Source organism: Taudactylus pleione, unplaced genomic scaffold, assembly GCF_031769625.1.
Source record: "Taudactylus pleione unplaced genomic scaffold, aTauple2 ptg000592l, whole genome shotgun sequence".
NCBI lineage: Eukaryota > Metazoa > Chordata > Amphibia > Anura > Myobatrachidae > Taudactylus > Taudactylus pleione.
In genome coordinates this window covers 3184003-3328181 of record NW_028284994.1, presented here as the reverse complement: position 1 = coordinate 3328181, position 144179 = coordinate 3184003, and positions in this window count along the sequence as shown.

The following is a 144179-nucleotide window of genomic DNA, read 5'->3' as shown; positions in this document are numbered from 1 at the left end:
CTGCGATCGTTACCCGCGACTCTGCGCAAGTGGGTGAGCCATGCAGACCCTAAGTCCGCAGACCAGTTGGTCGAGCTGTTGGAGAGGTATGTGGTGGCTGAGGAGCTGAGGAGTATGCCCCAGCAAGCCCCGATGGCGCACCGGCGAACTCCCACAGACACTGGTAAGACTGTTCCAGGGAAGAAGGGTGCTGGGCAGTGGGATGTACCTAAGACTGAGGGTGTAGAACCTGGAGACAGGCCTGCCAGGCCAGGAAAGTTCTTGCCCTGTAAACAACTAGACATTAATATGATTCAGTGTTTCCGGTGTGGTGACTTTGACCAAATATTTCCGCTAATTGTTCACTTACAACTGAACCTAAGCAATGTGATACTGCTCATGTCTACCACAGGGGGTCTTTCTTTGCACAGACAGCCTGTATGGCTGACCGGCAGGCTGAGACTGATAAGCACATGTGTGCACTCACTGTAGGTGGCAACCGAGTAAAGGCACTGTTAGACTCTGGTAGCTTGGTGACACTTATAAAAGCTGAGCTGGTGAACCCCTTGAGGCATACAAGGAAAACTGTTGGTGTGACCTGCATACATGGGGATACTCGATATTATGTAACTGCCGAGGTGAACATCGAGACACCATGTGGTTCTGCTATAGTTTCTGTGGGTTTGGTGCATGGTCTGATGCACCAAACCCAATATTGCAATATTGGGGAGAGACTTTGCTCACTTCTGGAAGTTGTGGGAAAGCCGTTTTGTTCCAGAAGTGAACAACCCCGATCCATTTGAGAAGGTTGTCAATGTAGTGGAGGAGGGAGTTTCTTCTGAGTCAGAGTTATTCCCTTTTTCTACTATGATTGGCGCACTAGAGAATGCGGAGCATGACGATGGCCCGCCAACTGATGTGCCTCCCATTGAGGTGGGAAGTGTTGTTGGGTCAGTTGATCGTCTGCCTGATTTAGAGGTCAGAAGAGAGGTCTTTGCCGTGGAGCAGTTGAAAGACCCTACTTTGTTAAAAGCCAGCGAGAATGTAAAAGTAGTTGATGGTAAACCCGTAGACCCTGATATTCCTTTGTCCTATCCCCACATGGCAATGTGTCAGGGTTTGTTATATCAAGTGACTGAGAAGGGGGAAGATATTGGGGAACAACTAATAGTTCCCAAAGCCTACAGAAGAACAGTGTTGGATCTGGCCCATGGTCATATAACGGCAGGCCATCTAGGGGTAGAGAAAACCACTGAGCGAATAATGCAGAGTTTTTTCTGGCCCAGGCTTCATAAAGAGGTATCTGTCATCTGTGCATCCTGCCCTGAGTGTCAGTATCATGCTCCCAGACCACATTTTAAGGGTCCACTAGTTCCATTGCCTATTATAGAGGTGCTAATAGTGAGAGAGCACCTGAAACAGGCTCAACAGGCACAGCAGAGGGTATACAACCGCAATGCTCAGTTACGCAGCTTTGCTCCTGGGAACAGAGTGTTAGTGTTGGTTCCCACTGTGGAAAATAAACTTTTGGCTAAATGGCAAGGGCCCTTTGAAATCTTAGAAAGAGTGGGACAGGTCAATTACAAAGTTTACCAGCTGGGGAAAAGAAAGCCGGAACAGATATACCATATAAATCTGTTAAAGCCCATGAAAAATAGAACAGTACTGTCGGCCGACCGAGCCCCTCCAGTAAATCTAAAGCCCTATAGGTTACCAGTAGCACAAAGAGAATCGGTGTCAAAAGAAATTAAAAATAGGCTAGAGTTAAGGGTTATTGAAGAATCACATAGGGAATGGTCAAGTCCCATTGGGTTGATTCCAAAGCCTGACGGGATTGTGCATTTCTGCAATGACTTCCGAAAGTTGAACAGTGTTTCAAAATTCGATGCCTACCCGATGCCACAGTGGAGAAGGAGGCGTTGGGCATAAAGTGGGCATTACAAACTTTTAAATTTTCGGTGGAACACAGGCCCGGGGGCCTGTTGTTTAAAGCAGACGCGTTGTCACGCGTTCATTGTTTGGGGGCTTCAGTTGTTCCGCCCCATAGGTCAAAACAAAGGGGGGGGATACGTGATAGGATCACTGGTAAAGTGGTCTGTGGCAGGGACATTTATCCCAGATTCCTGTCCTATGTGTTTAAAATCCCCAGGAGAAAGTCTGCAGTGTAGCAGGCTTGAGTTTCGGCTCTTTGAAAAGCCGGTTTGGGACCTGGGGGTTGTGGGTGAGAGGAGAGGGAGGGCTCCACCCATGGCCACTCCAGGTTTTGATTCTCGCAGCCTGGTAACAGGCTTGATTGGGTTCCCACCTGAGGGTGACCAATATAAGCCTAGTGTGTTGAGGGCTGATTGTCTCACCTGGGAGAGCAGACAGGGAGTTTGCTCAGAGACACTTGAAAAACCTATCTGTAAGTACTGTGCTGTGCTTTGTTGCTGGTGAGGGCATTAGGCCCTGCCAGGTTCTGGTAGTGAGGGAACTACCTGTGAAGTTAGAGCCCAGACAGGGCTAGGATTTATATTTATGTTTTCTTTATATTTCTGACATTGTACATATAAAGACTGGCGCTGACCAGCTTGTACTTGCATCCAGACTGGTGTGCTGCTTCCCTGCTGCAGTGTGTGTGTGTAAGGAAGGAGTCCTCTACCCAGGAGAGGGACCCCCTAACCCAACTGTGTCACAATATATATATATATATATATATATATATATATATCCCTGCACTTATTCACACAATATCCTCAGAAAACTGTTTACCCAATATATACCAGAAACTACCAATTTTAATAGTGGTATTTATTTCTGCCATCAGCAATCTTCTGCTGACATATACAGATGATGATATTACCAGCTAAAATCCTGGATTATCTGAAGCAGAAAAGGCTATTCAGTCTCCCAGAACATACAGGTATGATTTTGCATGTCATTCCCATAAGTTGCAATGGTGGTGCAACAAGCTGGTGTGTCTGAGGATGTGTAGTAGCTCACAGGAATTCTTCCTCGTGAATCTGGGAGCTAATTAAGCAATTCTGTTGATAGGATGTCTGAATTGAGCATGTTAGCAAGGTCAAAAGGTGATAATAACCCATACAAGGAGTGGAAATCTGGTTAATCTGCTGCCAGCTGGGTCCATGAGGAACAGGCACAGAAACAGACAAAATCTCAGGTGCACAACTCCAAATCATCAATAATATATATAAATGCAATAAAATTTTGCAATCAATAGAGGTTTTTAGCATAATCATGGCCAAGCTTATGGGCCTACCCACCATATCCAGGTAACCTCTTTCGGGTAGGTCCCTAACATACTAAGGTTTAAATCCAGAGTGCAGGACCCCCAAAAACCGGCCAGGCTAAGCCGCCCCAGGGCACCACCATAGTAAGAAAAGTGCAGTGTAAAGAGATAGTTAGGAGCAGCTGCAGCTGCATATAAAGAATGAAAATAAAAAAGTGAAGTACACATATATATTAGACACACAGTGAAGGGTTGAAATGTGTTATAAAGGAAAATGTGTTATATTGCAGTGCCCTGAGACAGACCAACCAACGCAATCCAGGGGGACCCACGCCCCAAAAATGAAACAAAATTGCACTACAGTATATAACTTGTAGGACTTACCTAGAATTGTGCCTAATACAGTGTGCATATACATTACCATACTCCATGCTTTAAACCAATAAGGAAGGGTGCTAGTCCAGAATGAGGGCATCTCCTTTCCCTCAAATGTGCATCAAAGCACATTAAATGGAGTATATGGAAAATATTTCTGGACTGCACAACCTGACAATATATACACTGGGAGGTGCTACCTGATGAGACTAATTGCAGGCACAGAAACAGACAAAATCTCAGGTGCACAACTCCAAATCATCAATAATATATATAAATGCAATAACATTTTGCAATCAATAGAGGTTTTTAGCATAATTATGTCCAAGCTTATGGGCCTACCCACCATATCCAGGTAACCTATTTCAGGTAGGTCCCTAACATACTAAGGTTTAAATCCAGAGCACAGGACCCCCCAAAACCGGCCAGGCTAAGCCACCCCAGGGCACCACCATAGTAAGAAAAGTGCAGTGTAAAGAGATAGTTAGGAGCAGCTGCAGCTGCATATTAAGAATTAAAATAAAAACTATCTCTTTACACTGCACTTTTCTTACTATGGTGGTGCCCTGGGGCGGCTTAGCCTGGCCGGTTTTGGGGGGTCCTGTGCTCTGGATTTAAACCTTAGTATGTTAGGGACCTACCTGAAATAGGTTACCTGGATATGGTGGGTAGGCCCATAAGCTTGGACATAATTATGCTAAAAACCTCTATTGATTGCAAAATGTTATTGCATTATATATATTATTGATGATTTGGAGTTGTGCACCTGAGATTTTGTCTGTTTCTGTGCCTGCAATTAGTCTCATCAGTTAGCACCTCCCATCATATATATAGTCAGGTTGTGCAGTCCAGAAATCTTTTCCATATACTATATTTAATGTGCTTTGTTGCACATTTGAGGGAAAGGAGACGCCCTCATTCTGGACTGGCACCCTTCCTTATTGGTTTAAAAGCATGGAGTATGGTAATGTATATGCACACTGTATTAGGCACAATTCTAGGTAAGTCCTACAAGTTATATACTGTAGTGCAATTTTGTTTCATTTTTGGGGTGTGGGTCCCCCTGGATTGCGTTGGTTGGTCTGTCTCAGGGCACTGCAATATAACACATTTTCCTTTATAACACATTTCAACCCTTCACTGTGTGTCTAATATATATGTGTACTTCACTTTTTTATTTTCATTCTTTATATGCAGCTGCAGCTGCTCCTAACTATCTCTTTACACTGCACTTTTCTTACTATGGTGGTGCCCTGGGGCGGCTTAGCCTGGCCGGTTTTGAGGGGTCCTGCGCTCTGGATTAAACCTTAGTATGTTAGGGACCTACCCGAAAGAGGTTACCTGGATATGGTGGGTAGGCCCATAAGCTTGGCCATGATTATGCTAAAAACCGCTATTGATTGCAAAATTTTATTGCATTTATATATATTATTGATGTTTGGAGTTGTGCACCTGAGATTTTGTCTGTTTCTGTGGCTGCAATTAGTCTCATCAGGTAGCACCTCCCAGTGTATATATATAGTCAGGTTGTGCAGTCCAGAAATCTTTTCCATATACTCCATGAGGAACAGCCATGGACTAATTTTTTATGCTTTGCTCACAGCCTGCATGGGGATTAGATTCAGATGAGGACAAAGTGTCATCAGTAGAAGAGGTCAAGCAACAGACTTACCAAGCCTTGCCCCAACCTGTTTTCACTCACCAGAAGGGCCCAGAAACTTATTTCCAGGACAAACCGATGGAGTTCCACCATGGTCAGCTGAAGACACACCAGCAGTACAACCTGCAATAGACGAGATCGACACACAAGACACAGAATCCACCCAACATCCAGAGATGCAGATTGGAAAGCCAGCACCATGGGAAGAACCCCATGCAACCTGTTTTGGGGTAGCAGAACTGCAGGAGCAGGTAAGCCTAATACACACAAAAGCTGCTCAGTAAGGGGGGAATAGTGCCACCTACAGCTGCACTGGGTTTGCAACCCTATAGTACCCACTGCAAGATTAATGCACTGTGTCAACAATAACCATAGCAATGCACCAGCCAAACTGACCAGAGCATTGGTGGCTGACAAAGGTTCTGCTGCAGATTTTGACTGAGCAAGCTGGAAAGCTATAGGTGGGAGGGTCACCTGCTGTGCACTAGAGGACACAGCTGAATGTGGGGGCTAATTGCTGCACATCAGGTGACATTGGTGGTGGTGAGAGATGCTAAAAAAAAATCAAAGACTGAAGCAAGTGACATGCTGCACCCGCTGCAATAAGGGGATGGCCTATGCACTAACTGTCACAGCTGTCAATCTGGAACTGAATGTTTCCCACACCAGCCTAGACCTTGCTGTACAATGAAGAGGCAAATTTACTCTGATGGACAATATAGTATTACAAGCCTTCAACCTAGCTCCAGTGTGCAACTGTAAAGTAGCTCCCAATTCTGAAATGGGGCTTGCCTACAATAAAAGCTGCAGCTCATTGTGGCCAAAGATCTGGCACCCCAAAGCCACAGACCCCTGAACATTATCCACTGCCATGGATTGCCATTTAAACCCCATTCTACCCTACATTATCAGGCATCAAGGCTGCCATCATGACAGTAGACACAGAATGTGCAAAGCTCTAAACTGAGGTGCTGCCCCCACACACAATCTGCCCAGCAGCCATTGCAGTAAACCCAGTGGCAGAAGTAGATGGACTCTCCACCAACTTCACTGATTCCATCTGAATAGGGGAGTAAAGGCACATACTTGCAGGAAGATGAGTTGCATCCCTAAACAATAGCCAGTGCTATGCTGCATATTGCTGGTTCACTGGATGCACTGTAGCATTGTGGGCCAAGAGGGCTGAAACCACTGCCAGTCACGGTTTGGCAACTGTTTATAATGGACTCATGAGCACAACGTCACAACCCAGAGTTATGGCACTACCTGGGTGAAAAAGCCTGCTCAGCTCTGGCTTAGCACTAGACACAAAGGCATGGCAAAAATGCCACAATCAGGGCATGCAGTATGAGGTAAAACTGCGATAGGGCATAATAATACAATAAAACCATGCAAAATAGCAGGGAACGAAAATGTAAATAAAGCAGTATAAAAGTTAGGAAATCTGAAAATGCAAAAGGAGAAAAGAATGTATAAGGATTAGTAAGCTAGGGAATGTGAGAAGAAAGGCAATGTGAAATTGATAAAAGGATAGCAAACAGAATATAAAAAAGAATAAATAGAAAGACTAGTAAGATAACAAAAGATCAATAATTATAAGCAATTGCCCAATGCACTTCCCTGTTTTCTGGGCTAGTAATTTCCGGAAACAAAGAGATATAACCAAACAAACACATCCGCAAGAAACTCAGAGGCTGTGACACATTAACATAAGAACACTACTCAAACTAGTTATAATTCTTAGAGGCACAGTGCTCATACAACATCTGGGTTTAACCCACCTCATGCAGATTGTCAAAGCCTTGCACTATCCTTATCGTATATATATCCTAGTACTGTATATATTTTTAAAGAAAGCTACAGTATTTGGGGCACTAATGGGGGTGTTTGATTCAGTCAAATAACAATTTCTATTATGTATAATTACACTCTACTGGGAAGCCTATTGATGCATTAATGTCGGGACACTTTTGTTTGTGAGTATACATGCTCAGGGTAATGTGATTATTTGATTACTCAGGCTCTTTGCAGATGCACAGGAAACCCCCCAAACTTAAAAATAGTTCTGGATGTTAAAATGTACTTGTTTGATAATCATTTTTAGTCTGATTGGTATCTTAATAAAAAATCCAAGTGGTTAATTGTTGTGAGGGGCAGTATCAGATATTTGATAGCAAACAATAAGAATATAAAGTGTTGCTGTTGTGAGAAGCTGCCCCAATACAAAAACACAAAAAAAATACTTGCACTTGCAGTCACATATCATAGTGATCTCTTTACCACTTGATTCCTATTGTAGCATTCTGTGTCTTGAGCATTGGATCAAGTAATAAGGCAGCAAGTCACTTTTTTACCTAATTTGGGTAACAACTGTAAATAAGACCATAGTAATACATACTGTATTACAATTTTATCTTCAACTGTTATTGAAAAGCTGGAAATTTAGGACTGTTTGAGACCAAGAGTAGACCAAAAATCTGACCCACAGCAACTAATCCCAGTTACCTTGAACATGGAAAAAAATTATAATTTTAAAATGAGTGATCGGGATGGGTGGTGTCCTGTGGTGCAAGAAGATGAACTAGACCTTCAGGTTTCCTCAGCACTTATACAAACATAAAAAAATAAGACAGACCTCAATGCATAATATTTTGGGAAGGTCCTGGAACATCCTGGTTATCAGAGAATTATTTTACTCCTTAATGATGTGATACCCCATCTGTCTTCCAGATGACCTGCATTAAAGAATGGGAAGCAGTCAAGAAGCCAATGGTCTAAATGTCAGCCGCTGGCTTCCCGACTGTCAAATCCAAGCAAGGTACTAATGACAGGCGTCGAAAACCAGACACCTGTCATTATACTTACACCAAGAGCCAGAAGCCTAGCATACCAAATTAAGTTAATCCGGGTGCAGACAGCCATGGGGGGAAGTTAGGCTTTAGGGCTCTACAGGGGACTTAGGGTTAGGCACCCCCTTGGGAGGATTAGGTTTAGGCTTCAGGGATGAAGGGGTTAGGTTTAGGCACTCAGAGGGAAGTTATGGTTAGGCACTAGGTAGGAGGTTAGGGTTAGGCACCACTAAGGGAGGGTTAGTGTTACGGGGGAGAAGAGGGTTAGTTATACTTACCTTGTTAGCAATCAGGATTTTCACCTTTGCCGGGCTTCCTCTGTCAGGATTTTAACCATGTGGCTGGCAGTAATGCCTACTACACCCTGAAGAACATAATAAATATGAGAGCGCTGTGTGTTAAGGATAAAAGAGAATGATACATCCCACACTATATGCAGTTACATGTTATGAATATTTATACTTTCTATAAGGTTTGATTATAACTGTGTATGTTATATATTTTTGTATATATTATTTTTGGAAATTAGCTATAAAGACCTGGTTTCTACTGTGACAAGCTTTATCCATTGATTGTAACTTACTAGAAATTAATGTTAATGATATAAATATTAATGTAGGTAGAAAAAAATACAAATTACATGATTTCACCTATTTTAACCATTTTAGATCATAACCACAATCAAAACACATGAGGGAGATTTTGCAAAAACAAAAACCAAAGCTTGGGAACAACAAAAGTTAAAATTAAATTTAATTTTCAATTGTTGATATTGATGTAACTTTACAGTATAACATACCTTTCCATTTTTCCAGACTATTAACTGTGGGTACATTTCTAGTATGTCATCCTGAAATGTTCCTATGAATTTAATGTTTAAGAAAGTTTCTTCTTCAATGTTTTTTGTTACCCAATTTTCAAATGTGAGAAAAGTGGAATATTCTCCTTTTTTATCAAAAAATATTTTGTTACCATAATGATCATTATACATAACCTTCTTTAAGTAGCTGTGGAGCTTTCCAAGAAAAACGAGAGAAGTGGAATATGTTAGAGAGAACAATTTATGAGCACAACTAGCATACAGGAATTTATAGAGGTATAATATAGTATAGTGATGGGGATTCTATGCAGAAAATATAAAGTTAATAGCAATACACAGATATGTCCACTTATTTTTAAATTAGTGCAACTGGGTGGCAATGAGGCATTCACACTTATTATACATTGTTTGCTGTGGGCATGAAGATGGAATTTTGGTTATTTTATTGTTGAGCATCTGCACAGATCCAGTCATTTTAGAATATGGCTGGTACAAATGCATAAATGAAGCTGCTCCCACAAGTAGATGTATTGGGGCAGTGTAGCCACAGTGCAGCCAACTCTGCATATAGGTGGAAAATTGATGCTAATTTTGAAAGTATGGATTGCGGCAGCAAATGCCACTCTGGAACAGGCCTATAACAGGCACCTGCTGGTTAGTCTAAAATCATCATCATCACCACCACCACCGCTATAATTTTTTTGGGTAATGTATCTGTCAATTTTACTTTGTATAATCAAATTATGGTAAATGTATAAAAACCTGGTGGTCTGGTTCTGTTTCTGGACAATTACCACACTCCCAGTAAACTTTGTAAGGTTGAATTGTTCCACATTAAATCAATTAGTCTACTTTATTGATTATCTACACTATTTCATGAGCAACCTTGTCTGTGCCAGAAGGTCTTACTTTCTCATGTCTCACCATGATGGGTGACCAGATTGGTGCACCAAGAGAAACTAGTCAATTAGAACTTATGTATCTCCAAAACCTCATACATCTACAGATTCTGCTTGCCTGTAATTTTGGACTCTAATGCACCTGTTCATTTCACATGTCCTGCATGGTGTTAGCTAGTCAGCAAGAGGGTCAGTAGTAGGAAAACATATTTAATGGCTCCTACCTCACTCTCCATGTATGCCTGAAGATTGATTACCAAATAGTTATAGATATTTCTAATGTATATTCCTTCCCCTAATGTTTCCAAACTTTTAGTAGTGTCTGATGTTTATAATTTCTGGTGTGAACAAGGGCCAGGACTTATTGCATGATATTTATTTCCATGGCTCATTCTTGGCTATCATGGTGCTGATTTTGCATGTACTGTGCCCTGTGGAGGTAGCAGAATGCTATTTTCATTTAGTACCTTTCCCACACTGAGGTTCACATACTCCTGTGCCACTCACACATTGCAGTTGCTTGCACTTATCCTGGTCACCTGCAGAATATTAGTCAGCAGTATCTCTGTTCAAGTAAGTATTTATATGTTGTTCCTATTGCCACAGACCAACAAAACAATAAGAGATAGCCTCTTTTTTGGGGTCACACTTTTAAATAAATGTATGTTTTAAAAATAACTTAATACATAATTCAGTAAAATATGATATTAACAAATCTCTTTTGGGGGGAGTTCAATTCAGTGTGATGTAGAATAGTTGCGGGAGGAAGCTCCCATAGCTATTCAATACAACATGCTGTTTGGGCGGGCAAATGATTTCAAATAGACCCGGACAGAACATCAGGGTTAAACAGCTCAGTCACACTACACATACTGACACTGTGGTATAGTGTTTCTAGCCAGTATTCATTTACAAAAATGAATGGGTACTAGAAACCTCAAGCTGTATCATTTAGTAGCTATAATTTTAGGGCATATAGTGAATATATGGCTCAATCATACTACATGCTGGGGGGCTGCAGTATACTGTCACTAGTCAGTGTATATTATAGGAAATTGGCAGTGTATTTGGAAACATAAACTGTCCACATATTAAACAAGCATTATTTCTTAGTTGACGCCTGTCTCCTGTCTGGTCTGCAGCTTGTGCACCATCATCAAACCAGAGACAGAATTCAGCTTGAGCATGCTGTAGCCACGTCTAGAGTGTAATGGTGTAATCTATTCAAACTGTCATACTGTTGTCTTATATATAAGACAACACATATTTTATATATATTCATTTATGGGAGCAGCACCCACTGCAAGCGTACAAGACCGCAGACGTACGTTTCACTATTCAGTTTTCTCAAGGCTAACCCAAGTGTACTGTGTGATTGGGTTTAATGAATTAATGGCATCCAATCATGTCTTTTTCCTTAATCATGTGATAGAAGCCTCCAATGGAGGTCTGTCTAAAGATATGTATACTGCGTGAGCAATTACTAATGAGATTATATTTTTATATACAATATGATCTATTTTTTAATAAACCTAGGAAAAAAACTATTTGAACAATTATTTATTCCCAATACTATTTCCCAGATGTTTATACATCAAGTATAATTTAGAATATCAAACTAAGTATAATAGGATATACAGTATCAATGATTCAATTAAATTAGTGTGATTCCTTAATCTATATATACAAATGTGGATTCTAAAGATTATATCTATATTTTAGAAAAACTAGATCATGTGTATACATATAATAAATTAATTAAATATATACTAACCTTAGTTGTTAGTATAACAATTAAAATAAAATAAGTGATCTCATAATTAATGTCATATCAAATCATAGTGAGTGAAGTATAGAATTATATTGAGTGTTACAAGTACATTGAATAATTGTAGTAAAGTGATTTATAATAATGATATGTATACTGTGGTAAGTGCGGTGAATAATTATTTAAAAAAATATTATTAAATAAAGTGACAAGTAAACAGGTGCTGGTGAAAAATATGACAAACAAAATAATGCATTAGTGTGTACAAATAAGAATCAATAAAAATTAATTCAAGTGAGTGATAATATATAACAATGAGATTACTTATAATAAATCTAATGTATAACATAAGTGAAAAAATAAATACAATACCATATATTAAATTAACAGAAAAATATATATATGAAATATAAAAATTATAACATTTTTATAAATTCAAAAAAGGTCTGAAAGGAATATATTAAGGAGACATGGTCAAACTATATAATCACATAGAAGTGTATATTAGATGCAAAAAACATTTGCTTCAATACCAATATAAAAATAAAAATTAATTAATAACGGTACCCTATCTGCTTATAACAGAGTTTATGTATTTTAATAAGTTACATATTTTGAGTGTTTTGATGGTATTCAACATCAGAATGAATCTAACATATTCAGCAGATTACCCCCGACAAAGTTAAGTAATATGTTATTTGATTAGAATGACTAGTTCCTAATATTATTATGGGATAAATTCCAAGAAAGGTCTTACATCTTATAAATCACAGAAAATGGTTATATGGAGGTAAGTGAAATGTTCTTTGATTAGAACAATTAGTTACTAATATTGTTATGGGAGAAATCCAGGAAATGTCTTATGTCTTTTAGATAACAGAGAAGCTAGATACAACTCGAACCAATCTCTATCTTCGTGTTCCTCTATTTAACTCCATAGTAAGTGTGTTTTTATAACTTGTATTTTCATTTAAATATTCAGCTCAGAAGGGTAAAAAATGTAAGCCTAGGTCAAAGTTATCATCTAGAGATAGTTAAAATTAACAAACAGAAAAACAAAAATAAACCAAAGCATTTAAATACCACTGGTAATATCTGTAGCTGCAGCAGTTAAGAATAAGGGGAAATTGCAACTCCACACAAGAACATATATGGGTAAAAACTGCGCTAATATACAGACAGGTATAAATATAAGTTAATTTATTAGAACCAAAAATCAAAAAATATATATTAGAATTATATAGATAATGAATGATGGATAGGTTAATAAATAATGGAATGACCACAAATATCTAAAGTACTGTAAGTAATATCAAACATATATATCTTAATAATGAAAAATAAATAAATACATAATTAATAACATACATATGTCAATAAAAACACATAATCCACAATAAAATAAAAGTGGCTAACTAGATACGCTGATGCAAAAACTGGCATGAATAATGTAGTATATGAAATTATTAAATAACAGTCATTGTGTGAAGTAAGTTCAGTTGCATCAAATAACAGTGTTTATCACACTAGTTGGTTAGTAGCATTATATTGCAACATTGTAACTGCAAGCCTGCAATTTAAGTATCCTTTTAGGTGACCACAGTGGTATACTGTGAGGGGTTTGTATTTGAAGAAATAGTTCATAAATTGAGAAGTTCAGAGTTTCACCCTGTCGGGTGCACAGTAATGGAAAAAAAGGGTAATAATACTGACCAGCCTCAAAGTCTCAGGCGACTACTGATGTATACAGCATAATTCTCTATCCGGCTGTATGGTGAAAATGATAGCCGGAGAAGGAAACAGCCTCTGTGGCTCGCAGTGGTAAGTATCAGGTGGTATGGCACTCTGTCTGGCCACACAATGATTATAGCCTGCCGGTGACCAGGGCCAGAGGTAAGCAGGAAGGTGTAGGTGGGTGAATAGGCGTGGCCGTGGTTAATCAAATTTCTCTGCACCAAACAATTGTTGGGTCTCCCCACGCCGAAATCGAGGGCTGCGAGCACTGACACACTTTGCAGGAGCACGTTACAGGGCAAGATGCATTCAATGAATATGGGCAGCTGCACGTTTCATCCCGACTCAGGACTTTTTCAAGCTCAATGCCCATATCAGGAAGTCCTTCCCTTATAAAGGGAGCTTTGTAAATCACTTCAAACGTTACTGGAAGCAGGTGTGTTCGCCATGTGCAATCTCATTAGCGTGTCTATTGCAATCAGCATATAAGAATCCTACTTGTATACCCATAAATTTAAATATATATATATATATATATATATATATATATACACACAGAGAAGCCAAAAACAAAATAATCATTAGATAGCCATATTAAAAAACAATAATAATAATGATGATAAAAAATATATAAATATTGTAATTCAATGTAAATGAATCACTATTAGCTATAAATAATTATCCAATATAAATTCATTAATGTAAACATACACACTATTACAGTCATATGGAATAAATATAAAATAGTGGGGATCTATATATTAATTTAGGAACAGATTGGACATATTGGCTAATAAATAGTTGGAGCACCCTGATATCAGTATAAACAGAAGTATACATAAAATATATTAATAGTATTGTAAAATATATGGGTTTGATAAAGATAAATGTGCAAATTAAATACATAATGGGTGTGCATATAAACACCTACCCATATGCATGTATGGATATATACGCACACATACATATACATACACATCCATATATGCACCTGCACACATATATAAATACACGCACCTCCATATTAACATAATCAATGATAAATTGGTCTAAGTGTGTCTAAAAATATGTGTCAAAAATAAATAATATTAAATGGAGACAAACATTATTTAAAATAAAAATATGAACAGAAAAAATATGTCAAAAATTATAATTAATTCCATACAATCACAGTTAGTAGCATACACTGATGGGATATGATCAAAATCAAAAAAGGAGATTAAAACGATAAGATGAGAGAGGGAGAAAGATGGGAGGTGGCAGGTGGGCACAGCGGGAATCCACTGACCAGACAGTACATGTGGATGCCAACAGTGAACACCAGCCGCGTCCCAAATCTAGTCAAAAAATTGCAGGGCTTCATTCAACCCATCAGGGACTAATGTTTGGAGTTTAAATATCCATTCTGATTCTGCTTGGCAGAGTTTTTTGAAACGGTCAGTAGGAGTATATTTCACAGTTTGTATTCATTATCTATATAATTCTAATATATTTTTTGATTTTTGGTTCTAATAAATTAACTTTTTATACCTGTCTGTATATTAGCGCAGTTTTTGCCCATATAAGAATTAACAAACAGGTAAACATTACAAAAAGTGTTGGGTAATCAAGTATTAAGATTTCTAATATAAATAAACAGGTAGGAGATGTAAACCCCTAATTCACAGAAAAGGTAAGTAGCTATTGTTCTCATTCAACCCCTTTGGGGATATACAGTCCATAAGAAAGTTCATCCTGGTCTCTGCTTTCAATAGTTCTCTGTCTAGGTCACCACCTCTAATTCCCATTTCTATATGTTGCATATCAAAGGCTTTTAAATCCGAGGGGCAACCTTCATGGAAATGTAGAAAATGATTTGCCACTGATGTCAAGGTTTTGAATCTTGTTACTTCTCTTCTAGCATTAATGATGTTATTTACATGTTCCAGTATCCTTATTTTCATTGGTCTAATTATTTTACCAACATATATTTTTCCACATGGGCACTCAAGTTGGTATACTATGACCATGGTGGTACAACAGATATAGCTGGTGATGGTTTGTGTTTCACCAAATTTGACAAATAAATGTTCACTCAAAGACGTACTTACATGCTTTGCAGTGTCCACAGCGGTATGATCCTTTTTTCATAAATGTCACTTTTTTGGGGGTATCCAGATGACTTTTGACCAAAATATACCTTAAATTTCAGGCTCATTTCCAGCTATTTTGCACATTTTTTTGGAGAATGGTAGAATGGTTCTTAAATCTGCATCTGTTTGAAGATCTCCGAATGTTTCTGTAAGATGTTGTTAATTTGTTGCCAATTTTGATTAAAAGTACTGACAAACCTAACTGGTTCCTCTGTTTTTTCTCTTTCTTTGGTGATCACTAATGAATCTCGAGGGTATGATCTAACACTCTGTACTGCTGATTTAATTATATTCTAACTATATCCTCTTACTTAATCATTCACATAACTGATGTTCCCATGTTAAGTATATCTTTTTTTAAATAAATATAATAAAAGTTACATTTTAATTAAGATTAGTACAACTTACCATCGACCAGCGATGTGCAGCCATGTATGGATGATCGCGATATTGTCCATCGGCCGTGCATGCAGGTCAACTTGTTCGATATCCAGCAGGTTACTATAGGGACCTGTGATCGATGATCCTAGGTTGCTATAGTCATCAGTGAGTAGGTGGTGTGCAGGACGATTGATATTGATCATCCAGCATGCCAGGGAGGGTGCATAACGATCATCCAGTGATATTATATCGCTGGCTGATTGATACATGTGTATGCATCACTAGTGTTAAATGCTGTTTTCAATCATCACAGCTTTAATTCTAATAAGGTTACAGTACATACACCCCTAAAATCAATCTTGGTAAACACATTAGAGGAACACAGTTATTTAAACAACATAGAAATCAGGGGTAATGGGTTTTGACTTTTTTCCTATTATCTCATTTAACTTTCTGAAGTCATTGTATGGCTGTATACCTCCATCATTTTTGTAGACAAAGAAATAGCCTAATGGTGACTTTGAGGACCTAATAAATCCTTTCTCTAATTTTTCTTGGATACTGTATATCATCCCTAGACTGGGTTTCAGAAGCTTCGAGATAATACAATCTCACTTTGTGCAAACATACTCCAGGTATAGATGTGTACTCATATACCTAGGATCTGTATGCCATATGATGCAAGACAGTTGGCACGACTGAGACATCTGAGAGAAGTAGCATACATTTGTTTTCTATAAATTTAGCTTATTATTTGCTAGAAACGCTGGGCTGAGACTTTAACTGCAAAATAATTAGTTAGTTTAATTTGTTTCAAAAACATACAAAGTCCAAGAAGAAGAACAATGAAACTTGGTGTGAGAAAAAGCAGTAGCCACTCATTGAGAGCTCCTTATGCAGACTCAGACGTACACAGATATGCAAATGTTTCACATTACATTGATCATTGCATAGCTAGCATTGTAACTTTGTAATTCCCAATTGTTTTATTTCAGCAAATAATACACACATTGGCCAATTTGTCCAGGACATGGCATGCCAAGAGGAGCTATTTGGCATTCCTTAAGCAAAAGTGTTTGATGATTTCTCTGTATCAGGTTGATTGCACAATCATACAGCAGTAGTTTTACCAAAGACATCTGAAAAATGGAGATATGCTTCATGTATATCAATAGTCTCAGGAACAGACAGACAAAATTAAAATATGCAGACATTTCTTATGACAAAACTCACTCCATTGCTCAATTCCCTTATATCTCCAGGTAATCTGAGAATTGTGTAAGTCAACCTAAAGATACCCCACACTTAGTGGAAACTGAATTGCTGATTAGAAAGATTGAAATTTGTTCTGGTGGGATGGTGTATTTATTAGAACCACTGGCAAGGGGAGCACCATCTACTCCTTTCAAAATACAGTAAGTGCTTTGGTCAATGAAACAGATGGTATCCCAAGTTCTTTGGCAAAGTTAAAATTCATAAATTTAGCAGCAGCACTACAATCCACAAATGCAGAGCATTGTCTTTCAGAGTCTTGGTAATATTTTGCTTTCAGGTAGTTTTAGGTAACTGGACTGAAAATATGCTTACACACCTAGGTGATTCACTATCTCATTTCCTACATTCTTGTGTTTTTCTGCTTCTTGCCAGTGTATTCCTTCTTTATTGGCAAACTGCAGCAAAGTGTCTATTGGAATCGCAATCTATTTGTTGTCCATAGTAACCAATCAGATACTATCTTTTGTTTTATAGAGGTTCTAGATAAATGGTAAGTGGAAACTTATTGGTTGCTATCGGCAACAACTCCACTTCTTAAACCCACACTTTAGTAAATATGCCCCATTGTCTCGTATCCTTCCCTCCAGACTGTGAAAAAGGTAACCCAGTTTGCATTGATTCATGAGATCCATGATTCGTGAGACTGAAAAAGAGAGAACCCAGTTTGCATTGTTTTGTGAGATCCATAATTCAGAAGAATTGCGGTAGATGGCGTCTGTTAATTTTAATAGTGAAATTCACGAGGAGGTCCAAAGTCTCTGCTTATGAATATTTTAAGAAGGTTTCCCAGATATAGTTATTTAATCCTATCTGAAACTGACCACACAGAGGGCCTAATTCAGACCCACTCGCGAGCGCTGAGTGCTCGCAAGTGGGTCGATGGTGCCCAAGTGCACATGCGCAAGACGGAGGCGGCTCCATCGTGCACATGCGCGAGACCCAAATAACGACGGCCAAGCCGTCATTATGGGTCTCGCAGCAAAGGGGGCGTGCTGTCGATGGTGAGTGACAGCACGCCAACTTTGTTGGGCATGCCGGGGGCGTGGCTGCCGAGATGGAGGCGTTCCCATGGGAATGCCTACCATCTAGGTCCGGCCCCACTGACATCACTAGTGATGTCAGTGGGAGTGCTTTTGGCTCTGATTGAGCCAAAAGCACTCCAGGGCTTGCGGCAGCAAGACCCTACCACAAGGGTCTCGTCGCAAGCCCGATGGTCGCGATGGTCTTGACCATCGTGTCCATCATTTTGGCCACTCGCTATAGCTGTGGGTGGTCACCCACAGCTATGTGAGCGGCCAGGAGGCCGCTGTAAACAGTAGGAGGGACGGCCCTGATTCAGAGTGAGCGCTCTGTCAGAGCATCCGGCTCTGAATCAGGGCCAGAGTTTGAGTGTTCCAGAATCAGGTGCCCATCTCTAAAATTCTTAGAAATTCTTCTTGATTGGTTAACTGCCCTGTTTTAGCAGTCATAAGTGCAATTTGGCTGATACTCTTCTGTCCGGGTCATTGTACAATAGATAATGCAGAAAAAAGGCATCTACTGACTATAGATAATTATCCAACCAACATGTTGTGGTTCTGAGAGCAAATTTGATAAAAACTGAAATGTAATTTTTACCTGTGCATGATATTATAGAAGAGCCTAATTCCATTAAACCGGTCAGGTAAATTAATTTAGTGTTCAGGAAGTCAAAATGGTTGCAGAGTTGCTACATGTGCCACCTCTTGTTTAGCCCGTATCTAAACTGTTTGTTGTAGTTAAACTTTTACTTGGCTAGAAGCTCCACTGGTCCAGGTGCAGAAGACAATATGAAAATGCACCTCAAACTGATTTTGGTCAATTATATTGTTATGTTTGTAGGAGAAATCATGAAATTTGTTTACAGTCAAAATGACAGAATTTATTGGTATAATAAATGTATAACAAATGGTTGAAACTAGAATGTCAACATTAACCAAAATTTCATATGTACTGCATAAGTTAGATGAATAATTTCCCATCACAATTAAAGAATACACTCCTTAATTATACAGTTATGGTAAAGGTAGAGAGTAACAATATAATATCAGAAAACAACAGAGTCCAGGTGAATCCAATGACTGATATGGGCTAAAAGTTCATCAGTGTATCCAGCAAGTGAGCCCCTAAGTAAGTAAAGCACAGTTCTTACAGCACTTGGTGGATGTTGGTAGCTGAGGTGATTGCAGACAGAGATCATGATGCCGACTTGACTGGCTGCTGATTAGCTGAATACCATGTGTGTTGTAGCAAAGTATATACCACCAGTAATCGGCCAATTGAGTAAGCGACCATTAAAGGGAAATAGCTGTGCAGATGTAGCAATATAGAAGGGCTGCAACTCAGCCAGGAATGGACAATGAACACCTGTGGAAGATAGACTGTAAACAGGAACATGGATGGCTGACCAGAAGCCAGACAAGTGTCCCAAATAGACCCTGCCAGGAAACAAGGGATGGTAGCAAGTTGTAAGTAATATTTAGCAAGGAATAGTACCAGAAAATATGACAACTGAATCAGAAACTGAACCAGAGCATACTAAAGGACGCAGACCAGGAATCACATAAATTGTATGTTGTGATGGGAACAATTGCTATCTTAGGCAGAGGAGGAGTGGCAGGGCAGAGATCACCTGACACAGCCAACAGAAAAATGGTAGATCAACTAGTGCCAATCCCATACAAATATTCAAATATTTTTCAGATATAAATATGCAGAGATAGGTTTGCAGCAATCCTGGGTAAAAGGTATCTGTGTCATAAATAACAGTATACCAGTGAGAAAGGAAACAAAAGTCAGGTTGCACAAAACAATCTCTTTTAAAATAATGGAGTCAGGTGTGTACAATTAAAAGGATTATAAAAACATTTATTACTAACATGGCTCAGGTCTCATGTTTCTGTTGATTTCTGTGGTATACTTACACAGATTTCTATAAACATTGCACCTGTGACATTTTTATGGTGATATCTGTGACACAGATGGAGAGGTATGTATTGTAAATGGGTGCTGAGTAGGAGGTGTGCCCCCCTGGACCTGGGGCTTGTGTACTAAATAAACTGCAGCCATTATATTTACCGCAATGTTTACAACACTTTACTAGATAAAATACTAGACCCTGATGGTATATATACCTTTTAGGATGTCCATATATTTTTACTGTACTTCGCATCATTTATATGTCCCAAATGCCCCTCCTAAGGTTCTTACAGCTATTTGTTACATTCAGTCACTCTATGTTAAGTATCGGTTTGGATATTAATGGTTATTATCCCAGACTGTTATCATACTGATGACCTAGGGTCTCCTTTCACTAGATTTGAGTTTCTTCATGGCCAGATTGATCCCTATATGTTCCATCCCTAAGATCATTTACTAAACAAATTTTTTCCACAGTATATAAATCATTTTAGATAAATTTTTTTGATTTTCTTGCTGGAAGATGGACTAGATTCAGAATTGTTGGTAGAAGGTATTGGGGATTATATTGCATCTAAACCTGCTTGGGTTTATGCCACCAGTCAAATGCCCTCCTTTGGTTCTCTGTATACGATGTAAAGATTTACATCTTATTAATACAACTCTGAGTATTTTCAAAGTTTTATTTGTTACTCATGGGTGGAGTTTTTGAATATAAATATTAAACAGTGGGGTATTTTTATCATGGTCTGCAAAATGTAGAAGGCAGTTTGGTGAAGCAATATAATGACATATTAAGCCCAACATTACCGTGGCCATGATGAAACATGTTGGTCCATGCTCCATTTCTTGAGGATAGACTATCAGGTCTATGGCCTTGATCCAGCAAAGGCTGCAAATGAAATCGCAACTGCAATTGTCTACAGATCACAGTTGCTAAAACATGCTAATGCTTGCCAAAGCACAGCGAACATAGAGATGCCCGCTGCTGCCTTTTCCTATCCTTCAAATGTCACTCTACTGAGTAAACAACAGTGTAATCGATGTACTTTGGATAGTCACGCACCATTTACAAGTCTGACAAGTTGAAAACACTGCAAGTCTATTTGCATGTAGAGAGCTCTCATGTTGAGTATGCAGTCAAAGTGATTAATTTATGCATGCCCATTAAATGGCATTCAAATGGACAGACACACCTGTGTTTTATGACCAACCCCCTTCACAACCCTCAAATGCTGACAGCCTGTCAATCACTTTGTGATGGATTCCTCTGTGTGTCCATGAGCACAATGTAATTGTCACAATCTGAAGGGGAAGTTCCTCAGGTGAGGACAAAAGCCAGTGGTTAGGGTGGCTAGCCAACAACTAGGAGAGTGACAGAAACTAGGTCTCCCTATTGCAGCCAAACCCAGATTTGGATAGACCTGCCCTAAGACATGGAGTCTAACTCACTTGGTGGTCTTCACCAGTGACCCCTCCAACTGGGTTATGGGTTTCGATGGACCAAGTGAGCAGGTAGCAGCCCTTTGGACAGAAACCTGGGAGAGGCAGGAAAACAAAAACCTATATTAGCATAGATTAACACTAGGAACCCTAGAGAAGAGTAAATACTAGAATTGGGAAAGTCACTGGAGATAATCCAGAGGCAGACTTGTACAGATAAACACAGTGATTGTAGATTCAGGAGTATACTGACAGTTGATAGAGATCCAATCATAGAGTTACACTGACAAATGTAGACACATGAGTACACTGAGAATTGATAGGGATCCTAATCGCAGATTTGCACTGAGAGATGTAGACACAGGAATACACTGAGAATGGGTAGGGATCCAGTTGCAAGGTTGCATTGAGGAATGTAAGGAAAAGTAAACACAGGGATGCAAATTGACAGCTGAATTAGTAACATGTAACACAGAGAGTGAGCTTGAGAACCAAGCAGTACATTAAAAGACTACACAGGTACTGTTACTTGAAACACTGGAGTTCTGTGAGAGAGCTAAAGTAACACACCAAAATTTAGCATTGGAGCTAATACATGTAACACTGGAGAACAGCAAGAAGGCTGAAGCAACACACGGAGGAATTAACACAGATAACACTGGTGAGTATCACAGTCACTGGTACAGCAAAGTTGAACAGCAGTTTACTGTTAATGGAGTCAGACTTAAATACTTTTAGGCAGTTAGTCATTAGAGCAGGAAATAAGCAGAGTGAATACAAGACTACCATTGGGAGAGACTAGTCAGGTGATATAGACCAACATGGCTGCACACATGCCTGGGAACCAGGATGCATGCGCAGAAGCCCTAGCAGACCTCGGGGAGAATACTCAGCCACCACTCACCTCCACTCCCAGTGACTGAACACCTAAGCCCAAGGACGCTGGCACGGAGGTGAGTAGTGGCCAATCACAGGCCGCATCCTGACAGTAATCACTGCACATGCACAGTGCTGCTTATATTCATACGTAATGGCAAATAATCACTAAATCTGCATCTGTAGTCTCCATTCTGATAACTGCTGAATCAGGCCTTATGTCTTTGGCCATAGTGTGATCTATTTTTCTTACTCTAAACAGGCGTAATCACCTTAAATAGTCTTTGTTGCCCAAACACAGGTCAATCTAGATTTAAAAAAAAAACAGACTTTATCAATGGGGAAGTAAGACTGGAAAGGTATTAGCTACTATGGATAAAAGGAAAGGTGGGCACCAATTTAAAGTGCACAAAAAAAATAAATGGCAGCCTCTGGTCAAAACCATAGAATGTCACAAAAATCCCATAACAATATGAACAGCAAAATGAAAGTAGTAAAACATAAAACTGCAAATGGTTAAAAATATCCAAAAAAAGTTCACAGCACATAGCTCATAACTACAGACACTTTAATGGTCAACAGTTGGTGAAAGTCTTAGTTGAGCAAGAAAAACAGTATCCATTACTACATAAGCAGGATTTGAAAACAAATAATAAAGGCAAGGATCGCTATTCTGCTAATATGCATACAATGTTGTTGTTAATATCAGCAGTGTAATGTAAATGTTTGCATTTGCATTGTGATCGCAGCCTAACATAAGGACCCCCACTTCCCCTTACTCACATCAGTATACTTTAGTAACATAGTGAAATAATCAGTAACATTGAGCAACATCGGACCCATATGCACACTTGCACAAGCCCATACCTTACTCAGGAATTGCTCATTTCAGTGCAAACTATGAGGCCTTAGACTATGAAAGGCATTGCAGTGGCTAATTTATGCACGCCCCTTCAACGGTGTGCAAACGCACTGGCACGCCTGCATTTACCCGACCACCCCCTGTCACTACCTACAAATGGTGCATCCTGTCAGTCTGTGAGGGGTCTGCGTAGCCTCTATGATCGCAGTCCCAATCGCAATAGCTAGTTCATGCATGCGCACTGCAATGAATAATCATGCGCAGAATTCAACAATCGGCCGATTGCATGCATATTAGCAACTGGGTTCCTTGCTGAATCAGGTGCAAAGTCCAGAGTAGAGATGTGGCAGACACACATTTTTTAGTTTTGCCTCTAATTAATCTTTCTGTTTTGGTTTTGGATCTGTATTTTATTTAAAATAATAAAAACAGCTAAAATCACATAATTTGGGCCTGTTTTGTTACTACAGTATCATTAACCTCAATAACATTAATTTCTAGTGATCTCCAGTCAATTTTGACCACCTCACAGTTCTCAATATGTTTTAACTAATATAGGCCAAAGGCTGTAGTGATTTGGCTGGCTAAACTAAGCAACTGTGCAATGGCACAAATGTATAGCAGTTTAAAATAATAAAAGACACCTACAGTATGAAACATTGCCACACAGCAGTGGAATACAGGATGCCAGTTTAATAAACTATTGTCCTTGGGCCCTTTCACCCACCCTTATAATATATATTAAGCAGGACATGAATAGTTTAACAAACCAATCAATTCAGTATCAAGAACTGCCACTTTTGTGGCTGAAGTGATTGGTGTGATTGGGCCCACACAAAACAAGCTTCCAATAGACTTAAGACAGCTAACAGTGTTGTTAATGATCATATTAACAACAGAGTGGATTTCTGATCCGTGTGCTAAATCTGCTGCCTCCCCTTTACAGAAAGAAATAGGAGTATCACTTTCCCCTATAAAAACTATGCAATAATAATTGTTCTAAATGTGGGATGGTGCTGGTGAGGTAAAACATGGTATATAAACAAACATTAAACAAATACTTAAATTTTCATTGTGTCTAATCTGGAACAGGTTTTTCACCAGTGTTCATGACCCTCATGAAGTCATATTGTAGAAAAATAGATAATAAACAATGTAAAAATATATTATACACAAGTATATGCCGTAATTGAAATTTCAAAGGTACATCCGACACTGATATCTATCAGTGACTGTGTAAGAATTGGTTTACCCTCCTCTTAATCAAAGGCATTAAATTCTGGCCCATCAAAGTATATTTTGTAATGTTTAAATCTTCATGCATTCTTTTTCTAAAGCATACATGTAAATAAGGGTGTAACCTACTTACTGTCAGTGAGTTATTTGCCACATATACCAAAGGTATCTTTAGGAAGGGGGAAGAAGTGGTCCCTTTCTCCTGCCTCCTCTTTATGGGTATTACCACAACACAAATGATATAAGATAAAGATAAAACAAGCTGGACTACTGGATGCTGTACTGGACACTGTGGACTGTTTATTTTTTGGCTGCAGAGATCTAGACTCTGCAACCCCACTCTCCAGGTTATTTATACCTTTTTTACCACCTATTTATCCACATTGTCCATCAGCGGGACCCATGTAGGCTGTTTTTATCTTTATCTTATATTATTTGTGTTCGTGTTACGGTAAAAAAACATATGTGGGCAAATTTTACCACTTTCTTTTTGCTGCACTGAAATTGCAATTTTGTGGTGAGCTGTTGTTTGGTCTGTGGAGAAGGAGGGAGAAAGGGACCAGTTCCCCCCTCCTTAAGATATCCTTTATATACGTTGCCAAAAATTCACTGACAGTGACAGGGTACACCCTTATTTACATATCTGATACTTTATAAAAGTAATGCATGAAGATTTAAATGTTATAAAAGACACCTTGATGGGCCAGTACTTACCCCCTTTGATTGTGAGTGGGTACGGCAATGATTTCATAGTTATTGATAGATATCAGTGTTGGATGTACCTGTCAAAGCTGGATTAGTGGCTGAGACGGAATCAGCATAAAAATTAGCATGCACAGTGCCATCTTGCAAATGGCAGCTAGACTCCATCTTAAAAATAAGAATCTGCAAGACGTCATTTTTGGACCAGCGCCTTTTTAAGTTACAACTCATGAGCTAAGTACAGATGGTAATGTTTTAGATAATCTTTTTAGAAGCCATGACAGGCCCATTCTGGGGACAACCTTGCGTAGAGAAATAACAAAATCAACTAGAAAAACAGCCTCCTGAGAAAAGTAAATAGAATAGACAAAACACCAGAAAACTGTGAGTGTTTTACATACAAATTGGGAATCCCTGTATATAAATAAGCATAGTTGTGGCAATTGTAATATAACCTAGACATAGATCTGCACAATTGAATTTGTCTGAATCCTAAACAGGTTTTAGTCTCACTCCCAGACAGAATGGCCCCAGATCCACAGCTGGGGATAACACATTTGCAGTGCAGTTTGAAACTGTTAGTAAGGAATGAGATATGTGTATGTATATGTATGTGTATATATAATATATATATATATATATATATATATATATACTCATATATAAATATATATATATATATTTATATATAAGTCCATCATAGATAGAATCTCATGCATAAACACCGCACATTAGGCCCAGTTGCGCTGCTAACATGATGCTCAGTAGCGAATGCACAATGTCCTGCATGCAAACGCTGTTTATTGACTGCATGCGTGCACATCTGCCCCAAATCAGATAAACCTAACTAGCATCTTTTCCCATATCCCTAATACTTACATAATGTACACTTACACAAAAGGTTCCATAGCTATAAAGTAAAAGATCTAAGTTTTATTCATTTATTACAAATGCTGTGAAATAAAGACTATTTTGGTGTCTAAGGTTTAATACGTGATAAGTAAGCTGTGTTTGATATTATACTGATCCGCACTTTCTCAACAGCTTCCCGGTATCATCGGTGTGAAGATCGCAACATGCATTCTCAACTTATGGACCGTAGAGATATAAAGCACCAAAATGTATTTTGTGAAACCAACAGCCTAGATTTGCATGCAAGCTGTTAGAGGTTGTTCTGTGTCCATTTGAACCAACCTGTTAAATGCCCTGTAACAAATGCACCCGCACTGGGAACCAATGTGATCAGCAACAAACTCCTCTATTGTGTTGTCTATTTCTAGGGGGGTATTAATATGTGTGCTCTGACCCTGGGTTTCTAGTCTTCTTGCTGATTGCTGTTTGACGGAGGTTTCTTGATGATGCCGGTATCTGGTCCAGAGCACGTGCGTATGTATGACTGTATCTTGGGTCTGTATAATTCTTTGCGCTAAATTGTACTTAGATCACAGTTTGTAACTGACTGTACTTTATTTGAATAATACATTGTGCTTTGGAACACATGTTCAAGGTCTAAAGTCTTTATTTTACTGTATGACTGCATACATATTTAGCGTCAATTTTAGAGGTTTATAGGCAGGGTTTAGAAGGTATAGGTAGGTGCGTATAGAGGTTGAAATCCAGTATCCTTATACCTCTGAAATTTAATTTGCTTCATGTACATGTGTATAATATATTTTTCCGTTGTTTAAAATTGTTTTTTCTCCAATATGACTTCATGAGGGTCATGAACACTGGTGAAAAACCTGGTCCAGATTAGACACCAGGAAAATGTAAGTATTTGTTTATAGTTTGTGTATATACCTTGTTTTACCTCACCAGTGCCATCCCACATTCAGATCAACTTTGTTTGCATAATAATCAGCTTAAGGCAGCTAACAATGCTCTTTTTGATCTCTTCTCTACAGTAGCAAAATGTTGTCATTGTCATCCTCCTCCTTAACCTCATTATTGTTAACATTATCGCCACACAATAATAGCTCATCCCCACTTAATTTTGCCATTTCAGTATTCTCTGTACTTTGATGCATTTGGCAGTAAAGGTTTTCCTCATGGCATTAATAGTTATTTTTTATGAACATCATCTTTTCCACATTTTCAGGAAGTAGGTTGCTATGCCAATCTCTGACAAGGTTCCTGGCTGTGCTGAAACTCTTTCCGAGTACAAACTGGAGGGTGTCACGGCCAGGGTATTTCAGCATGGCGCTAGGCGAGTGTTACCTGTGAGGTCATTGTGGCGCGGGCTGTCTGGTGGCGTAGCTGGTGTCTGGTGGGGGGCTTTGGCTGCGCGCATTGTTGTGCGGGCCTGTTGTCACTCTGCGCTGGTAAAGCCTGGCGGCGTCTCCATTCCGTTTGGCATGGGCGCCGCCTTCTTGCCTTCTGGCCATGTGATGCGGCTGGCCAATCCTGGTGAGTCACATGTTCCCTCTGGCCAGTAACAGCACGGCATGGGGTATTTAGGAAGGGTCATTGCCTTCCTTCTTTGCCAGTGCAACGTGTATCTCAGCCTAGCTGAGAGGGAGTTCTCTGTGCTTATCCTGTTCCTGTGAATTCACTGTCTGCCAGTCTACCTGTTAGCTCCTAGCTCCCACTGGACTACCCTGCTTCCTCCATCACCCTTGCCCATACCTGAGTGCATGAGTCTGCTGACATCCTGCGCTTCAGTTCACTACCTGCAAACCAGGCTTGATTGTTTTCAGTTCACTACCTGCAAACCTGGTTTGATTATTTTCATTTTCACTACCTGCACACCTGGACAGCTCTAATTGTTTCTACTTGGACATTAACCCTTTTACTTCCACCACAGAACTATTGTGCACATTTATATATTCCTGGACTTTTATTTACTGCGACATTATATGTCTACTCTAGCACTTATTAAAAATCCTAGTTTTATTTTCAAATCTGCTTCTGTGATTGCTCCTGCTACCACCCCGGGTCCACAAACAACCCAGAACATAACAGAGGGTAGGCAGCTTAATTAAAGAAAAGCAAGTTTGTACAAGGGAATCCAAATTACCTAGTTTTCCTCCCAATAGTCAAAGGCACTGTTTGACATATCTATTTGTACATTGTCATTAAAATAATACTCCACCATTCTATGGATGGTGGCCATATAAGATTACATTACATTAGTGGTGTCACTAATTTTGGGCAATTATTTTCAACCTGACCAGCTGTCAAATGTTTTATTAAATCATCCACATCACCACTGGGTCTCTTGGAAAAGCTAATTTTTTTACTGGCAGCCACAGTTGCTGGAGAAGCTGAAAGATGATATTTTGTCATTTCATGTGCCACTTGCTCATCAGGAGCTCTCTGCATCTTTTAAGTTATGTGTCAGTTGGAAAGAAAGGCTTTATGTATGACTATAACCTAGGATCAAACAAGGTCGACAAAAGTTAGTTATCTAGTTTCAAGATTTTGACCACCCTTGGATTGTTAGCAGAATCACATTGTTTAATTCCCTTCTTCAGTTTCTCAAGTTGCTTTTCCAAAAGTCTGATCAGGGGAATCACTTGACTCAAGCTGGCAGAGTCTGAACTCACTTCACCAGTGGTTTCAGCATCTTTTACAACATGGAAAGTACTCCACTGCACTGGACTAAGGTACAATCCCCCTCCTCTCCCTATGTTATGGCTTGTTGTATAGGTTTGGATGGCTTGTTGCTCTTCCTGAAGCATATAAAGGGTGGAAATTCCACTTTCTTACTACCTTTTAATTCAGTTGGTGGCATGTGAAATGTAACTTTCATTGTAGCCACTGTAATTTTTTAAATGCAGAAGCTGAATGGCAAACATGTCCCAAAATGTTTTGGGCCACAGACAGCATCTGTTACATGCATCTGAAATTTGAAAAAATACTCTGCACCATCAAATTGATTGCATGAGAAGAAGATGGTACATGTTTGACTTCACCAAGATTTAATGCTCTCACATTATTTTGGCATTATCAGAAATGACAAATCCTAAGAGTCAAAGATGGCTAAGCCATTTTGCTATGACATCCCTTCATTTTTCTAACAGTTTGACACCATTATGCCTTATAGTAAAACTGATAAAACAGAGAAAATCTTGGTTGGGAGTGCACTTGTGTTTTTTCTGATAACTACTGCTGCTGAAGGTGATATACCTACCCAGTAGTTATGTAATATTTTGCTTGCCCAGTTGTGCTTCTCCACATATCTGTGTTTAGGTGGACAGTGGGTACAATGTCATTTTGTAGACCAAGAATTTGTTTTTTAATGCCCTGGTAAAGGCAAGGAATTACTTTTCTGGTCAAATGGAATCTTGATGTAATTCAGTAGAGGGGACACAAGACCTGAATTAAGTGCCAAAAAAACAGATGCATTAATCGCATAAATTGCATGCAGATCTAATACAAGCATACCCATCAAGGATTTGTATGTGTCCTGTATCAGAAAGGTTAGGCTCACACATAGCACTCATGGACAATCTTAGGGGTATATTTACTAAACTGACAGGTTTTTTTTAAATTAACATGTTGCCCATAATAACCAATCAGATTATACTTAACATTTAACTAGCTCCTTCTAGAAGGCAAAAGCTAGAATCGGATTGGTTGCTATGGGCAACATCTCTACTTCTAAAAACTCGTATTTATTAAATATACTCCATAGACTCTCATCAGGGATTTGTGACATTTCAGAACACACAGTTGGTTCTTCTGCCATATTGTTTTTAGCACTGAATTTCCTGTTTTAATTTATTTGGCAGCTCTTCTAGATTCTGAGTGAGGTGTTGCAATGGTACATGAAATTACAGAAAAATATGCCTGACTGACAGCAGTTGCAGAACAACCACTCACAGATAAAGACCATGGCCAGAGCTATGTGGTGTATTGCATGTTAAAAATTATATTTATTTTTGCAGGAAAATTTCTATTTATTAGAAGTGATGTAATTTTATTGTAAAATACGATTTTGATATCAGATACTCTGACCACTTTAGTAGTTAACATAGGAGGACTTGTATCATCATGACTTATGGCAGCAGCTGCATTGCTAATACTTGCTCAAGCTTTTCTATTGATTGAACATCATGATCCACATCATCACACTGCACAAATAATATTTAAGGTGGTGGCCCTTGACCTGCTGACCATTAGTGTCCATAAACACATTATCACAGTCTGAAGTTTTTTGAACACACAATTTTTTTGTTAGGTTTTAGAAAACAAACAACTACCAACTCACTGTGGCACATTGTGCAGATAATATTAAGGTGGTGGCCATTGAAATACTGACCTTTTAGTTTTCTTTAAAACAATATCATGGCCTGACATTTTTTTAACACACACATTTTTTTAACATTTCTATTGTTATAAAACAATAAACTGCCAACCAGCTGTGAGGCACTGTGCAAATAATATTAAATAAGGCAGTGGACCTACTGACCATATCATGGCCTGAAGTTTATTAAATGCACACATTTTTTTTTTAGGTTTTTAGAAAACAAACAACTTTCCACCAACTACAATGCACAATTCATATTGCCAACCAGCCAACCAGCTGTGAGGCACTGTGCAAATAATATTAATTAAGGCAGTGGACCTACTGACCATATCATGGCCTGAAGTTTATTAAATGCAAACATTTTTTTTCTTTTTAGAAAACAAACAACTGTCCACCAACTACATATGCACAGATCATATTAAGGTGGATAATAAAGGGTTAATGCTGCACTGCGGGCAGTGACAAAAAACCCACCAGTGTGCAGTTGTGCACCTAGTTTATTGCTGCTCAGTTAAGTTACTTATAGCACCAATGTGACACTGACAACATGTAGTAGTACTAGTAAGTAATATATTATAGATGTTCCAGCAGTAAAAAAATAAAAACAATGTTTTGTTAACTGCCTATATCAAAACCTATCTCAGCCAGTACTATACTAAGAGACATGTGGACAGAGCTGGATTTAGACCTCATGGGGTCCTAGGCAAGATATGGTTTGGGGCCCCCCTCCCTCAAACAATCCATAGCACTATATTTTTATTCCTGATTACATTATTTGCTGTTTTTCCTCTGTGTATTCTACATTTTAAAGTTCAGATAGTGTCCGCAAAATGGTGTAACAAACCTAGCTCACACTCTCACTGAAAGTTGCCCTCACCCTACCCTCTCTATTAACTAACCTAACTGGTTATTTTCTCAAAATGTTCTTTGTTTGTGGAAAAGCCGCAATCCATGTAAACATGGCTGTCTGAAAGAAGGCCCCACCTCACCACCACACAAGGAACAGCTTGTGAAGAAGAGAGGGCCTGCACTAAGGGGAGAGTGAGTGAAGAGGGTGGTGTATAAATGAATGAAGGAGAGGCTGTGTATTGGGTACAGTTAGTGAAGAGGGATGGCTGTGTACCATGGCATTACCTGCTACTATATTTAGGCATGGTGCTCAAAGAAAGAAAACCACAAGGCCCAGTTTTCAAATACTGTAGCATATACCAAAAATATGCAGCCAAAATGCATGAATGGTGTCACAGAACAACAACAACCATTTAGTTATGTTTACAGACCACACACTAGAAGAATAGTAAGAGGAGGTTGCACTGAGGGTGCATGACTGGCACATTTTTTTGCAATTTTTTTTACCATGGAATTAAAAGTGGTATAATTTTGGTCTATCTCATTGAGTAACTGGACACTATAGTGGTGATTCAGATTAATATGCTAATGCATATGCAGCCTAGATTGTTGATGCCTACAAACTTGCTAAGAATCAGCTTTCAAGAGAAAAACAGAGACACCCACTAGAGCCATCTCAAAGTCCCCACCAACTGCATATACATGTGCATCATTTGTGCAGAAATGAGGAATGTCAACTCTCCAAGTGAGCCATCGAAGACACTGTGCAAACATGGACTATGGGAGTGCGGGGTGGGTCCATGTGAAATCATGGAGCCCAGTGCCAGTATGTGATATTAATACTGATCTGAGCCCCATTATTGAGCATAGGTTTACAAATTATGATGGAGAGGCCTGATTTCCTAGAGCCCTGCCACAAGGAGCTCAAGACCCTCTTGGCACTAGGCTAGGCCTGGTCAACCTGTGGCTTTCCAGCTGTAGTGAAACTACAAATTCCCACATGCACTGCCACAGTTTTGTTATTAGGGAATGCTGAAACAGTGGCAGGGCGATGTGTGATGTGTGGTTGATGTGTGCGCGATGCTGCGATGTGTGGTTCCAGAACATTGGGTTGGTCAGGGGTGCCTAGGTATACACCTAGGTTGCCTTTTTGAAATTCTGGCCCTGTATGTGGGTCATCACTCCTCCTATCTAACATCTAACAAGTCTGAGGGTCTTGTGTCTAATGGTGCCCAAAATCAACACGGTAGTGACTTACTGTATTTTGGATTCAAAACAATTGAGATCTGATGCCAGGAAGATGATGTTTTGCAATCTAAAAATGCTGGGAAGATCTGAGTCCAGGCTTGGATCCACCTAGATCTGGTAAGTTCAGGTGGGTTTAGTTTACTGGAAACGGAATCTGCTCATCTCTACCAGTAACCAATGTCTTATATACATTAGGGCAAATTTATTATTGAAAATCTGAAAATAATTAACACAAGTCATATAAAGTCATAATTACATATTAAATATTAGATCCTGTTTCATTTAACAATCTTAGGGGCAGATGTATTAAGCTCTGGAAGGTGATAAAATGGAGAGTGATAAACTTCAAGTCAATCAGCTCCTAACTGTCATGTTAAAGACTGTGGGCCTGAATTATTACGATTGCAACTGCGAATGCAATAGCAATTATGTGCGCAGTCAAACTTTGATAGTATGCTAATCCATTGAGATTGCTACACCATCGCAGCACTACACAGGGACACCCGCCTTACCTTACAAACATACATCATGTTTAGCAAGACTAAGAAACCATTGGTACCATTGAGGACCATCGCAGCCTCACACATACTTGCACAAGCTCTGATCTTACTCTGAAATTGCAAAAAAACACACACGCTATGAGTCCTCAGGCTGTGTAAGGCATCGAAGTGAACATATTGAACATCTTCTGATTAGGAAAAGCCCTTGGAACATGTATATTATGGGATATTCTGCTAAACTCTTAGAGGTTTATGTCTGTTTTACAACCTGCTACATTAAGTAGATCAGTGATTCTCAACCTTGGTCCTCAAGGCACACTAACAGTCCTGGTTTTAGTGATATCCATGCTTGAGCACAGGTGGTTAAATCAATATAACTCAGGTACTAATTAAGGCTTTCTGCACTCAAGTATGGCTATCCTTAAAACCTGGACTGTTAGTGTGACTTGAGTACCGTGGTTGGGGACTCCTGATGTAGACTATGTGGGGCCAATGTAAGGTAGGCAGATTTGTGCATACCCAATGATCTGTCTGTATTCTGATGCAGCTTTTGAATTGAGATCACGCTGGTACATGTGTAATTATTATGACTGTGGCTATAATACCAAGCATATGGATAGGGGTGGCTCGGCATAAACTTGGCATAAAGGCAAATTCCCACTATGGCCCTAACTGTGTGGAGTTTGTACATTCTCCCTGTGCTAGCATGGGTTTCCACCAGTTGCTCCGGTTTCATCCTGCACCCAAAAAATACTCTGGTATGTTTACTGGGTCCCAACAAAAATTAACCCTAGTGTGTATGTGTGTATGTTAGCATGTGGTAGGGACTATAGATTGTAAGCTCCACTTGGGCAGGGACTGATGTGAATGGACAAATATTCTCTGTAAAACACTGTGGAATATGTGTGCACTATATAAATAACCGGTAATAAATAAATAAATAGCCCCATTTAGTCCTGTGCTTGCAATGCAAATGTCCAGATATGTCTGATTATTCATTTCATTTAGATGTCTATAGTTTCTGACTCCTCTGTTGAGTTTTGCAAATGCATGATATGAGCTTATGAGTAGAGAAAGTCACACCACATAAATACATATACACCTATAATATGCATGCTATGTGTAGAAGTTCCTATTACATGCACTTAATATAGATGTGGGACCAATTCTGCACAAGGACCTCAGTATTTATACTTACTTTATTTTCATGTATTTTAAATAAGTTTCTTGTTCCTTTTCTGTTTAAAAATAAATACATATCATGCAAGGCACGGGCCATAGTAGTGATAGCAAGGTACACTCTATAAGGAAGTGCATCCCTAATGTAATTTTCCTGGTTTGTAGAAATCTCCTTTAAAGTACAGTTTTTAATGGGCTCAGAGATGTTTGTTAACTTATTTTTAGAAATGCAACTAAATACGGATGTGAAGGTATCCTCCAATAATAATTTATTGAATGGTTTCAAATTATTTAGAAATTGCTTGGCTTCAGGGATGTTATAGTAAGGAACTGATAATATAATACTGCAGTTAACTGATGATCCAATGTGCACTAAATATGTTGATACATCTGACCATGAAGTTGTAAAAATGAATGTCTTATTAACAAAAAGTTCTGCTATTTTATAGATAAAGAGTACAGTGACCCAATTTTGTGTTCCACAAATTATTATAATGTCAGAAGCAGAATTATGGATAACATTTTTAATGACTGATAATTTGGGATCCTCCTTTTGAACTGCTTGAATATTGAATTCTGTACATATTCCATAATCCGCTAACTGTCTTCTTAGGTGCTGGAGCTCCCGCTCGCCACTATCATCATTCGAAGAAATTATCCCAACCCAGTTCCAGCCAAAATATTTTAAAAAATGTGCAATAACCTCAAATTCCATTTGGTTGTTTTGAATTGTTCTAAAAAAACGTGAATAAATCCTTCTGTCACTCAGCACAGGGTCTCGTGCTCCATGACTGATCTAGAATGGACAATAATTTATATTTATAAGACAAAATGATTTAAAAAATATTTTTTTCTTTTCTCACGTGTACATGGATATTTGCAACAATTGTAGTTTCAATTAAATAAACTTTACATTAACTATGTACTCTGCAATATCTATATTTTATGGGTCTTTGTGCTAATAAATATATTTACTGGTTATCAGCAATAATTATATCAATTAATTTAAATCTCAGAGAATTAAAAACATGAAACAAGAGTTAAATAATGAACTAATTTAACAAGAGTTAATTAAAAACTGGAAAACAAAAGTTTGTAGCACATTAATTTTGTGCAATTTGTTTTTACATTTGTGCAACAATATAGGTGCACACTTCTACTTAGAATATTGGATGTTTATCTGTATGGGTGTACTTTGGGCTTAATTCAGCAAGGGTCTGATTCAAACGTAATCACACAATTGTTGCATTCTGTGCATACGTATGCATTGCAGTGCTCGTGAGCGAACCAGCCATTGTGATCGGGACTACATTCACAGCAACTACAAACACTCCTTGCAGTGTAATTGAAAGTACCATTTGTGGGAGGTGACAGGGAAGGGGGGGGGCAAAACACAGGCATGCCAGTGCATGTGAAAGCCACTGCAGGGGCATACATAAATTATCCACTGTGATGTCCTATGCAGCTAGGGCTTACACTAAGTGCGATGAGGTTAGAGAGTCCTGGGCAAGTGTGCCTGAGGCTAAGATGTTACTCAATATTACTGATATGCGTAAGGCCAGGTGGGTGACCTTATTTTGTGCTGCGACGGCATAGTGATCACAGTGGAATAGCATATCATCGCAGCGAGACTGCGTACATAATCGCAGCTGCAATACATACTGAATCAGGACCTTTGTATGATGATTTTTAGATTCACCGGTTTTTGATGCACAATGAGAAAATTAGCCTGCTTCTTTAAAGTCCCACTATTATCTTTTTGAATTGTGTGCCCTTTTTGTGTACATGTTTTCATTACAATTGAATAAATGTGTATATAAAAAGTGAATCCCAACATTTATGTCACACATTCAAACTGGTATGACCATGTAATGAGGGGATTATGATTTAAAAACACAAAAGGAAAATTGGTATAGAGAGAAATTTGCCCATATTGCCTATTTTCTTCAATATCTTTCTACATTATTAGATTCAAAATTGCCAGAAAATTGCCAGAATATCAAATATGCACCCTTAGAAAGGGGGTGGAATCATTTCCAGTAGGTGCACTAAATCTCATATATAAATGTCCACAATTTTTGTAAAAAAATAATAATTGTTTATTTGGTACTATAAATACCATAGTATCATATCAAATTCTATCAATGAAAAAAAGAAAAATATACAAGATACATTTCATATATTATGCAAAATATAAGCAAAACACTTTATTAAAAGTATAGATATTTAGAGAGTGAAAGGAAATTAAAAATAAAACAGTGTTTAAAGTGGCTGCTCCCTGTACTCAAAATTGTAACATATTTTAGAATTATACCATAGATCACTAAGAATAATAAGTTTGATTGTTACAATAATGCTGTTAAATAAAATAGGTAAATTATATGGCAGAGGATACAATTATTAGATAAAATAGGTAAAGGCCATGTAAAACTGCTGCTACCAAAGAGAAGCAGACCCTTTTGAGTGTCAAAAACAGAAAATTACAACAACATGGAGTGCTGTCATAATACAGAGACCATTGTTATTAAAAAGTAAAGTTTAATAGATTTTTTTCAAACTAAATATTAATAAGATTCAGAGAGTTTATAGGTAAACACACATAAATACATCTAGAAACAAAAATTAGATTAAAATAAGAAAATAATATAAACAGCTTCTATATTCACGGCATCCCCACTTAAAAGTTCATATGGTAGTGATTTCCCAATCACCAAGGAATATTTTATGTGAAGTGAAACAAAATACCCATTAAGTATCAGATGATTTCTGCATTGAATAGTATGTTATTCCTTAGTAGTCCTCACATCTCTATTAGCATAAAGATGCTCTCAAGAAGGAGAACGGGTGTGTATAACCAACACTTCTTATCCTGCACTGAACCGATGAAGTGTGACAGTAATGTATATTTGAGATGTAACCACTAACTCCATCAAATTTTATTAGCAAGCTTAAATTAAATAACACAGCTCAAAACATCACAGTTGATCAGACAATGGTTGAATAGTATCAAAAAAGGGGAAAGGGAAAATTGGAAAAAACATCGCACAGGCAATTTAAATAAAGATATGAGTAAATAGGCCACTATTCCCAGAATAATTTATATCAAAATAAGTATATATGAAATTGCAGGTAGTGGTGGTGCTCACTAGAGTTAGGTACATAAGTATAAGGAAAGAAGAAAAAGGAACTCTGTTTGGTGAGCACTCTAAGTATTGGTAAAATCCTATATAAAGTAAAACATAACTTTTAATGTAAATAATTAATATAATTAGACTCACTTTGTTATAGAACACTCAAGATTAGTATCATAAAAAATGTCAGAAAATAGTAATAGATCTAATACACTTAGGCCCTCATTCAGAGCCGTACGCTCTGAGCAGAGCGCACGCTCTGCATGAGGGCCGGGCTCCTTTTTCATGGAGCGTCCTCCTGGACGCTCGTATAGCTGTGGGTCACCACCCACAGGCTATACGAGCGTGCATTTTGATGGCCGCGATGGTCGTGACCATCGCGACCATCGAAATTGCGAGCCGGAGCCTGCGGTTGAGGTTTTCAACCGCAAGCTCCGGAGTGATTTTGGCTCTATCAGAGCCAAAATCACTCCCACTGACATCACTAGTGATGTCAGTGGGCCGGCTTCTGACGGGAGGCGTTCCCGTGGGAACGCCCCCGTCAGGGAGGCACGCCCCCGGCACGCCCACCAAAGGGGGCGTGCTGTCAATCAACATTGACAGCACGCCCCCTTTGATCGGACACAACGAGCGAAGGAAAGTCCTTCGCTCGTCGTGTCTGGCGCATGCGCACGACGGAGCTCCCTCCGTCGTGCGCATGCTCAGTGCAGACCATCGACCCACTTGCGAGCGTACAAGCGCTCGCGAGTGGGTCTGAATCAGGCCCTTAGATCCTAGAAATCCTGTGTATTATAATTAAACATATAAAATATGAATATGCACAATATTGATAAATATCAAACACCCTCCTATATATCACAAAAAGCGAAATATACAGACAGTAAAAAACAATTAGTATCAAGCTTAAATAGCGTTATTATGCAGACATCTTTTTAACCCCATGAAGCATGCATAAATGCATCCTTGCTAAATAGCATAATCAAACAGGTATCAGTTAATCCCCTGATACATAGCATGAAAATATCTTTAATTTTGGTTTAGAAAAGTCCGGGCATAGAAACTGCCAAACCTCATTCTACTTCTCCTCACTTGGACCACGATCTATCTATGAGGAGTGAGAGATTACTGGAAAGGCAGGTTGCCCTTGGAAACAACAGTGTAACCGCAATGTTACTCAAGCATTCATTTCTGCTGTTAGGGGTCTTACTGTATAGAATTGGACCCCTAATGAGAGAACTACTAACTTGAGGTAGCCGTCAGTTAATAGAGGAATAGAGAAATGACAGTAAATGTGGTTTATAGTGAAATATGATAATAATAAAGAACAGTAATAATCGGCTCTATGTCTATCCTAAATTAAATTATCTCTCAGTGAAAATACAACACTAACATTGTCAATAATGAAGACAGACATAAAATAGGCATAAGTGTGTCAATAACACTGCAATATCATACAATAACATCTAAGACACACTCAAATTGTCACTGCATGGTTTGCATTGAATCAGCTTGTATCCAGACAATTGCATCAAGTGTGACATTTACTAAATATCTTGGTTGTCACAAAAAATATATAATAATAATAATAATAATAATAATAATAATAATAATAATAATAATAATAATAATAATAAATAACTGGATGAAATTGTTTAAGTAAATAATTACAATGGGATACAGCGTATTTCCATGTTAGTTATATCAGAGTATAACCGCAAGTAACCTCCACATTTTCTTATTTGTATCTCATTTGTGAGTAACAGATAACTATATATAATACATCATAAAGTAATGGAGCCAACTAGTCAGAAAGCAAAATAACTGTGTGTATATAATTATTTTATGATTGTCACAAAGAGATAAATAATTGTAGTGAAATGTAGGAGTAGAAAATTGGATAAAATAAAATACAGCGTAAGTGTAAATAATATCAGAGTATAACCTCAAGTGACCTCTTCATTAACTCCTATTGGTATCTCAGTAAGAGCAGCACATAACTGCTGACACGTGTACTACCTATTGATGCAATGATCCCCTATTCTTGCAGGATACGATTGAATAATTAACAATAAAACTGGATTAACGTGAATAATATATCCTTGTATTACTGGCAAGATATATAAATTAGCGTACAAAAATAGGTCCCTAAACAGTCAGATGAAATCCGCATAGATAGTTACATCTGGAGTGATAGAGAACGCTAAAGATAAATCTGTCAAGTAGGAGAGGTAATTACATAAGCTGAACAGATCGATGATACTGTAGAGTAAATGGTAGTTAGACAAACGTGTTCGCAATGTAACGAGATACTTTAAATAACCAATAAAATGGCCGCCGCATGGCATTTTACATTAGAAATCCTCTACCAAAATGGCCGCCGAATGACACATGCGCACAACAGATTTAGAGACCTGAATGCACACTCTAGTGCATGTGACTTGACACTGTACAAGGGAGATGACGCACTCACAAACCCGGAAGTGCGGGTAACGCCGATCACAGCAGCGAGGACTTTCATAATTAAAACAGTGTATATAAGAGAGTGAAACACAGAATGGTTTGCACCTTGAAAAAGTCATAGAATTTGGATGAAACGCATTGGGCCATGCCCCTTTTTTACATAGAAACCCATGTATGGGAACATCTGTGCAAGGCACCTGTGGACATTGTTCTTTTATTACCAGTAGTTTGGAACTGGTCATTTGAAATTATTAATAAATGGTGCTGTATGAGACCAGAGTCCTGAGTCTTGTATAGTGCATAGCCGCATATCATCACCTCCGCACCATCCCTCATCACCATCTCTGCAAGCACTGGAACTATGGATCCCAGCAGGAATCAATCACGCATTTGGTAAATACACACCATAACTTACCTATCCTGCAATATTGTGTTTCCAAGTTCCTTATACCATGCATATGTATTATATTTGAGGTGGAGGGGAGGAAGAAGATTCGTAGCACTGATATCAGAACACTCTTCCTACAGACATCACAAGTTACTATTCTGGGATTTTCCACAATCTATATATTTATTGCTCCCTAAGGAGTGTTTTTGATTTTGGGACACAATCAGTGACACTTTCCCGGTTAGGGATAAGATTACCTTGGACTTACAGTCAATTCCTATAAAGAACACGCTACCCACAGATTGACTTTTTTGGATTTGTGTATACATTTTCTCACCATAATACAGTAAGATACACAACATTTATTAGGAAGATCTCTGAGCGCACCACAATTGTTGTATATATAATTTATGTTCTTTAAAGAGATTGGGATATCTCTATAAGAGCGGCTAGAGAGATTCTAACCAAAAGATTTATAGCGCTGAAATTTCTATCTGTATTATATTATCATTGTACATGTCACTTAGTTCTAATTTAGACAACACTGATCACAGTGATTGCGGTGGGGTAGGGTCTGCTTCAAGCATTGTGAGCACCTCCAATGGCTCTCGATGTAACCATTAATCACACACTTCCTGGAGATGACATGTGCTAAGAAAGAAAGGTGGGTGTCTTTTTACTGGTGTGCGTTCGCTCTCTATAACAAGTAAGGTTTATAAGTAATCCAGAACATATTGCATTTTCAGTCCCTACCATGGTGATTTGAGAAACATTTCAAAGTGACTCCAGTCAATCATAATGTGTCCAGTAGCTGCTGTGCTGTTTTCATCCTCTCCACTTGCAGTGGCTGCTGCTGTACTGTCCATCCACTCCCTGTGTCCAGTTGGATAGCGATGGTTCTATAACTTTTGTCAATGAGGCATCTTCTGTTTCTCTTGATGATGCAAGCCCTTCTCACTTAGAGTACAGAAGAGGCATCAAAAAAATGAAAACTGGAAAATCAGTGTAAAATAATTAAAACCACTTATCCAGGAGAATAAAATAAGTGTTCAGAAATATCACAAATCCCTGTGGAGAGACCAATTTTGTCTGCAAGTGGGGTGTGTAAGCTTGACCTTTCTGAACTCATAGTGAAGCCTATGTCCTCCATTTCTGTACCCTCTGCCAACATGGAGATGACCATCAAAAGTCAAGCAGTTTCTAACTCAGACATTGAGGATGGTTTGGTTAATGTGCAACAGAATGAGGGGGATAATTGTGTCACTGAGGCAGGCACTAATAAGGAGTGTTTAATCATACCTTTTACCGGTTTAATTGCTGCATAAGAGTAAAATAGATTCCAATCCAGTATACTTGAGAATTTGTCATTTTATTAATTAATTAAATAAATAGATCTAGCCCTTGAGTGGGAGCACATATCCCCCAGGGTTAATGCAGCAATAACCATGATAGACTTCATTACAGAGTATTTTATACAATCTTCAGGTAACATGCCCCTGTACACCCACTGACATCATCCATTTAGAACATTCTACATTATTCCACATTATGCAAGCATATAACATTTAGCATTTATCAGGTTAAACTAAGTTTGTTCTTGTGACCTCTCTATTTGCTTGGCAATCAAATAGAAAGTAAATTCCTTTATGAGATGCTCATTGTGCTGTGCATCACTATATTTGCTTGCGTGAATTTCTCTAGCACAGAATTATACATAAATGGTCAAGCTCTTATCCCATTCTGCAGATAAACAACTTCATAGGGAGTTGCCCTTAATGTAATCTCAATTAATGTCTTCATTTAAATTTGTACAAAGCAAAATGGCTGTGCAAAGACCATTTTGAATTTCATGAACTGTATTCATTATAAAGCATACAGCATATGTAAATATGGAATTATGTAAAATATAATGTTTCTTGTAAATTAGTTTTCCACAGGAGTTTGATTATGAAATGTTGTTTGAGTAAGTGTGGCACCAGTGGAAGCAGTTTTTGTCCTTTAAAAGAAGAAGGTGGTCATGATTGGGCATAATACAAAAAAAATCCATCTTTTATGTTTGGAATAATTTTTACCCAAATCTGGACAACAATGTTTTGCCATCTTTAACATTTATAAAGTCACAGTAAGCAGAGGCAGGAACTTAAAATATATAGGAACCTCCTTGCTGTTATGTCATTTGCAGAACATGCATAAACAGTTTTTGGCAAAATCAAAAACTCTCTGTATATAAACTAAAAGTCCAGCATCAGGTAGCCCCCTTCTATCTGCTACTTCCAAGCACTACAGCAATCTCCACCACCAATACCTTCATCATTAATATCCTCAATCATGATCGGAACTATTCCTGCATCCAAATTCATAAGGTTAATGTAGTCCTCCCTTATCCAGGATTCATTAGAAAAATCCTTCAGTGCTGGAACTGCTGCTGCTGGGGAGTGGATCTTTAGACCCAGAAGGTAACCAAGAAGACTATTACTAATAGCAGTTTAAAAAACATTTGACTGCAAAATTAGATTGAGGAAGAAAGTATGACAGCTGTACATTGTATAACTGACACCATAATGGTTATGCTTAAATCAGATGGCAGAATAATATAAATTGAGGATGATAGTGTGGAGGAAGTGAAACAAGAGGTTATTTGTGTACTATCTGATGCTAATGAGAATGTTGATGATGAGGATGTTGTTTGTGTAAATCAGCCTCCAGTGGCAGCAGTTCCTGCTTGTGATAAAAAGAAAACCATTGTCATGCCTGGGCTAAGACCAGAAAAGCCACCTCTTTGGTGTGGAATTATTTCAACCAAAACCCTGAGAACATTTGTGAAGGCATCTGTACAGTACCATTTCTGAAGGTAAAGTAAGTAGAGGTATTGCAGGGATGTTAACCATCTAGTCACCTCCTTCCTGTTACATCAGCAAGTTCATACAATTTATTTTAAAATTTATAATAATTTATAAAATAATAACAAACAGTCCAGTATCTGTTACCAGCAGTTTGGACCAGCAAATGAAATCTCAACCACCAAAACACTCATCATCAACCTCCTCCTTAATGATTGGAGATAGTATTTCCAAAAATTTGTTCTGTGGGAGTCCAAACAAATGTAGGATTTCAGCAACAAATGTGTCAGTCCTAGTTGCTGTAGTGCTTGATTTGTTAAATTCCTTTTAAACATCCAAAATAATGGTGGGAGGGAGGGACCAAGCAAAATTCCATATTGCACCTTTTTCTTTCTATTATGCACTGTTTGGGGCATTGCTAGCTGACATTTTTATAGTTTATTAAACTGCCATCTTGTCTTCAACTGATGTGTGGTATTGTTTTGTAGATGCCCTATATGTTTTTAAACTGTTATGAATTTGTACCGCTGCTCTGTTGCTTACTTTAGCCAGCCAGCTTGCTGCATCCCTTGTCTTATATTGGTGAAAAGTACTGAAAACAATATTGTGCGTTTGAAGATGGTCAAAATTGACAGGAAATGACTAGAAATTAGCACAGGTCCAAATTATGTGATTTTGTATCTGTTTTAAAAAATGTTTGAAAAAAATAAGATCCGAAACCAAAAACCAAAATACAAAAGCAATCTAATATTAATACCAAAACACAGGGGTTGGTGCACATCTATAATTATTTAGAGCATAGACTTATTCTGCAATGTTATTACAGAGATTATTATGCCAATTACATCATTCCATGCCAAGGTGTTCCGAACTGTCATGGCAGCTCTCCTCCATTGCAGCCTAGGTGACCAGGATGCTGCATGACACATTATCTTGTGGTCTCAATAGTTGCTTGGCTACCAGGACTCTTTGCAGTCCTAATCCTGGCTTTGCTAATGCTATGTGCTGCCAAGCAGCTCCAATTCATCTGTTTAATTAAAATACTGATTGTCTTTCATTGCTCTTAAAAGGTATTCAGTTCCACACTTCCATATGTGATAGTTCTTCTTGGAGCCTTGTAATTTGGTCCCTGTTCTTGATTACTGTAACTGATATCCTTGCTGACTTCCTGAAGGATTTCATCAGTTTCACTACTATGCATTACCTCTGCTGATATTTACTCCTAGTATACTGCTGTGTGACCAGTGCATTCATTTTCTGCTAACAAATCCTCCTGTGCCTTTCTGGAAACACTGTTTTAATACCATGTTGTCTATATTGGGTTGCTGTGCTATGCTGCTATTGCAATAATAGTGGCTGTGTTTCACCAATGCTACTGCATTAAGAACAGTGATGCAGGTCTGAGTGAACTATTACCTGAATTCTGCCTGTGGCTAAGTTCTGTGCTCCACTTAAATAATTGCATTACTCTACATGATGTCCATATCCTCTGTCTGCATATTATACCATTGCTAATGCCTGTTCCAGTGTCCTGGAAAAAAATAGTGGTTGTTGTCAGGACTTCAGTTACTGTTTTCTTGCCATATTACTATTGCTTATACAATACTACTAAACCCCTACTATTCAGAGGTACAAGACCTAGTGGCCACCTGAGTACCAATGTGTGCGTCTAGTACAAAGGGAACAATGGGTGGTTGTTATAGGTACAAGACCCTCCATAGAGGGACTCTAGGGGTCTTATCTAATAGTGCAGGAGTTTCATAACACCCAGTGGACCCAAAAAAATTCCATGAGAAAACCCATACATCCATGGGGACCGATATAAATATTCCACACAGTTAGAGCCATGTTGGGATCCAAAACAAAGACAACAGTGCTGTGAGGCATTAATGGCAACAAATACACCATCTGTGTTGGCAATTCTGAGTCAGACAGATCTTGTACTGTATATTTCTCTGCATCTGTTAAATTGGAGTTTCTGGGTGATATGGGTGTGTTGCCAGAGATTAATCCTATTCTTAGTTGTGTCTATACTGAGAGGTTGTCTACAGTACCTCAGATGGATCTATTGCACCCAGCACAGGAATGTGTATAAGTTCCCATACTAGTGTTGGAGGCTGCAGATGTGTGCAGAAAACTAGTGGGTAGCACAATGGGTACACTGGAAGATGTTCTTTTAGTCACATTAATATACCATTAGCAAATTATCTGCATTCCCTATGCAAACACATACAGAGTTGTCTGTGAGTCAAAATAAGAATAACAGAAAAGAATATGAGTTTCAGAAACTAAAATAAATATTAACAAACTGAGACATTAAAAACAGCAACATCATTACTAAATCTACATCTGTGTTTCATGTTTAGGTTATTAGGACACTCAGCTTAATCTGTGACTAATATAGATACCACTACACCGCTTGCTTTCTTTTGTATCACAGGACTGAGATGTGTATGTAACATTTATACTGATAATATGAACTAATGCACAAATTTCTGCATTCCTGGAGGTAAATCCAACCTGAATTTTTTAGTAATCCTCACATTGGTCTAAAACTTTATTTGGGATCCTTGTAACAGCCAAATTCATATAAATATTAAATTTGCTGAAACATATAAACACTGTGGTCACTTACCTGTGTATACCCATATATATTCAACACTTGGGCCATAGGAATGGTGGTTAAAGAATTGAGATCTCCAATAAAACCAACCACTTTACCATGTTTCATACAAGAATAATTTGGAAATAATTTCTTGAGTCCAGATAATATCGCTAAGACATTAGTTACAGCTTTAATCGGATGCCCACAAGAATCATACAAATTATAGCCCAGAGTAACATTGGGCAGAATATCTGGGTTCCTGTTAATATCTTTAATTATTAACATAAAAGCTCGGAGGTGTCTGTACATAGACGATTGTGAACTGGTGAAACAAAAAATAATAATTTTGCAATAATGTTTAGCATTATATGTTAAAAACATTTTTATTTTCAGTTGGTTGCTTAAAATATAATAATGTATTATTACTAAAATTAAAAGTATAGTGAAAAGTAACATCATTACTGCAAATTGCATAAAGGTGGTCTTAAGAACTGAGAAAACACTGGCACATACTGCAGCTGGACAATGAATTAAAACCTGCCATACAAGAAAAAACAGTCATTACATATAAGAAGGTGAGAAATCTGAAACAAGAACTGGTAAAAAGCTTCATCAAACCTGAACAACAAAACAAAGAGAAAGACAATAAAGAATGTTTCTATTGCCTGGAATGCAAAGCATGTAAGACCATAAACAAGAAAACAACAAAACCAACTACCAAATTTGTATCAAATGTAACACAAAAATAATACCAAATTAACAACAGAATCACGTGTGAAATGGAAGGAATTATATACCTGATAGAATGCACATGTGGATACCAATATATTGGACAAACTAAAAGAAAACTCAAAACAAGAATTACAGAGCACATATATAATATAAGAAGAGGTTTCCAGACACACAGTGTATCAAAACACTTTTTAGAATGTCATGATAAAAATCCCAAAGAAATGAACTTTGTAGGAATACAAAAAATAACAAACAACTGGAGGGGTGGAGACATAGTGGAAAATCTAAAAAGAAAGGAGACTGAATGGATTTTCAACATGCAAACTCTACACCTAAAAGGGTTAAATATAGACATAGAAATGAATGCATTCCTATAAATGAAAACACATTAAATTAGTTTTAGTAATATCAAACTACTGTCCATTATTCAAAAATAATTCTTAACTCAATAGCACAACACCTAAAACAACTTTAAACATAGTATATAATTTTTTTTATTTTTTTCACTATGTGCATATGAAAATGGCATTAACACACTGACATGTGGTTACCATCATTTGTTAAAAAGGAAGTTACTTCACTTCCAGTATTAAATAACAATTAAATAAAGATTTAAACCTTTATAAGAAACAGAGACTATCACTATCCTTGAAATAAGGCATACAGCATGAAACATGTTGGAGCAAACACACGCATCAGACACATGGTCAATGCAGCATACTCACAACAGCAGTGATCGCCATCCCACTAAGGAGAAGGAAGACCTGCATGGGAGGGACCCAGCTGGAGAGGTGCACTGAACCACTGCAAGGTAGGCAGCAATACGGTGGGTTAGATCAGATCCCTTGCCTTACCGGAGAGGCACACTGCTGGTGATATATTTGAACCCTCTCAAGTGGCCTCCTGCAATTGCCAAATCAGCAAAAGAGCTACTAACATCCTATTAGCAATTTTTTTATTACAGGTATTGCGCTATACAATTTTTAACTTGTCACATAAGATTACTGCAACACTGTATCAGACACAACTGATAATAGTAGCACTCTATTAATCCTTGAACTATTTACATTATTTTAAATAGAGCAGCATTCTACTGACTTTGAGCGCGGTATTATCGACTATATACAATCTTTTGCACATATGCACTTTCTGTTTGGCGATGTATTGTCTTTTTCTGAATCTGAAGCAGAAGGTATATTGAAAACAAGTGGACTTAATGATGAAACTGAATCAGCTTCACCAGAATCAATTTTTAAAGATCGATTAAAGAAAAAATAAAATCGATTTTTACCTTCATGGAATATCTTTAAGTGATTACCATAAATTAAAGAAAATCCCAAGGGTCTTTAGGGTCCTAAATTGTCATCATGACCCTGATTTTTGCAGACACTGAATCGCGATTTTAAATAGTTGTTCCTTTGATTGACTTTTATTAGTTATTGAACAATCTTCAATGGAACTTTTGAAAATCAAAGATAAAATCGCTGCATCGGAAACCATCAACCTACCGGTGCTTGAGGCAGACCATGATACAAACTGGTTCGATAAATTGAAAATCCAGCTCTCACCGTATAAGAGGGGTTTAATCCGCTTTAAAAAAGAAAAATTGGTAAAAATGGAATATGATTATGAAACTCATACAGTTTACAAGTGGCTTTCTGGTAATCGTCCACAAGATCAAAGATGCCCTTTTTTTAGACATAAAAAACCTTTTATGAGGTTTGAGACTGAATCCTCACAAGAAGCTAATAGCTCAAATAGCGATTAAAAAAAAATAAGCAGTGCTTCTGGCCATTTAGGTATGACTACCTGGGCCAAAAAGGCCGGGTGCAAAGGTGCTTTACAAGGTGCGGTGGTCAAACCAAGAAGCAGAGGAAGAGCTGGCAGACCCCATCAATTCAGAAGGACCTAATATTCAATCTATCATCTTATGAACTTTCAAATAGCAAATATAGTTTACTGAACAAAGGTCTCTATTTTGTGCCATCTGTGCCTTTACAATGGAATGTGGAAAAATACACACCCCACAGGAAATTAAAACTTAAATAATTTTTTAAGAGTGAGGTACTTGGGCGGAACTAAGATGTTATTCCATCACAATTGAAGCAATATGCACCTCATTCAACTTTTGACCCTCAGTCTAACAATGCCAGCATAAAAACTTTTTAACGTGTTTTGGAAGAAGATGTTTCTAATTCAGATTTTTGTAATAAGAAAACTGTCATTCATCCTAATCTTTCCCCACTTGAAAGACAGGCTCTACATTCATTGTCTAATAACAACAATTTAATCATCCGTTAAGCAGATAAAGGTGGGGCTATTGTCCTACAGGACCTCAAGGATTACAAAACTGATGTTGAGAAACAGTTATCTGATTAATCTGTTTACACTAAATTACAGGGAGATCCAACACCTTCCTGCAGAAATAAATTACTTTTGATTTTACAACAAGGAGTGGATTCAAATTGTTTATCCAACACATTGATGAATATTCTTCTACCTGAATTTCCAATAACACCAATCATTTACACAATTCCAAAGATTCACAAATGCTTGAACCCTCCACCTGGATGCCCAATAGTATCTCCGAGGGGTTCTTTACTTCAACAAACAGCAATATATCTAGATTCACAACTGCAAAAATATATTCAGAAGGAACCAACCTTCCTATTAGATACCACCACTCCACTTAATAAATTATGTGATATGGATCTTATAACAGATAATTGCTGGTTGGCAAGTATTGATGTAATTAATCTCTATACATGTATCCCTCATATCTTTGGTCTCCATTGTGTTAAGAAATTCTTGATTTCCAGGGCTGATTGTTCTGTGGCATTGATTGACTTTTTTCTACATATTTTTGAGTTGATATTAACCAATAATTTCTTCATGTATGATGCACAATATTTCCTAAAAGTGAGGGGCTGCGCAATGGGTTCAAGCACAGCACAGATGGTGTAATGGTTAGTGTTACTGCCTCACAGCACTGAGGTCATGGGTTCAATTCCCAACACGGCCCTACTTGTGTGGAGTTTGTATATTCTCCCTGTGCTTGCGTGGGTTTCCTCCGGGTGCTCCGGTTTCCTCCCACACTCCAAAAATATACTGGTAGGTTAATTGGCTCCCAACACAAATTAACCCCAGTGTGTGTGTGTGTGTGTACATGTGATAGGGAACATAGATTGTAAGCTCCACAGGGGCAGGGACTGATGTGAATGGCCAAATATTCTCTGTAAAGCGCTGCGGAATATGTGTGCGCTATATAAATAACTGGTAATAAATAAATAAATAAATAATAAGCACAGCCCCTGTTTATGCTAATATTGTAATGTTTATTGTGGAGAACAATTTATTCTTTGAGGATCCTTTAATTTCAGCATACATTACCTTATATGCATGGTACATAGACAATTGAATTGTATTTTGGGACGGAGAAGATGTTATTTTAAAATCTGTACTTGAGAATCATAATCTAAGTAGTAACCCCATTAAATTTACTTACATTTTGAACAGGAAGGAAATTAATTTCCTTGATGTTAAGATTTATGTTCTTGATAATTTAATAGTTACACGCTTGTATACAAAACAACTGACAGAAATATTCTGTTACAAGCACATAGCTGTCATCCAAAGAGTCTCATTAGAGGACTCCCATATTCTCAGATGGTCCGAATTTGCTGCATCAATAGCGATGCTGACAGGGCAGCAGAAAAAATTGACAAATTATTTGACCGATTTTCCTGCAGAGGTTTCAATCTTAGCCAACTTAAGGCAACTAAGGAAAGAGTCCTATCGATGGATAGGAAATTGCTTCTTTCTAAACAGCATAGTACTCACGTTAAACCCAAGTTCCCTTTGGTTAACAAATATAATGTTGCCTCTCCCATAATCAATAAAATCGCCAATAAACATTGGCCCTTAATAGAATCTGATGAACAGCTTCATCTTTCTAATACCAAACTAATGCCCTGTTACTCTCGGGGTCATAACCTGAGAGACATTCTCGTAAAAACTAATATTCACATCTTGGTAAAGGTAATAATAATCCCTATTTTTTTCTAAAAAAATTTGGTTGTATTAAATGTACATGTGTAACGTGCCAATACTTGATTACAGGTGATACATTCCATCATCCGCATAGTGGTAAACTTTTTTCTATTAAATTCCAACTTACCTGTAAAACCAATTTTGTAATATACCAAATAATTTGGCCTGCGGTTTAAGTTATATTGGTAAAATGGAGTGAAAATTTAAGGAGAGCATGGCGGTTCATAGATCTGCCATTCATAATGCATTTTTGTCAGGTTCCAGTGAACAACCTGTAGCTCATCATTTTTCTGAATTTAAACATGCCCTTTCTAGTCTATGCTAGAGGATGATTGATTTCATCCCCCTGCTGTCAAGCGGAGGTGATCGAGCAAAAAAATGATTGCAATGTGAGACTCTCTGGATAGTTAAGCTTGACGTTCTATTTACTAAGGGTCTTAATGAAAGCATTTCTTATGCTTGTTTTTTGTAAATTACCTGTAAGTTTGTAGTCTATTTGACATCTCTTTTTGTATTGAGTGTTTATTGTAGTGAGATCTTTTTATTATAGTGAGATTGTTTTGTTGCTATTTACAATGGTTATGTGATGACATTATTTAATTATGGTGTTTGTTTATCCCCATAGCCATGGTGATGGGTAGTCACAGAAGGAGTGATGCCACATGCTACCAGTGCAATGATGTCATTCAAAGGAGATGCCAGGCGGGTGTGCAGTCCCAAGCTGGAGTTCCTGTCTTCACCAGGTTGGGTATTATATAAGGTATGTCTTTAATGTTTGTTTGTTACTTTTTCATGATGACAGTTTATTATAACTGAAACATTGAAGCTGCTAAGAGCCTGTGACTGAATTATTTATCTCTGCCTCGAGTGCCGCACCTTCGTTTTGTGAATATATATATATATATATATATATACATATATATTTATATATATTAATATATATTTTACAAATCCAGATGGTAACTAATATTTAATTGAGATGATAAATGATATATATTGTAGCAGTATTCCCATTGGTACCTTATCACACTACAAAACACCAAAGTGTATAATTAGTATGTAAAAATATATGAAAATATATAAATATATAAAAAAACATCTAATGTAAATATATCTTAAATTGTATAACCAGACATTCTGCTCTATTCTATTGAGTTATCAAGCTTGTATGGGTGACAAACCATGTCCTCCTGATACCTCTAGGGACCTAGACTCTACCGTGAGTGGCAACATTTGCCACCTTTGTGGTGATTAAGATGTATCTCTAATTCAAGTGATTGATGCCCAGGATGAGATGGCTGAAAGAAACATTTAATTTAAACATTATTGAGTTCTATTGTGTCATTCAGACCCGATGGAGCTAGTGTGTTCTGTTGGAAAATCCAAAATGCTTCTTTTCTACGGAGACATTTGTATCTGTCTCCACCTCTACTTGTGGCTTTGATCTGTTTGACTGACAAAACTTTTATATTCTCTAGATTTCCGTAGGATAGGAGGAAAAATGTCTAGGTGCATTATGGTTGATTAGTTTCTTCTGTGTTCTTTAAATATGGTGTTTAAAGTACTTATTGTTTGGCCTACATATTGAATCCCACAGCCGCAGGTTATGACATAGATAACATACATGGATTTGCAGTTTAAAAAACTCTCTACCTTGAATTCCTCTTTCTTAGAGAAGGACATGTTGGTTTTCGCCCCATTGTCAGCATGTTGACATGTTATACACCGATTAGAACCACACTAGATAAAACCTTTTGGTTCCTCTGGTAGCCAAATTGGCCCCAAATAGCTTGTTTCTCTTCTCCTTTTTAAGGTACTATAAGCCAGTTTTGTTTAAGTGTATTGGATCTCCTAAATATTACCTTTGATTTCCCCTGAATCACAGGGGCCATCAATCTGTCCATCTGCAGTATGGATGAATATTTGTCTATAAATCTCATGATGTCATTTGCAGATAAATTGTATTGAGTCACAAATGCTAAATATCAATCCTCTGCCTCCTGTCAAAAGAGATCCTGCTCCTAGGTCTTGTGTTTTTTCTATGGACTAACAGTGACCTTTTGTCTATTTTTCACTTGATTCAATGCTATATCTAGAACCTTTGGAGGATACCCCTGAGTCAGAAATACCTTTTACATATATTTGGCCTGTTGTTTAAAGACCTCATCATTGTAACACTTCCTTTGTAACCGAAGGAACTGGTCCTTGGGTATATTATCTGTCCAGGTTTTAATATGGGAACTTCTATAGTTAAGATATTTGTTGCAGTGTACTTCTTTGCTAAAAGTTGAAGTTTTCAAATCAATGTTCTGTATATATACTGAAATATCTAATAGTTGATCTCACTTTCACTGGAAATGCTTGAAAAGTTGAGATCAAATTCATTGTTGTTAAGATGCTCCACAAAATGAGAGACATAAAGTGCATCCCCATCCCAAATCAAAAATATATCATATATGTACTATATCTGCCGTAAAGAACCAATTTCACCCCAAAGCCCCTTTACCCATATGTAGCGGACCACCAAACACCCCATATAGAGGTTGGCAATGCTGGGGCAAACCTGGTTCCCATGGCAGTACCATATGTTTGTAAATAAAATTGTGATTTCAATGAAAAATAATTGTGTTTCAGAATAAAATTGATTGATGAAAGGATAAATTCACGTGGCATCTCCATCATGTCCAGATTTTGTAAAAGAAAGGATTCAACTGCTAGAATACCTTTGTCGTGGGGTATATTGGTGTATAATGATTCTAAGTCATGTATTAAAAGTTTGTATGTTTCTTTCCATTTTATCCCTCCAATTTTTCTCAGAAAATGTTTGGTATCCCTAATGTATGACCGCAGAGACGTCACGTGAGTCTGTAAATGTGATCTACAAACTGATAAATTGGTGGTAAGGGACCCAACACCAGAGATAATAGGACATCCAGGGGGTGCTGTGAGGGATTATTGTAACTTGAGTAAGTGATAATATATTGGGATCATGGGGCGTGTAATAAACAAAAATTACCAAATCTCTTTTGTTACTACATTCTCTTCTAATGCCTGATCTAGTAGCGTTTTCATCTCTCTGAAAAATTGTTCAGTTACATTCTCATAAGCTAATAGAGAAAAAAGAAGACTTATTGCTGGGGGCACTCCTTTGTAAATGAATGACGTTTAAAATATAACTTTTATTGCTTTACTATTAAAAGGATATACTAAACAAACAGACATACACAAAACATATATTCAACCATTATAGTTAAGGGAACCAATCCATGTAGGAATAAAATAGCCTACATGGATTCAATTACAATGTTTAGCATCATAATGTAAATGAGGTGGTCTCTCTGTGAGGTTACATTAATCACAGGTATAATGACAATAATATGTCTGGTAAATGTAGCGCCACACAAAAAAGCAGCAAGAATACAGCTAAGGTAAGTGAGAAACATCAACCCTGGTTCATTGAATCAGCAACAAGATATACATATAGATCAAATGCATTAACCATATGTTTCCAGAAATGTAATACATCCGAGCACAGTATTATAGATATCTTGAGTCAGGCTCTAGAATAGAACATACGTACATATATTGAAATAAATAAGTACATAAATACACACATGTGTGTTATACATATAAAGAGTCACTTATTCAAGCATATGACATAAATTGTCAAAATTATTATATCCTGAACATGCGACTGCAGCTGATTCAACTCAATTTATTAGATATTGACTGAGAACATTCTCTAAACACCTGTTAGTCTGAATCCCCTGCCTTTAATACCTAATTAAGCAGAAGGTACATACCAATTAATGCATCTCTATTACATATGTAAGATATTGCCTGTTCTATCATAGGACATGGAAGAATCTCCACATTGTCCAATAAATAGCAGATTTGAAAAAACAATTATTATCATGAGTACTGTATAATATCTAATAGGTATATTGCAAAAACAGCACTAGTGTTAATAATATTGATTGATAATAATTTGAATGAAAAATGTACCCATTCATACACATAGTGTTGAAGATATCTTAATACACATGCACATATCACCCGAATGTATCTCTGAGATCAAATACAGAGGTAAAGCTAATGGAAGCGCATATTTGTTATTTTTCATCAGAAAACCGGTGATAACCAAAGTGCTGTGAGTGAAGAGAAGGGGCATGTAGTGGAAAATTCAGAAAAGACGCGTGACTTAGCTTAAGCTGACTTCATGAGAATATCCCCTGGAGATGCTGCTACTCCCCAAGGGAGAGGTGGCTATGAGCGCACACAGAGGGCACAGGCTTCGGTGTAGACGGTAGTGGCAGCGTGAATCTCCTTCCACGCGGCAACACAGGATGGTACCTGGCCGTCTTAGCAATCACAGTGGCAGCCACGGGAATCCCCTTCCACGCTACCACACAGGATGGTGCCTGACTGCTCCGACAGTCTGCCACGAGATGGATTACATACGTTTCACCGGGGGCGGGGCTTGATCACATCAGAGTGGAGGACAAACTAGTTTAGTTGGTTTGAATATAATTATACCTACCTAGGTCCTGTGGATCTAGATACAGGTCTCTTATATTAATCAGGTGCAACTCTCAACCCCCTGTGTCTCTTTCAGTTACATTCTGAGTAAGTTTACTGTAAAAAGTAACATTTTCTAGTTGTCTATGGGCTTCATTTAAGTAGTACTCAATGTTCTGTATTGCAAGTCCCCCACCCTTGTCGGCTTGTTTTATGATGATATCCTTATCACTAGTTAGATTTTTGAGAGCTTATCTCTCTTGTTTAGTTAGATTATCTCTCTTTTTTCTATCAGTTTCTGTCCTTTTGCAAAGTTTCCAAAGGTCCTCCATTGTAGTAGAATAAAAACATTCTACAAAGGGACCTCTGTGTCGTAAAGGATAAAAATTGGATGGATTTTTAAAGATATTTTTATTTGTATCAGAAATTGATAGATTATCTCTATACTAAGTATAATCTCATTTTCTTTTATTAGAGACTCTAAGGACTCTAAAGCCAGAGAGTCTTAGGAAATTCAGGACTATAGGTAAACCTTCTATGCCCTTTTTATTCATGGGTTTCAAAGCAAAAAATCTTTTTTGACTAATCGTCCTCACAAATTTGTCTAAAGCCATGAATAAGAGATTGGGTTTTCTCATTGGGTTTTCTCATATTTTAGCCCTTTGTTCAATAATCTAATTTCATCTTCTGTAAATTGTTTGTCTGTTAGGTTAAATATGCCTTTACTGTTCATCTCCATTTTATATTTTTATTCCCGTTTCTTTTTGGCATATCATTCTCTGGGTCCTTTCTTTCTTCTTGCCTTCCTATTTTTCCATTGCCCTCTATAGCTTGTCCCCTTTCTCTTATTATTTGTGATTGTCGCAGATGGTTGGACCTTTTTTCCTTCTATAATATATGCTCAGTGGAATTCTTTTCATTAATCTGAGGACTTGAATTAATCCTTGATTCATGGCAAAGGGCACTAAACCTATTTTGTTGTGGAATCTCCCAATCATTGGAATGTTTCCTTCTTGAAAACCCATCTCTGTTGTGGGGTAGGGTTTTATTGGGATGTCTAAAATTTTTGGTCTCTCTTCTAAAAAATCTCTCTTTTACTTTCATGTCTCTTTTTTCATTTTATACCTTATCTGGGGTGATATCTGACTCCTTTGTTGATCTGTTCTCTGGATCCTGTGTTGAGAGGGTGTCCTAAACTGTTTATTGTAGGTACAAGCCATGTCTCTATCGTAATCATCTATATCCCTACTATGTATTATTTATCATCTCAATTGATTATTAGTTATCATCTGGGTTAGTAAAAGGGAGACATATATATATATATATATATATATATATATATATATATACGTGTGTATATTATATATACGTGTATTTATTGATGTATTATGATATAGTTTTGACTGATTTGAATACTATATGATCCATTTTAAAAGGACCACTGTAAGCTAGATTTGAGTAAGATAATATATCAGAGAAACAATATATTGAAATGCTCAACTAATGAGTGAGTGACTTACATATATGTATGTATATATTATATATATATATATATATATATATATATATATATATATATATATAAATAAAAACAGAAAACCCAGCACTCACCATGTTTAAACACCCACAATGATGTATAAATAAGTAAACAAATAATGGGGATTTGGTTCATGGATTGATGAACACTATCCGTCACACTGATGGAAACCTGGTAGCTGCTATCATATAGTTTATACTGAAAAAATGTTACCTGGTTTAAAGCTCACCTGCCAGCTAATGGCTTTTAAAGGTAAGGCAGTCACCTGACATAGCTTCTATCACACTACCAAAAAGACAGCTGACACAGGTTAATATAAACGAGTTTGCACATGGGGTGTTTAAACATGGTGAGTGCTGGGTTTTCTGTTTTTATATATATATATATATATATATATATATATATATAATATATACATACATATATGTAAGTCACTCACTTTTTATTTATTTAAGCAATGTGGTCACAGGCCACTTGCACCCCAGTCCTGGGAATGGCGAGTGCAGGTCTGCACCCCAAATCTAGGAGTGGCGAGTGCAGTGGATTTCTGACTTTATATATATATATATATATATATATATATATATGTAATCAGAAAAAGGTAGTACATGACACTAAGTCCTGAAAAGGTCAATGAAATCCCGCACTCCCCAGACATATAGGGTGGCTGCTCCTACTCCCATATACTGCTGCCCAAGCAGCGTCAATATCTGTAAAACAAAAGGGTGGAGAAAAGGGTGCCTCCTAGTGCATTAAATAAGTAAATGATATAACCATCACCAAAGGTAATCACCCTCTGTGTAGATGGGGGTGTACCTTATATAGTGGAATTCACCACTTATTCAACAGCAAGAACAATCTCAATAATTCCTTATTTGTCCAACTTCTGGAAACCATCAGGATTTCCCTCCATACAGATCAAAGTGAATCAACACATAGAGAAAAATAGAAAGACCATAGTGTAATACTATACACACAAATTTATTCGACAGAAAATAAGCATATCAAATGCCCATACATAAAATATAAAATGTTCAAGCTTATCTGCATAAGAATGTCACTGGTAGAGGATCATACCACACACCACCTGGTGTGTGGTATGATCCTCTACCAGTGACATTCTTATGCAGATAAGCTTTTAAAAAAGAGAAAAATTATGTGTATGTAATATATATATATATATATATATATATATATTACATACACATAATTAATTATTCATATTATAAAAAAAGAGAAAAATTATGTGTATGTAATATATATATATATATATATATATATATATATATATATATATATATTACATACACATAATTTTTCTCTTTTTTTATAATATGAATAATTAATTACATATGGGGATTATTCTAATAATTCCCTTGGTTTTTTCCTATATTTCATAACTTTGGATTTGAAACTATGGATATTTTCATATTTACATGTGTGTGTACCTATGTACACGTTTTTATATTTATTTGTATTTTTCTATTTATTTACTATTTTTTTTGTTTTAATTTCATTATATAAAGTTGTTTCTAATTTTCCATACATATACATTTTCTGTATGAATTTTCTGCCTAATAGGTTTCTAATCTCTATCACATTTTTTGCTTTTTATTTTATTAATTAGTCTATGTTATATACTGTCATCACTTCAACTGGAGGTCAAAATAGAATTCTAATGAGTCAGCTGAAGCCCGATTGATAGGATCAACTGATTGGCTGCCAGCAGTATATGAAGCAATACAGAGAGCGAGGAAGATTAAGCTTTTTGAAGAAATGGCAACCAGCCAAGAAACACATCAAACCATGCCCCTTGACTGTGACATAGTTGGGATTCCCCACTCATGACAATACAGCATCCACTGTTCTCCCACCCATGGTGGATACCACTGCTCCTGTCCATGGTGGTCACAGCTGCACTGTGGACCTTACAGATCCAGGCCCTGGACATAGAGATGAGACCGGAGGTGAAAATCGTGATTGCAGCCACCCTCACAGATTTACATGCAGGAATGGGAAAGCATATGGTCTCCGATGGACCTGTTTGGGTAATCCTACCAGTCAGGAGAGCCTGATCAACTCTGCAATGCTTATCATCAGGAAAACGGTAGGCAAATCACCTGACACATTTTGATGCTCAATTTTCAACCTTTGAAAAAGCTGTTACTATTGAGCAGCAAAACGTGTCTGGTGATTTGCCTACACCACTACAGAGATCTCCATTTGGACCAATCTTAAAAGAAGCTTGAACCAATTTACCGGATACACTTCAAAAATGTTTTCCTTCTCAAGACCCAATCACCACTATCTCTTTTTTTTTGGACTTTGGAATTCTCTCCAGTGGGATTGAACAGCTTTGCGGACACCGTGTTTAATTGAGGACTATTAAACCCAATTGGGTGATTTATCAACTAAAACAGGACTATTCCTCTATCGGTGAGCAGCTTGGTAAATATACCCATAAAGACAGTCATAATTGCTGTCATGATTGAGATTGTTGTACTGTGACTACTATCTTGAATTATTGCTAATATACATAGGAACAAGTTTCCATTATTGCATATTTAGGGGTGAGGCTATTTTGCTCATGTTTCAATGAGGTTTTATGACATGTTTTATTAAAGTGATATCAATTTTACTATATCAATTGATTGTATTAAATTTATATAATTGTAACACAATTGTATTCTATTACCGCTACTAACTTGTTTGTATTTGTGTATTGTTCAAGGGCTTGACTAACCCTATTATACTAGCAGCTTGGTTAAATAGATCTTACAAAGTGCCTGCAGAACACCCATTTGGTTTATTTGTAGTTACTGTGGGGAATATGTTACTATTGTAAACACAGAGATAAACTTTGATATAACATAAGAGATACTTGGTATAACACAAAAAACTTTGTTATAACACATGAAATACTTTGTTATATCTATTTCAATGTGAAAACAAGAAATTGGACCACCATCCTTTATTATATTCTGATTATTTTAAAGTATATGGTCATTATTTATTTTATTGTTATTAATTTGTATTTGTCTATGTGTATGTTTTATTACATTTATACCAATTAGGTTAAATCTCTTATGTTGATTGCATTTCTTAAACCTACAGCAGCGATCCACACCAGATTAGTTCTAATTTTATAAGAATGACTGACTCCTCTCCTTTCCATTGTTCGTTATAAGGATCCTTGAGTGCTACATCTGTTGTTGCTGCTGGTGCTGTGAGTGGATCTTCATCCCAGAAGGTGACCAGGAATACTACTTTTAGTGTAACCAAACAATTGACTGTCAAACAATCCTTTGCAATGGGGAACAAATATGAAAGCAGACACCCAGTTGCACAGCAGATTACTGATGCCATAACAGCTATGCTGTTATTAGATGAAGGTCCAGTATCCGCAAATAATGCAGTGGGTTTTACACAGTTAATTGAGGTCCTATGTTCCTGCTTCCATGTCCTTTCTAGATTCCACTTCTCTAGAATAGCAATTCCCAACTACTCTTTTCTATCACCGGTTTCAACAAAAAGAGGCATACCACTTAGAGCATCTTAGAAAAACAAAAGGAAAGCATTGCAAAATGGCTTATCCAACTTGGACTCTCCTTGGGATTTGTGATTTAAAACAATGCCAGCAATATTGTGTGAGCTTTACATGTGGCAAATTTGAACACAACTCTTGTTTTGCTCACACAATTTGGTGGTGCAATATTTAAAAAAAAAATGACATGGACATGCAGGAAATGCTCTCTTTGGACCAAAATATTTTGGGACATTTTCGACATTCAGCAACTGCATGTCAAGACTGCAGCACCAGCAAGCACTGTTGAATTTGCCCTGCCATCAGCTAAAGCAAGAGGTAGTACATAGGTTGAATTATATCCTCTATATGCTTCAGAGGATGGAGGAGCAGCAAAAGGCCATGTAAGGCTTCACTATGGCCTATGAAATAGGGAAAGGAGTGGGAATGCACCTTAGTCAAGTGCAGTGGAGAATAATTTCTATGTTGTGCAAGTTCTCAAACTTTTGAACTTGCCACATGTGAAGTTTGTTCAGACACTGCCAGCTTGACTCAGGTCATACCCCTAATCAGACTTTTGTAAAAGTAGCTGGAAAAACTGAAGCAGGAGCTGAAATGGAGTGATTCAACTGAGTATGTTGGACTTGTAGATCAAGCCCTTCATTTGCTTTGCCAGGATCCAAGGGTTGTCAATCTTTTGAAATCAGATCACTATATTTTGCCAACCATACTTGATCCTAGGTTTAAGTCATTACTTGTGTCTTTCTTTCTGAATGACATAAATCTGAGTTGCAAAATAGCCTTTGGTGAAAAAATTGTCAGCACAAGCGGCACGTGACACGGCAGCATCTCCACCTTCGGTTTCTGCAGCTGCCAGGAAAAAACTAAATTTTCCTGAGAGACCACTGCTGTTGGTGATGTAGATCAGTCAGCAAAACTTAATGACATCTGGTTGGGTCTGAAAGAACTACCTACAATGAGTGACATGTCTACCGTGACTTTTTCTTATATGGTCACCATTCAGAGAATGCTGGATGATTATTTTAGGGATATCATCCAAATTGGCATGTCAGACAGTTTGTTTCACTACTTGCAGGAAAATGAGGAAATGTGGAGTCCCTTACACAAACTGACTTAGCTGCACTTAAGTTGCCCACCCTCCAGTTTGTATTATAAAAGAGTTTTCAGTCGAGCCAGAAACCTTGTCAGTGATTGGCATAAAAGGTTACTTCCCCAAAATGTGGAAAATACCATTTTCATCAAAATTAATTACATTTACCAGCAATTAAGTAAAAAAAATATAGAAGAGTCTGTAATGGTGGATTCCAACGGGGGACAGATTAATACTGTGTGAGGTAGAGGAGGATGTACACATTGATGGGGATGACAATGATGACATTTGATCTTACCTATGTTGTAGAGCCAGTTTGTGTAAGGGATCATTGCCAACAATGTCCACTGCACATTGGCAGCTTGTTTTGTGAGGGTCCAAACAAACCAATCATTTCAGCCACAAGAGGCAGTCCCTGTCGCTGAAGTGATTGGTTTGTTAAACTGTGAATGTACTGTTTCATATATACAACATAAGAATGGGTGGGAGGACCCAAGGACAATTACATCTTGCACCTCTTTTCTTTGCATTATGTGCTGTTTGGAGCATTGCTGCCTGACATTTTAATTTTATGGTTTTTATATGCCCAGAAATTGTAATGGCCATAGACAGCATCTCCTGCATGCCCCTTTCATTTTTTTAAAGAAAATTCTGGACCAGCAAATTGATGGTTTGGGCATATATGAGCAGCAGCAGTACAGAGTATCTTCCTGCAAGGATGTGTGCAATAAAGTGCATTGAAAATACATTTAATAAAAAAATTAATTGTGTATATTGTTCACACAATTATATTTACATGGTACATACAGTGCGTAAAAGAGGATGAAGTAACCTGAAATATGCCACCTGTTGTTGACAAATAACTTCCAGTAGGCCCAGCAAACAGATGCTGTGAGTTCTAATTCAGCTGGAGAACTACAGGCTGCTTTCCTCTGATGTAAACAGAAATTCTTGGTCCCATTGTCCATAACAACCTCCCTGAGTACAAACTAGTAAATGTCTGTTTACAGTATGTTCTAGCAGCACCTCCACAACCAAGACCACCTCATTTTTTTTATTAGATCATGATGTATAAAAAATTAAAAAACATCCTCCAGATCAAAGATGTCTTTTAGGAACTGAATAGCTTATTTCTATATTGATCTTCCCTCATATTATTTTTAACAATCAAAATATTAAATTAAATAAATTAAAAACTAATCAATCCTTCCAACCTTTCCATGTCTTCAGTCCATAAACATTCCAACTCTGTTGGACCTCTGATCTAGTTCAGGAAAACATTCTTGTTTTTTTTAAATTCCTAGGGGTCGTATAGTTTATTAAACTGCCATCCTGTCTACCACTGCAATGCCACTCTGTGCCATGTTCAAAGCTGAACTGCCACATGTTAGTGCCGCCCACTGCTGTTTCTTAGCATAGTCAGCCAGCGAGCTGGATGCAACCTTTTGGCCCTTAACTAGATGAAAAAATAAAGAAAATAAATGTTATTGAGGTTAGTAATACTGTAGAAACAAAAACAGGCCCAAAATATGTGATTTTAGCTATTTTTATGATCTATTTAGAAAAAAATTCAGATCCAAAATCAAAAACCAAAACATGCAAGGGCGGTTTTGGAAAAACCAATCCAGATACAAAACAAGAGGAGATACAGATCCAAAACCGAAACCGAAACACTCGTGGTCAGCGCACATCTCTAATTTATTTGCATGGGTTGTTGCTGACATTACAAATATATTTACTGATAAAAATGTTAATGTGTCAATACTTGAATCAATTTAGATTTTTTTCATTTAATTTACATGTACTATTACATTTTCATTAACACAACAACACAAACCACTCACTAAAGTGTTTGTGAGCCTAGCTGCAGTGGTTCTTCCCCCCTCTACTCTGTAGCATTATATACTACTAAAGAATGTTTCAAAGCATATACTATATGTTTGTGTGTAATATAATGTTAGTTTCCAAAACCCTAGACCCTCTGAGTATTGTGTTCATACATAATTACACTTGTATGCAAGGCTAAATGTAGAATCTTTTTAAAAAATGAGCTATGTAATAAATTTTACAAATTACTAACACATTTTGCACAGGCCAAAAATGTATGTTTTATATTAATGCATTCCCTTGCATACCTCTGCCTGATATAGGTTATGTGTATTGGGCCTGATTGCACACAAGTGCGCTGCTTATCACAGATTTCTTCCCATTGATAATAATATGTGCTTGTGCATAACCCATACAGGAAGTGTACATCATGGCACCATCCAACATTGTACAACAATGGTGCCAATGATTGCTATGTTGAGAAAATCCTGTGACATCTGTTGCAGTAGTGGGAACACAATATCATCAGGAGGTGTCATACAGCACCTGCTGCATTGGGATACTATCAAGCTTGGCCATCGAAAAACTGTCATTGTGTGGCTATACAGTTGCTTTACTTGCTGAATCATGGCCACGCTGAATAGATTATCATGTATAAATTAGATTAAGTTACCTTAAAATAATCAAACCACAGATTTTATATTTAACTTAAATATTTATTTTTGTAAATAACTTTGTATCCTTAAATACAACTTTCAAACAAAAAAACAGCAAACGTTTGAAAGACTTTAAACACATCTGTAGTGCAGCTTGAATTGGTAGTAATTTGCCAGAAATTGCTGCCTCCCTCTGATGTTCTGCATCTGAAATGAAATGGTAATTTTCATTAGTAATTAAAAATTGTCCATACTTCATGAACCAATGCAAATAACTATAACATGAAAACCCTCTGCATCAACCAGTGTGTGCTGGCTATATGGTGGATGATGTCCACTCTCAAATGGTGTCAGCAACATTACCTGTTGAATCTTTATTCACCCTGCATGCATGAACCCGTTTTTGGTTTTTGAAATGCTGCAGAATCACACACGGGACTCTTGGGGCTATTTGTTCAAATTTACATGTTTTTGTAAGCGTATACAGTATATTGCACATGTAAACACATTTTAAACTCGTGCTAATATCTATCATACTCCATCTAAAACTTAGTAATTTTAAACAGATTGTTTAATATGCTGAACATCTCCACTTCTATGAACATGCCCTTTATTACATATATCCCTTATTCTTTGGTTGACCTATAATACCATTATCTACAAAATTGAAATGCCATGAAAAAACCTATTAATGTGTGAATCTATGGAGAAACATGAGTGCCTATGTTACCAATTACCACTTGAGCTAATGACTTAAGACCTCATTCAAAAATGTATGGTCACCACAGTTTATGTTGTAACTTAAGTTACTGTAAAAACATGTTGACAATGGGTACTGTAGTCCTCCTTGCAACCAAACTGGAGTAATATTGTAAATCATACGCCCATGGCCTGACTTGTGATAAATAGTTTGTATTTAAGATGTCATTTTTTTTTTTACATGAGCCAAGTAATGCTCTACATACCTGGAGATGGAATCATATCATCTTGCATGAACATGCATATATATATATATATATATATATATAGGTCCAATCGGTCCGGCACTCCCGTGTACACAAATGCAGACGCCTGCGTGCCCTCCTCAGTGTAAAGTATAAGGAAGCGAAGGAAGGCAGCACTGCAGGTCTTAATCAATCGTCTTATTTATTGCCAACGTTTCAGGGCTGAACGCCCCTTTGTCAAGGATACATGAAAAAACATACCAAGGTTCTTAACTTAAATAGCCCACCCGTGCATGTGTGTGTGGTTCCCGAAGGCCCGCGCTTCCGCACGCTGCAGGGCGCATCCCTCTCTGATGACGTGTGCTGTATCCGGATTCCCCGGTAACCTAGGAGACCCGGATGCCACGATCATCAGCAACACTGTAACAAAGTGAGATAAAAACAATAAAGGAACAAATTAACACCACTATGTAAGACTGTTAGCATATATACTAATTATTATTCAAGCTACCAGGGGATAGTTCCATATAAACAGGACAATCTGAGAAGACATGCATATCAAGGAGTTTGTATAATACAGAACCCACACATCATAAGGGTAACTAAATATTAAAGGAGGTTATATTACTAATGCAATGTATGAATAGCAATAAAATCTATACATATCGCTATACTAAGCAGTTTGCAATTAAAGGAGCATCCCATTAAGTATTAGTTGCGGAGATAACAGTCAAAACGTATTCCAACAGATTTTGTCGTTTAACCCTTTTGGTGCAATCGTATCCAGCTCAATAATCCACTTAGCTTCAAGTCGCAGTAGTTTTCTTTCCCTTTCACCCCCTCTTCGGATGGCTGGGACTACTGACAAACCAGTGGTGACTCATTTCCTCAAGGAGGATCACCAGATCTTTACTATGTGGTGAATGATTATCGATTGGATTCCACCGCCATGAAGATGGGGTGACCGTGGTGCCATGCTCCTCAAGAAATAGGCTTGGTGGATTCATAAGTTAGACAGTGTATCCCCAAAGGGGCTTAATGAATATAACTCCAAGATAATTTTTTTTGCATTGAGTAGCATCATGGTGGATTGGTTTATAAGCCTGTTCAACCTATGTCGAATAGGTGATTTTGAGATTTTTTGTTTTTTCTACTGTTTTTGATTTTTCTTTTGTGTTTTTTTGTTTGCATGATTTGTTGCTCTTTGTATGAGCACCATGTAATATCAGAGTACTCCAACTGGTTATACCTACCATACATACTATTATTGTGCTTTTGCTTATTTTTTAGTTCTTTATTTATCATATTTATTATTATTATTTTTATTATTATTATTATTATTATTATTATTATTATTATTATTATTTTGTTATTAATATTTATATGTGCAATTTTTCCTATGCAAATGTATATTCCCATTGGTGAAGGGTGCACATAATAGTTATATATACGGCTGCCACTTGCCAGTGTTAATTCATTTTGGTTTGCACTTAGGTCTCTTATGTTAGTATTTTAATTATACTGGCTCTGGACTATTCTTAGGACAGACCCTTTGTTCAAAATTTTATTGTAGTTATCTTTTTTTATTTATATTTGTTGTTATTTGTGTAAACATTTTGCCATATTTTTGCAAACCATGGAACCTAAATGTTGCCATGATGATGTAACACTGATTAAATTTGGTCAGGAAGTGGTGTGTGCATGTCTAAGTCATTCCCACAAGGCATGCTAGCCTTGATTACTTGATAGGTGTGTTGCCTTGGTAATAGACTGAGGCGTCCCACACTGCCAGCAACGAGTGCATGTAAATAGGAAGTGGCATGATAGCCACTTCCGGTCGTGGGTCTCTGGCCAATTTTCTAGCAGCAGCAGTTATGCACTGCGGAGGTTAGTAGGATGCACACTTTAATCCTGTGGCTAGCGCTAGAATGAGGTATTTTTGCTTGATGTGTGTTAACTAGTGGAACATTGAGATTAACCTGTGATGATGTCACTTCCAATGCAATCAGCTGTGGGTGTTTCTGGCAAGTTTGTGGGATATATATATCAGTGGATTGTCACTGTGGTGGTTATACAGTCAGACTGGTTGTCTTTGTCTCAAGAAGGTCTTATTTAGACCAAAATGTCGTATCTGCCTATCTTCATATGATGCAACTATTTCAATAAATATTATCTTTGATCCTTTTACAAGCTCTGGTGAGTGAACTCTTTTTTTATAAACAGATAAACATGTATTCACACATCACATATATACAGTATATATATATATATATATATATATATATATATATAATAAAGTATATCACAAATTTGCTGGTACAGGTAAGTATGTGATGTATCCTTATTTTCTTTCCCGTCAGCGGATGAGGAAATACATCACATACTTACCTGTACCAGCAAATTTGTGATATACTTTATTTGTTGCCCATGTGGATTACTTTACATCAGAAAGACTACCCGTCAGTTTAAAGAGAGGATGGCACTCCATAGAAGTGCCATCCGTCTTGCAATAGAAGGCAAAACATCGTATCAACCTGTTGCTAAGCATTTCAGGGATGCTAGACATAGTCTTAGCTCCCTGAGACATAAAATGATCGATTACATCCCTGAACATCATCGAGGGGGAGACAGATCAAAATTATTGCTACAAAGGGAAGCACGCTGGATTTATAAGTTGGAGACCCTGAGCCCTAAGGGGTTAAATGAACAGTGTTTACTTAATTGCTTTATTTAAGGAATTTTTTGAGCCATATGAATCAATTAGTTTATCTATTGAACCATTTATCTTTTTTCATATAAATAGATTAATTTTGGTTATGGAATAATATATGTGCCTCTTTGGCCAGTAATAGTTGACACCTAATTAAGCAGCACGCTGTACATATTAGGTCTATTTTCAGAATGTGCTGGTGTTGACTTTACAGTATCTTGGTCTTCTATCACTTAATGCTGTATTTGAATATACTGTGCCATGGTATTATTATGTATTGCGATTTATTCGTAAGTGGTCATCTATGCCTTACTTTGCTTTGTTTATTCATTATGCTATTCTGTGTCACGACTTTCTCCATTCCCTTCCTCATTCTGCTAGACTATGCAGTACTGACTAGCCGCTTCGTGGTGTGGGTGTTCCCTCCTTTCACTTGTTTCTACTATCACCTGGCAACCGGACCCTCTTTTATGACGTCAGCCCCGCCACGACTGCATGCCGGACAGCGCTGGCGAGCATCATGGAGCGAGGTCTGTTCAGCACTTTCACTTAGGGGTTCTTGGTGGAGGTTATATAGGTAAGTGTTCTGTGTTTTACATGTTATGTCCTGATTAAAATTCTTTGAATGGAATTGAAACGTTGACTTGACTTATTCTATGGAGTTTCCGTGTCATTTTTTTGATATATGGTTTGAGTGCCGCCTGCTAGTTCTCTTGAATACATTTGCTATATTGAGGAAGGCACCTTACAACGATTGAGGATTTAGGTGGTAGTGCCGAGTATGTGGATTTGACTATATATATATATATATATATATATATATATAAATAAACATACACACACACTGTATATATATATATATATATATATATATATATATACACATACACTATATATATATATATATATATATATATATATATATATATATACATATATATATATATAGTGTATCACATTAACTAGGCTAGGATAGATCACATTAATGTAGTCATACCCAGAATGCAATTGCAATACACTGTTCAACTGCATGTAAATGTCCATGTCCACTATGAGATTCAGAATGGAAGACCTGTTTCGTACACTTTATTATACTTGTCTATATTTAACATAAGTATGGTAATTTAAGTGTAGCAAAATACAAACATAACTTCACCATGGGTAGAAGTACATATATACATGTTCCCTTTATCATGTAACTGCAGATAAAGGTCCTCCTAAAGCTGCCATGTTTGATTCTAAAGAGGACTGGCTTGCAGGAGATTGGCTATAGGAGGGACTTTGAGATGGAGGGACTTTGAGATGGAGAGGGACCTTAGGCTGGGGAGGGACCTTGGGCTGGGGCAAGCAATGTTACAGGTGTAGTTGATGAGGCTGGAGCATTTTATGACAGGTGTCTCCTGTCTTCTCTTAGGAAATGAAATAATATGACAAAAAAAATTTTTTTAATTCTTTAATAAAGAATTCTAATATTTAAAAAAAAATAATAATAATAAAAAATCTATATATACATACATATGTATATATATATATATATATATATAGAACTCCAGGTCTCAGTACTCAAAAAGTAACTACAAGCTACAGTGGTAAAGTCAACATTTTAGAGCACAATGCTCTTTTATCTAGACTGTTGAGTCTTGATAGAAGAGTATTGAGCTCTGAAACTTTGACTTTACTAATGTAGCTTATCATTACTTTTCGAGTACTGAGACCTGGAGTTCCAACCACCACTGTCCGCTTTATCTGAGTTTCACTTGGAGAGGCACCCGGGCACACTGCTGTATCACTGTGTTGAGAGCCGGTCCATTATATTTCTGTAATATATATATATATATATATATATATATATATATATATATATATGAATATATATATATATATATATGAATATATATATATATATATATATATATGTAATCCAATGAAAGAGTAGACTCTCAGATTATTTTCAAAATAGTAGAAATGTGTTTTATTTATTAAAGAACACTAGAAATCCACCTCTTTCATTGGATTGTGGATTGCGTACATTACACCCTAGGAAGGCATTGGATTAAGCTATACTACAACATATTGGAGAGTGCCAGGCTGAATGCTTACAAACACACACACACATACAGAATTTTATTTATATATCTATATATATGTCTATATATATATATATATATATATATATATATATATATATACAGTCAGGTCCATAAATATTTGGACATTGACAGAATTTTCAGATTTCGGCCTCTATTCACCACCACAATGGTTTTGTAATGAAACAAACCAGATGTGCTTTAACTGCAGACTTTCAGATTTAATTTGAGGGTAATTACATCCAAATCGGGTGAATGGTGTAGGAATTACAACAGTTTCAATATGTGCCTCCCAATTTTTAAGGGGCCAAAAGTAATGGGACTATCAACTCAAAAGCTATTTCATGGACAGGTGTGGGCTATTCCCTCGTTATTTCATTATCAATTAAGCAGGTAAAAGGTCTGGAGTTGATTCTAGGTGTGAGATTTGCATTTGGAATCAATTGCAGTCAACTCTCAATATGAGATCCAAAGAGCTGTCACTATCAGTGAAGCAAGCCATCATTAGGCTGAGAAATCAAAACAAACTCATAAGAGAGATAGCAAAAACATTAGGTATGGCCAAATCAACTGTTTGGAACATTCTTAAAAAGAAAGAACGCACCGGAGAGCTCAGCAACACCAAAAGACCCGGAAGACCACAGAAAATAACTGTGGTGGATGACAAAATAATTATTTCCCTGGTGAAGAAAAACCCCTTCACAACAGTTGGCCAAATCAAGAACACTCTCCAGGAGGTTGGTGTATATGTGTCAAAGTCAACAATCAAGAGAAGACTTCACAAGAGTGAATATAGAGGGTTCACCACAAGATGCAAACCATTGGTGAGCCACAAAAACAGGAAGACCAGATTAGAGTTTGCCAAACAACATCTAAAAAAGCCATTACAGTTCAGGAACAACATCCTATTGACAGATGAGACGAAGATCAACTTGTACCAGAGTGATGGGAAGAGAAGAGAAGGAAAGGAACTGCTCATGATCCAAAACATACCACCTCATCAGTGAAGCATGGTGGTGGTAGTGTCATGGCGTGGGCATGTATGGCTGCCAATGGAACTGGTTCCCTTGTATTTATTGATGATGTGACTGCTGACAAAAATAGCAGAATGAATTCTGAAGTGTTTCGGGCAATATTATATGCTCATATTCAGTGAAATGCTTCAGAACTCGTTGGACAGTGCTTCACAGTGCAGATGGACAATGACCCGAAGCATACTTCAAAAGCAACCAAAGAGTTTTTAAGGCTAAAAACTGGAATGTTATGCAATGGCCAAATCAATTCAGTGACCTGAATCTGATTGAGCATGCATTTCACTTGATGAAGACAAAACTGAAGGGAAAATGCCCCAAGAACAAGCAGGAACTGAAGACATTTGCAGTATAGGCCTGGCAGAGCATCACCAGGGATGAAACCCAGCGTCAGGTGATGTCTATGCGTTCCAGACTTCAGGCTGTAATAGCCTGCAAAGGATTTGCAACAAAGTATTAAAAAGTGAATGTTAGATTTAGGATTGTTTAGTTTGTCCCATTACTTTTGGCCCCTTAAAAAGTGGGAGGCACATATAGAAACCGTTGTAATTCCTACACCGTTCACCTGATTTGGATGTAATTACCCTCAAATTAAATCTGAAAGTCTGCAGTTAAATCACATATTGTTTGTTTAATTTCAAAGCCATTGTGGTGGTGAATAGAGGACAAAATATGAAAATTATGTCACACACCTACATATACGATATTAAACACTATTACATTAAATAGACAAGCATAGATTACAATAATGTAGTCTTGCTCCATCTATTTGTGGCTCTTAAGCTGGCCAGCAGGTCGGGCATGCGGTGCCTCAAATCAGGCCACCACTGATCCAACTACACAATAGAGCGGTGGAATCCCAGTTGGTGGAGGTGTCTGTGTGCCTCTGCATATGAGTGGAGCTTTACTCCATTTGAGATGTAAAGTGTCACTTGCTCCAACTGGCTCTCCATGACTGTGGTGAGGACACTTAACTCCCGCCGGCTGAAGCTAGTAGCTCCCATGATGGCAATAGCAATTATTACAGTGTGCGTACTTTATATAGACTGAGGTGCTTCCTGATTGGCTACCTCCATTATTATGGTAGGTCTATACAGGTGATTGGCACATTGATTGCATATCTATACCTGTCCACAAGATGTCTGGGTCAATTGCAATTTATATGGTCATGTATATCCTTGCTAGTTGTTTGCACCACATACACTGTTCTTATGCATATGTTTAATTTTACAACTTCAAGTATTTTTACTTTGTTTCATTTATTCATTAGCATAGGAATTATATAGATGTGTCCACATACACCTTTCCTAAAATCGAGCCATGTGGCCAAATTTGCCATGCCTTTGAATCTGTGTATTATCCACACCTTGTGATATTTCTTAAAATTTGCTACTTTAATCTGATACTTTATATGAATACTTTTGCAGGAAAAAAAAATTGGGATCTATCTAATTGCTACTCATCGTGGTGCATCTTAGTCATGATGGCATCTTGTGCCAAATGAAGAAAAAAAGGAAAGGTGTATGAGGACACGTTTAACCTCCAGGGTGCTCCTATTTGTAATAATATAGCAATTCAGGTTAGTACCAATGAAAGTACAATCCACACGAGTAACTCCAGGCTTTTCAATATAATATTTTATGCAAAAAGCATGAACAGACATTTCGGGACTCCCCATTCTCAAGGTTACAGCAAGGTTATATATAACTCACCTCATCATCTGGCATACCAAAAAGGACAATACGGGTGTGGTAGATTCTTGCCCTTGGACACCTACATTGCCTGATATTGTGTGGAGGAGGCCGGTAGTGTACCAATACATACCTTGCTCTAAAGTAATAAAAAAAAAATAATAATAATTACAAAAAAAATCATTAAGCTATAACAATTAGGTATTACCATGATGTATTGCTCTTCCATTCAGACACACTCCTACAGTTAAAAAAAATAAAAAAGGTTAAAAAAAACAAACTATCAAATAAAATAGGGGTTTGGATACAAACACCTATTTACCGGATACAAATACTTAGAAAATGAACACAATAATGAAGGCAATGAAAGGAACGGGTGTAATCAACAGAAAAGAAAATGAAGACAAAACATTACAATGTGAAGACCATTACATGAAGGAGGGCATATTGAAAATACCCCTAGACACCTACTCACCTGCTTCTAAAAATGCAAGCTTAAAAAATTATATAAAACATCAATTTCAAAACTAATAGAAGCCACAAGCAAGAGGATGAAGATGAAGCAGGGTCAGAATTGGCATTTATGTATCTGGTGCATGATGACGACATACGCCCCTGTGTAACAACGCAAGTGCAGAAATCCACACATTTGCTTTGAAAGTGATATAAAAGACCATATATTTGTAAATCAACTTCAAAGCGCAGCATAGGCAGTGTTCAAAAGCATACCAAATGGAAGAGGAAGGCACTTTCACACAATCCCAAAGCACAAGTGTGGAGGCCACACAAATGGAGAAAAAGCTGGGCCAATTGCAGCTACTCCAAACATCAAGAGAAGGCAGTCACAGTTTAGCCAAAAGGAGCTAAACATTCTTGTCACTCAAGCCATGGATAAATTACAGCATGGGCCAAGGAATATGGGTGCAGGTATGAATACATCAAGGATTAACTTTTTGATTGTAAAATAATTTCAGGACATATTTGTGAGATTATATATTTATTAGTAATAAAAACACTATTTGACCCTCCTTTTGTGAAATGTAAATATTTTATTATTTTCATTAGTAATTGACTTAAATATTGATATTTGTGCAGGGCAAAAACAAAAAGGTCAAATATGGCATTAGATAACTGATGCGGTCAACATGGGGGCCCCTATCATCCGGACAAATGGTGAAGTGAAAAGATGGTTAGATATATAATAGACCAAGATTGACAATTTTAACCAGAAATCAGTAAGCAGTATGTGTAACTTACATACTGAAATGGAGTAAAGCATTTAAATGATAAATTTAAGAAATAAAAATTCAACATGGTTTGTAGTTTTTATGATGTGGTAATTACTATCTATAATATATTTATATATATATTTATATATATATATATATATATATATATATATATATTAAGGACATGCTGGGACAGTCATTTTCTAGTGAAAATAACTGTACTGGTAGGCTAAGTGTCCACTTTAATGTGTTTTTTTACATTCTATTTTGTTTGTTTTTTAAAAATGTATATATAAATAATAGTAATATTTGCCATTTTGTAGACTCATGACAGATGGGGAGATTTCTGCTGCAGGCTGAAGGTCAAAATGTCAGCCCGTTGGAAGCATGCAAGGTGATGGGAGGTGGAGGATTACCACCATCATTTGAATACACCCCATTGGAGGACAGATCTTTGTGGTGTATTGAAGTAGAGGAGGTGGTAGGCATGTCAAACATTGACACTGACATGCCTTTCAATGTAGCTCCAGTTACTCAAACATGTAAATTAAGAACATTTAGGAATGCAGCAATACCTAATATTCTGTAGTGCATAATTTTTAATTATTTCACTTTGATATTTCAGATGTGCCAGAAATGGTGCATGGGCCAGATGATGCTGTTGTGGGGGCTCATTCTGTGGAGGTGTCACCATTACCAACTACACCTCCACACAATACATCTGAAATGCCCCTCAAGCCTACCACTGACCAATTGCTGGCAGATATGCATGAGGAAGTTGTAGGAATGCAATATCTATTCTCCCTGAATTGGCAGTGTCTTGGGAAAGGAATGACCTTGCAAGGGAAAGGAATAACCTGTCAAGGCAACAGAATGAGCTCTTACAACAGCTAATCCTTGCTGTGCAAGAGAACACCCCTGCCATCCAGGAAAGCAGACTGGACCACTCCTCTCTTCACATCCAAGGAGTGGGCTCCACCTCTGTAGGCAATAAAGTCCCCAGCCCTGGCCGGCAGCAGTCCACCTTTGGCTCGGGTTCTTGCAGAACCAGCCAGCAGCTGGCAACACCACCATCTAGACCTTAGCCTGCAAGTAACTGAAAGCGATGACCGAATCAGGAGTCTCTCTTGCTAGCCCCATATTTCTAATAAAGATTTCTCCATGGCTGCAAGGATGTCTAGATTATTTTTTGTTGTTATTAAAAAATTCACATATTCAGCTCATTATCTATTTTTGCATGGGAAATGAGCTTGGCAACATGGCTACATTTTGTATAATTTTATGATAGTAAATATTGAATATTATAAACCAAATATGTGTGTTCTGTGTTTTACTAAATGATTATTTCAGTTTTAAACATGAACAGCATTACTACTTCTATGGCAAAATATGGGTTGCATTATGTTTTAACAATGTTACATTTTACTTTTTTGAAACATATATAGTGAGGTGTAGCTTACCCTGTTTTAGTATGTGGTACATTTACTCAAGTGTGAGTTTCTAGAAGTGTTTATATTGGCCATAACAACCACAACGTTTAGATATATAAAAAAAATATATATTTATTTCTGGTTATTTTTAATATCATTCTTTGCTCTGGCCAATATCTGTCTATCTTAAAAAGAACACTTTTTTAATATAACCCTAAGTTTACACATTACCATGTAGGTTAGGTATGATGCCAAATTGATTGTGGTTCCATATTTATTATAATTTACATTTACACCACAACATTCCGGAAAAAAAACCTTGCAATAGTATCAATTAATATAGAGAAACATTGTATGCAGTTTGCAGGAGCATAAATTAGAAACCTTACTTTACTAGCAACAAACACTGCAATTCTGTGCACCTGTTATGCTGGGCATGCACTATACAATTATCTGTCAGATATCTGTCCAATCTGGCTGGTTGGAATGAAACTCTTGTAGTGTATGGGAGCAAATGAGATTCGACTATATGATCCCAAACAAATGAAAATGGACAAAAATGAGCAACCATTTTTATCTGTTTTCCAGTACTCATGAGCAAATGGTCAATTATCATTTGGTCCCGTACATTACCACATTTTCATTTCAACCAGCCAGATATCTGATAGATAATTCTATAGTGTATGCCCAGCATTATCCATACCTCGCACCATTAATGTGATCATTAGCACCTGCAATCATTCACTTTTGCAGACCTACATGGTGTCATTGCAGCTAAGCAGACACTCTAATACCATCGAGTGCCATAGGAACCATTCGCACAATAGTGGTAGACCTGACCAGGGCTGCCATCAAAAATTATAGGGTCCGGGACTGACAAAATAGACAGGGCCCCCTTCTGTGTCTACCAGCCAGCCCACCTTCTGTGTCTCCCCTGTCACCCCCCCTCCACTCAGTATAGTGGCGCGGCGTAAAGTCATACAAGCCGGGCTGAGTCTCAGAGGTGGATTAAGACCCAGTGGAGAGCTAGATAAAGTACTGCCATGGACTCCCCTCCTCTGTGTGTGTATATGCATATATAAGCTATGTGTGTGTGTATATGCATATATAAGCTATGTGTGTATATGTATATATAAGCTATGTGTGTGTATATGTATATATAAGCTATGTGTGTATATGCATATATAAGCTATGTGTGTATGTATATATAAGCTATGTGTGTGTACATGTATATATATGCTATGTGTGTGTATATGTATATATAAGCTATGTGTGTGTATATGTATTTATAAGCTATGTGTGTGTATTTGTATAGTATATGTATATATAAGCTATGTGTGTGTATATGTATATATTAGCTATGTGTGTATATGTATATATATATATATGCTATGTGTGTATATGTATATATAAGCTATGTGTGTGTATATGTATATATAAGCTATGTGTGTATATGTATAGAATATGTATATATAAGCTATGTGTGTGTATATGTATATATAAGCTATGTGTGTGTATATGTATAGTATATGTATATATAAGCTATGTGTGTGTATATGTATATATAAGCTATGTGTGTATATATATATATATATATATATATATATATATATATATATATATATTAGCTATGTGTGTGTGTATATGTATATATAAGCTAAGTGTGTGTGTATATGTATATATAAGCTATGTGTGTGTATATGTATATATAAGCTATGTGTGTGTATATGTATATATAAGCTATGTGTGTGTATATGTATATATTAGCTATGTGTGTATATGTATTAATAAGCTATGTGTCTGTGTATATGTATATATTAGCTATGTGTGTATATGTATATATAAGCTATGTGTGTGTATATGTATATATAAGCTATGTGTGTGTATATGTATAGTATATGTATATATAAGCTATGTGTGTGTATATGTATATATTAGCTATGTGTGTGTATATGTATATATAAGCTATGTGTGTGTATATGTATATATTAGCCATGTATGTGTATATGTATATATAAGCTATGTGTGTGTGTATATGCATATATAAGCTATGTGTGTGTATGTATATATAAGCTATGTGTGTGTATATGTATATATAAGCTATGTGTGTGTATATGTATATATTAGCTATGTATGTGTATATGTATATATAAGCTATGTGTGCATATATGTATATATAAGCTATGTGTGTATATATATATATATATATATATATATATATATATATATATATATATATATATATATATATAAGCTATGTGTGTGTATATGTATATATAAGCTATGTGTGTATATGTATATATAAGCTATATGTGTGTATATGTATATATAAGCTATGTGTGAATATGTATATATTAGCTCTGTGTGTGTATATGTATATATAAGCTATGTGTGTATATGTATATATAAGCTATGTGTGTGTATATGTATATATTAGCTATGTGTGTGTGTATATGTATATATAAGCTATGTGTATGTATATGTATATATAAGCTATGTGTGTGTATATGTATATATTAGCTATGTGTGTGTATATGTATATATAAGCTATGTGTGTGTATATGTATATATAAGCTATGTGTGTGTATATGTATATATTAGCTATGTATGTGTATATGTATATATAAGCTATGTGTGTGTATATGTATATATAAGCTATGTGTGTATATGTATATATAAGCTATGTGTGTGTATATTTATATATAAGCTATGTGTGTGTATATGTATATATAAGCTATGTGTGTGTATACATCTATTTATAAGCTATGTGTGTGTATACATGTATATATAAGCTATGTGTGTATATGTATATATAAGCTATGTGTGTGTGTATATGTATATATAAGCTATGTGTGTGTATATGTATATATAAGCTATGTGTGTGTATATGTATATATTAGCTATGTGTGTATATGTATATATAAGCTATGTGTGTATATGTATATATAAGCTATGTGTGTGTATATGTATATATTAGCTATGTGTGTATATGTATATATAAGCTATGTGTGTGTATATGTATATATTAGCTATGTGTGTGTATATGTATATATAAGCTATGTATGTGTATATGTATATATAAGCTATGTGTGTGTATATGTATATATTAGCTATGTGTGTATATGTATATATAAGCTATGTGTGTGTATATGTATATATTAGCTATGTGTGTGTATATGTATATATTAGCTATGTGTGTATATGTATATATAAGCTATGTGTGTGTATATGTATATAGAAGCTATGTGTGTATATGTATATATAAGCTATGTGTGTATATGTATATATAAGCTATGTGTGTGTATATGTATATATTAGATAAGTGTGTGTATATGTATATATAAGCTATGTGTGTGTATATGTATATATAAGCTATGTGTGTGTATATGTATATAAAAGCTATGTGTGTGTATATGTATATCTTAGCTATGTGTGTGTATATGTATATATTAGCTATGTGTGTGTATATGTATATATAAGCTATGTGTGTGTATATGTATATATAAGCTATGTGTGTGTATATGTATATATTAGCTATGTGTGTGTATATGTATATATAAGCTATGTATGTGTGTGTATATGTATATATTAGCTATGTGTGTGTATATGTATATATAAGCTATGTGTGTGTATATGTATATATAAGCTATGTGTGTGTATATGTATATATTAGCTATGTGTGTGTGTATATGTATATATTAGCTATGTATGTGTGTGTATATGTATATATAAGCTATGTGTGTATATGTATATATAAGCTATGTGTGTATATGTATATATTAGCTATGTGTGTGTATATGTATATATAAGCTGTGTGTGTGTATATATGTATATATTAGCTATGTGTGTGTATATGTATATATAAGCTATGTGTGTGTATATGTATATATAAGCTATGTATGTGTGTATATGTATATATTAGCTATGTGTGTGTATATGTATATATTAGCTATGTGTGTGTATATGTATATATTAGCTATGTGTGTGTATATGTATATATTAGCTATGTATGTATATATGTATATATTAGCTATGTGTGTGTATATGTATATATTAGCTATGTGTGTGTATATGTATATATTAGCTATGTGTGTATATATGTATATATTAGCTATGTGTGTGTATATGTATATATTAGCTATGTGTGTGTATATGTATATATTAACTATGCATGTATATATGTATATATTAGCTATGTGTGTGTATATGTATATATTAGCTATGTATGTATATATGTATATATTAGCTATGTGTGTGTATATGTATATATTAGCTATGTGTGTGTATATGTATATATTAGCTATGTGTGTGTATATGTATATATTAGCTATGTGTGGGCCTATACTACAGCCACTTACTTCTTGCCTTTCAAAACACTGATCTCCTCTTTTTCTTGACAACTACTTCATTCACCTCACAACCCCCTGATACATTGCAATACCCCACCCAACCCACCTCACTCCCCAGGATAATGCTTACACTTCTCTTACACATCCCTCCCCCCTCCCATTAATACAAGTATAGACCCCCACCTCACCCACATAGCATGAATAAGTATGGTGCCCCATAATTATGGGATCACCTCTCTCTTGGTTATGGGCACCCCCTTAGTGGCTTAGTCCTGTCCCCAGGGATATTGTAAATGATATGCTGCTCTTGTATAAATATAGGAGACACCCCACAGTTTTCTAGGTGTCCCCTTGATCCCCTAATCGTCACCACTGTTTTTTTTATCAGGGAGCTAACATACAGTATAGGAGTGCCTTATGGACATGTTTAAAATCCCCTGTATTTTTGTAATGTGGTGCCCCACCCCCTCTGTTAGGGACAATTCCTTTGAGTAATGGCTCCACCCTGTCCCCAGGGATATTGAAAATGATATGCTGTATAAGTACAAGGGGCCAACTGGAAAAAATTATACTTATACAAGGGCAGCACATACTTTACAATATCCCTGGGGACAGGGATGAGCCACTAGGCAAAGGTGGTTTCTCTAACTAACAGAGGTTAGTCAGGGACACCATAACTCAACACATAAGTACAGAGCCCCCCTAAGGTACTTACCTCTGAAAGCAGCATCGCAGGAGGCTCTGTGTCCCTCTCACAATGGCTGCAGCTACATCATGCAGGCCTGGAAGCATGAGGGGTTGGGACTCTGGAAAGGGGCTGGGAGGGACCTCACACTCTATCTGAAGGGGAGATGGACATGTAATAAAGAGCAGGGGAAAAAGAGGGGCTGGGACTCGGGTAGGGGGTGTGGAAAGTGGGCTTTACACATCCGTCGGCATGGGGGATAACTCGTGCAGAGGGAGAGACACAAATAATATAAGTGAGGCAGTTTTAAAAGCAAAGCCTCTGTCCTGCCCTCCTATGAGAAGGGGCCCTGCAGCTGCTGGCAGTCACATAGTGACTGACACTGACAGGGGGCCCCGCAGAGCACCAATCCTGCAGTAAACTGCTTTGTACTCACAGGCAGTCATCTGCCTGTGACTAATACAGGATCATCTGCACTCTGCGGGCCCCCTCTGAGCCCGTTCCTGGTACAATAGTACCGGCTGTACCCCCTGATGGTGGCCCTGGACCTGACCTTGCCATAGGAGTTGAGAGGCTTTCTGCATGCAGAAGGACTGCAGGCTTCATATGGTATCACAGTAGCTAATTTATGCACGCCTCTGTAATGACATGCGAACACTTTGCATTTTCATAACAACTCCCCGTCACCACCCACTAACGTGGCTTTCTGTCAATCATTTCCCCAGGTGCTGCATTCTCACTGAATCCTCTGTGCAGAGCACAGTTAGTGGTTCGTGCGCGCACACAGTAACTCATACACATGCATGGACTGTGAACATCGGCTGACTGGGTGCGTTCTCTATCTTGCGTTCTTTGCTGAATCAGGCCCTTAGTTCCAATTAAACTTTTTTTAAATTGGAAGTTTCAATTTTTCATATATTCCATATAAAAATGTAATGAAGATCCCGAAGTCAGTGCAGAACAATTTAGAAAATGAAATATTTCCTGAACTACTGATCAGTGAGCTTCCTAGTAATGACCTGAGATCATATTCTGCAGATGCTAAATACAATGTATACATTCTATATGTCACTTACCCTCCACACATTATATTCACTGCCACACCAGCAGTAAGAATTTGTTTTACGAACTTACGAAGAGTTATTATTCCACCTATAATAATATCTCCCTCCAGGAAATGATATTGAATTTTACATGGAGTCCATTCAGATATATGACATCCAGGCGCTGGTCTTGGTGCCTTAGATTCGCAGAGTGAAATACTTAGGAAGAACAACCAAATTATTTGGTGAAAAATATTAAATACAATGTTAAATGGTTGAAACAATGTATAGACTGTATCGTCCTCTCTCCATCTCCGCACTGACAGCAGAAGTCTGAGGAAATATAGGAGACATAGATAAAGCACAGTGAGGGACTAATATTCATTACAATGTAATTTACTGTTGTAAGCAAGTCACTTTGTGTGTTATAAAATTGGCTTTTACTACAATTGCGTATTCATATGTAGTGATAACATTTACTTGAACTTGCAGCCCCATGCACTAAAAAGGCAAATCAGGAACTAGAGATGTGCGGTTTGGTTTTCAAGAAATCTGAATCCACCCGAATTTCGTGAATCCAGGTAGATCGGTGAGTCACGGTTCAAATTTCCTGAGGAGATCCAGGTAAATCCGGGTCAGGGTTTTGATATTTTTGTAGTTCGAAATTCAAATTTTAAATTGGAATTTCAGGTTTTGGATTGCATAAATTACATGATTTTAGCTGCTTTTAAAACTTTTTATCAATTTTTTATTTAAAAAATCCAGATCCAAAACTAAAACACGGGTATCAGTGCACATCCCTATCAGAAACATTAACATACAGTACAATTAAGCACAACCCTTAGATATACTGTAAATATACAGTAAATGTAACTGTAGATAGATTTCAGTGTGTACGTCTCTCCTGTACAATATGGGTTGGGTATGAAATCCCGGCTGTCGGGATGCCGCTAGTCAGAATACTGACAGTGGCATCCCGACAGCCAGAATCCCGACACCTATAGGCAGAGGCCATCTGCCCCCCAGGCCAGTACAATCCTGACACTTTGGGGCCACCAGCAGGCAGCCAGCGACCTCGCTCTGTAATGCTGTCAGTCGGAAAGCATTCTCTGCCTGCTCCCCGGCCGGCGGCAGTGATGACCCCACTGTGTGCCTGTGTCTCATCCCCTGGCTGCAGTGAAGGGGCAGCATATCTCTGGCAGTGCCAGCAGTGCTGTGTGCAGCAAGGACCCGGCTGGGAGCGCGACGCTGTGTGCAGAGCAATCCGGCTGGGAGCACGACGTTGACCTTGTGATATCATGTCACGCTACCTGCCGCAAAGAGGAGCCGCCAGCCACCCGGGAGAGGACCAGCTACCAGAGGACCTATTAAATGGTAAGACTCAGTGGGGGGGACAGAGTCTGTAAAGTCAGGAGGCTTGAAAGTAAGGGGGCCAGGTGGCTGGAAAGAGGGGGAGGGGGCAGGAGGCTTGAAAGAGGTGGGGGCAAGAGGCTGGAAAGAGAGGGGGCAGGAGGCTGGAAAGACAAGAGTGCTGGAGGCTGGTAAGACAAGAGTGCAGGAGGCTGGTAAGACAAGAGTGCTGGAGGCTGGAAAGACAAGAGTGCAGGAGGCTGGAAAGACAAGAGTGCAGGAGGCTGGAAAGACAAGAGTGCTGGAGGCTGGAAAGACAAGAGTGCTGGATGCTGGAAAGACAAAAGAGCCGGAGGCTGGAAAGACAAGAGTGCTGGAGGCTGGAAAGACAAGAGTGCTGGAGGCTGGAAAGACAAGAGTGCAGGAGGCTGGAAAGACAAGAGTGCAGGAGGCTGGTAAGACAAGAGTGCAGGAGGCTGGTAAGACAAGAGTGCTGGAGGCTGGAAAGACAAGAGTACAGGAGGCTGGTAAGACAAGAGTGCAGAGGCTGGAAAGACAAGAGTGCAGGAGGCTGGAAAGACAAGAGTGCTGGAGGCTGGAAAGACAAGAGTGCAGGAGGCTGGAAAAACAAATGTGCAGGAGGCTGGAAAGACAAGAGTGCTGGAGGCTGGAAAGACAAGAGTGCAGGAGGCTGGAAAGACAAGAGTGCTGGAGGCTGGAAAGACAAGAGTGCTGGAGGCTGGAAAGACAAGAGTGCAGGAGGCTGGAAAGACAAGAGTGCAGGTGGCTGGAAAGACAAGAGTGCAGGAGGCTGGAAAGACAAGAGTGCAGGAGGCTGGAAAGACAAGAGTGATGGAGGCTGGAAAGACAAGAGTGCATGAGGCTGGAAAGACAAGAGTGCTGGAGGCTGGAAAGACAAGAGTTCTGGAGGCTGGAAAAACAGAGGGGCTGAAGACTGGAGTCATGAAATACTTGGCAGGGACTTGTTGGATGAGGTGGAGGCGGAGGTTGGGGCACATGCGACAAGGAGAGAATGACAGGAGGGTATATATGACATGGGGAGAATAAGTAGGATACATGTCACAAAAATTAGGGCACGAGCACAAGCCACTTACAGATGACCCAACTGGGGCCACATGCTTATGCTTGCCCCCCAGGATGAAAGTTGCCAGCCAGCCCCTGCCTATAGGAATTAACGGTAAGTGTTTTCCTAACCTCTACCCTAACCCATAGCCTAACCCTAACTCTCCCTCCCTGGTGCAGTCAAAGAGGTGAAAAAAGCAAGCACTCATGTTTAGAATATATTTCTGCTGCTGTATTTCTTCACATGGGATTATGTCAATAAACTTGATTTTTTTTCTACTTCTTACACTGCTGGGAATGTGATAGTGTACATATCAATTAATTCTGGACCTTGCACCCCCTCGCGGAACATAAATAGAGTGCTTTCCTTTACCATTTTTATATATACAGTATATATATATATATATATATATATATATATATATATTTCACAGGGGCTCTGCACTCACCATAATAACTAAGAACAATATTAAACAGTGGGGTTTTGGTTTGTGAATTTATACATGCATTTAAGCTTACCCCACTTTACGGTAACATATATATTATATATATATATAAAAAGACATAAGGGTTTAGTAGACAGATAACCGTAAATCACTATAAGAAACAATGCAAGCCCAAGCTGTCATTGCGGACTTTGGGATATAAAGTCCCCAATCGATGAATTCAGCGGGATTCACACTGGATTAATTCCTGGGATCTATTACACCCTCTATTGGATAATGGAATGTGGTCGGTAATAATATAGTGGAGTGTTGCTAGATTGTGTCCAACCTGTGCGAAGTGTCTTGCGACAGGCCGGTCACTAGAAATTACTCCAGTGTGAATTACACTGGGGGTGTTTTAGGGTTGCTCGGGGCATATAGTCACTGTAATTAGACTTGGCTCCACTCTCATTAACAAGTTTAATTATCCTGTTCGATTGGTTCCAGGGGTGACAGTTGTAGCATGAGCTGTGATGTCACTAATTTATTAATTGGAGAAAAGACAGCTTAAACATGCTCTGCTCTAGTTAATAGTCCCTGATTCCCCACTGCGCCTATTATACTGGTGCTGTGCATGGTGGCAGCTGTCTAATACACCAATAGACAATGCCAGGTGCCTAACACCCCTGACCCGATCACCTTTCCACCACTGTTAGTGTCCCGATCAGGTACCTCAATGAAATCCCATTCACTGTTTCCCCCAATCACCTACCCCTGTAGTTTCCCTGACCAATTAGCTGTTTTTCCCCCTCTGTTGCCCTGATCTACATCATCTACTGCTACTCTGCTCCTACATCTTCCCAAAGCTGACCTTGTGGTGAGTGCAGTGCAGTTTCAGCTACTGCTTCATCCTCTGGCAGAGGACCCCTGCTTCTTTGACTGTCCTAGTAGAGACTGATCCAGCTGCTGCCAGGAAGCAAAAGGGCTACAGCAAATCTGTACAACCCTTTTCTTGCCTCAGGTAAGCTCATGTTTCTCCTTCGCTAATATCATGATCGCCTCTCCCCCATAGCAGCCCTTTCCGAATCAGCATCCCCATGTACAGTTGTCCTATTCTGAAATGCCCTTTGGTACTGTTATACTGTTTTGCACCCATCTCATGTACTGTTGTCCTGTTCTGCACCCTCCTCATGTATTGTTGTCCTGTTCTTCACCCAACTCAGGTATTTTTGTTCTGTTCTGCACCATCCTCATGTAATGTTGTCCTGTTCTGCACCCTCCTCATGTATTGTTGTCCTAATCTGCACCCTCCTCAAGTATTCTTGTCCTGATCTGCACCCTCCTCATGTAATGTTGTCCTGATCTGCACCCTCCTCACATAATGTTGTCCTGTTCTGCACCCTCCTCATGTATTGTTGTCCTGTTCTGCACGCTCCTCATGTATTGTTATCCTGTTCTGCACCCTCCTCATGTATTGTCCTGTTCTGCACCCACCTCATGTATTGTTGTACTGGTCTGCACCCTCCTCATGTAATGTTGTCCTGATCTGCACCCTCCTCAAAAATTGTTGTCCTGTTCTGCACGCTCCTCATGTACTGTTGTCCTGTTCTGCACGCTCCTCATGTATTGTTGTCCTGTTCTGCACCCTCCTCATGTATTGTCCTGTTCTGCACCCACCTCATGTATTGTTGTACTGGTCTGCACCCTCCTCATGTATTGTTGTCCTGTTCTGCACCCTCCTCATGTAATGTTGTCCTGATCTGCACGCTCCTCCTGTATTGTTGTCCTGTTCTGCACCCTCCTCATGTCTTGTTGTCCTAATCTGCACCCTCCTCATGTATTGTTGTCCTGTTCTGCACCCTCTTCGTGTATTGTTGTCCTGTTCTGCACCCTCTTCATGTAATGTTGTCCTATTCTGCACCCTCCTCATGTATTGTTGTACTGTTCTGCACCCTCTTCATGTATTGTCCTAATCTGCACCCTCCTCATGTATTGTTGTCCTGTTCTGCACCCTCCTCATGTAATGTTGTCCTTTTCTGCACCCTCCTCATGTATTGTTGTCCTGATCTGCACCCTCCTCATGTATTGTTGTCTTCATCTGCACCCACCTCATGTATTGTTGTCCTCATCTGCACCCTCCTCATGTACTGTTGTCCTGTTCTGCACTCTCCTCATGTATTGTAGTCCTGATCTGCACCCTCCTCATGTATTGTTGTCCTCATCTGCACCCTCCTCATGTATTGTTGTCCTGATCTGCACCCTCCTCATGTAATGTTGTCCTGATCTGCACCCTGCTCATGTATTGTTGTCCTGTTCTGCACGCTCCTCAAGTATTGTTATCCTGTTCTGCACCCTCCTCATGTATTGTCCTGTTCTGCACCCACCTCATGTATTGTTGTACTGGTCTGCACCCTCCTCATGTATTGTTGTCCTGTTCTGCACCCTCCTCATGTAATGTTGTCCTGATTTGCACCCTCCTCATGTATTGTTTTCCTGTTCTGCACCCTCCTCATGTATTGTTGTCCTGTTCTGCACGCTCCTCATGTATTGTTGTCCTGTTCTGCACCCTCCTCATGTATTGTTGTCCTGATCTGCACCCTCCTCATGTATTGTTGTCCTCATCTGTACCCACCTCATGTATTGTTGTCCTCATCTGCACCCTCCTCATGTACTGTTGTCCTGTTCTGCACTCTCCTCATGTATTGTAGTCCTGATCTGCACCCTCCTCATGTATTGTTGTCCTCATCTGCACCCTCCTCATGTATTGTTGTCCTGATCTGCACCCTCCTCATGTATTGATGTCCTGTTCTGCACCCTCCTCACGTAATGTTGTCCTGTTCTGCACCCTCCTCTTGTATTGTTGTCCTGTTCTGCACCCTCTTCATGTATTGTTGTCCTGTTCTGCACACCCCTTGTCCTGTTATAAATGTGCAACAGCTCCCAACGTCTTGTCATCATTGTGCTGCACACCCTATGTCTAGTCATCACAGATATGAACCTATTATTCCTGTCCTGCTATACCTTTATTATTATTATTATTATTATTATTATTTTCCTTTATTTATATGGCGCCACACGGGTTCCGCAGCGCCTTACATAGTACAGAAACATAGTACATAAACAGTTGAACAGAACAAGAAAACAGTGTCATACAGTTTAACACACTACAAGACAAGTACATGGTATATAAACACTGCTGCAACAGAAGCAGGATGGCAAAAGTCACGGGTTAGGTGCTTTTGAGTATAGAGCAGATAGTATAAGTAAAGAAAGGATAAGCACAAGAGGATAGAGGGCACTGCTCGTGAGAGCTTACATTCTAAAGGGGATGGGCAGACAGACAGGGGTGACACAGATGGGGTAGACAGTGAGCGTGGGACAGAGGGTTAGGATGACAGATGGCTGGATTCCTATTTTAGAGTATGTGTGGAAGTCATTTGAATTAAGATTTACGCCACTGACATTCTACTTTAAGAGGCAGTTTTTGTAGGTGTTTGTGGAGAGCCATGGCTGTTATATCAGTTTACGTGAAGTCTGACGGGTGGCAGAAGCCACTTCATGTGGGGCTATTTAGAGAGTGTGGTTAACGTGTGAACCAGCAGTGTCAGGTAAATGTCGAAATTGGTGAAAGCAGTTATTGTAAAGAGATGTTCAGATGTAAAATAATAAGTTGTGATCAAGTGTGAATTCTATAAGGCACATTTATTGATTTGGAGGGTGATGGGAGACATGTGAGGTTTGCAGGATATATATTCCATAGTAAATCCGCTGTATGTGTGAGGGGCCTGGATTTGGTGATATGTCACCAGATAATAAAAGCAGAAGAATGGAGAAGTAGATATAGTTGTAGGTGTGTAAAAGTATTTTATAGTGACACAATGAGGCTGTAATTGACAATTTTTGATGAAAAGAAAGCTCATTAGTTTTTAGAGGAGGTGAGTGACTCAATAGGGCGGCAGTGTGCCCAGAGAGGGGAGATGCAGGGAGAGTTAGGGATGTTATATCCTTAGAGAAAATACAAAGGAGAGAGTTGATAAAAAGAAATGTGTAGTACATGGTGAGTTTTAGGTTTGTTATTTTTAGTCAAATTTTAAAGCAATCAGTTTCTTAATCTGAAATTACCTTAGATGTTGGTCAATGTTTGATTAACTGTTATGTAATCACACTTTGTGCATTTAACACTTGGTGTTTTTAACCCCAGCTGCAAACAGCCCCAGCTGCCCCTAGACTGAATATAAAGGAATGGTATCCTTGATTAAGACAGGCTACAACTGACTCAATTGCTCTGCTGATCAAAGGAGATAACTTGATCTGAGTTGGAGCAAAAGCCAGGCCAGAGATATACCATAAACTATGCTTCACTGAACAATATAGACTATACATGTAAAAACAATTCTATGCAAGAAATGAAATATCACATACATTTAAAAACTGCACATGATTGCATGAAGGTCTATGCAGAGTATATATGCAGTAGGCAGGATGAGAGATGAAATATCACATACATTTAAAAATTGCACATGATTGCATGAAGGTCTATGCAGAGTATATATGCAGTAGGCAGGATGAGAGATGAAATATCACATACATTTAAAAACTGCACATGATTGCATGAAGGTCTATGCAGAGTATATATGCAGTAGGCAGGATGAGAGATGAAATATCACATACATTTAAAAACTGCACATGATTGCATGAAGGTCTATGCAGAGTATATATGCAGTAGGCAGGATGAGAGATGAAATATCACATATATTTAACTTATTAATTTATCTCTAGTGTATTCTCTAATATGTATTAATGCATTGCATCTTGTGTAGTCATTACTGTCCTGCACCCCCATATTTAGTATTTACTGCCCCTGAGGGAAAATCTGGTGGGCTGAGGTGGTTTGTTCAAATTCTATGTAAATTTTAAAGCATAAAAAATACAGATGTGTCCACATTCATCTATCCTACATGTGCAACAAGTCACATTTCACATAAGGTATGAGCGTCATGTGACTAGCTATCACCGAGTGTGAATAGAACACACATGCATGTCTATATTCAGTGTGTGTCTGCGGTTATATCTGCATGCAAAAAATTATGTTATAATGTCAGTGGCTGTAACATTGTAATATAGCATTTTGCATGCAGATACAGCAGCAGTCACACAGAGAACATAGGCATAAATGGGGGGGAGACAGATCAGTGCTGATGGGGGGTGAGGACTAAGGAAGAGTGGTTGCAGGAGTCAGATCAACACAAATGGAGGGGTAGACAGTGCAGCGCAAATGGAGAGGGAGACAGAGCAGTGCATATGTGGGAAAGAAAGAGCAGGATGAATGGGATGAGACAGAGCTACAGTATGTTAATGGGAGAAGACAGAGAGGCATGCCTGTAACTTGTGTTTTAAAGTTGCATAGATTGCATGTGTGTATTCAAGTGAGCACACAAATTTGTGAATTAGCAGTGACAGCAATCTCACTTTGTGAAAGTGCTGAATCTGCAGTTAACCACACGGTGTGATGGGCTACCTTAACTGTATTGCACAAGGAACACGTCCATTAAAGCAACAGAATTTCATTGTTTTTTGGAGTTTGAGTGGAAGAGTTACAACAGGTTTCTGAAATTGCTGATCATGTGTAAGAAGCCTTAATGGAATATGTGAAACTGTAAGTTTTTTTGTCTATGGAATTCACTATGTAGAAAAAAGTGATTGGACACCCCCATATTCAGCTGGTTTGACATGGGTCCACTCGTTGTAATGTATGGATGTATGTATGGTTACATTAACTCTGAAAAGTATAAAGATGTGCTTGATAACATTGTTGCAGTTCTATGGAAATAACAAATGTTTTTATCAGGATGACAATGCTACCTGTCATGTTTCCAGGGTGATGCTGGACTGGTGTACACAAAATTTGGTAACCTGGATGGACTGGCCAGCTCAGAGTCCAGATTTTAACCCCATTAAGAAAAGCTAGGAAGAATTGGAGCGATGTGTGCATTCTAGTCCGCCTCGACCTTCTTTAGTATCAAAGTTGGCCACTGTACTTAAGGTAGAATAGGAAAACATACCATCTTCTGTTGTTGAGGAACCTGTGGACAATTTTCCAAGAGTCTGCAGTAATGGGGTGGACCTACAAGGTACTGACTCAATAAAATATTTTTGATCTAATTGATATATATATATATATATATATATATATATATAGTCTGCACTCACATATATATATATATATATTTCAAAACCAATGGCTGGGGTGTCTCACTGTCTCCTTTCCAGTATTTAGATTTGTAAAAAAATAAAGGGGCATTCGCGGGAAATTCATCAATGACAGCAGAAATGTATTCCTTACATATTCAGAATGATTTTAATGTTTCTGTCAGTATATGAGCTTCATTAAGAAGTACAACCTCTCACCAGGGTCAGCAAAACACCAAAAGGGCTCAAATAGCAGCACAAATGGGATGTAGTTATATACTTACCTGACCTCTGTCAGGATACCAACAATTGGGATGCCACTGTCGGTATTGTGACAGAAGGCATCCTGACAGCCAGCATTACATACTGATTTTGCACTAACTTCCCCTTTCCCATATACATTACCAGCATATATTTCAATCATCAGCTTTCGGTGATTGCGCTGTGTTCCACAGTGGAACACATGACATCACTAATGTGCTTCAAGAAACTTTTTTACTCATCTTACAAAGAACATAGTCATTTTTAACAGGTTCAGTTATCCCCAAGACACCACACAGACCTGATATTCTTCATAATTTGTATACAGCTGTAGCCATGGAGCAGTTTTCCCACATAGGGATGAAGGCAATGCAGATGATTAAATGCAGATAGGGTCTAAGGGCACAGATTCCTGCCCAGCAGAAGATAAGTCTACAGGTAAAGTATAATATTTCTGCAGAGATGCTGATCGTGCCCTGTGTGCTGGAGGTGGAGGCACTTTTCAAAAAGTAGAGATGTGCTTTGGTTTTGGTAATAATTCCTCTTTGTGTTTTGGTGTCGGCTAAACCAGCCTCAAGTGTTTTAGTTTGGATTCAATTTTAGTTTTGGATTTCTTTAAAAATGTATAGAAGCAGCTAAAATCATTTAATTTGGACCTGGTTTTGTTCCTTTAGTATTATTAATATCAATAACATTCATTTCCAGTCAATTTTTTCAACCTTATATCACCTGAAATCACGAGGCCAGGACTTAAATGCAATCCAAAACCACACAAGACCTGGTTTTTTAAACCTGAGATCCAAATTTCGAGAACTCAGTTTTACTCATAACCTCAAAGAGACTCTGGACTGGGACTCAATTTGACATGAGACCCCTAAGTTCTGGCATGTTCATATTTCAGGAAAACTGAAGCACAAATTTCTATCGAAAAGCAGCTAGACATTTGTTACCTCCAACCTGCCACTGCTGGTGAAGGGGATATACAGGGTCAAAATCCCCATTAGACAAGGTGCTGGCATTCTCATATGACCCTGCCTGGGAAACCTGCAGATTCCTCCTGCTGCTGGGCACTGGTGGGTTACCCAGGTATAGTCATTTTATTTTTGCTGAACACCATTCACAGGCAGGATGTGTAATGAGACAGCTTCACCAGCTCAGGGCTCCTTTACCAGTACATAACTCTGCAGCCTTCTCCCAACAAGGACTTCCTGCTTATGCTGGTCAAGGTGTCCGGGGGCAGGGAATCCACGGCTAATGGGAGCACCCACCTACAGCTTATGTTCTGTATACAGGAGTAGGAATAAAACAGCATCCCCAAGCCCAGCTTTGTCTCCATGTTAATGAAGGAGGTGGGATAGTTTGCACTGACCACACTGACCCCCTATATTCTGGTGTTAGAAGACACAGAGAGCCAGATTCAGCAAGGATTGCCTTAGCAAAGCTATCAGCTTTGCAATTGCACTCCTTGCAGATATGTTAATGCACAGGAGGCATCAGACCTCCTGCTGCAATACTTATCAGAGCTGCATTGTCCAACACAGCATCGGATACTCTGAGGGAACATCGGCCGGCTAAAGTGACACATGGGGTCATGCAAACAGGCTGCCGCAGATTAGAGGAGGAGGCCAGGATATCTCCATCAGCTGGAAGAGATCTTGGTCTATTCCCTCCTCCCCAACCACAGCGACATGCCTCCATTTCGGGAAGCAGAGTCCATCACCACCTCCTCCCTGCCCACAAATGGCAGCAGACTGTCAATCAGTGACAGTCTACTGCCAGTCTGCATGAGGGATCACAGACCCGTTCTGCACATGTGCAGAATGGGTCAAGTGCCTGCGCATATTCCCAATCATTGGGAATCTGCATTCAGCAGTGCACTAGCTTTCATGCTGCAATGGAGATCACAGTGGCTAATTTATGGATGCCCATGAAGTGCTGATTAAATGCTCAGACTCGCTTGCAATTGCTTATTTGTCTCTGTTATCTCCCCCATGTGGTAAGCACCTGTAACTCACTTTGCAATAGAATCTTCTGTGTGAGTGTAGTATCAAACCAATCGCTGAGTATGCACAGTGCAGCTTACATGTACGCACAATGACATACAATCGTGGGACCTACTTAAATATTAGCACTATATACATCTCCGAACAAGGCCCTGAATGTCAAAAAACTTTTGATATATATTAGGGATGAGCGAGTTTGGATCTCAGAGATCCGAACCAACCCGATCTTAGAGGATCCGAGTCAGATCCGAGTTGGCTTGGGTTTTCCCACCTGACTCAGATCTGAAAATTAGGTAAAATGTCATCATCCCAATGTCCTATTCTCGCAGGTTTTGGATTCTATAAAGGTCCCACGATCGCCACCATTTTTTATTCTGGCTGTGGAGATTGAAGAGGGAGGAAGTTGGTGGCTGTGCTGAAGGAGCTGGTACTGTAGCTGTGCTGTACTGTTCTGTTCTGCTGTGCATAGGGGCTGGCTACTGTAGTGTCAGCAGCTGGCTGCTTATGTCTATAGGGGGTGTGGTTGGCTGTTGTCGATATACTAGGGCTGGCTTGCTCTTGTCCTCTCCACTCTATAAGGGCTGGCTGTTGTTCATAATATCCATATATATTGGGGCTGGTTGGCTTTAGTCCTGTCCACTCCATAGGGGCTAGCTGGCTGTTGTCTATAGGGGCTTGCTGGCTGTGCTGATGTTTTGTCCAGGGGGTGCTCTGTCCATCAGGGCTGTTATAAACACCCAGTGTTAAGAAAAAATAAAGCATGTGCATGCCTGTTAGCCACACTTATCAGCAAAGTAGATGTGCAGGGCTTCTGTGCTGCCTGTATCTCATTTATCAAGGAGTTGCTGCCACTTTCAGGGGTACTCTTCACCCCCAGTGTGAAAAAAATAAAAATCAAATTTTTTGTGTTTGTATATTGGCCTGCCACACACTACCAGTGTGAAAATAAAAACTATTTTTTGTGTGTGCGTGTTAGCCTGCTACACGTCCAGTGTGAAAATAAAAACAATTTTTTGATGTGTGCATGTTTGCCTGACACACCACCATTGCAATCATAAAAAAGTATTTTTGTGTGTGCGTGTTAGTCACATTTATCTGCAATGTAGGTGCACAGGGGTGCTGTGCTGCCTGTGTCATTTATGCAGAGGCTGCTGCCTCGTCCGGGTTCTCTCCCTCCCAAGTGCCCCAAAAATTAATTCAGTCAATCAATCTGTTTTTTGTGTGTGTGTGCACATTTGCCATGGCATCACAAATGCCTCTGCTGAGATTTGCATAAACATTTTCAAAAGTGAAATTAGAGAATATGGTATAAAAAATGGAATAAAGCAGCTAAAACTGAATTCTCTGATTATAGTGTCCCTACTCCAAGTCCCTACCCATGGTCCCTCTACCTGACTTTCAGTGAGTCAGAGGGGCAACTCCATGCAACCATATTTCAGAGTGCAGCTTCTCCTCCTGTACCCCAGGTTAGAAGATGTGTAGGAGGTGAGGATGATGATATGGACTAAAATGGAGCTCACATCCACTAAAGTGGACAATTAATCCCCAATCTAACAGGGAGCGCAGCTGTAATTTATACCCAACACAGGATAGGATGACAATATAGGCTTGGAAGATGGTATAATCTGGGGTGATGTATACATCATCTTCAAACAATATTAATTTGTCCCCACTGGAATCCACCATTATTGGTGCCTCTGTAATTTTTGCACATAATTGACGGTAAAAGTCTTTCTCATAGAATTTGTAGTTAATGTTGATGGGCATCATCTTTTCAACATTATGAGGAAGTAGTCTCAGGCCGATCACTGACAAGGTTCCCGGCTGTGCTGAAATTGAAAACTCTTTCGGAGTACACACTGGAAGGTGGGCAGCTCAAGTAAAGCAAAGGCAGTTTTGTGTAAGGGCCTCCAAATTGCTTCTTTTTCCTGTCAGTTGTTATTTACATCTCTTCAGATCTGTGTCCGTTGGGAATAAAAAATAATTTATTCATCCCTTATGGGATGAAAATATACTCCCAGCAGCAGTCATGGCACTCAAGACACAACGTAAGACTTAAACCTTAAATATTTAATTTGCTATTCTGCTCCACTTGTCCACAGTGTCTGCTCCGATTAAGTGGACAGTGGGTACAATGGTAGTTTGAACTGAAGTCCATTAACAATGTTTTCTTTAATGTCCCTGTATAGTCTGGGAAATGCCTTTACAGAAGATTTGCAAAGGATTTTTTAAGTACATTTTTTTGGAAAGCTCTCTTCCTGGTCACCTTCTGAGATGAAAATCCACTCCTAGCTGCAGAAACAGGCACAAGATTCTCAAGAAAGACACAACAAAAGGCCTTAAATCAGGGGTAGCCAACTTTGGTCCTCGAGAGCTACTAACAGTTCACATTTTCCAGACCACCTAGCTAGTGCACAAGTGTATTCATTACTCACCAACATATTTGGAAAGATCCACAGGTGGAGATAATTATTCTGTGAGGAGACCTGGAAAACATGCACTGTTGGCAGCTCTTGAGGACCAGAATTGGCTGCCCCTGCCTTAAATCATAGATCTTATGCTTGTACACATATTTGTACACTTTGAGGACACTAACTAAGTGTTTTTTTTAATGTCCTTGTACAGGCTGGGAAACATTCAATATCTTCCTGGTCCTTTTCTCTGATGAAAATCCACTCCTAGCAGCATAAGTTGGCACAGGATTCTCAAGAAAGACACAACATAAGACCTTAAGGGGTAAATTTAATTGACTAAATTGAGAGTTAGAAGTGAGTTTTAGAAGTGATATTGCTTGCCCATAGAAAGTAATCAGATTATAGCTATTATCTTCTAGACAGTGATGTTAAGTAGAATCTAATTGTTTGTTATGGGCAACATCATTTATAAAATACACTTCTGAAAACTTTCACTTTAGTAAATTAAATTTACCCCTTAATATTTTGGTGCTGGTTAAGTGGCAGTTTGGAATTTACTAACTATGCTATTTTAAAATTCCCTGTACAGGTTGGGAAATGCTTTTTTATGTGGAAAGCAATAGTATAAGTCTTCCTGGTCCCCTTCTAGGATGAGAAAATCCACTCCCAGCAGTAGGCATGGCACTCAAGGATTTTTCTGGGGCAAGGACTGATGTGAATAAGTAAAATATTTCTTTGTAACTATTTCCTCCCCTCCTCCCTCATAAATATACTTGGGAATACAAAAAATCAAATAAAATTTACTACCAAACCATTCCTGTCCCTGCCTTCAATTACATACATACATACTCCAACTCCCTCAGGCCTCTCTTGAATAATAAAAACATTTGTTTCCTGATGTGCCATGTTGGCAGTTGAACTGCCATTGTTTTGTGCCGCCCACTGCTGCCGCATAGCTTACTCAGCCAGCTAGCTTGGTGCAAGTTTTGGGCCTAAACTGGATGAAAACAAAATAATGAGTTGTGAGGTGGTCAAAATTGACAGGAAATGATTGGAAATAAATGTTATTAAGGTTAATAATACTGTAATAACAGTGATTTTAGCTGTGTTTATGATTTTAAAGAAATATTCCATATCCAAAACAAAAACTGAAAAACAAAACTTGAAGGTGAGGTTTTGGCAAAACCAATCCAGATCCAAAACCAGGGGAGATCCAGATTCAAAACAAAAATTTGGGGTCGACGCACATCTCTAATATGCAACTCTTAATGACTGTCTGCTGTTTATTCAATTCAGCCTTAATAGAAGGACACAACCATGCTCTTGTAAAATATAATCCGATAATTGTGCAGAAATGCATCATTGAAAAAAAATATTGTGCATGTTACACAAAAATCTGTATATATTCCAAACTGAAACAAATTCAGACACTTGCACACCTAATATATACTATATGAAAAAAGTATAAAAAAGTTGTATTGCTACATACTGCAGCTAAGTAAATTAACTTTACCTACATAAGTACTTGCTGGGAAGCAAATAATTGCTGAGTAAAAAAACATCATAACCAATCATACTTGCCTACTCTACTGGAAAACCCAGGAAACTCATGGAAATTGGTTGACATTCCCGGGTGTCCTAACGAGTGTGCAAGTCTCCTGGTGCTGACCTCTACATGCCAGCACTCCCTGGGGCTGCCCTCACCCTCCACAGTCACCAGCAGCCATTAATTGTATAGCGGGGACATAACCAAGATGACACAATGATGTCATCATGCCCTGTGCACTGAAAACCTATGTCATGCAATGCCCCCTCATACCACTCACTGACCTGCTTGACCTCTCCTGGAACAGGCAGACAAAATGTCAACAAGTATGTAATCAATACTATTTCTCCCATACTGCATTGCAATTCACAGGAATTTGTTATAGAGGTAGCTAGTCTGCCAGACAGCATTCACTGCAACCATAATTGCTCATTAATACAATTTTGTCCTACTTTGCACTTATTATGTGGTTTGATAAATATGATTTATGTAATTTCTTACATAACTGTCTCTTGCCATATTGCCACATCAGAGCCAAGCAAGCCTTTGAGTTGCTGGATGCACATTGCCGAACACCTGCATGGCATAGTACACCATGCAATCCTATGGGATAGTGGGTGTGAACGTCATGCGTATGCTTGCTAGCAGACACTTATTCATGGCATGCATGCCATGGCTGTTGCAGCACCAGCCATGATGGAAAATAGAAAAAATCTTTATGTTGCTGAGATAACCTCATGGGATCCTCCCAATAATGGCATTCAATTAGCATGGTTAATTTTATGGGGGCTATATGAACATCAGACCCTATTCAATTAGCCCCCCTTATCTGGGATTTCATATCGGGTCTCCTGAAAACCGAAGAGAAATTCCCATTAACTGTGCTGTTATTGGGTGATAATTACCAGTAACACACAGGTCCACGAACTTATCACTAATCCTGTGTGTTAACGGCCATTAACACATTAACTAGAAAATGTGAGGTTAATTGAATAAACACGGGTGATCATTTATAGAGATGTGTGGTTCAATTCTCCAGAAATTTTATGAATCCATGTAAATCTGAGTCACTGTTCTAATCTTGTGAGGAGATACGGGTAAAATCCGGGTCACGGTTCTGATCTTTTTGCGGTTCGGAATTAGTATTTTAAATCCAAATTTCAGGTTTTGGATTGTGTAAATTACATAATTTCAGCTGTTTTTAAAACTTTTTATCTATTTTTTAATTTAAAAGATCCAGATCCAAAACCAAAACATTTGAGGGTGGTTTGAAAAACCAAATACAGATCCAAAACCTTGAAAGAGATACAGATCCAAAACCAAAACATGGGTGTTGGCACACATCCCTAATAACTAATCAGCTCTTATTGAAGGAACTGTTGTGACCACATCTGGTTTAAATAGTGGTGCATTTTGGGAGTTGTTGTTAAATCTACTTTGATGCATTTTTCCCAGCAACTAATAGAACTACTGTAGTTACTGTAGATTTGCAGTTCATTATGGAAGATGTAGTATTAATTATGATGCATTATGCATTATGATTTATGATGCAGCATGAGGCGGCGGATGGACTCACATGCAGCACACTTGGCATATGACATCACAGTGATAGTGAGGTTTGTGTTGCAGAGTGTCAGTGTAGAACCAAGCAAACTTTAGTTTATCACAGTAAGCCATTGAATTATTTTATATTATTGAATTTCGTTGGTTCATGAATATTTTTGAATGAGGTCTTGAGAAAGGTTCAAACTGGAACCAAAACGTTGACCAGAATCAGATTCATCTATGCAAGTTTGATGTTTAATCATGAATAAATTTGTCTAAAGAATTCAATTGGCATGTTCCTCCTTCCTCCGGTGGGAAACCCAAAACGGGAAACTCATTTAGGGATCAGTTTATGGTCCTTGGTAGCACCCCAATGATGCCTTTGAGAGTGCAGGACATTTTTGTATATATATATATATATATATATATATATAGATAGATATATATATATGTATATATAAAACACAAAACTTATCTGCCACTCCATATGTGCAAAGTCATTTTCACCAGAGCGGCTATATGATTATGAAGAGGGTTGTGCAGGCAGAAGTATGTGTATATCTATACATATATATATATATATATATATATATATATATATGTATATATACATATACATATATATATATATATATATATATATATTATACACAATATCAGGGAAATAACTAGTACTTTTTGGGCCTCAAAGCAAAATTTTTAAGGGACCCACCTAACCTAGGTCTTACACAATGCCCACAGTAGTAGTTCGCTTAAAACACTAAATGTCCACTGTAATGGTGCCCCTTATGCAATGCCACTGTAATATTGTCCCTTATGCAATGCCCACTGTAATGGTACCCATTACTTAGTGCCCCCAGTAATAATAATTCCCTCGGTAGTAATGCCCCTAAAAGTAATGCCCCCTGTAGTAGTGCTGTCAGTAGTAATGCCCCCTGCAGTGACCCCAGTAGTGAGGGCCTCTGTAATGCCCCCATTTGTAATGCCCTTGTAAAGCCCCCAGTAGTAATGCTCCCTGCAGTGCCCCAGTAGTAATGCCCCTTGAAGTGCCCCCAGTAGTAAGGGCCCCTGTAGTACCACCAGTACTAAGGCCCCTGTAGTGCCCCGAGTTGTAAGGCCCTGTAAATCCCCTGTAGTGCCCCCAGCAGTGGCCTCAATACTAAGGCACCTGTAGTGACCCCAATAGTAAGGCCCCTGTAGTGCCCCCAATAGTAAGACCCCTGTAATACCCCCGGTAGTGCAGCCCCTGTAATGCCCCCTGTAGAGTCCCCCACACGTGCACACATAAAAATAACAATACTTACCTTAAATCCCACTCCAGTGCCTGCTGCCATCTGTCCCCGGTGCCAGCTCCTCAGGTCTATGGGAGTGACATCATGACATCACTAACACAGTGCACTGTGGGACCCGGAAGATGGAGCTCAGGAGTGAGCTAGATCCTCCTGCTGCCGCTGGCACCAGTGGGTGGGGTGGGGGGTGAGAAGTAGCCAGGCGCCCACTGGTAACACATTCGCAGTACAGTGACACATGAGTATAATGGTGCTAAGGTTGCTTAAATGTGTGCTACAGTATTGTGCTGTATTACTTGGTTTTTTAACCCTATGAGGCAATAAATATTTTTGGTATTTCTCGCATAGATATCAGGTGAGGTGGTGCTAAAGCTGCTTTTGGCTGGTCATATATATATATATATATAAATAGAGTCTAAGTCATGACTGGCACTCCACTGAAACAATGGCAATGCTCGCCTGGGTGCACTCCCCCGGTAACCAATAGGCAAGAGAGTGTACCGCAAGAGGACTAAGTAGTAAACCTCTCTTCAAGAACTTTAACTCCTGTTGAGATTGACCTTTTGAATAAAGGTCTGACATTTGTAACCACTAATCAGTTTAATTCTTTTGACTGGAAAGTAGATTTGTGGTGATTTAACCGCAGTTTGAAGCTGAAAGAATTTTTTTGAGATTTGGCATCTAACATTGAAGAATTTAGAAGGACACCATGCAAAGTTAAATCTACCTTTGACCACCCAATCCAAACAGTTACAAACAGGAATGAGATGATCTACTTGATACAGCTGTTGCTGAGGGCATAATTACAGCTACTACTCCGAAAAGTCTTACACAAGATCACCCTTTGGTACCACTACTATATACACTGCCCAAAATTCACAAATGTATGACCTCTCCCCCCAGTAGACCTATAATTGCAGCTTGAGAGTCCCTATTTCAGAAGATATCACAATATTTGGACTTCTTCCTACAGCCAGTAATCCAAATTGATCAATATTTTTTAAAGGACACTACTACACTCCTTTTACAACTACAAGAACTCTTAGATCTACCTTCAGCTTTATTTTTGTGTGCAATAGACGTGATAAATTTACCATATGAAGAAGGTTTAGAAGCTGTAGCAGAGTTCATTAATTCTAATGATGACTATTCATGACCCATGGCTAGTTTCTTTATTCTATTATTGAGACTCATTTTGACTAGGATCTTTTTTTATTTTGATGGCAAATTTTTTATTCAGTTGGTCGGTTGCACCATGGGCTCGAATGTCTCTCCATCTTTGGCAAACAGATTTATGTTTCGACTTGAAAAATGGCTGTTTTTCACCACCCCAGACTATGTAAAGCATATTACTTTTTACCGACATTATATTGATGACATATTATTGCTATGGTCTGGTACTAATGCAGAATTTATAGCAATGATGGAGGCAATCTATATGGTCCATAACTCCATCAAATTTACATACCAAATTGAATCTGACAAAGTGCATTTCCTGGATGTGGAAATTAGTTGGGATGGTAGTTCCCTGTTAAGGATACTGAATTTTGAACCTCTATACGCTCCTACCTATACCTTCTAAAACCTGCCTATAAACCTCTAAGATCGACGCTATTCGTGTACGCAGTCATACAGTAAAATAAAGACTTTAGACCCTGAACATGTGTTTCCAAAGCACAAAGTATTATTCAAGTAAAAGTACAGTCAGTTACACACTGTGATATAAGTACAATTTAGCTCAAAGAAATGATACAGACCCAAGATACAGTTATACATACGCACGCGCTCTGGACCAGATACCGGCATCAGCAAGAAACCTCCGTCAATCAGCATTCAGCAAGAAGACTCCAGACTGGGGTCACAACACACACATTTATACACTCACAGAGACAGGCAACACAATAGAGAAGTTTGTTGCTAATCCCATTGGTTCCCAGTACGGGTGCATATGTTACAGGGCATTTAAACAGGTTGATTCAAATGGACACAGAACAGCCTCTAACAGCTTGTTGCCTCCGTTTTCCGGCCTCATGCAAATCTTGACTGTTGGTTTTACAATGTACATTTTGGTGCTTTAAGTCTCTTCGGTCCATAAGTTGAGAATGCATGTTGCAATCTTCACACCGATGATACCGGAAAGCTGTTGAGAAAGTGCAGATCAGTATAATATCAAGTACGGCTTACTTATCACGTATAAAACCTTAGATGCCAAAATAGTCTTTATTTCACAGCATTTGTAATAAATAAATAAAACTTGGATCTTATACTTTAAAACTATGGATCCTTTTATGTAAGTGTGCTTTATGTAAGTATTAGGGATTTGGGAAAAGACGCTAGTTAACTTCAGGCAGATGTGTGCGCATTAACCTAATAAACAGCATTTTCACACTGAGCCTTATGCATTCGCTAATATGCGACATGTTAACAGCGCAATTGTGTGTATTAATGTGTGTATGAGGTATGATAAAAGATGCGATCGCCTACTGCTAATAGTATCATTGCCATATGTACTTAAGTGTGAGTAGCTAAAATGGCGCTGAGCGGCCATTCGCAAAATGGCGTCTTGCTGATCTCATTTCTAAAATGGTTTCTTGCGGCTATTCGCAAGATGGCATCATTTCGATCTTATTTTAAGCTGATCTTGCCATTTATTCAGCTTCAACAGTCCACCCTTTGTAAGCTAACAACATGCTATCACACTCTGATTTAAGATTAATGTAGGCGTACATATATATATATATATATATATATATTGCTTAATGTTATTATGGGATGGCACAAGGTGGTTCTTAATCTATAAATAATGTGTCTCTATGAGGGGACATAAAACATCCATTTATACGCACACCGTGGACCTTGGGAGATCATATGAAAGATGTGGGGATGCACCAGTCCTATAAAGGAAGTTTTGATGGGGAATAGAGACTTACATTATCTAAAAATAAAATAAAAATATAACACTTCAATAATACTTTTTATGCACATCTAAATATAATCCATTATAGGATGGTATTTCCAAGTTCAGGGTTGTAATGCAGTTCTATATTTACCTCAGTATTCATATTGTCATTACTGACCACCATCATAATTTTGTTCTTTCGTTTTACCTTATTCTTACATTTTCCACACTTCAACACAATAGTAGCACACCGGACACATATACCAATTACTATGATGACAACCAGTATAAGGATCAGGAAGTTTCCTATGCTTGCGATCATTTCCTGAGCCCATTTCCATAGACCTGAGAACCATTTCACGGGGTTCAACCATGACACCTTTTCCTCTACTTCAGTTACTGAAGCGTTATCGTTCTTCCAAAATTCCCATTTTAGCTGCAGAAATTTCATCCATCTTCTAGTCTATTACCTCCTTGGGGTATCTGGTATCATTGGTGACATAGGTGCAACACTTTACTCTAGGGATGTGCAGGCTAGGATAGGTTCGAGTTTGCACACTGAGCGCCTGATTCAGAGCCGTTCGCTATTTGCAGTCGTTTGTTCCAAAACAAGGGGTGGCTATTCAAATAATCCATTCACAAATTGCAGTCTGTTCACACCTCTAAGTCTGAATGAGCGCGCAAAACATACGCTCGTTTATTTGATAAAAATGCCCCCTGGCCGCTCGCACCATACGTCATGTCCGCTATTTATTAGATTAATCAAGTACATCGTACAGCGTATGATCTGCTCGCTATTCTTGTGGTTGGTTTTTTCAACCGCTATTTTGCGAGCAGTTCTGAGTTAAAAAATACCAAGTGACGTGGTCAATGACGCTGCTGTATTAAATATGCACTCCCTTAAAATGCCCATTTTGACCTTTAAGCACGCCTGCGTTCGAATTCCACTCCCCCGTTTTCAAGCACCTTCCCCTGTTACCACCCACATATGCCTCATTCTGTAACTCAAAATAGCAGGCACTCGCTATATAACGTACAAACGATTTTCGGCCGCACTGACTGGTTCGCGCATGCATACTAAAATCCGTACGCAAGCGCAGATGTGCGAACATCGCTCGGAACGAGCGTACTGCCGCTAGCGAGCGGCTCTGAATGAGGGCCTGAGTTCGGATTTTTCCATGAGTTCCGTTTTTTTGGAGGGAAAAATCCGAACTCGGCATGCAAACTCGAACATATCCGAGCCTGCACATCCCTACTTAACTCCAAATTGGGTGGCCAAAGTTACGTAGTATCCTCCAGTGACAGTGGTTAAATAATTTAACACTAGCCTGTGTTGCACCAGTTCTTTCTTGTATGCTTGCAATTCCCTACCTCTATACCTCCACACCTTCCCCGAGTATCCGGAATAACAGCTCTTTTAACAATTACAGTACTAAGATTGGTAAGACACTCCCCTGATTGGTATAGCACTCCTCCTGACTCCACTCCATCAGCGCTTCCATCAGCTCCCATCTCCTCTATCGGTCCCCCGTCACAGAAACCGGACATTCCTGAACCAACCAGGATGGTGAACACTCAAAAAGAGAATATGAAAATGAACACAGCAGGCCAGACCATTTTCACGACAAAGACCTGCAAATTTCTTTTAGTTCAGGTATCTCACTACGACCTTTTCAATCCTCCCGGAACAAGCTCGCGATCGACAGGTCCACGTTATCAGCCTTGTCTCCGCCTTGTTTCTCCACCGGTTGGTTGACCTTTTTGCAGTGAGTGGAATGGACCCAGGTATCTCTCTCAGCCACCTTCAAAGATGTAGTACCTGGTACGGAACTTCCCACTGATCTGTCAAACAACCTGAACGCAATAAATTTCTGATCATAACATATTCTACAAGCTGCATATTCTAACTAGTGCTTTGCAATCACTCAGATCAGCTGTTTGGATTTTAAAAAGTATGTTACCCATTCTACAAGCTGCATATTCTAACTAGTGCTTTGCAATCACTCAGATCAGCTGTTTGGATTTTAAAAAGTATGTTACCCATTTCCATCTAGCAAGCAACATATTGTTCTTACATTTCTGCATAATGGAATTTATTTCTGTTAGCAAAGATTTAGATGTAATGACTTGATTGTATTTTGTATTACCTGGGTGGGGGATGTTGTTCAGTGATGCCTAGTTTATGGTAGGATACTGCTTGTGTTTACACAAACCAGTGCCAAATTTTTTCAGTGATTAGTTAGCATTTGTGCTCAGCTGTAGCATGTCTCAATCTGACTTTCTTTAATTTTAGAATCAGTATAGAGGCAGCCGTGGATGACGTTGGCAGCCATGTGTTATAACACAAAGTGTAATTTATATAACAGTTAAAAAACAGTTGAACAAATGTTGAACAACATCTAAGACAAGGTAATTACAATATCATTCTTTACCAGTAGTTTTAGTGTTGTACATTTTTTAATGTATTGAAAAATTGTATCAAAAAACTTCTATTAATGATCTCACTCCATGGAATCATCTCTAAGACTACTACATCCTTTACTCTCCCTGCAGCTCATCCTACTGTACATATTGCTACCTCATTACTTTCCTCTTCTCTTACAAACACATATGAGCTTTTAATTTATCTATACACATTGACAATAACATCCACAACCTCTCGCCATAAAAAACATTCAGACAAAACACACAAATATATTTATATCTCGCTCCTGTTGCTTCTATTAGCTGGTGACATATCTCCAATTCCAGGCCCAACCCACATGCCACACCCACAACAAACTATAAATCCAGCTAACCTCATAAACATTGCATGCCTCCCTTCACCCTCCAAGTCACTACAATGTGCCTTATGGAATGCACTCTCTGTCTGCGACAAACTAACATCCATCCATGACCTCTTTATTTCAACTAACCTCAACCTTCTGGCAATAAAAGAAACATGGCTCACACAATCAGACACTGTCTCCCCTGCTGCACTTTCACATGGTAACCTACACTTCTCACACACCTCCAGGCCTGGCAATTGTAAAGAAGGTGGGGTAGGAATATTACTCTCCCAATCTTTCACATTAACAGTTCTCCCACAGGTACCTTCACTCACATTTACATCATTTGAAGTACATTCTATTAGGACTTCCACCCCTTTCTCTCTGCGAGTTGCTGCTATCTATCGCCCACCTGGGCCACCGCAACAATTTCTGGAACATTTTTCAGCCATGGTCCCTCACTTCCTATCCTCAAACATCTCCACCATCATTATGGGTGATTTCAATATCCCCATTGACAGTCCACAATCTCCTCATGCCTCCAATCTTATCACCTGCACACTTTCCTCCATTACATCAACCTTAATGTCAGTGAAATCAACCAAACCTCTTAAAACCCGTAGAAATATTATTATAATGTGATTAACTTTCAACAACTATCTACCTCTCTACAACAACAACTCTCACCAATTTCTGCACTCACTTCTCCTGAGACTGCTGCATCACACCTAAACCAGATTCTAGTAATAGCCCTCGATGAAGTAGCTCCAGCTACCCATCACACTCCGCGTAGACTTAGATGTCAACCGTGGCATTCTAACTTAACAAGGTATCTACAAAAACTGTCATGTAAAGTAGAACGTCAGCGGCGAAAGTCTCTCACTCCACGTGACTTCCTCACATATAAGTCTATCTACAACTCTTATTGTACTGCTCTGGACACTGCCAAGCAAACGTATTTCCAATCTCTAATCTCTGCTCAAGCCTCTAACCCCAAGTGACTTTTTAATACTTTTAAACTGCTTCTTATCCCTCCCTCACCCAAGCCACCTGCTACTATCTGTGCACAAGATCTTGCTTCCTATTTCAAGGACAAGATTGATAATATCCAAAATTAAATGTTATTCTCTTCCTCAGCTAGTGACCTACTCAATTCCCTACCTGAACCCTCTGGCACATTCTCTTCATTTGACCCCACAAATGAAGATGAAGTATCTACACTCTTCTCATCCTCCTACTCTATTACCTCTCCTCTAGATCCTATACCCTCACAAATTAGTAAAGCTCTGTCTCCTGTGCTCATCCTAACCCTAACTAAAATCCGTAATCTCTCTCTTTCTACTGGCATCTTTCCATCACTGTTCAAGCATGCAGTGATTACTCCCATTCTGAAAAAACAAAATTCTGCCCTAACACTCTAATTACCATCCTATCTCCCAGCTCCCATGCCCCTCCAAGCTACTGGAGAGACTTGTCTACACCCGCCTCACACACTTTCTTAACACCCATAACTTATTGGACCCACTTCAGTCAGGCTTCCGTTGACATCACTCCACAGAGACAGCACTGACTTAGGTAGTAAATGATTTGGTCACTGCCAAGGCTAAAGGCCATTACTCACTCCTAATTCTTCTAGATCTCCCTGCTGCTTTTGACACTGTTGACCACTCTCTTCTCGTACAAACATTACAATCCCTAGGTCTTAAGGACACATCTCTTTCTTGGTTCTCTTCCTACCTATCTGATCACTCTTTTTCTGTTCGTTTTTCTGATTCTGCCTCCTCTTCGCTACCTCTATCAGTTGGAGTACCGCAAGGCTCTGTCTTAGGTCCTTTGCTATTCTCAATCTATGCCACCTCTCTTGGCAAACTAATCCGCTCTTTTGGATTTCAGTATCATCTGTATGTGGATGATACTCAAATCTACCAATCCTCTCCAGATTTATCACCATCTGTATTGGTCAGTGTCACTGAATGTATTTCTGCCATTTCATCTTGGATGTCCTCTCGCTACCTGAAACTTAATATTTCTAAAACAGAATTAATTATATTTCAACTGGCCAATAACAGTTACCAATCTGATCTCTTTTTATCACTGTTGATAACTCAACAATCCACCCCACCCCACAAGCTTGCTGCCTTGGTGTCATCCTTGATTATGAACTGTCCTTTGTTCCCCACATTCAATCTGTCTCAAAATCATGTTACATACATCTAAAAAACATATACAAAATTCGACCATATCTCACACAAGACACTGCAAAAACTCTAATCCATGCACTAATTATTTCCCGCATTGATTATTGCAATAGTCTCCTTACTGGTCTTCCCAAAAACAGGCTATCACCATTACAATACATTATGAATGCAGCTGCGACGTTTATCTTCCTTGCCAAATGTTCACCATCTGCTGCCCCGCTCTGTCAGTCCCTCCATTGGTTGCCGGTTTTCTACAGTATTCAATACAAAATACTGTTACTTACACATAAGGCCATTAACCGAATTACACCAACATACATCTCTTCACTCATCTCAAAATATCTCCCAACCTGACCTCTCCGCTCAGCACAAGATCTGCGTCTCTCATCCCCGCGCATTACTTGCTTCCATTTATGGTTACAGGACTTTCTTCGGGCTGCACCCACTCTATGGAATGCCTTACCACACACAATAAGACTTACCTCTAATCTTCAATCCTTCAAGTGTTCCCTGAAAACTCACCTCTTCAGACAAGCTTATCAGATTCCAGAACTGACCACATAACCTTCATAGCTTCCATGTCTTATTCCATCCCCTCTCACAGTCCACAAATTACCTCACATATTGTCTTTCTTTCACATACTCCTCACATTTTGCCGACATTCCTGTGTGACTGGATCATGCAGCCCACCAAGAAAATCTGCATTCTGGCCTGACCAACTTGCAATATATAGCACCTATCCTTGTGTATCAATGCCTATTTCCCTTTAGATTGTAAGCTTGCAAGCAGGGCCCTCTTACCTCTATGTCTGTCTGTTATTACCATGTTTTTTTCTATCAATGTTTCCAAATGTAATGTGCAACGGAATATGCTGCGCTATATAAGAAACTGTTAATAAATATTAAATAAATAATAAATATTCTCCTAGTTCAACATCATGACAGTTAGTTTCAGGCATATCATTGGACTACAATTTCAGTTTCTGCTGTTGCTGTTTTAACTGTTTACTCATTGATATAAGATACTTTACAGTTACCTCGTTGTTACCTTTCAAGTCTTCCAGTGGACTTATAATCAAATGAGCTTGTCTACCAAACAGTTTTTCAAAGGGGGCAGATTTAAAGGGGGTCTGGGAGTGGTCCTTATGCTATGCAGGACCAACGGTAATGCTTCTGGCCATCCAAGTCCAGTCTCTGCCATAATTTTACTTAACTTATTTTTAATAGTCCCGTTCATCCTCTATACCTTGGCGCTGGCCTGTGGTTGGTAGGGAGTGTTAAGTCGACTATTAACACCCATCAGTTTACACATAATTTGAAAAACATCACCTGTGAAATGGGTACCCCTGTCACTCTCGATAATTATAGGGATACCGTATCTGCATACAAAGTCCTGTACTATTTTCTTGGATGTAAACACAGCAGTATTAGTGGCCGCTGGGTAGGCCTCAACCCAATTGGAAAATACATCAGTGCACACCAATACATACTTGAGATTCCTGCAGGATGGTAATCAGATGAAATCAATTTGTATCACCTGGAAAGGTCCATCAGTCGGTGGAATGTGGGATGTTTTGGTAGGGTACGCTTTCTCTATGTTCTTTCTCAAGCAGGTCAGACAGGACATTGCTCTCTTTTCTGCTTGTGAAGAAAAACCCGGTGCGCACCAGTATGCTCTCACCAATTTGCATATACCTTGCTTTCCCAGATGAGTCAGACCGTGTGCTGCCTCAGCCAAACTGGGGTAATATGCTTTGGGGGCTACTGGCTTACCTTGTCTGTCCCTCCAGATCCCGGAGGACTCTTGCCCACATCCCTTGGACTTTCAGATGGACTTTTCCTGGATTGAACACAAATGTTGCATCTCAATTAATTTCAGCATATCAATTTTTTGCAAAAACATAATTTTTTCTGTTGGTAAAACCATGTTTAACCCTGCTGCCCATTTTGCAGCTACATCGGCTCTGTTGTTGCCAAGTGACACCAGGTCACTCTCACATGTATGGGCTTTGCACTTAATTACTGCCACCATTTTGGGCAGTTGGATTGCTTTTAGTAATTGTTTTATGTGTCTGGAATGTGCAACTGCTGTGCCTGCTGCTGTAATAAAATTTCTCAGACACCATAGAGCTCCGAAATCATGCACTACTCCGAACGCATACCTAGAGTCAGTGTAAATGTCAGCAGATTTGTCTGCTGCCAATTCACATGCACTTTTTAGTGATACTAACTCTGCCACCTGGGCTGAATGAGGAGGACCAAGGGGTTCAGCTTCTATGATGTCTGTGTCATTTACAACAGCATAACCTGTACATAATTCACTTGTGTCTGATTGTCTATGACAACTCCCATCCGTGTAAAATGTCACACCCACATTCTCTAAAGGTGTGTCATGTATGTCAGGTCTAGCAGTAAATGGCTGATTCAGATATTCCATACAATCGTGTGTATCATTATGTCCACTGAACTCACTTCCCACCAGCAACTCGTCTCCTTCCACCCTTTCTACATCATGTTGTACATATGGGAAGTTTGTTGCTGGATTCAGCATACTGCAACATTTAACAGTGATGTTTTTAGGTGCAGTTAGAGCTAGTTCCCATTTGGTAAACCTAGCTGAAGAGACATGTCTGGTTTGGGCAGATTTCAGAAGAGCAGATACAGTGTGTGGAGTGTAGACAATCATATCATGGCCCAATACTACGTCCTCACTTTTACTCACCAATAGAGCCATTGCTGCTACACTTCTTAAACACATTGGGAGTGATCTTGCTACAGTGTCCAATTGGGCACTGTAGTATGCTATGGGCCTACTGGCATCACCATGTTTTTGTGTGAGGACACCTGCAGCACAACCATCGGCTTCCGTACAATATAAATCAAAGGGTTTTTCATAATCAGGTATTCCCAATGCAGGTGCTTTTGTTAGACTATCCTTAAGATTAAGGAAAGCCTGCTCTGTTTCCTCTGTGTGTATGACACAATCGGGCTTTGAGGAAGAGACTATGTCCTGTAATGGCAAGGCCAAAATAGAAAAACCTGGGATCCACATTCTACAGTATCCACACATTTCCAGAAGGTACAAATTTGCTGCTGGTTCTGCAGCAGGGTCATGTTCTGTATGGCTTGGATTCTTTCATTTGTGAGATGTCACAACCCCTGGGTTAGGCAGTGTCCCAAATATTTTACTCTGGATTGGCACAGCTTTAGTATGTCCATAGCAACCTTGTGTCCTGTGTGTGAGAGGTGAAGCAACAAAAGTTTAGTATCATTTAAACATGACATAAATGAATCAGAACATAGCAATAAATCATCTACATATTGAATTAAAACAGATCCATTGGCAGGTTGAAAAGATTGTAAACAGTTGTGCAAGGCCTGGGAGAAGATACCGGGGCTGTCTATGAAACCTTGGGGTAATCGTGTCCATGTGTTTTGTACACCCCTGTATGTGAAGGTGAATAGGTACTGACAGTCAGGATGAAGAGGCACATAGAAGAAAGCAGAACAGAGGTCAATGACAGTGGATCTGCATAAGAATGACAGCTGGATTTGTCACTACAGGAAATTGGCTCTCTACTACCTTATTAACACCTCTAAGGTCTTGTACCAGCCTATAACCCCTCCCACCACTCTTCTTTACCAGGAAGATGGGACTGTTAGCTACACTAGCTGTACAAACTAAAATTCCCTGTTGTAATAATCGCTCAATTATTGGAAAAAACCCTAATTCTATCTCCTGTTTTAGTGGATACTGGGGAATTTTTGGAGCTTGCCTACTGCCTTTTAAATTTACCATTACGGGGCTTATGTTTGCCATTACTCCAGTGTCCTGTCCATCCTTGGTCCAAAGTGAATCTGGAATTTGGGATAACATTTGATCCACCTGAGATGGATTTCCATTGACACTGGTAGAGTGATACATTATCCTTTGGGGAGTGTCCAATATATCCCTTACCACATGCGCAACTCTCTCTAGGATATCTAAAAAGACACCATCAGGGGTAAAGTATATGACACATCCCATCTTACATAACAAATCTCTGCCAGTAATTTAGTAGGAGCTTCTGCAACCAGAAGGAAAGAATGCCTGGTATGCAATGGCCCGATAGTAACCTCCGTGGATTCTGTTAAAGGATAATGTTTCACTTTACCCGTTACGCCCATTGTTGGTACTGTCTCATTGGTTACCTGTAAATTAACAGAAGATTTTATCACTGACCTGGTCGCCCCTGTGTCTACAAGAAAATGATATTTAGTACCAGCTACATCAACCATCATGACTGGCTCTTCCCTAGTACCTCCCGTTAACCTGACTATCTGTAGACTACAGGTATGACCTGACCCCTAGTGTTGGCTACCATTCTCCAATAAAGCATTAACGGCCACAATTGGAGCTGGTGCCTGTTGAACATTTGCTGGTCTCTGTGCATATCCTTTATGGGGTATACAGTTTTCCCTAAATTGGGGGTCCTACCCTTTTTACCGGTCAGTTTCTACTTAAATGTCCTAGCTGGTTACAATTAAAACATGTTCATGTATTGGATGAAGAAGAGGATTGTTGTGTGGGTTGAGCAGGAGGGAGAGGTGGTGGGTATGGGTAAGGATATTGAGGGTAAGGATATTGTGGGAGATATGAAGTTTTTGGGTAGTAAGGGACTTGTGGTTGTCTAGGATAAGTGGGATAGGGCTGTGTTTGCTGTGGTGTGGGATTAGTGAGGGTGTATAACTGTTCAGGTGCAGGTGTGTGTGTGAGTGCAGGTGTTTCTGCTGGCTGTGAAGTTACTGTCATTGCTTCCAGAGCTTGGATACTGACAGCCATTAGTTTCTTGCTCTGGGTCTCTCTCTTCATTGAGATGTTTTTGTCATGTTCTATGGCAGATTCTATGAGTGTATCTATTGTGACTCCCCTCCAGCAAGGCTGTGAGGTCTGAACCTTGGTTTTAAGGTTCTCTTTAAGGCCATCCATGAGTATGCTGACAATCATTCCCCTGTGGTGAGTGCTATCTTTAATATCCTCTAACCCAGTGTACTGGGTGATAGCCTGCAGAGCCCACTCGCAATAATCTTCTGCAGATTCACTCTCTTTTTGCTTTATGGTGAAAATTTTGTTCCAGTTAACTACCACTGGAAAATATACACCCATTTGAGTTACAATGCGGGAAATGTTACCTTGGTTTACTTGGTCTGTTAAGGGAACGTCACCATCCAATACACAATCTGTGATAAACTTTGTCGCATCGGTATTACATGGTAGACAGGCCCTTAACACCACCCACCAATCTTTATTGTTGGTGTCACGACCAGGGGTGACAGGCTGCTGAGATCGCGGCGCTTACCACTCCGGGCGCTGTGGCATGGTGTTTCCAGCAGAGGTGCAGGTTCCTGGAGAATAGCGCTGGGTGCTGTGAGTCTCCGCAGACCAAGGGCTTCCATCTGGAGGCAGGTGAGAGGGGCTGAGACTGGCAGAGCTTCCATGCTGTGACCACTGGGCGCGGCCATCTTGGATTTGGGTCACATGTCTTTTCTGGCCAATCAGGTTCAGTCTGGGCTGGGGAGGCTAGCAACCAATCCTGCACTACCTGAGGGTACTAAAGGGCTGTCTAGAGGCTCTTTAGTTGCCAGTGCAACGTCTATCACAGCGTATGCTGTGAGCTAGTTCTCTGTGCTCCTTTGCTCATTTAAAGTGTCAGTACCAGTGTGTTTCTGCAGACTCCCCTCTCAGCCTTGGTGCAGTTTGCTCCTGTTACTACCTGTCTCCTGATCCTGTCTAGCTGCTATACCCAGCCTACCCCGGGTCTCTAAGTTCCGCCAGTGTCTCGCAGCCTGGTTCTGATCCCGTCGCATGCCACTGCTTCATGAGTCATACTCCCCTAAGGCCGGCTGCTTTCAAGTACCAGCAAACAAGTCCTCATTCCTCATCCGACTCCACTCCGGGTCCAAGCGCATGCCAAGCCGTGACAGTTTGCACTGGCCAGAGGGATTCGGCCAGTGGACAGGATCTGAGGGCCGGCTGGCTCCAGGGTATCGCCAGTCGCCTAGAGGGACTAGAGGTGTCTCAGCGCCAAATGGCTCAGTTCCTGCAGGAGATGTCTCTTCGTCAGGATACGCTGCAAGCTTCCCTGGTTACTGTTAATTTGCCTGCCACCACCAACCAGCCAGCAGCTCCAGCTGTCCCTGTTCCACCTGCACCATCTCATTTGCACCTTCCGACTCCCAATAAGTTTGACGGGAACCCCAAGTTGTGCCGAGGGTTTCTCAACCAGTGTGACGTCCACTTCACACTACACCCTGCGAACTTTCCATCTCCAAAATCCAAAGTGGCATATATAGTGTCTCTACTGACCGGTTCTGCCCTGGACTGGGTTTTGCCTCTCTGGGAGAGGTCCGACCCGATACTAGACAACTACTCTGGATTCCTCACATCCTTCCGGAGGATTTTCAACGAGCCCGGCAGAACAACCTCCACGGCGACGGAAAGGGAGCCGACCAGTCAGTCAGTATATCATTCAATTTCAAACGCTGGCTTCGGAACTAAAATGGAATGAAGAAGCCCTGACTTCCACCTTTTGGAATGGATTGACAGATCGCATAAAAGATGACCTCGCCACTCGTGTTCCGCCAGCTACCCTCAATGAGCTTATCTCCCTTTGCAATAAAGTGGATTTGCGGTACAGAGAATGCCAGAGTGAAAAAACTAGGGGAGATCGCTTTAGGTTCCGGCCGACCACTACTCCAACCCTCCCTCCGTCTGAACCTGCGGGTGACGAACCCATGCAGATTAACCGGGCCCTCCTCACGGTAGAAGAACGGCAAAGACGCCGACGAGAAAATCTATGCATGTACTGCGGGGAGACCGGTCATATGGTTGCAGCCTGCCAACGTCATCCGGGAAACTCCCGATCCGAATCTGTGCCGGAGACACCAGGTTAGGAGTGATGTCTCCGTCTCCGTCAAAAAATGAATCTACCCTCTCCATTACTTTTGAGATCACCACTGGTTCTAAAACTGTTCTTTCTCTCCTCGATTCAGGGGCCGCTGAAAATTTTATCACCGCTGAACTTGTCCAGAGGCTCCGGCTTCCTGTCTCCTCTCTCAACCACACCATCACTCTATCTGCTATAGATGGCACTCAGATTACCAACGGAATCGTCTCTCAACGTACCCTTCCTGTGCCAGTTCGTATCGGAGCTCTCCACACTGAAACTATCCGATTCCTAGTAATTCCCAAAGCCTCCCAAGAGGTCATCCTTGGATACCCCTGGTTACGCAAGCACTCCCCCAATATTGATTGGGGCACCATGCAGATCTTGTCCTGGGGAGAAACTTGTCAAGTATCCTGCCTTCCTCAAATCAAACCCGTCAAAGGTAGTTACATTGCAACCACTACTCCAATTCCCTACCAGTATCGCTCCTTCTCCGATGTCTTCTGTAAGACCAGAGCCAATATTCTGCCTCCTCATCGGGAGTGGGACTGTCCTATTGAGTTGATTCCAGGCAAAACTCCTCCGCGAGGTCGTACTTACCCACTCTCCCTACCCGAGACTGAAGCCATGTCAGCATACATCCAGGAGAACCTGCAAAAGGGGTTCATTCGACCATCCTCCTCACCGGCAGGGGCTGGATTCTTTTTTGTGTCTAAGAAGGATGAAGGCCTGCATCCTTGCATTGATTACAGGGGTTTAAACGATATAACCATCAAAAATCGCTACCCGATACCCCTCATTACCGAACTTTTCGATCGAGTAAAAGGTGCTACTATTTTTACCAAGCTGGATTTAAGAGGGGCCTACAATCTCATTAGGATACGAGCCGGGGACGAATGGAAAACAGCATTCAATACTTGAGACGGGCATTTTGAATACCTGGTAATGCCTTTTGGTCTCTGTAACGCTCCTGCTGTGTTCAAAAACTTTGTGAATGAGATCTTTCGGGACTTATTATATATCTCTGTGGTAGTATACCTTGACGATATTCTGATATTCTTCTCCAACATTGTCAGACATCGATCCCAAGTCAAGGAGGTGTTAACTCGCCTACGAAAGAACCACCTGTACTGCAAAGCTGAAAAATGCGTATTTGAAGTTCCCTCAGTTCCCTTTTTAGGTTACATCGTTTCAGGTGCCGGCCATGAAATGGATCTCCAGAAAGTTCAGGCAATATTGGATTGGTCTCGTCCGAATTCTTTGAAGGCAGTACAAAGATTTTTGGGCTTCGCAAATTATTATCGAAGGTTTATCAAAGGGTTTTCCACTCTCATGGCACCCATTTCCGCCCTAACTTGCAAGGGGGCAAATCCATCCCGATGGCCTCCAGAGGCTGAAACTGCCTTTCAACTCTTAAAGCAAGCCTTCATTTCCGCCCCCGTGCTGAGACAACCCAACATTAACTACCCATTCTTTCTTGAGGTAGACGCCTCTTCTGAAGCGGTAGGGGCAGTACTATCCCAGAAACTCGAGGATAGCAAGTTTCATCCCTGTGGCTTCTACTCAAAGAAATTTTCCCAAGCAGAAAAGAATTATCCCATTGGAGAGCAGGAATTATTGGCTGTGACACTAGCTTTTGAAGAGTGGCGTTATCTTCTTGAGGGCGCGATGTATCCCATCACCGTTTATACAGATCATCGGAATCTCCTATACCTAAAAAATATTCAGTGCCTGAGTTCCCGCCTGGCTCGATGGTCAATATTTTTTTCTCGTTTCAATTTTACTTTAACTTTTCGCCCAGGCTCACTAAATCAAAAAGCAGATGCCCTCTCTCGATCACTCTCCTCCGATGCATCTTCCGAAAGTCATAAGGAAACTCCAGTTCTAGACTCCAGAGTATTCACTACCACTTGCATTCAACCTCCTCCCGGGAAGACATTTGTGGCCTCAGATATGTGCAAGCAGCTTTTGAAGTGGGCTCATACCTCTCGTTTTGCCGGACACCCGGGCATACGCAAGACCTTGGAATTCCTGCAACGATCATACTGGTGGCCTGCTATGAAGTCAGAAATTGAAGCTTTTATCGCCTCCTGTCCACAGTGTGCTCAACATAAAACATCCAGACAGGTTCCTGCCGGCACACTCCTACCTCTGTCAGTACCAACCCATCCTTGGACACACCTTTCCATGGACTTTGTAATGGATCTACCTGTTTCTAATGGGTTTACCACCATCTGGGTAGTAGTGGATCGTTTCTCCAAAATGGTTCATTTCGTTCCCCTCAAGAAGTTGCCGTCTGCTCCAGAGTTGGCTCAGTTATTCATCGACAACATCTTCCATCTCCATGGACTTCCAACTGAGATTGTTTCTGATAGAGGGGTACAGTTCGTAGCCAGATTCTGGAGAGCTATATGTTCTATCTTTCAAATCAAACTGAATTTTTCAACAGCTTACCATCCTCAGTCTAACGGGTCTACAGAGAGGGTAAATCAAGACCTTGAGACTTTCTTAAGAATTAACATGTCTTCATCACAAGACAACTGGGCGGACACCTTACCCTGGGCTGAATTTGCCCATAACAGCTCCTATCATTCATCTACGGGGCAAACCCCATTCTTTGTAGTTTTTGGACTGTATCCCAGAGTACCAGAGTTTCAAGAATTGCCAGTCTTCGATGTACCAGCAGTGACCTCCACCCTACAGAAATTCTCTCAGATTTGGACTCAGGTCCATTCCTCCTTACAAAAAGCCTCTCTTCGATATAAATTAACAGCGGACAAAAAAAGGAGAGCGGTGCCCAACCTAAAAACAGGTGACTTAGTATGGCTATCCACTCAGAATCTTCGCCTTAAAGTGCCATCTATGAAATTTGCTCCTCGTTTCATCGGTCCTTTTCCCATCGTTCAAGTGATCAATCCAGTAGCCTATAAATTAAAACTTCCGTCCTACCTCAAAATACCAAATTCCTTTCATATTTCCCTGCTGAAACCTCTCATCCTGAATCGCTTTCGCAAGACTCTGCCACGCTCCCCCAAAGTCTTGACTGAGAGGGGTGTAGAGTTCAAGATCAAACAGGTCCTGGACTCTCGTTTTCGTTATGGGCAACTCCAATATCTACAGGATTGGAAAGGTTACGGTCCCGAAGAACGTTGCTGGGTGAAAGCAGAGGATGTCTACGCTCCTCGCCTAGTGCTTAAGTTTCACTCAGAGAATCCTGGTAAACCCAAGAAGTGTCCAGAGGCCACTCCTAAAGGAGGGGGTACTGTCACGACCAGGGGTGACAGGCTGCTGAGATCGCAGTGCTTACTGCTCCGGGCGCTGTGGCATGGTGTTTCCAGCCGAGGTGCAGGTTCCTGGAGAATATCGCTGGGTGCTGTGAGTCTCCGCAGACCAAGGGCTTCCATCTGGAGGCAGGTGAGAGGGGCTGAGACTGGCAGAGCTTCCATGCTGTGACCACTGGGTGCGGCCATCTTGGATTTGGGTCACATGTCTTTTCTGGCCAATCAGGATCAGTCTGGGCTGGGGAGGCTAGCAACCAATCCTGCACTACCTGAGGGTACTAAAGGGCTGTCCAGAGGCTCTTTAGTTGCCAGTGCAACGTCTATCACAGCGTATGCTGTGAGCTAGTTCTCTGTGCTCCTTTGCTCATTTAAAGTGTCAGTACCAGTGTGTTTCTGCAGACTCCCCTCTCAGCCTTGGTGCAGTTTGCTCCTGTTACTACCTGTCTCCTGATCCTGTCTAGCTGCTATACCCAGCCTACCCCGGGTCTCTAAGTTCCACCAGTGTCTCGCAGCCTGGTTCTGATCCCGTCGCATGCCACTGCTTCATGAGTCATACTCCCCTAAGGCCGGCTGCCTTCAAGTACCAGCAAACAAGTCCTCATTCCTCATCCGACTCCACTCCGGGTCCAAGCGCACGCCAAGCCGTGACAGTTGGGCTCATGAGAACTACCCAAATTTTTCAAAAATCTGGGATCGGGGAAATCATTTAAGATGGAATTTAGTTCTGCTCTTATCCAAGGACAATGCATTACCACTTCCCTTGTGGGCATTACTCCATCCGCATCTGCTTTCCCATTCAGAACATGTTATTGTCCAGATGGGATGCAGACCGGCCGCATTGCTATCTTTGACCTTTTTACCTGGCTGGTGGTTTAGTCTGTTGCTGCAGCGTATAGTATTTACAACTTCCTCCATGGGTGCAGAGGAGTTTAACACTTCCCGTGCTGTTACTGATGGAGATGGTGGCACCATTTGGGCTTGTCATGGTGCCGCATCTAACATGTGTACAGCATGGGAAATGGCAGACCTGACAATAGGCTCATCATCCACATTATAAACATTTTCTTTATGGTTACTTAAGAGAGGGTACAAATTGCTTGTTACATTTTTATGGGTTTTTTCATTAACTGTACCTGCACCCCCATCCACATAAGGTGGCGGTGGTGTGCGTGAACTGCTGGCAATACCTTCCAGAATGCTACCATGCTGCACATGCACACCATTTTGTGTCTTGCACGCATTGCAATTTAGCGCCAGGGTTGTATTTTCTGGCAATGCGTTCGCAATGCTAGTTTGTGTCGCTTGCACATTTTTAAGCCACGCATGCCCTTCATGCTGCCACAACTTTAAACATTCATAATATTTTACCTTTTTCTCTCAGGAGCGCATCAGACTGATGTGGTCCTGGACATTTTCCAATACATCTTTGACAAAACTACCAATTTTGGGAAACGGTCTAACACTCTTCATCGTGATTTTAAACCATACGTTACAATACCTTATTGCATAAGCATTTTTCTTAGTATGCATAATACGATGGGCTGACTCAAGTGGCGCTTCCATTAGCAGCACATCATTGTCTAACATTTCCATTGTTTGTGTGGCTCCCATCTTGGGACAACTCCTATGTTTTTCAATAAATATTTAAACTGGTGAAAGACATTCAAGATACTTTCACTTAACTGCGGATGCCTTTGAAAAAGGGTGTATCCATGAACCATATGAAGGACTTCTAGATGTCTTCACTCACCTATGAGAGAAAAGCTGCTCCGACACAGAAAATCCCTTTTTGACTACGTTTCAACCGCTAGTGGGCAGCAAAGTACCCTTTGTTTTCTAGTTGATTTCATCCACCCTCTCACCAGCTCACAATCATAGTCACACACAATGATTACTGAATACTATAATCACGCTGGGAGCCGAACTCTAACAAAAATAACAACCCATACACCTGCTTTGTGTAAAGTAAATGGTTAGCTGCTACCGAGTCACTAGACCAACTTCCTGCACCTAGCACTTAAGGGTCCTACGATACCCTTAACATTTAGGTCCCATGTTACGCCCTGAACAAGTACTCACAGTTACACACTTTTTTCCTGTGCAGAAAAATACATGTTGACCCATTTATTGGCAATAATTGAAAAGAATGTAAAAATCAACGGCTTTGTTTAAACACGTGGCAGCACAACCGGAAATACGTATACGCTATTGTGCGACTAGTCGCATACATAATAATGTGACTACCACACTACCGTATGACTTTCCCCCTTTTAGCTGTGTACGCAAAGAGTGCAAAACTGCGACTCAGCTGTATACGCAATACTGTGGCACCCCTTTAAACGTAAAAACCTATCAACATAGGAAAACAAACTTTTTCCTTTCTTGTCCCTGGATTCTAGTCAGTGTCCCTTGCTCACACGATAATGGGTAGCGATCTCTCAGCACCGAGTGGTTGCAGGTAAACCCTGCATGTGGCCACTCCACCCTTTGGTGAGATATCGATAACCGTATGTATATCGTGTGAGTAGGTAAGTGACCTCACACTATGAGCCCCCAACTACGGATACTGAATTTGAATCTCTATATGCTCCTACCTATACCTACTAAAACCTGCCTATAAACCTCTAAGATTGACGCTATTTGTGTACGCAGTCATACAGTAAAATAAAGACTTTAGACCCTGAACATGTGTTTCCAAAGCACAAAGTATTATTCAAGTAAAAGTACAGTCAGTTACACGCTGTGATCTAAGTACAATTTAGCGCAAAGAAATTATACAGACCCAAGATACAGTTATACGTACGCACATGCTCTGGACCAGATACCGGCATCAGCAAGAAACCTCCGTCAATCAGCATTCAGCAAGAAGACTCCAGACTGGGGTCACAACACACACATTTATACCCTCACAGAAACAGACAACACAATAGAGAAGTTTGTTGCTAATCCCATTGGTTCCCAGTGCGGGTGCATATGTTACAGGTCATTTAATATGTTGATTCAAATGGACACAGAACAGCCTCTAACAGCTTGTTGCCTCCGTTTTCCGGCCTCATGCAAATCTTGACTGTTGGTTTTACAATGTACATTTTGGTGCTTTAAGACTCTTCGGTTAATAAGTTGAGAATGCATGTTGCAATCTTCACACCGATGATACCGGAAAACTGTTGAGAAAGTGCAGATCAGTATAATACCAAACACGGCTTACATATCACGTATTAAACCTTAGATGCTAAAATAGCCTTTTTTTCACAGCATTTGTAATAAATGAATAAAACTTGGATCTTATACTTTAAAACTATGGAACCATTTATGTAAGTGTGCTTTATGTAAGTATTAGGGATTTGGAAAAATATGCTAGTTAACTTCAGGTAAATGTTTGCGCATTAAGCTAATAAACAGCGTTTTCATACTGAGCCTTATGCATTTGCTAATATGCGAAATGTTAACAGCGCAATTGTGTATTAATGTGTGTATGAGGTATGATAAAAGATGCGATTGCCTAGTGCTGTTAGTAGCATCGCCATATGTACTTAAGTGTGAGTTTAGCTAAAATGGCGCTGAGCTGCCATTTGCAAAATGGCGTCTTGCCGATCTCATTTCCAAAATGGTGTTTTGCGGGCATTCGCAAGATGGTGTTGTTTCGATCTTATTTTAAGCTGATCTTGTCTCAGCCAATTATCCAGCTTCGACACTGTCAACCAATTTATTTTCAAAACTGACAGACCAGAACACTTTGCTACAAGCATCTAGCTTCCATCCTGTGGCCTTAAAGAAAGGCCTAACTTTCTCACAATTGCTTAGAATTCGTAGAATTGTGAGTGATGAAATAGAAGCTAAGAAGCAGATGGAGATTATGTGTAACAAATTTAATCTAAGGGGTTACTCCAAATGTGATCTAGATAGAACCATGAAAAAAGCCTTAAATATCCCAAGGGAGGCCAGTTTATTGCATTCATGGAAATCTAAAAATACCACACAAAATAAAATTATTTTTGTGAATGGATACACCAGTGAGAGTAATAACATTAATACCACCATGAAAAAATACTGGCCTATCAAAACTACAGACCCACAACTAAAGAGTTTGAAATATTCTAAGTTGCTGCAGGGATATAGGAGAGGTCAGAATTTAAGTGATCGTTTGATCTGGAATGACATCACTGGGTATAATTTGTCTAGTACTGGTAGTATTTTCTTAAGTAAGAAACCAGATTGTTACATGTGTTTAGGGTGCAAAACATGCAGATATATGATACCTGGTCCATATATACTGCATTCCCATTCGGGACTTAAAATTTATATCAAACAGATTTTGACATGCACCAGCATGTTTGTCATATATGCTATACGCTGCCCTTGCAGCCTAGTATATATAGGCAAAATTACATGCCAATTCCTTGAAAGGATGGCACAACACTGCTCTGCCATTCGTTTAGCGTTGAATGGATGAGACAGTGATCAGCCTGTAGCTAGGCACTTTAAAGATAAAAAAACATTCCCTGGCCACTTTGAGCTACAAAATAATCGACCAAATTCCTGTGTCTGTACGTGGAGGCAATAGAGAGAGAGCCCTATTGCAACTGGATGCTAAGTGTATACACTGCTTGAATTGTGTGTCTCCATTTGGTCTCAATGAGAGCCTGATAGTATCATACTTTTTATAGTTACCCCATTTTGGTGTCAAGAAGTTTGACATTATTATAACCACTAGGTGAGGGGTTAGTCTCCATTTGATCTGCCATGGGTTGTGCATTGTGACAATCTGTGCCAAGGTCAGACCATTGTATATTAATTGATGTGTTCCTTTTGATTGTATATTTTCCATTCATTATTTATTGCTGATGTTTAATATACATAATATTCTATGTCAGTTGATTAGAATGTTCTTAATTTTTTGCCCTTATGCCTGATGCATTTGTGTCTATTAGAACACCGTTTAAATGCTGTTGATATTGTTTGTATGTTGGTGTAGGGTCACTATGGTAACAGGATGTGGCCACTGGTGGGAGTTTCCGTTGATGCAGAGTCACAAGTTTATGACATCACCTCTCCCTCCCGGGTGCCAGCGTTTCCGTACAAAGCACTTTGGTCAGTATTTAAATGTTTGTAAGTCTATGTACTTGTGTTATGTTCCCGGAGGAAAATCTCCCTGTGCAAGATAGAAACGTTGGATTGGATGACCTGTTGGTGAATACATATCTGTTTTTTCAAGTCATGTGAGTGTCGCCTATACTCTCATATATATATATATATATATATATATATAAATATATGCAGAAAACCCATGCATATGGCATGGGGGGACTAGAACTTGGACAGGGAGAGGTGGTCAAGGGCAGAGGCAGAGGCAAGCAAATGTACAAACACAAAACTTAGTTGTCAACCTTTCATCCTTTGTCCTAACTGATATTGAAGATAAAGTTCTTAATGAAGGACTATCATTTGTGCCATTCCAAAACTTCAACAATTTCAGTTGGAAGAAAGATTTGTGGAAGTATAATAGGAATATTAGACTCAAAGATTACTTTGGCAATAATCCAATGGTTGAAACTAGGATCCCTAAAAGTCATCCGTTCAAAGCACCCTCTTTGTTTGATCCGCCTTCATCCAACATTGCAATAAAAAAATTATACAAGAATTTGGGATTCTGAAGTATCAAGAGCAATATAGAATACAAAACAACACCATTTTTACCTTGCCAAGGAAGAGAATGCTGCATTTAATAATTTAAGTAAATGTTATACTATAGTCATTCGTGAAGCGGAAAAAGGAGGAGCCATTGTCCTGCAGGACAAAATAAAGTACAAGACAGAACTATACAAAAAACTCTGTGAAATTTATGTCTACACAAAACTATCTGGTGGTCCGACACCTCAATATAAGACTGAGATTGAAAATTTTCAATTGAAAGCCCATGAGGAATTAATTATAGATCACTCTACCATGAAAACACTACTAATTGACCATCCTTTGGTACCAATGCTTTACTCCTGCCCAAAATATGTAAGGACATGAGCAATCCACCAGGCTGTCCGATAATCTCCGCTAGGAACTTTGTTTATTCTACTATTGCCAAATATTAAGACTTTTTTCTACAACCTATTATTCAATAACAGGAGATGTTCCTGAAGGACACCACAGATTTTTTACTTAAATTACAGGGTCTAACTGATTTACCAAAATCCTAATTGCTGTATAGACATAATTAGTCTTTACACCAATATACCACATAAACAGGGTTTAGATGCAGTTTGTTCCCTATTGCTTAACAACAGTGATTATAGAGATCCTGATTTGTTATTCTTTTTGTGCTTATTGGAGAAGACCTTGACACACAATTTTTTCTATTTTGATGGAGCATTCTACTTGCAACTGCAGGGGTGTGCTATTGGCACTAATGTGGCCCCTACTTTTGCAAATTCCTATATGTTTCAGGTCGAGCAGAGGTTGTTTTTGTCAAATTAGTCTAAATCTGAGAAATTGTTGTTCTACACCCGCTACATTGATGACATTTTTGTATTGTTTTTGGGTGATAACAACCAATTCCAGGCATTTATGCATGACATCAATCAGATGGATGAAACAATTAAATTCACCTATAGTTTTTAACTAATTATCTGGCTGTTAACATCTGTAAAGGTGAGTTGGGTCTGATCACCAACCTCTTTACTAAACTTTGTAACAGAAATATCCAGCTACATTATAGTAGCTATCACCCCCCAGCAATGAAAAAGGGTCTCCCCTTTTCACAGTTCCTTCGTATAAGACGTATAGCAAGCAATGCTGACAATGCCAGGTCACAGATGGACCTGATGCTCAACAAATTTTTGGCTAGAGCCTATCCTTTTAAAAATTTAGAGGCAGCAGAATTTATGGCTTTAAATATTGCGTGAGAGGAGACTTTGAAAAAGAAAGATAAACTCAGGAAAATATATTTCCTCTGATTACTGAATATACCAATGTCAGTGCGGTTGTGAAGAATACTTCAAAAAAATTCTGTCCACTTATTCAATCTGATAAAAATATCCCTTCCTTAAAAAATTCTCAACTACTACCTTGTTTTAAAAGGGGTAGAAACTTGAGGGACCGTTTGGTCAAAAATGATGTAACTGATAAACCGGAGAACTCCCAACCTCTCTAAGAAACCTGGCTCATATCAATATTTATTTGATTAAATGTCCGTGCGGTCTTGCCTATGTGGGCAAGACAATCTGCACCTTTGAGGAAACAGCATAGGTCTTCAATTAGACTAGCACTGGAGGGGAGAATCAGTGATCAACCTGTCACCAGACATTTTTGAACTGAAAGACATAGTCTGGCGACACTTAAATACAAACTTATAGATCATGTACCACCATCTTTTAGAGGTCGGGATAGAGCGAAATGTCTTTTGCAGATGAAATCGTTTTGGATTCACCACCTAAATACTGTATCTCCAGGGGGCCAAAACAAGCATCTAAATTTGGCTTGTTTCTTATAAATCTAGATAATAATAAGATCACCCTTATGTCTCTGCAGCTATATTAGGATTGCCTCTTATGTATGTTTTTTTATGACCTGCTATAATACTTGCCACTTGTTGCTATATTTCTAATGCTGTCATTGAGATTTTCCTTGTCTATATTTATCTTGTGTTATTACATGTTGCCATGGTGATGGGGTAACTCACTAACATACTTTACAGTGTGTGGTCACCTGATCCAATGAGCAATGTGTGACGTCATGTTGCATGCGCCGGAGGGGAGGGTTGCCTGGGGGTGTTTAAGGTACTTAAGGTGAGTTCTTTTTATACGATGTTGGCTTGAGAAAAGATTACAATATTTTTTAAACATTGCATTTTACATGTACCGCTGTTGTGAAGTCCATGGAGTGCTGCACCTTAAAACCTATATATATATATATATATATATATACACACACACAGTGCATCCAGAAAGTATTCACAGCGCTTCACTTTTTCCACATTTTGTTATGTTACAGCCTTATTTCAAAATGGAATAATATCAGTTTGTCCTCAAAATTCTACACACAATACCCCATAATTACAACATGTAAAAAGTTTTTTTTGAGATTTTTGCAATTGTAATTAAAAAAATAAATTGTATTCAAGTCTGGGCTCTGGCTGGGCCACTCAAGGACAATGTCAGAGTTGTCCTGAAGCCACTCATATGATATTTTGGCTGTGTGCTTAGGGTGGTTGTTTTGCTGAAAGATGAACCGTCGTCCCAGTCTGAGGTCAAGAGCGCTCTGGAGCAGGTTTTCATCCAGGATATCTCTGTACATTGCTGCATTCATCTTTCCCTCTCTCCTTACTAGTCTCCAAGTTCCTGCCACTGAAAAACATCCCCACAGCATGATGCTGCCACCACCATGCTTAACTGTAGAGATGGTATTGGCCTGGTGATGAGCGGTGCCTGGTTTCCTCCAAACATAATACCTGACATTGACACCAAAGAGTTCAATCTTTGTCTCATCAGACCAGAGAATTTTGTTTCTCATGATCTGAGAGTCCTTCAGGTGCATTTTGGCACATTCCAGGCAGGCTTCCATGTGCTTTTTACTACAGAGTGGCTTCCATCTGACCACTCTACCACACAGGCCTGAATGGTGGATTGCTACAGAGATGGTTTTCCTTCTAGAAGGTTCTACTGTCTCCACAGAGGAATGCTGTAGCTCTGACAGAGTGACTATTGAGTTCTTGGTCACCTCCCTGACTATGGCCCATCTCCCACGATCGCTCATTTTAGATGGCCGGCCAACTCTAGGAAGAGTCCTGGTGGCTCCGAACTTTATCCATTTATGGATGATGGAGGCCACTGTGCTCATTGGGACCTTCAAAGCAGCAGATATTTTTCTGTACCATTCCCCAGATTTGTGCCTCAAGACAATAGTGTCTCGGAGGTCTACAGACAGTTCCTTGGACTTCATGCATGGTTTTTGCTCTGACATGCACTGTCAAATGTGCGACCTTATATAGATAGGTGTATGCCTTTCAAAATGATGTCCAAACAACTGAATATACAATAGGTATGCTCCAATTAAGCTGTAAGAACCTCTCAAGAATGATCAGTGGTAACATGATGCACATGAGCTCAATTTCGAGCTTCATGACAAAGGCTGTGAATACTTAAGTACATGTGATTTCTTAGTTTTTTTTTTATTAAATTTGCAAAAATCTCATAAAAACTTTTTACACGTTGTCATTATGGTGAATTGTGTGTAGAATTTTGAGGACAAAAATGAATTTATTACATTTTGGAATAAGGCTGTAACTTAACAAAATGTGGAAAAAGGAAAGTGCTGTGAATACTTTCCAGATGCACTGTATTTATACAGGTTGAAACTCCCATATCCAAAATGCTTGGGACCAGGGATATTTTGGATAACGGAATATTCTGTATTTTGGAATATTTGCATATCATAATGAAATATCTTGGGAATGGTACCCAAATATACACATAAAATGCATTTTTGTGTTATATACACCTTATACACACAGCCTGCATGTAATTTTATACAATATTTTCAATAATTTTGTGGCTCAAGCAAAGTTTGTGTACAGAAATGAAATTAATTTATGCTCTATATGCACCTTATAAAGTCGAGGTGGATCCATCGTTTGGACACCTTATGCCCTAAAGGACTGAATGATTACCTAGGGTTATCTAATTTTATTTAATTATCTAATTTTTGGTAATTTTATGTAACCTGTTATGTTGAGAACCATGGTTCTTAGCTGATTTACCATTCCATATAGCACAAGTGGTCCATGGAACCCATCACGTGTAATTTAAGCATTGGTTTATCCTCGTAGTACTACAGATTTTCTATTATTGATATTAACCATTGTAACGAGGTGGACATGTGGATGGTCCCATATATATATTTTTTAAAATTACATGTATGGCTTTGACAGAATATGGATTCATCAAGCTGATTTTATACTACAGTTTGTTGCCTAATTGTTTTATCCTTTTTTATCACAATTTTTTTATGATGTATTTTAGTCTTCTTCACATAGAGATATACTGTTTTGCTGTTTGTCTTAAATTTGATATTTCAGTACATGTAATATATTTTTTATCCACTAGATGGCACTGTCACTGTTCACTTATATGAGAGAGCCCATTGGCATTATATTTAAGGGTTTATAATCGTAATTTTTTTCACATTAATATTCTTATTGATCTAATAAGGGGGATTTCAGTTGGTTCATGGGTGCTAGTTTTATGTATTTTATAGCAAGTCTGCTGCACTAACAGCTTGTTAATCACTGCACTGTGGTTTATGATTTCTTCACAGGGTCACCATGGTTACCACTGTGTGGTTCCCGTGACATCACTTCTGGTTGGAGCAGAGGTGCCGATTCCGGAAGTGAAGATCGGGGTTTCCTGCATGCGGTGACTGCGGCGTCCAGTGGAAGTAAGGGAGGTAAGCTTATTTAAGTTGTCATTTGATGGTTGTGCACTTATGTGCATCCTGAGGACAGGGATATGTTCCCCAAAACATTGAAATAAACACCATTGTTTTCACTGGATTACAAGTCTCCGAGTGCCGCCTATTTGCAGAGTTTATATATATATATATATATATATATATATATCCACAAAATACCATTATTTTGTGCCAGGTCAATACAAGCAGCACCTCAAAAGTGGGAAACCTGTCAGCGAGAACCTAGCAGATATTCCAAAATTGATTATTTGTACCGGAGGGCGCTAAAATGCAGTGAATAACAAATGATTTGAATAATGTGGTGGAAATAAAATAGTAAAAAAAAAATAAAAACAGTCCATATTTTTAAAAAGAATGAAGTGATTATTACGGTGAGTAGAATTGTCCTGTAAATATAAAGTACCCTCACACCGAAAACGTCACTCAAAAAAATGGCCAAATGGCCTGATATTATTACCTGACAATAACTTATAATTTTTTTTAAGAAAATAATTTAAACAAAGTTAAAGGTTCTTACATCAAATAACATGGTGTCAAAATAGCCAACGTCTTAGTTAGGTAGATGTTAACCACCAAATACCCTTAAGGGTGTGAGCTCATAGGTGGAAACCTGACTTTGGGACAAATGGAATATGGCACCAAAACCCTACACATTTTGGGCCTCATTTAGAGGCGGTCGTAGGATGCAAGCAGTCGCTCAGAAACAGGGCGGCCGCTTGCATCCTGAACGGCCGCCTCCATGTCGGTCGTTAGGCTGTGGGTTAACACCCACAGCTCTAACGACCGCTAAGGGAGATGGTCACGATGGTCAAGACCATCGCGACCATCGGGGCTTACGACGAGACCCTAAGGTAGTGTCTCATCAACCTTAAGCCCCGGGAAGCTTCCTGCTCTGTTTGAGCAGGAAGCTCCCCACTGACATCACTGATGATGTCAGTGGGGACGCCCACAAAATGGCAAGCGTTCCGAAAGGAACGACTCCGTTTGGCCGGGCACGCCCCCTGCCCACCCAGCAAATGGAGCGATCTGTCAAACAACATTTACAGCTCGCTCCATCTGCTTCGAGTCCGCTAACGATGGGTTTTCCGTCGTTAGCGGGGGCTCGCCCATGCGCACGACGGAGCCGTCTCTGTCGTGCGCATGCCCAACAGCGAGTCGGTTGCGAGCGCTCAGCGCTCGTGACCAACTCTGAATAAGGTCCTTTGTCCCTTAAATGGGTGTAATCAGTAGGGATGTGTGCCAACCCCCATGTTTTGGTTTTGGTTTTGGTTTTGGATATGGATTTGGTTTTGCAAACCACCCTGAAGTATTTTGGTTTTGGATATGGATTTTTTCAATAAAGAATAGATAAACATTTTAAAAACAATTAATGCAATCCAAAATTCGGATTTAAAATCCAAATTCTGAACCACAAAAAGATGAGAGCCGCATTCTGGATTTAACCGAATTTCCTTTAGGAGATTAGAACTGCGACTGGGATTTACCCAGATTCACGAAAATCGGGTTTATTCAGATTTCTGGAAAACTGAACCGCACATCTCTAGTAAACAGAATAAAAAATTTTACATTTTTAGAAAAAAGCCTTTAAACTTTTCTCCGCTGTATGATCCTTTTGGGACCTGGCATCATAAGCAGTGTGCAACCATTGAGTATTGCCCCAAAAGGCTTGTAAACACATAGGAACATGAGTCCCAAACAGTCACTGCTGTGATTTTACTCAGATGTGCAGTTATAATTTGCTTCCTTGAAGGTAAAGTTAGTAATTTACCTGTGTGACTTTGATAGAGGTGTTTTACACTAAAATAGCTGTGGGGTCACTCATATGCGGGTACTGTGACACATGAGTATGAAGGTGCTAAGGCTGCTTAAGTATGTTCTACAGTAATTGTATTGAATTACTTGGTCTGTTAACCCTATGAGGCAATAAATGTTTTTGGTACTATTTTGGTGTGTATATATATATATATATATATATATATATATATATATATAAAACAGGTCCCCATTCTTTATGCTGGGTTTGTGATTTTGTTGTGGGGCTGATGATAGGCATCTGCTTAATATACTGTATATAACTCTTACACACGTAGGGGTAGATTTACTGTCCCATGGTTTTTTACAGCAAACAATGATCATGAGTTTTAACAGAAGAATTTAAAGCAGCAGCATATATAAATAATAACCAGGCTAAGTAAGCATTTATTTTTGTTTCCGCTCTATATCCTTTGGTCAAAACCTACATCGGTACAGTAAATGCACCCCTACTTAATACTGTACAGCTTGTTACAGTACAATGTATGACAGGAGTAAAGAACCATTGTAATGATGGGGGAATGAATTGTCATACTGTAAAATAAACTAATTTTGTACCAAATATAATTATAAATTTATATTTTTCCAATAATAGAATATTCTCCATATGTGAACATGATGCTTACTTTTAAAATCTGTAGCACAGTAATTATTCTGTTCATCACTAATGTATTCTAAACATATTTTATACAACCTGGATGGAAATATTTTGTTTCTAAAGTGTTTTTTGTAGAATGTAAGCTCTCATGAGCAGGGCCCTCTTCCCCATGTGCTTTTCCTTCCCTCACTTATAGCATAAAAATACTACTACTAATAATAATAATAATAATAATAATAATAATAATAATAATAATAATAATAATTATTATTATTATTATTATTATTATTATTATTATTATTATTATTATTATTATTATTTAAAACAATCATATTGCTGGTAAAAGAACACTCTTTCATATTTTTTTGTGTACACTCAGTCACTGTATGTGTTGGGAGAAGCACCCTCTGTTATTTGACAAACAAGTGATGATTACAATATAGGGAAATCCACTATTTTCTTATGCAAATCATCTTTCTTGATGTTTATAATCTAATTTCCCAAATAGAGGGGCATAGGCCAGGGGATCATAGACCAGAGGAGGCACATAGATGAGAGGAACATAGATCAGAGGCTCATAAACCATAGTCACATAAACACACTAGAGCCAACTTAGTCACAAGCTCATTACCATGCCCCTTTCTTTTTTAATTCTTGAAAACAATTTATATGGACATGGGGAGAACAAATAAACTACATACACACATTGTATATATAAAAGTTACAGTAAGTTTTCTACCTGGAAACAGATAAATGAATATAACTTTAAATATACCTTTAATGAGTGTAAATACAATGCAAGTTGCAAACACAAGACCTTATAGATTATCATATATACCCAATATAGATGTATAATAGGACAATAATCACTGGCATACACATTCCATACAAACTGATATGATTGGGTGCTAAATCCAATCTTAATATCAGAAATTTTTTATGATATAGTCTTTGGATTTAATTCTTGAAATCATGCTGTCTGCATGGGAAATACAACAAAGCACATATTGTCAAAATATCTGTAATATTTGCTGTTAAAATCAAATTTTAATTTTATTAAAAGGGAAACCTAAAGTTTTTATTTTACTTTAATAAAATTGCTTCTATAAGCTCTGTAGCAAATAATTAACAAAATATCCAGATTTTGACAAATCAAAGCTTCCCCATAGTGTAATTATCGGTAATTCTTCTTCTCTCATACATACAGTAGATGTTGTTTTACTCCAATTACATATAGAATGTGATTATATTTGTAAGATGTACAATCAAATAAATGCAATAATCAAATAAAATTTGATTGTGGATTTGTCATAGAAATGTACTGCAGTGAATTACAAACATTAAGTACATAATGAATCCATGCATTCAATATGTTTAATACAAGTTTCTACATTATATATTGTTTAGTTTCTAAAAAAAAAATGTGAGCATCCCGGCTGCAGATCATGTTCTGATTACACACAGATTGTGCCCTGATCAGATTCATCTCAGAGAACAAAAGGCAGCAACACAAATCACTGCGTTACTAAATAGGAGAGCGGCAAATCCGAAATTACTGTAAACCGTACAATGTAATCATAATTTTTATTGAAAAACTTAGTTATTTATTAAATTATTTCATATTTGCATCATGGGGTTTATTTACGAAGTGCACTGCTGATTGAGTTTATGCCAAATAATAAAAAAGGAAGTGATTTTACTAACAAGGCACAACTAGTTAAAGCATTGTAAATTAAATATCGAGCATAAACACAAACAGAAGTGCCAGGATTTACAGTCAAACACTTTATAAATAAACCCCCATATAGTATTGTGTATATCTAACATTTTCCACCTTCAAAATAAAACAATGTTATTATTTTAAAGAACATTAAGGAATTGTTTAATGGGTCATAAACCTTGTACAGTAACTGCAGATCAGACAGGAACAGATCTGAGTAAAATATTGTTCTAGGACTGATCCTACAGCCCAGCAAGAAGCTCTGTAATCTGTCTGGGTCAATATACAATAGGTATCACCTAACCTTGTGAATTAATGTATATCTCCCTATAATGTGTAAGCATTTAAACAGCTGGGCCATCCTACCTTTATGTCTGTCTGTTATTACTCTGTCTCGTTTTATTACTGTTTGTTCCCAAATGTAAAAGGCAATAGAATATGCTAGTGCTATATAAGTAACTGATAATAAATAAATATTCCTATATTAGTCTATGTTAGGTAAATAATGTAAATTATAAATATGTATATGTCATCTCCTATATGTTAATATACTGCAGATGTTTGGAATAGTAGTTATAATGTCCTACAGATGTGTCCTTATATACTTTTACTTCAGTCACGCCAAACAGGCTCTCATGGCATGCAATGTCCTGTGTGACTCACTAAGAGTATCTTTAACTGAAAATCGGCATATATAAACAAATGGAAGTGACATTGGCATTGCTAGCATACACTGACCACTGTGCAACATGTGTACATCTGTGTGTGACTGAGACTAACTATGTATAACAAGGGCTCCAGTGTGATTAGCCACCGAGTTTCCTCACTTTGTGCCTCACTGTGACTTTGTACATGTGTAAAACCAATTCATGTGCAGTAAAAGTCACGTGTCTGGTGTTACTTTGCGCTGTGTCTGCAGTTCATCATAGATGCAAAAAAAGAATTATGGTACAGTACACATCTTGGAGCAATTAAGTCGCACTGGGCATATTGCACCATTATGGCATAAATCACTCAGAGTATGAGAACACATCTGTGTACAGTATGTAAATCAGACAGAGCAATATTTTTAGTGTAAGATTATAGATTCCTATATTTAGTTATATTATTATTGATATGGGGATGTGGTCAATATTCTGACAGCAGGGATTCCGGTGCTCAGAATGCTGGCACTGGAATCCAGCACAGGTATCCCGTTTGCTGAAATTCCAAAGGTAAGTAGCGGGTTAGGGGGAGGGTAAGCATAAGGGTTATGGTTAGGCACTAGGGGGAGGGTTAGGGTGCGGGGAGGGTGAGGTTAGGTTCAGGCACTGGGGAAGGAGGGTTAGGGTAGGGAGATAGAGAGGGTTAGGACAGCTACCGACACGTGTCAGTATCCTAACCATGTCAGCATGCCAGTGTTGGGATTCTGACCACCAGGATCCAGAGCCATGGCTCTCCGTACCCACCCTTTGAGATGTACCTGTCAGATTTAAGTAACATTACATCCTCATGTACTTACAGTATGTAGAAGACATTGGAGAGAAGATTCTGTCCTGGCCTCTCTGGAAATGTTCCTGGTTGTTGAGTGAATATTCCCTCAGTAATGTTATATTCTGCCTGAGAATATTGGTTCCTTGTATAATGTCTCACTGTAAGGTGACATGCAGGTGTGGTGTTCTGTGTGTCAGATCTGCAGAGAGTCACACAAAGGACCAGCAACAGAAACAGGATAACTAATATATCAGGTCCCATGTAACTGGAACTCAGGGGTATTCTAAAAGGCTTGTCCTCTCTTCCCATACTCATTACTGACAGGTGCAGGAGTGTGTATGGCAGGAGGTAACATAGGAGATGCTTAGAGCTTTATATTCTTTCTTCATTACTATTATGTCACGAACCAATAAATATAGAACAATGCTGCAATGTTGAAGTTTTTAATGATAATAAAATAATTATAAATCCTATGTTTAAATAGCAAAATGCAGTACACAAGGGATTGCTGCACATGAAGGATGGTTTATAGTATTAACAGTACAAATATAATTATTATGTAAAACATCTTTACTGTGTGTATTAGTGTGTATTCGGTTAGTAAGTCTACAGTAAAAGGGTATACAATGGAAGTTCAACAGGCAATAGGTCAACAAGGCATGAAGGTCAACACACTAGCAGTTGACAGAAAGAAGGTACAGAAGGTGGGCAGGGATATTAGGTTGATACACAAATGGTCAACACATGTTTTTTGTTTTTTTTAGGGTTAGGCACTTATGCTGATGGTTAGGTTTAGTCATTTAACCCGACAGACAGATTTAGGCACCAGGAGGGAGGGTTAGGGTGAAGATTAGAGCTAGAAAAAAACATGTATCGACCATTTGTGTGTCGACAATTTGTGTCAACCTTCAGACCCTGTCGACCTATTGCCTGTCTAACTAACATTTTGTACTCAAACATTGTCTACCTTTTTACTGTAGACTTAATGATCCACACGCGTTTTAGTGACTTATAGGTACTATAATAAAATAAAAATAAATGATACTGTTTTTCTTAATTTAATACTAATGAAGGTGAGAAGCCAAAAATAAATATATTATTAGGGCAGAGGTTCCCAAACAAAGACCTCCAGGCCCCCCAACAGTTCAGATTTTTGAGATATCCATGGTTGACCACAGGTGGTTAAATCAAATTGACTGAGGTAAATTATTAACCAAGAACTGGTGAAAATGAAACATGGGTAACCATTATCATGACAGTGCCTTGTTTTTTACTGGATAGGAAACCTGTTCGTTGTACTTTTAACACTTTGAACTAATTTTACGGGAAAGTCAAATGCTACTTATTCACAGCTTGTAATGAGCACCACAAATCCTTGGGTAAAGTAACCAGTGCTAGTTGGGATAAGTTGGCCATACACGAGAACATTTTTGTTCCAGCCAACTACTGTAGTTGGCTGGTTGGCACAGTAATCAAACAGTGTTTGGGAACAAACTATCATTCATTTGATCCCAAACTACAAAAAATGGCAGATCCAACCAGTAGGCAAAACCAAACTTTATTTTTTTTCAACAAGTTGCTTAACAATCAGTCTTATGTAGGAAGAGAGTTTTCAACTTTTCCCCCCAGCTGAGTCATAAGTTTGACTGTCTTCCAGTGTTTGCCTATCTTTGCCACAGTTACCTCTTCACTTCAGACAACAAATGTTGTATCAGGTTATGATGTATATAGATGGCCATTAAGAAGGAGATATTGGACCACAAGGAGCTAGCCCTCAGACTCTATCAATGGGTAACCTTTCTGCTGCCATCCTGGTGAAGATCTAAAACCCACTGCCCAACCAGCACCTTGTCCCAGTGGGCCTTATTCATCAAAAAACACAAGTGAGAGCCTATGTTTGCTATCTGCGCATGTGTATGCATCACATTGTGCATGCACGAACAGGTTGCTGAGAATGGTAAGGTCTATTTCAGAGTATGCAGGGAGCATGCAGAGCCTCTGAAGTGTCATTTGTGAGTGGTGACAAGGGGGTGGTCCGCCAAATGCAGGTGTGCTTGTGCATTCGCACTCCATTACAGGGGCATGCATAAATTAATCTCAGTGGTATCGCATGCAGCCGGGCACATCTCTGCAGGCAAGAATCTCTCCAGTTCTGTGGCAGGGTCCGGTCTACCCTTAGCTTGCATTCAGCTTCGATGGCACTCACTGTTTCTGCTGTCAATCACGGCAAAGGTGGGTGGGTTTATGTTTTGCTGGGTGTCTGCTTCTTGTGCTGTGGTCTCCTTGTGTATGCATTTATTATTGGAGGCAGGTTAAACTCTGCACCTCAGTACTAGACCTTGCCAATCCCAAAGTACAGGCTTGCAACCATAATGCATCTGTGAGTTGTGACACACCTCATAACCTCTCACAGTCACCATGCCTGCCTTGGGCTGCATAACCCTCAGCACTCACTGCTGCCAAATGACCTGATGCTGGAATTGTTCTCCTTCTTCCCCAACTTACAGCTCCTTTTTAACCTGGGAGAGCTGTGGTGGAGTATGGGGAGAAAAATGCTTTGTTCAACATCCTGAAGCTCTGCCAGAGCAGCAAGGGAGCTACATTCCTCTATCACCATCGAGGATCAATATCCACTACCATTAATGTCTGAACTCTTATAAAAGGAGTGAAGGTTTTTTTCCAAATTAGATCTATGTGGGGCCTATAACATAACCAGAATCCAAAAAGGGGATGAGTGGAAGATGGCGTTGAACACGTGGGATGGTCATTACAAGCACTTGGTCAAGCCTTTTGGTTTAAGCAATGCTCCTGTTGTTTGCCAAAAGTACATGGATAGCATATTTCAAACCCTGTTATACAAGTACATAGTGGTGTATTTGGGCAACATTCTGATTTTCTTCGAGGACAGAGTGAGTCATCATTAGCACATTTGCAAAGTGCTGTAGTGACTTGAGGATAATCAGCTCTTCTGCAAGTTGGAGAAGTGCTCTTTCAAACAAAAGAAGCTGGCATTCTTGGGGTATATTTTTTCAGGATCTAGCCTCTAAATGGATCCTGTGAAGCTTTCTGCTATTGTCAACCTATCCCGTCCAGTGGGGTTAAAGCAATATGTTTCTTGGGTTTCTGTAAATTTTACTGGCAATTGATCAGGAACTATTTGTCTTTGCAGCTCCCAACACTGCTCTTACTAAATAGGTTTGGCTCTTATCCTAAGGCAACCCGCTTAGTGACTAACCTTTCTTTCTAGAGGAGGACACCTCTATGATTTGGGTTGGGTCTATAATTTTGCAGAAGGACATGGATGGAAAGTGGTATTCTTGTGGTTTCTTTACCAGCAAATGTTCTGCTCTAGAAAAATACTATGCCACTGAGGATTAAGTATTATTAGCCATCAAGCTGGCCCTGATGGCTAATAATTCTTAATCCTCAGTGGCATAGTGTTTTTCTGGAGCTGAACATGTATTGGAGGGGGGAAATCCCTTTGACGGTTTGCTCCAACTATTGGAACCTTACTTAGCTCAAGACCACTCACTGTCTGAAATATTGGCAATCCAGCCCATTCTAACCCCAGCCTGCTTTGTAGCTGTAGCCACCAAGGTCAAAATTCATCCAGGGAAGACATTTGTAACACCTGAGCTCCATGCAAAACTGCTACATTGTGCACAGGTGTGTGCTTCACCAGCCATGTGGGTGTGAAAAGAACTCTGCAGCTAATCCTAAGTAGGTATTGTTGGCCAAAGGTCCATCTAGATGTTTAGGACTTTAAGGCAGCCTGTTCTACCATACCTGCAGCCCAGCAAAAGATTCCACCTCACTCGTCCTTGGGTCACTTGCATCCATTGCCAGTGCCTGACCCTCTTTGGACATATTTCCATGGACTTTGTCACCAATATGCTGTCATGTCAATGTTTTAATACCATCTGGGTAGTAATGGACAGGTTTTCCAAGGCTGCTCACTTTGTTCCATTAAAAGGCTTACCTTCTGCTCATAAGCCAGCAGAGGCTTTCATAAGGGAGATCTTAGGTTACATGGTATCCCTAAGGACATCGCTTCTGACCATGGGGTACAAGTTACTTAAAAATTTTGGAGGTCATTATGGAAGTGTTTTGGGGTTAAACTGAGCTTTTCATCAACTTACCATCCCCATAGTGATGGTCAGATGGAGCAAGTGAACCAGGATTTGGAGAAATTCATCCCAATGTTTGTTTCCAGGTTCATTGGGCCAATCCAGATTCTCCAAGTGGTCAACCCAATGGCGTACCGACTAAAGCTTGCTGGCACACTGAATATAACAAATGTGTTCCACATTTTTCTATTGAAATGGTTGGTACTGAATCAGTTTTTGACACCATGTGACCCTACTTCAGCTATTCCAGTGGATCATCAGAAGCAGTATGACTTTAAGCAGATTTTGGACTCCAGAGTTTTTCTAAGTACAGTCCAATGCCTTGTGGACTGGAAAAAGATATGAGGAACATTGTTGGGTCAATGCTTTAGAGATGCATGCAACTCAACCTTTCTGAAAATTGCATGAGAAGTTTCCTGCAAACCATGTGTGGGATGTTCAGTGCCAAACCCCTAAAGGAGGGGTAATGTCACAGTGTGCCAAAAAACAATGATCACTTAATGGGCATTGCAACACTGGAGTCATGTGTAGTGGCTGGCTGTGGACAGGAAGTCCCCAGCACCTGTCTCCAGAATACCTCTCCCAGGCTGTGCAACAGCTTCAAGGTGCAGATGGCCAAGGCTCCCCAAGGGTAGCATGAATTGACCTGCAGAAGAAATTAAAAAGACATGCACCAAATGTGACAGCACAGTTTGCACAAAAAGTGAACTCCTTCCTATAAAAGGGAGTCCCTGTGCACTAGGCAGTTGCCAGAGTACAGGCCCCTTATCCAAACTCCAGCATTTGTCAGATCGTTGGCTTAGTTTGGCTTAGTTTGGGACCTGACTCCTTCTCCTTACTGGTATAGTGCTTGGTATTCTGGCTTCGACCTTGACTTTCCTCCATGACTTGTTTTATGTCTGCATCCTGCTGCTGTTCTGTCCATTTGGTTTTAACCTTTACTTGTTGACTATGTGGTACATCTGCTCTATCCAGACAACACTAGCACCTCTACAAAGGATGCAGCTTAGTCCAAACCTCCTTGTGGGGGTCCCTGATGAATATAACTGACATACTAGACTCTACACATAGGTACTGCTTTTATCCAAGCACAAAGTATGGGCTAGCATCTATTATACATCTGTGAGTTGTGACAGGGAACACTCTTCAATTTAGAGAAAAGTCTGCTGCTAACCCCTAGCCTCTGTTCCGCATGCCCCCATTGCTGGCATTGTATATTTATTATTATTATTATTATTATTATTATTATTATTATTATTATTATTATTATTATTATCATCATTTATTTATATGGCACCACAAGTTTTCCATAGCACCTTACAAAGTACATAAGCAAATAGGTGACCATTGACTTTAGAGTACAATACAGTACAATGCAGGACATTGACATGGATAACATATATTGCTACATTAGGGACCATAACACCCTTATAAGCAGCATAGCATAAACAACCAAGTGTTAGGTGCCTTAGTGGGGAGTTAGTAGATGAAAGTAAAGTAGGGAGAAGCACAAGAGAGTAGCGGGCCCTGCTCATAAGAGCTTACATTCAAAAAGGGAGGGTGTCACAGACGTGGGATTTAGAGGCTGTGTTCCCGGACTGGGCCTAGGACCTGTACTAGTTGGCGCAGACACTCGCTGGAGGAAACTTGGCTTAATAAAGTTCCTCCGCATGAGAGGGAGCAGTGAACTGATGGGGAGTTTGAGTAGTGTAGAAGTAGCGTGGTAGCTTGGAAGCCACTTGGAAAGACTGGATTGCCTTGAGTGGACATTAGGAGCTGGGAAGCTGTGTGGAGTGGCTGGATATCTGTGGGTAGACGTTGGTAGCTGAGTGGCTATGTGGAGCGGCTGGAGAGCCGTGGGTAGACTTTGGTAGCTGGGTGGCTACGTAGAGTGGCCGGATAGCCGTGAGTAGATGTTGGTAGCTGAGTGGCTATTTGGAGCGGCTGGATAGCAGTGGGTAGATGTTGGTAGCTGGGTGGCTACGTGGAGCAGCTGGATAGCCATGGGTAGACGTTGGTAGCTGGGTGGCTACGTGCAGTGGCTGGATAGCCATGGGTAGACGTTGGTAGCTGGGTGGCTACGTGGAGTGGCTGGATAGCCATGGAGACGTTGGTAGCTGGGACGCTACGTGGAGTGGCTGGGTAGCCGAGTGGAGACGTTGGTAGCTGGGACACTACGTGGAGCAGCTGGGCAGCCAAATGGAGACATTGGTAGCTGGGATGCTGCGTGGAGCAGCTGGGTAGCCGAGTGGAGACGTTGGTAGCTGGGACGCTACGTGGAGCAGCTGTATAGCCAAAACACCTTTGGAGCACAGTGAGAAGGCTCACTTAGTAAAACTAAGAGACTAGTTGCACTGGCAACTTGTGTCAGCTTTGGGGATCCTTTTATAGTAGACGCTGAGAGCTGACAGGCTGAGAAAGAAGGAGAAGATTCCTCATTGGTGGAATGGAGTCACATGGGCAATCCAAGATGGCCACACCCATGGACCGGAGGACAGTGCTTCTTGGATGTAACCAGCGGAGACCAGCGATCAGCAGGAGCCAGCGTGGAAGCTGCACAGCAGCTTGACCCTCCATAGGACAACAGAGGAGACCGCCCTGAGAGAAGAGTACGGTGCGGGAGCCGGAAGACAGCGTGGGTCAGCACGCACAAAGGTAAGCGGCGGGGTCTGATTCTGGGGTCTCCAGGGCAGCATGTGACAGTACCCCCTTCTTCAAGAGTGGCAACCGGACACTTCCTTGGTTTTTGAGGAAATTTCATATGGAATGCTTTGACCAGATGGGGCGCATGGACATCGGAGGCATTTATCCAGATTCGTTCTTCCGGACCATAAGTTTTCCAGTCAATGAGGTATTGAAGATGATTGTATCGACAATGGGAATCTAAGATTCTGTCAACTTCGAACTCCTCTCCTTGCTGTGTTTGAATACTAGAAGCTTTGGGAAGGACCTTCTGAAATCGGTTTAAGACCAGTAGTTTTAGTAGAGAAATATGGAAAGAGCTTGGAATGCGGAGGAATGGAGGAAGTTTTAGCTTTTAGGCCACAGGATTCAAGACTTTGATGATTGGGAATGGACCAATGTACTGCGGGGCAAATTTCATTGAGGGTACTCAGAGTCTTAGGTTTCGGGTTGAGAGCCAGACCATATCCCAAGGTTGGAACTTGGAAACCGCTCGTCTATGGCGGTCAGCAAATCTCTTGTACCGAGCTGAGGTTTTAGTCAGAGAGGAACTAACCTTTTCCGAGATGTTGGAGAACCGTTGAAGAGACATCTTGGCCGCAGGCACATCTAATGTTGGAAGAAGAGGGAAATCTGGCACTCGAGGATGATGACCAAAAACTGTAAAAAAAGGAGTTGAGTTGGTGTACGTGTGATAATGATTATTGTGAGCAAATTCGGCCCAAGGAAGAAGTTCAATCCAGTCATCTTGGGAGGAGGAGACAAAAGTGCGCAGGAACTGTTCCAGGTATTGATTGACCCTTTTGGTCTGACCATTGGTCTGGGGGTGATAAGCGGTAGAAAATTTGAGTTTTATTTGAAGGGCTGAGCGGAGTGACCTCCAAAACTTCGCTACGAACTGTACTCCCCTGTCTGAGATGATCTCTTGAGGAAGGCCGTGGAGCTTGAATATCTCTTTTATAAAACTCTGGGTGAGTAGAGGTGCAGACGGAAGCCCAGTAAGAGGTAAAAATGAGCCATTTTGGAAAAGCGATCCACGTTAACCCAAATGGAGTTGTGGCCTTGAGATGGAGGAAGATCAGAGATGAAATCCATAGAGAGATGAGTCCAAGGCTTAAATGGAATTGCAGGAGGCTGGAGTTGACCGTGTGGAACCTGCCGAGGTATTTTGTGTTGGGCACATTTGATGCATGATGATATGTAAGACCTGACGTCCTTTTTCATTGAAGGCCACCAATAGGACCGCTGGATGAATTCAAGGGTTTTATTCATACCCAAGTGTCCAGAGAACCGGGAAGCATGGGCCCAATGCAGCAACCTCTTGCGGAGTTTTGGAGCAACAAAAGTCTTCCCAACCAGGGGTATAGAAGATAATTTGGTAGAGGCGAAGAAAGCGGGATTTAGGATTAGTTGGGGCTGTTCCATGGGTAGATCAGGGTTGCTTGTCATGGAACGGGAGAGTGCGTCAGCTTTGAGATTTTGTGAGCCGGGGCGTTAGGAGAGTTTGAAGTTAAATATGGAGAAAAACATAGCCCCACCGGGCTTGATGAGGGTTCAAGCAATTTGCAGATTTAAGATAAAGCAGGTTCTTGTGATCTGTAAAAATGGTAATGGGGTAGTGAGCTCCTTCTAGAAGATATCGCCATTCTTCGAGGGCTAGTTTCATGGCGAGTAGCTCTTGATCTCCGATGGTGTAGTTCTATTCTGCAGGCAAAAACTTCCAGGAAAAGAAACCACAATGATGAAGTTTTTCATCTTCAAACCGCTGGGAGAGCACAGCACCGACACCTTCAGAGGATGCGTCCACCTCCAGGATAAATGGCCAGGGGGAATCTGGTTGCTTTAAGATGGGAGCGGAGATGAAGGCTTGCTTTAGGAGCTGAAATGCCGAGGTAGCTTCGACAGGCAACTTAGTTGGATCTGCTCCCTTACGGATGAGGGCGGTAATAGGATCTAACCTTTCACAAATTTGCGATAATAGTTGGCAAATCCTAGGAACCTTTGTATGGCTTTCATGGAAGAAGGAAGAGACCAATCAAGAATTGCTTGTAGCTTTGAAGAATCCATTTGAAGGCCTGTTCCGGAGATGATGTACCCCAGGAATGGTACAGTAGAGACTTCAAAGAGACACTTCTCTAATTTGCAATAAAGTTGATTGGACCGCAACCTCAGAAGGACTTCTTTCACCTGGTCTCGATGAGTTTGGAGGTCTTGAGAAAAAATCAAAATGTCGTCCAAGTAAACGACCACACACTTGTACAAAAGATTCAGTAAGATTTTGTTGACGAAAAACTGGAAGATGGCTGGAGCATTTCAGAGGCTGAAGGGCATAACGAGCTATTCGTAGTGCCCATCCCTGGTGTTGAAGGCAGTTTTCCATTCATCGCCTGGACGGATGCGAATTAAATTATAGGCCCCTCTTAGGTCGAGTTTGGTAAAAACTGTGGATCCCTTGACTCTATCGAATAACTCCGTTATGAGAAGAAGAGGGTAGCGATTCTTAGTAGTTATTTCATTAAGACCCCGGTAGGCAATGCACGGGTGCAGCCCCCCGTCTTTCTCTTTTACAAAGAAGAATCCAGCCCCAGCTGGAGACGTGGAAGGTCGAATGAAGCCTTTACTTAAGTTTTCCTTGATGTACTCTGACATGGCTTGAGTCTCAGGGAGAGATAGAGGGTAGGTTCGGCCTCTAGGAGGATTCTTTCCAGGAATCAGATCTATAGGACAGTCCCAATCACGATGGGGAGGTAATAGATCCGCGCTCTGTTTGCTGAAGACGACAAAAAACCCACCATAAGCTTTGGGCAGGTTATTAGAATCCTGTAAGATGGAAGATCGGACAGGTACTATCCGCTGAAGGCAGCCTTTGAAACAATTGGAACCCCAAGAGGTTATTTGCATGGTGGTCCAATCGATTTGTGGTGAATGTCTCTGTAGCCAGGATAGTCCGAGGACTAAAGAATGAGAGGCTTTGGGTATCACTAGGAAGGACAGTTGTTCGGTATGGAGCACTCCAATGGTAAGTCTAAGTGGTGCTGTACGATGGGTGATGGTTCCACTAGTAGTGCGACTACCATCGATTGTGGTTAAAGTGATGACTCAAGGCAATGCTTCTATGGGGATTTGATGTTTCTGGGCAAAGTCCGTAGTGACAAAGTTCTCTTCTGCTCCAGAATCTAGAAGAGCTAATACAGCTTTGGAACCTCGAGGAAGCTTTAAATGAGCCTGGATGGTGGAATCAGACTCCCTATGTGATTCAATGGTAACTCCTAACTTAACCTCTCTGTCTTAAGTTAGGAGGAGGCATTTCCCGGACGAATAGGACGGATGGGACAGGATCTAACTAAATGTTGAGGAGATCCGCAGTACATACAGAGGTTCTGCCTCTGCCTTTTCTGTCGTTCCTCAGCCGATAGACGAGAGCGGTTGACCTGCATGGGTTCTTCACCCACAGGAGGAGATTGTAAACGGGAAGCTTGATGTGGCCTTCCGTGATCAAGTCTGCCTCTTTCCAAGGAATGCTCCCTGTGACGAAGATCAACCTTGTTGCAAAGGGAAAGTAAATCATCCAAATTGGTTGGAAGGTCACGGGAAGCTAGGTCGTCTTTGAGCCTTTCTGAAAGGCCACTCCAGAAGGCAGCAATCAGAGCATCTTCATTCCAATCATGTTCTGAAGCCAGAGTTTGGAACTGGACTACATATTGACCGATGGTCCTGCTACCCTGACGGAGGTGTAGAATATCAGCTGATGCGGAAGTGGTTCTTCCAGGTTCATCAAAGATCTTGCGAAATGTGGAAATAAATTTGGGGTAGTTGGAGAGCAAAGGATACGACTTCTCCCAAAGGGGTGAGACCCAGTCGAGTGCTTGGCCAGAGAGCAGAGAGATGATATATGCCACCCTGGTTCTGGCTGTCGTAAAATTGGTGGATTGTAGCTCGAACTGGATTTTGCATTGGTTCAAAACCCCCCTGCACAATTTGGGGTTGCCACTGAAGATGAGCAGGAGGTAGAAGTGGAGGAGCAGGTGGCACCACAGGAGGAGAGGCGACTTGGGAGCCAGCGGGAGTGGGATGAGCCAATAAGGACTGAATGTTGTCCAAGCATGATGACATATCTTGGATGAACTGGATCAACTGGGCCTGAGAGGTCTCCTGTCTTTCCAGGTGAGATAGTACATCCTGCGAGGGATCTACCCCAGATCCTTGACCACTTGTCGAGTCCATTGGGCCAGTGCAAACTGTCACAGACGTGGGATTTATAGGCTGTGTTCTCAGACTGGGCCTAGGACCTGTACTAGTTGGCGCAGACGCTCGCTGGAGGAGACTTGGCTTAATAAAGTTCCTCCGCATGAGAGGGAGCAGTGAACTGAT